The sequence below is a fragment of the Salvelinus alpinus genome, chromosome 23 (assembly GCF_045679555.1).
Source record: "Salvelinus alpinus chromosome 23, SLU_Salpinus.1, whole genome shotgun sequence".
NCBI classification, from domain to species: domain Eukaryota; kingdom Metazoa; phylum Chordata; class Actinopteri; order Salmoniformes; family Salmonidae; genus Salvelinus; species Salvelinus alpinus.
Genome location: NC_092108.1, coordinates 18136121 through 18280299, shown reverse-complemented (window position 1 = coordinate 18280299; position 144179 = coordinate 18136121). Strand labels below are relative to the sequence as shown.

Here is a 144179-nt window from a genome sequence, read left to right as displayed (position 1 = left end):
CATGGAAAACAAACATGACTAGGAATGGCTAAAGGTGTGTGTGTGTTAGTGATGCGTGGGTTATATCCGAGGGGCGGACGGGTTTAGGGTAATTCAATATTGTGTGGATGAAGGGCAAGGGGGGTGGCGAGCGGGTTGAATAAAGACAAAATACCTTTAAAAAAATCCATGAATGTTTTATTCTTGTGCAATTTATATCTATTGTCTACATTAAGGTTTTTCTTTCATTATTTTGGGCTATCTGGCATTAGTGCATAAGCCTAAACTTTAGGGTTCAAATGTATGTGCCTACGCGCTAATGACCAAATGCTTTTGGGAACGGGCAGAAAAAGTTCATGTCAATCCACGGAGGCAAAAAGTACAATGCGAGTTTAATTCAATAAGAGAAAAGCTGCGAAAGGACAGTAGAAAATAAAGAAAAGGGAGAGCCAGAAAAGTCATATTTGGGAAAGATTTGAAGTTATTTTGCCACTTCACCAAATATTTCCCAACAATTACTTTTCTATGTTATGCGTGATGATTCTGAGGCGCTACACAAATCGGGGACTTCAAACAGGCCTACGGCACGTCAACGGAACTGTAGCCTACTGTTCAGATGGGTTAAATGGAAACTGAAATTAGGACAATGACTGTAGGTCTATAACCTCTCACAGTAAAATTATACACCAAACTGGCCAATTCTCCATTGAAAAAGAGACTCTGGGTCTCAATGGGCTTTTCCTGGTAAAAAAAAACAAAAAAACTGTAGGCAACATTTTGACTTGGGAACAGGAGGAGAAATATGATTTATTTCTTTCAGCATCTTGAGAGAATGTGAATGCTTAGTTAGATACCATCTGTAGAGTTGCTGTCTTTATCAGCATCATAAAAGCTGATACTATTTCAAACACACAAAATTTGCATCCAAGCCAAACTGAAAACTTAAGAAACATGTTGGTTCGTTTTCACAGCTTTCTATTTCCTTACTTCTTACTTCCTTATTTCCTGAAATTTTGCACAGAAAATCATTTTGTTATAGCATTTTTTCCCGGTTCCTAAACATCTGTGCTCCGTGAAAGAAGATGACAGGTAAAGTTCTCTGTTAACTACATTGAAGCATTCATTCGATCGAATTATGACATTATTCTGTTGAGCAAGGGTTTACTTAGTCTTCTAGGGCAACATATAATGACAAAAGAGAAGCTGCATGAATCAAATTATAGACAAGTTGACTAACAAAGAGCCTTCCAAAGTGTTTTAAATTATACGCAGAAACATATCTAAAATCAGGCAATTTTTTTTGCTTTTACCCGTCAAAAAATCGTTCTGCCGTCTTTGACTCTAGCCTATAGCGCATTTTCTATATTTTGGGGCGGCAGGTAGCCTAATGGTTAGAGTGTTGGGCCAGCAACCGAAAGGTTGGTGGATAGAATCCCCGAGCTGACAAGGTAAAAATCTGTCGTTCTGCCCCTGAACAAGGCAGTTACCCCACTGTTCCTAGGCCATCATTGTAAATAAGAATTTGTTTTTAACTGACTTGCCTGGTTAAATAAAGAAAAAGTATTTGCGGTGTGGGCCCCAGATTTTAACTTCATCACATATAGTCTGGAGGTTGTGGGTGGGTTATTAGCAATTGCGGGCGGGTGCGGGTGAACAAACAGCTGACCCGCGCACCACTAGCGTGTGAGTGTTTGTGTATGTGTGCGCGCGTGCGTAATATGCCAACTCACATATTTGAAGGAGAGCACAATGGCTGTGATGATGCCTGCCACCATGACAACGATCCCCAGGACACAGAATAGGCCTGTGCATGAAGTGAGGTCCACCTGAAGAGATACATTATGAAGTTTCAAACACTTGCTCACACACACACACACACACGTCAGGTGTCTCTTACCTTGGTCTGGAAGCAGAAGACAGTGGTGATGATACACACAATGACGGTGATGCCCAGAGCCAGAAACACTGCCTTAGTATCATAGTAACTACAGAGCAGAGACACACAGACAGACAGACATTACTACCACGCTCAGGTGTGTGTGTTTGTGTGTGTGTGTGTGTCTCTCTCTCACCTGGATATGGTGCCCGTCATGTAGGACATGGCCAGTGTCTGTAGAACACAGAATACACCGATCAATATAGACCACTGCAGGCCAGCACCAACCAATAAAGTTCCTCATAGAGCAGTATGACAGACTAACGTGGCCCAGTGCAGGGGTAAAAAAAGATCACGCCTGTGCACTGACTTTCCCCACAGTCCTGTTAGAGTGATTTCTCCCCTTCTCAGCTGTCTATCACAGCCCCCTGGTTTCCACCAATCAGTGTGCCCGAATGGACATTTCGACTCTGACCCCTCCCACTCCAGGTCAGTGTTTTCAGTTGTAAGATGAAGAAGCAAGTTGTGTTTAGGAAGATTGTGCGTGCATCCAAGAAGTGAGTTGTGGGGTTTATTGTCAGGAGGGTTAATGATACATTATGATGATTGACTGCAAGCAATTACATTTAGGCCTAATTACCTTGTTACATATGTAGCTGTATAGTACTGCTGCAGCTTATGTACAGTTTATTTCAGATACTCCATGTGCATGTCATTTATAAGTGTCTGTACTGGGTTTAATGCATGAGTGTTGCGCAGTAGACGTTATTGTTTCAAGATGGTTAATTCCTATAGTCTGTATGCACACTTTACCGCTGCGCTTTCATAGTTCGCGCTACTGTTAAGCCATGGTGAGAGATTCTAGAAGTTTCAGAGATTATCGTCAGCGCTCCCGTACGAGCAGTAAGATTTGGTACCGGACACAGATCAGATAAGATCTCCACTAGTCCAGAGAGGGCCATAAATCTTGCCTGTCTATGTAATTAATTCTCTCTCTCTCCTGCAAGATGTTTAAACATACACTGTTGTTAATATGTGCTGTTATGTGAATATCCCTGTATAGATGCTATGCCATTCTTTCCTGTGTAGATATTCCTATTGCATAGCTTACAACATTTTATATTTAAGCAATAAGGCACGAGGGGGTGTGGTATATGGCCAATATACCACAGCTAACGGCTGTTCTTATGCACGACGCAACGAGGAGTGCCTGGATACAGCTCTTAGCCGTGGTATATTGGCCATATACCACTAACACCCGAGGTGCCTTATTGCTATTATAAACTGGTTACCAATATAATTAGAAGAGTAAAAATAAATGTTCTGTCATACCCGTGGTATATGGCTTTCAGCATTCAGAGCTCGAACAAGCCAGTTTATAATTGTTCTTACCTTTCAGGTAAATCACTGAAAAGTTTGTGTGTTCATACTATGTGTGTTGGTGACAAAGATAAATACAACTCTGCGTATGGACACATCTGCCTTGTTCTTGCTGGACAGCCTGTAGTGAGTCAGAACCTTAACAATCAGCATTAAGTAGTAGCAAGTGAGGGCATTCACAGCCGACTGCTCTGACGAGCTCCAACTAGACATTTTTTCAACAGATCTGTACAGACTAGTAATAGTTACTTACAAAGATGGCCAGCAGGATGACATTCCATGGGAATTTCCTCCTAAAGACAGGGGAGTGGCCACATTAGGACAGCACTTCAATACAATAAAACATTGTTGTCAACTATATTGTCATCATTTTCTAAAGGAATTCTTTAAGAAAGAGACTCACCTGGGTCCTTTACAGCAGACCAGCACAATGTGAGTGATGAAATACACAGCGCTGCAAAGACATAGGTCAACACAGCTGTCAATCAAACAGGACATGCAAAACATAGGCCAGTATAGCTGTCAATCCAACAGTACTGTAAACCCATAGGTCAGTAGTAAGGAATAGTACTTACAATGATGCCCAGTAGACAGCTGGGTTTGCGATCACAAACTTCTTGACAGAGTCACTGCAAAGAAGAGAAACTCAGTTATACAAACACACATTTGTGCAGGAACACAAAACCACTAATACACAGTCATAGTAACACACACACACTCACACAAATGTGAAGACGGCCACGATTGCGACAGTGACGAGTAGCTGAGATGCCAGGATCATATACACCTAAGAGAAAAATGGAGAGAGAGTATATTATACACTTCTTGTGTGTTTGTGTGTTAACTGTGTGTGTGTGTGTGCGTGCTGTGTTCTCACCTTTCGTATGAAGGAGTGTCGCACTTTCAGACTATCAAAGCTGCCTGCCGCAAACCCCTCTCCATCGCCTGTGACATCAGCAGAGACATCATTAGAGTCATATGTCAGTTCACATCAGAACACATGCCTGGTAATCAACTACTAAAGTAGAACCTATAGTATCAAGTATTTATTTTAACTGTGTGAAGGAGCTTATTCAGTAGTAACAGAACACTCAGAGTAAGCCCCAGACAGGTGAGAGAGGAGGGTTCAGGCTTACCGCTCAGTGCACTGCTAGGCATCGTAGGGGGGATTATAGGTGGCATGGGTGGCATCATAGGCTGGTTGTTGTACCCTGGACCCCCGGGGTGAGGCTGGCCTGGGTAGGGCCCAGCAGGGTATCCGGCAGGCTGGCCAGGATATGGAGGTCCATGGGGACCAGAGGGGTAGAAGGACGAGGGCTGGCCTGATGGGGGACCTCCATTGGCAGGGAAGCCATAGGCAGGGGGAGGGGGGTAGTTACCACCTTGGGGGCCATAGAGGGGGGAATGAGAGTCATCGTAACCCAGGGGGAAGTCAGACCGAGACATACTGTCTGAGAGAGAGAGGATGAGAAAAGAGAGAGAGGATGAGAAAAGAGAGAGAGGATGAGAAAAGAGAGAGAGAGAGAGAGAGGGAAGGAGGGAGAGCGATAAGTAGTTATGGCCCATTCTACCCAGAACTAAGACAGAAGTCTTAAGGCGTCAACATGCTTCCCACCCGAAACAGTTCAGAACAGTATGTGAATATATTAGTTTTGATCTTTGGCAAGTGTTTTTGGTCTGTTCGTGCACACACACAAAAATCCTCGTGGTCAGCCACCCCTTCGTCAGTCATTCGTCAACAGTAGGGATTCTTCAATTAAGTGTTTGTTGTCATTCAACGATAGATGACTCATTTTCATGCAAATGTTTTAACTTGAGAAATACTGCACTAAACATCTCAGACGTAAAATTGCACGACTAAGATCTCCTCTGCAAAAATATCAAAATGAATGACAGATTTATTGAGTTATGATAAATTAATTCAGAAAAATCTGAGGAAGTATTACTGGCCACAGCGTCTCAAGATGGACAAACAGTACTATAGACGCTTTTTCTCGTTTTTCAAGCGAAGATCTATTAAGGGTACACTATTTTGTTAGCCGAGTTTGGCTAAGCGCCAGCTAAAGCCAAAGCCTTTATGAGTTAGGCTACTTTCCCTCTCTAAAACAAGGAATATTAAGTATACAAGGAGTTTAAAAACATCTCATTGTAAATTCTGAAATATTTAGCCTTTACTCTCACTGATTATACGCACACTCACACACACACTGAAATTGATCTTGTAGTCAAGGGCTCTTAGGGGTTTATATTAGTTGTATCTCTAGAGGCAGATTAAGTTGAAGTGGAGTGTTTCCATATGTTTCTGCTTACAGTACAAGTCAAACATTTCTACACACCTACTCATTCAAGGGTTTTTCTTCATTATTACTATTTTCTACATTGTAGAATAATATTGAAGACATCAAAACTATGAAATAACACATGGAATCATGTAGTAACCAAAAAAGTGTTAAACAAATCAAAATATATTTTATATTTGAGATTCTTCAAAGTAGCCACCCTTTGCCTTGATGAAAGCTTTGCACACTCTTGGAATTCTCTCAACCAGCTTCATGAGGTAGTCATCTGGAATGCATTTCAATTAACAGGTGTGCCTTGTTAAAAGGTAATTTATTTCCTTCTTAATGCGTTTGAGCCAATCAGCTGTGTTGTGACAAGGTATGGGTGGTATACAGAAGATAGCCCTATTTTGGTAAAAGACCAAGGCCATATTATGACAAGAACAGCTCAAATAAGCAAAGAGAAACGACAGTCCATCATTACTTTAAGACATGAAGGTCAGTCAGTCTGGAAAATTTCAAGAACATTAAAAGTTTCTTCAAGTGCATTTCGCAAAAACCATCAAGCGTTATGATGAAACTGTCTCTCATGAGGACCGCCACAGGAAAGGAAGACCCAGGGTTACCTCTGTTGCAGAGGATACGTTCATTAGAGTTACCAGCCTCAGAAATTGCAGCACAAATAAATGCTTCACAGAGTTCAAGTAACAGACACATCTCAACATCGACTGTTCTGAGGAGACTGTGTGGATCAGGCCTTCATGGTCAAATTGCTGCAAAGAAACCACTACTAAAGGACACGAATAATAAGAGACTTGCTTGGGCCAAGAAACACGAGCAATGGACATTAGACCGGTGGAAATCTGTCCCTTGGTCTGATGAGTCCAAATTTTAGATTTTTGGGTCCAATCGTGTGTCTTTGTGAGACGCAGAGTAGGTGTACGGATGATATCTGCATGTGTGGTTCCCACCGTGAAGCATGGAGGTGTGATGGTGCTTTTCTGATGACACTGTCAGTGATTTATTTAAAATTTAAGGCAAACTTAACCAGCATGGCTACAACACCATTCTGCAGCGATACGCCATCCAATCTGGTTTGCGCTTAGTGGGACTCTCATTTGTTTTTCAACAGGACAATGACCCAAAACACACCTCCAGGCTGTGTAAGGGCTATTTGACCAAGAAGGAGAGTGATGGAGTGCTGCATCAGATGACCTGGCCTCCATAATCCCCCGACCTCAACCCAATTGAGATGGTTTGGGATGAGTTGGATCGCAGAGTGAAGGAAAAGCAGCCAACAAGTGCTCAGGATATGTGGGAACTCCTTCAAGACTGTTGGAAAAGCATTCCAGGTGAAGCTGGTTGAGAGAATGCCAAGAGTGTGCAAAGCTTTCATCAAGGCAAAGGGTGGCTACTTTGAAGAATATAAAATATATTTTGATGGCCTCCCGGGTGGCGCAGTGGTCTAGGGCACTGCATCGCAGCGCTAGCTGTGCCACCGGAGATTCTGGGTTCGTGCCCAGGCTCTGTCGCAGTTGGCGGCGACCGGGAGGTCCGTGGGGCGACGCACAATTGGCCTAGCATCGTCCGGGTTTGGCCGGTAGGGATATCCTTGTCTCATCGCACTCCTGTGGCGGGCCGGGCGCAGTGCGCGCTAACCAAGGTCGCCAGGTGCACGGTGTTTCCTCCGACACATTGGTGCGGCTGGCTTCCGGGTTGGATGCGCGTTGTGTTAAGCAGTGCGGCTTGGTTGGGTTGTGTTTCGGAGGACGCATGGCATTCGACCTTCGTCTCTCCCGAGCCCGTACGGGAGTTGTAGCGATGAGACAAGATAGTAACTACTAACAATTGGATACCACGAAATTGGGGAGAAAAAGGGGGTAAAATTCAACAAACAAAAAATATATATATATATATTTTGATTTGTTTAACACATTTTTAGTTAATACATGATGCCAAATGTGTTATTTCATAGTTTATGTCTTCACTATTATTCTACAATGTAGAAAATAGTCAAAATAAAGAAAAACCCTTGAAGGAGTAGGTGCTTACAAACTTTGGACTGGTACTGTATATCTGTGGTTCACACACACACTGCAGCACAACCACACATCACAACCATGCTCCTGACAGATATTTCAATTTCTAATAACCACTATTATACTATTACATACACCACACATTATCACATACACTGAACACGAGCTTAAAGACAGAGAGTTTAGAGAGTAGAGTTTATATATACAATTTAACTTGGAGTGATCATTATGGGAGTTCCCAGTTAGGGATTACGCCTCAACTTCCACAAACAGGGATAGTTTGGGTGTAGGCCTCCACCTTTACAACATGCCATTACGTCACATCTCCAGTACTAAGCAACAGTGAAAAATATCAGCTGGAAAAAATGCTTCAGCTGCTTGCCGCCCATAAAACAATCCCTGCGTGTGTGTTGGGTGTGTAGGGACACACAGGCTTATGACTAAACACTGTGTAACTTCTTCAGCCGTAAGTCATGGGAGAGTTTGAAGTGAGAATGTGGTTGTGTAACATTAACTGGTTGGGTAGGTTTCTAACCCAAGTAGTCTGCACGATTCAAAACCGCTTTAGCCCACTGATCTAAGGCCCGTGTCCGTACAGCCCAACCAAAGTATCCATGTTTGGCCATAGCCAACACACGCAAACACAAACACACACACGTGTTTAAGTTAAGTCGCAGGCAAAAGGTAGAATGGCCAACTCCCCTCGCTCAATGGTGGTTTAGACAACCGCCTCACAAGGTAACGTGTACAATAGGCCTATTCAGGTGTAACCCAATGACTATCAACTTCAGCTCATATTCAATTCATATGCTTTTTTCTTTAAAACGATCACCGTGAGTGTAAGTCGCTCTGGATAAGAGCGTCTGCTAAATGACTTAAATGTATGTAAATGTAAATGTATGGTGTGCCGGAAGTATAAAAATAGTTTGACTCACCACGCAATGAATCCAGGAAAAACAAGAACGCAAACAATGACAACAAGACAAAAAAACGATATAAAAGGCGACCAGTCTTATAACACGGCTATAACCACCCAATCTCTAAACGACAGATGATCAAATTATTGAAGTTTGAAACTCTAATTCCGTCGAGTTTTGAAACTGTTAGCTTCTCTCTCTCTCTCTGGTCCCTTTTCACTCTTTCTGACCCCGCCTTGTTTCCTCCCGCAGCAGGCAGACAGATGTCAGCTCGAGCCGTAGAACATTTCCTGGAATTTTAGAAGAGTTGTTACTTGTTAGTGGGTGGAGTCAATGGAACTCATGGAGGTAAAATAAAGACATAAGTGTGCAACCATGTAAAGTATGATTTGTACATGTAAAATATGAGTTGCACCTGTATAATCAGCTTTATAGTCGCACAAAATAAACATGTAATTTATTTTTAGAATAAATGCAACAACACACGTGATGTGTGAATAAATGCAACACTTGCAAACATCTAACTTGATATGTGAATAAATTAAATAAGATTTTCAAGCATGCAACTCAATTTAAAAATGAATGCAAATCCTTTACCATAGAACAATGAGACAGATATTTCACTGGATGTATACATGTGACGCATCTGGTTGAATAGCAGTGGGAGAAGATGGAGCGAGATGGATTTTGTCAGAAATTCAGCAACATTTCTCATCTATGAAATGTTCACCTTCCAACAGGACAACGACCCTATGCACATAGCCAAGACAACACAGGAGTGGGTTCGGGACAAGTCTCTGAATGTCCCTTGATTGGCTGAGCCAGAGCCCGGATTTGAACCCAATTGAACATCTCTGGAAATAGCTGTGCAGCAATGGTCCCCATCCAACCTGACAGAGCTTGAGAGGATCTGCAGAGAAGAATGGGAGACACTCTCGAAATGAAAACCTCCCTGGTCTTTGTGGTTGAATCTGTGTTAAATATGTCTCAGAATGTTTCTATATTTATTTTAGAAGATGCAACAATTATTCATGAAGCAAACATTGGATGACTTGGTGAAGGTGTGGTCAAGAGAAGCTGTCTGTTTTCCTCTCTTCATCCATGGTGCTCGTTCAATATAGCATTAGGAGAGTCCTGTGAACATCAACCAGTGAAGGCTGCGGAGGGGAGGACGCCTCATAATAATGGCTGGAACGGAGCGAATGGAATGGCATCAAACACAAGGAAACCACGTGTTTGATGTATTTGATACCATTCCAACTATACCGCTCTAGCCGTTACCATGAGCCTGTCCTCCCAAATTAAGGTACCACCATCCTCCTGTGACCTCAACAGTCATAAACTTGTCATTCTGAACAGCACCATCTTCCTAATTGATAACTTTGACATATTTGCATATTATGAAATCTGATGGGAAACAGCATCACCCCTGTAACCACCATTAAGACTGAAGAAATGTTTAAATATTTTTTCACTCAAGCATGTTGCCATTATGTGTAGAAGTTGTTATTGACAAAATGTAATATGAATCATAAATACATAGAACACGTTGTTGTTCCATGTACAATAGATTGAGGAGGAGTGTTCATTAGAAAAGTGGTGGTAGATTGGGTGTGGGTGGTAGTCATTAGGTGGTAGTCATTAATAATGATGGATCTTAGTCATCCTAGCGAATACAAATGTAGTCCACTGCAGATCAGCTAAACGTTCACATTTGCAAAATAAGGATATACAGCCCCAACACAACACTCACTGTTCTTGTTACAAATGCATGACTATTGTCTCACATGAGTCAGCACAGCCCTGATCAACAGTGACAAAGTGCCTTACAGATGCCTAGCACAGTGACTACCTGGGTGAACTTGACAAGCAGGGTTCAGGGACAAGGTAGAACGCCAGCTGCAGCTGCAGTCGGAACGACAGCACGACCAGGGCCTCAGACCAGGGCCACAGGTCCTCTGGGAGTGAAGACTTGTTTTTTAAAATATGTGTCGCCTCATTCCGTAGGCTACCCTGACCTTAGGTCTACTATAACGAAGGCTGGTTCAACAGCAATGCATAGTCTTTTTTTGCTGGCGATTTTATGATATCATTACATTTTATATGTTGTTTTTTCAACTGTTGTTGAAAAAAACGAACAGATTGCTTGTTTTTCGTATTTAAAAAAAAAACGAACTTATTAGAATGATTAATTGTCCTGGTTTTATGGTGAGAACGTCAGTGGCACGTTTTGTTTAGAATTTGATTAGAATTATTCGCTCTTTTTTTAGGCTTTATCAATAATGAATGTAATATTGCTTATTGACAACATTTGGCATGTCCATGATCAGGCATAATGCAATTTACAGTAGGCCTAGCCACTAACGTTATATCAGTGCGAACGCTATGTATATATATTTTTATTTTATTTAACTAGGCAAGTCAGTTAACTTCAACATTTCCACATTGAAGCCATGCAATTACCTAGAACAATGTGGACTGCAAACAAGTTCAAGTTAACATATTTAACAAAGATGGGATAGGTCTACATTTTGTTATTTTGTTTCTGTAAGCTGTTTAACAAACTATAACGGACTAATAGTTGATTCCAAGGCAATACATAAAATACCGTAAATACACAACTTGAAGCAACCAAATATTTAGCCATGGAGCACGTTCGACACACCCACAACTTGTTTATTCATCAAAACCAGTATTGTGGAGTCATTAAAAATACTTTAGTCCTATTTAAGTTGTTTTTTTGGGTAGCTGTACTTAACTTTAATATTAATATTTTTGACAAATTTTACTCCACTACATTCCTAAAGAAAATAATGAACTTTTTACTCCATACATTTACCCTGACACCAAAAAGTACTATTAACATGTTGAATGCTTAACAGGACAGGAACATTTTCCAATTCACGCACTTGTCAAGAGAACATCCCTGGTCATCCCTACGCAAGAACCACCACATATTTTTTTTGCGCGTTTACAAGATATTTTTGTTGCCATGACAACCCATATTGTGAGGGTTTTTTATGCTCTTGAGACAGACAGACAGCAACAGCGAAAAAAGATCGGTCTAACCTTCTGCCAGACTTCTAGCTAAATAAGGTGCGAGCTCACTGAATGATTCTATCAACATTTTCTTTATAGAATGATTTGCAATCACATGAACTTCAGCCAGCAAGCTCAGCATTAGTTTGCCAACTCTAGTCTGTGGTGGTGTTGGTTGATGTTGTTGTAGTAAGCTGCTTTGGCAAACTGCCCATATTCATTTTTTCGTGTATCTGAAGCTCCAAACTGAAAGTCTGATATGGAGGAGACTGCTACAACGGAGGAAGCCGAGGAGTTAAAAGCCTCTAGCGAGGCCATCGCCTTTCTGTCCAGCATAAGTGAGTTAAGTAGAGCTAACGTTAGCTGAGTGTTGGCACCTGCACTCTCAAGTTCCTCTTTCATCGTAGCCCTGCTATAGCTGTAGCTTGTTTTCATTGTGTGTGTGTGTGTAGGGGCTGCGGAGATGCAGCGTTGTCTGTTTGAAGACTCTCTGGTGACAGTGTCCGAGGGGGGCAGAGAGCTGGGAGAGTTTAAGGTGACTGTGGAGAGGACCATTTGCAGGGAGCAGCCTTGCCTGCTGCTGCACGCACACAGCCATGGATCTATTGACAACACTCCCTGTGGTACAGCCATCACTGGTACGACAGGGGGGAGGAAGAGAGGAGGGAGGAGATAGGGAAAGGGAGGCAGGACACAGAGGGGGAGGAGAAAGTGTGAGGTGGGGAGAGTGTGAGTGTTGGTCTTTCTCAGTCTGCGATTACTATTTCTGTCTCTATTTCCAATCAGCCTACCTTTCTTTGAACCTGGAGACCCTGGAGCAAAACCACCACGAGTATGTCAAGGTAAAACTGCCTGAAACTGGTCTACACAGGCTAGACCCATCTAGACCATTTACAAAACCTTATAAGACTAAAACATAAAACTCTGCAATATAACATTCCCACCAATTCTCTGCTAACCTAACGTGGCAGGTGTAGGAATACGCCTGAGCAGAGTTCACACTTCAGTTTTTCATGGAAAACAGAAGTCAGGTTGAAAACACAGTATCCCTGAAAACCAGACGTTAGCGTTTTCTGGCGACTCCACATAGGCTAATTCTCTGCTCTCAGCTTCAAGACCACCGATTGGACAGGAGGTGTCACATGGTCCAGCATGATGGACAGCTGGTGGTGAACAAAACCACCACTGTGGGAGAGGTGAGAGAGAAAAGGGGAAGGAGGTGAATGTATGTGTAAGGTAGGAGGGCAGAGTGTGTTTTCCATTGTGCTCTTTGAGAAGGATTTCTATCTGAGATTTCTAACCTGTTGTGTGTGTGGGTGGGTGTGTGTGTGTAGGAGATAAGGAGGCAGACCTTGTCGTACCCTCTGTCCTCTGTGAAGGGGTTAGTGTCCGAGGGCTCTAACCTGCTGCTGCTGAGGGTATTCGCTCTGAGGAAGAACGTCCCGGAAAACATGACCTTCCTCTCCTTCGACCAGGACACACACATATCCACCTCCACATACGTGAGTGTGTCCGTGCATGTGTGTGTGTGAGCCTACTTATACAGTAGCAATGAGTGTCTTATTTGTGGAAAGTGTGCATGAGTTTGTTTACAGTACTATAACTTTTTATTTGTGTTCTCATTTTTGTTTGATTTGACCTTGTATTGGCCACAGTTTTTGGTTAATGAGTGGTCTATTTGTGGTCAGAGGGAGCTGGGGTGCAGGCAGCAGACGGTGGGAGAGGAGGTGGTGGAGGTGTTTGGGATGGAGAGGACGGTCAACTCGGTGGAGGACATCCCAGCCATGTGGCACTGCTACTTCCTGCCTGACGGGTAAGATGACATCACTTCCACCAGACCAAAGAGACACAGGACATACAGGGCACCACCCCAAAGATGGTGGATAAATGAAAATAGTTCACTCAGACTGTTTACTATTGAAAAAAATTGTCAGTTCCTGTCTACTTAGGGGAGTGGCTCTCCCATAGACTCCAATGTGATAGCAGCTGGGTCTGGTCTACTTAGTTCATTGACTTCCATTGAAACACAAAAAAGGAGGGCGTGGGTTGTGTCGCTTCCTCTTCCGTCTCTGACCGCCTCTCTCATCACTTTCTACCTGTGTGATGTCATATCCTGCACCTGTTTAGGCATCTGGCTAGCCGAGTGCAGGTGGGCTCTCCTGTGACCATGAGGCTCTTGCTACTCCCGCTCCAAACACACACAGGTACATGAACACCAAAACACACATATGCACACATACAAACACAGGAGTGTTCCCCTATTTAAATATAATTATATTTAAATTGCAACAATCTTTTATTGCAACAATAATAACAACAGTACACATCAATACAGGGACATTCCTGTGAATACAATGAAAAAATTAAATAATAGAACACCAGGCGATTTAAAAAAAAAAAATCAAATATTTCAGGACATCATTTATATGTGACAAGGCAATGAGACATTAACAGACATTCAGAGACATGACTTCTAATAATTGCATTTTGTCAAATCTTTTGTGCAAGAAATCATTGTTCCCCTATTTACATGTGTTTGTGTATCTGTGTTGTGTCTCAGAGGTGAGGGATGATAAGCCTGTGTTTGAGAAGAGGTCTCTGGTCTGGGAGGAGGACATGCAGATGCACTCCATGTTCCTGGACAGAAAGGTGACATATTAGTATTTTCCTACCCCCTATCCCTCACTCCTACTCTCACCCTAGCCCAGCGTTTCCCAAACTCGGTCCTGGGGACCCCAAGGGGTGCACATTTAGTTTCTTTCCCGTAACACTACACAGCTGATTCAAATAATCAACTCAGCATCAGGCTTTGATTATTTGAATCAGCTGTGTAGTGCTAGGGCAAAAACCAAAATATGCACCCCTTGGGGTCCCCAGGACTGAGCTAGGGAAACACTGCCCAAGCCCCTTACTCTTAAACCACTGACCCCTAAGTTTCCAACATGACCTGACGTGTGTGTGTTACAGGAGGAGTTGAAGGCGGAGCATGCCTCGTACCTGCGGCAGCACCCGGAGCTCCGCACTATGATGGCCGACTTCCTGCAGTTTTTGTTACTACGGAAACCGAGCGACGTATTTGTGTTTGCCCGCGAGTACTTCTCCCCATTCGCCTCCCTCCAACCCCCGGGGAGCACCTTCAACACCTCCTCACCCTGAGGATGCACAGTTCAGATGGAGGAAAGGGAATGAAGAGAAGAAGCCTCTTTTGAGATTTAGCCCAGTTCTCTTTAATAGGTTCTGTCTTTCATCTTTTTTTTCTCTTTCTTTTTAGCCCTTTTTCTCCCCAATTGGTAGTTACAGTCTTGTCCCATCCCTGCAACTCCCGTACAGACTCGGGAGAGGCGAAGGTCTAGAGCCATGTGTCCTCCGAAACACAACCCCGCAAAGCCGTACTGCTTCATGACACAATGCCCGCTTAACCTGGAAGCCAGCCACACCAATGTGTCGGAGGAAACCACGTACACCTGGCGACTGTGTCAACGTACATGCGCCCAACCCGCCACAGGAGTCACTAAAGCGCGATGGTGACGCGATTGTGCACAGCTTCAAAGCCGTAGACCGCTGGGAGGCCCTCCGTCTTTCAACTCGAGGGACAACTGAACTATTTATTAGTGTTTTTTGCAATAAGGCAGAACAGTGGTTATGAAGTAAATAAGATGAGGAAAGGGAGCACTTGTAGATTATAGGGACATAGATAAGGAATTCTAGGAGCTCATTTTCAGCTTCAGTGTGTGTGTGTGTTGTCATTTTAAATTTCAATAAAGCGTAATGTTTTATTTAAGCAAAATGTGCGTTGCGTTAATTAAATTTAACATAAAAAAGGCCCTATATTCTTTGTACCCGGAAGAGAGATGACTTGACAATTTGAGAGTACATTTTTTTCAATGCGTCATGTTACTGTAGAACTAATGAGCGCGCATTATAATGACATACTGATACTCCAATCTTCAAACCGAAAGAAAACAGGACAGCCCGTCCAAGGAGTGCGGTGGCAGCGATATTTCGCCCCCCCAAAAAAATATAGCCTACATACGGTATATTGCGACGGTTGTGTGAATTGACGCAGCTGTTTTCTTATTAGGTATGTTCTGTCAGTGTCTCGTCTACTGACTAACGTACGTGGTGGTTTGTACATTAGTAGAAATCGACCCAAGGTGAGTTTTGTCCGCTCTTTTAAAAATGTTATTTTATGTCACTTCTCATGACAACAGTCAAACTCAAATGTTCCCTGTACCCATCATGAAGTTGCTACAACCTAGCCTATGAATGAAAGTTTACAACCTAGTTCGAAAGAAATTTAAGTAATCAAGGTGACAGACATTGACACATTCAATACCGCCTTGCACAATCTTGCCTGCATCTAGCTTATCTAGGGTGTAATCTGTCCAACAGTTGCAAACAAGTTTCTGTTGGACAAATTCAGGTATGTTTATCCCCATTTTGTTCCGTTTGCTTCCGTTTAAGAAAAGTTAACAGAATCGGCGGACTGAATACACCCCTGATCCCACACAAACACAGTTCACTTTCATAACAACCACATATAAACATCATGATCCTTTTGATTGTTGGATAATTCCTTCTTGCATTTACGCGCTCTCCTCCTCTACCCTTTTCCCTTCGCTTGTGGACTTTAGTGCACAACACATCAGCTGTCTGACAAGAAGAAAATACCTTTCCAACCCAAACCTTCATATCGTAACCGCTAACCGCTACATACAGCCTACATTGTTGTCACCATATTAGCTAACTTCAAGTCAACATAGCTACTACAACTAACGCATTAGTAAATCCGCTACAATCATGCAGTACAGTGTAAAGTTAGTAAGAAGTTTAGCAGTCACACCGGCGGGCCCAGGTGACAATAAATTAATAAAACCAGAAGCTTACCTTGACTTGGAAGAGTTCCAGTGTTGGATAGCCATAGCTAGCTAGGTAGCATAGCATCCCTCTATGTTTGAGCTGGGTGTTTGAGTAGGCTAAACTAGATATCTGCATTTACTAACGAAAAGAAAAGTAAAAAAATATATAAAATCTGTGGACTGTGCAGGTTTATCGTCCTGTCATGCAGAAGAGGGTACCTACTTGTCATAGTCTTATAGCCAGTGCTTAATTTGAGACTGACCCTGCCGGAACAGGATCTGGCACCTCTCAGTTTTGGACTGTTTCGTTCCGGAACCCATTTGCCAGGATCCGGTACCTTTTCTTGGCATGACCTTTTTTCTCTCACAGTTTGCTTTTATTAGAATTCTTTACATTGCAATCAGAGTTAATTCAAGTTGCCTCCTCTGTAATTCTCCAGCCCCCTAAAAAGTTAATGGGAAAACATGCCTGATATTCTACATTAAGAATTGATTAGAGTTGGCCCGGCCCGTGTTTATGGCTTGCGCAACATTGTAGCGCCTATAGACCAATGCATGGCCATTGCTGTGGTGAGAGAGAGAAGTGTGCCTGTATCTCTCACAGAACTAGAATGACATTCACTTTCTATGATCTCGTTCTCTCTCTCTGCTCTGATAGACATGAGCCTGCAACTGTCATCTATCCAGCGTTGCACTTCATCATTTGTTTCCTTATAGAATCATAGTCGCAGGAAGGGAGCTGGAGGTGCCGCAGCACCCCTGATAAATGTACAGTTGACGTTGGAAGTTTACATGCACTTAGGTTGGTGTCATTAAAATTCGTTTTTCAACCACTCCACAAATTTCTTGTTAACCAAACTATAGTTTTGGCAAGTCGGTTAGGACATCTACTTTGTGCATGACACAAGTCATTTTTCCAACAATTGTTTACAGACAGATTATTTCACTTATAATTCACAGTATCACAATTCCAGTGGGTCAGAAGTTTACATACACTAAGTTGACTGTGCCTTTAAACAGCTTGGAAAATTCCAGAAATTATGTCATGGCTTTAGAAGCGTCTGAAAGGCTAATTGACATAATTTGAGTCAAGTGGAGGTGTACCTGTGGATGTATTTCAAGGCCAACCTTCAAACTCAGTGCCTCTTTGCTTGACATCATGGGAAAATGAAAAGAAATCAGCCAAGACCTCAGAAAGAAATTTGTAGACCTCCATAAGTCTGGTTCATCCTTGGGAGCAATTTCCAAATGCCTGAAGGTACCACGTTCATCTGTACAAACAATAGTACACAAGTGTAAACACCATGGGACCACGCAGCTGTCATACCGCTCAGGAAGGAGACCCTTTCTGTCTCCTAGAGATGAACGTACTTTGGTGCGAAAAGTGCAAATCAATCCCAGAAAAACAGCAAAGGACCTTGTGAGGATACTGGAGGAAACAGGTTCAAAAGTATCTCTATCCACAGTAAAATGAGTCCTATATCGACATAACCTGAAAGGCCACTCAGCAAGGAAGAAGCCACTGCCATAAAATAGCCAGACTATGGTTTGCAACTGCACATGGGGACAAATATTGTACTTTTTGGAGAAATGTCCTCTGGTCTGATGAAATAAAAATAGAACTGTTTGGCCTTAATGACCATCGTTACCTTTGGAGGAAAAAGGGGGATGCTTGCAAGCCAAAGAACACCATCCCAACCGTGAAGCACGGGGGTGGTAGCATCATGTTGTGGGGGTGCTTTGCTGCAGGAGGGACTGGTGCACTTCACAAAAAGATGGCATCATAAGGAACAAAAATTATGTGGATATATTGAAGCAACATCTCAAGATATCAGTCAGGAAGTTAAAGCTGTGTGGTGAAAATGTTAAAATTGGTCTTCCAAATGGACAATGACCCCAAGCATACTTCCAAAGTTGTGGCAAAATGGCTTAAGAACAACAAAGTCAAGGTATTGGAGTGGCCATCACAAAGCCTTGACCTCAATCCTATAGAAAATGTGTGGGCAGAACTGAAAATTATTGTGCGAGCAAGGAGGCCAACAAACCTGACTCAGTTACACCAGCTCTGTCAGGAGGAATGGGCCAAAATTCACCCAACTTATTGTGGGAAGCTTGTGGAAGGCTGCCTGAAACGTTTGACACAAGTTAAACAATTTAAAGGCAATGTTACCAAATACTAATTGAGTGTATGTAAACTTCTGACCCACTGGGAATGTGATGAAAGAAATAAAAGCTGAAATAAATCATTCTCTCTACTATTATTCTGACATGTCACATTCTTAAAATAACGTGCTGATCCTAACTGACCTAAGACTGGGAATTTCTCCTAGGATTAAATGTCAGGAATTGTGAAAAACTGAGTTTAAATGTTTTTGGCTAAGAGGTATATAAACTTCGGACTTCAACTGTATATACATTTGCCAAAGTTATAGAATTACTGCTGTTTGTTCAGAAAGAAATGAATTAATTCAGAATACTACACCAGGAGTAGGACTATAATTTAGCCACAGAGGTTCAATAGCTTATTAAAAAAATTGTGTGTTGCCCAATCACAAGACATGCCTACAGTCGGGAAAGTTTGGCAAATCTGCCAGTGAACAGCATGCAGCCAAAACGGGCCTTTTGCAATTTTTCAAATAGAATTGCGGAAAAACACAGTTTGGAAAGTAAATGGCTCCTGCTGAAAAGAGAATACTAATCTGTAGGCTTGTAGGCTACTAAATATGTTATCAACTTCCAAATAGGCCTATTGAGCAAACTGCATGGTTTTCTAAAGTAAAACAAAAGAGAGGCTTTTGACACAAGGGCATCAGACATCTGAGTGAGCTGTGCATCATTGGGTCAGTCGGTGAAACTGGAAAGCTTTTTTAGGATTCTAATTTCCTTCTCATTGCAGCCTACAATATGTGTCTCCACACACCTTGGCTTAGACTATTGATGGATTCAAGACAAAGTCATTTTTATTGATCTCAGATTCTCAGTTTGTCAGTGTCAAAGTAGATTGTCATTTTGATCATTTGTGAGGTATTTAAAACAATTCTTCAGAAGTCTTCAGTCATCTAAAATGATGTAGAATTGCATGAAATGCGTTTATAAAAGGCCCACATTTTCCCGAACCCTCTTCTCTCTTTCATAGCTCTGTGCAGGTGGTAGTTGCAGTGCGGTTTGGTCGAAGGACTTTGTGTGTGTGTGTGTGTGATGGACCTGTGCCTGCTGTCCCGTATTGATGAGGAGCTGGAGTCTTCTGATGTGTCTGCCTTGTGCTTCCTGTGCAGAGACTTGCTCAATTGAAAACACCTGGAGATGGTGAGGGACAGGGACCACATGCAGAGATTAATAAGGTCCAACCCTAACGCCTCCCTATAGAAAAACGCCTGGAGACGGTGAGGGACAGGGACCACATACAGAGATTAATAAGGTCCAACACTAACGCCTCCCTACACATTAATGTACGTCTGAAAACATTGGATGCTAGGTTTGGTATTAGTAATGTGGTAATAACTCCACCTGGCCCTCAGACAGGTTAGGGGTGGAGTAAGTTAACACCATATTGATGACCAATCCTTTCAGATGAGCCGAATGGAATGGGGTGAAAGCTTGGGCTATAGGGAGTTGGGAGTTTCTATCATGTTTCATATCAGTCCATTCTTTTATATCAGTGTAAGTGCACACTTCATGAAGAAGGGTAGAGAATTGGAACCCAGTCCCTATCTAATCCTTGTGGTCTGGCTCCAGGTGAAGGATGGCTGTGGCCTGTTCCTAAGGCTGCAAGAGAAAGGCCTGCTGGATGACCACTACTTCCTGTCCCAGCTTCTCAGTGTCATTGGTCGAATGGACCTGCTCCACCTCCTGTAGCCGGAGTGAACGGCCCACACCCAGGCTGACGCAAGCCCTGCCCTTTCACAGTACAGGTGAGTACAGAGCTCTGTAGGGGTGTGAGTGTGTGTGTGTGTGTTTGTGTATTGTCACAGCAATAGGCCACATAGAACAGCAACAGTGAACAACTGATTTTTCTAGAATATTTTGTAATTCACTGATTGCATTACATCTCTCTCTCTCTCTCTCGTTCTCTTAGGAGGATGTTGTATAAGGTCTCGGTAGATGTAACTCAGGAGAATGTCACTAAGATGAAGTTTCTGCTGAGTGATAAACTGCCCAGAGGACGACTGGATCTCTGCACTGTAAGAAGTTTAACACTGGTGTGTGTGTGTGTGTGTTTATTTTGGCACTATTTTTTTAGATTTAGTCTAGTCTTAATAATTTTGACTAAAATATATTAAGTCACATTTTTGTCATTTAAATAATGATTTCGACTAGTTGTTGTCAAAATTATCTAAACAGTTGTCCATTTTAGTCAACTAAATGCCATATCATTTTAGCCACATCACATTTGTATTGCCTCATTAACCTATAGTAACATAAATCACTGACTTCCATGTAATCACCAGATGGTTCATCAAAGTAGTATGGGTTGCACCTCCATCACCCAGTCACATCATTTCCATTGTTATCAACGTTCCAGACGCCACAACCACATTTATGTCCAAAAGTAGAACGGGGGCTAATGACTTTGACAGGGAGCTAAAGACTGTTTCGCCCACTGACATTGTCGAGTGACTAAACCTCGAGTCCAAATCGAGTCCCAAGTTTGGGGCGGCAGGTAGCCTAGTAGATAGAGCCAGTAACCGAAAGGTTGCTGGATCGAATCCCCGAGCTGACAAGGTCAAAATCTGTCGTTCTGCCCCTGAACAAGGCAGTTAACCCACTGTTCACCGGTAGGCCGTCATTGTAAATAAGAATTTGTTCTTAACTGACTTTCCTAGTAAAAATGTTTTTAAATGTAAAAGTTCCCTGTGCTCGAAGTCCAAGTTACCAATCGTCCAGTCACGAGTCATAAGTCCCTATGGCTGAAGTCTGAGTCCCAGTGCTCAAGTCTGAGTCCAAGCTCTCAAGTCTGAGTCACTGGGTCCACATTAACTCAATCTAAAGTTATTTACCCAGTCAGATATAGTGGCAAGAGGAATTTAATCAATAAATTGTTTCCTCTCCCTTTTCCTTTCTTTTTGTGTCACCAAATGTTTGCATACAGGCTACTGGTAATGTTACCAGGGCCACGTTCAGTTGCAAAACGTTTTATAATGTTGCAGATAGAAATTCCATGAATAGAGCCGACGTTATTCCTTATTTAACATGTCAGAGAGGCATGTCTGTTCTACATAGCATATTTATATCTGAACGTTCCAAAACATTGCGTCCTGCTGAACGTGTCCCAGGTTGTTAGCTATAGCTGGCTAATGAGGTAACATGACTGAACAAGTTGTATCCTAAACAAATGGTTAACGGAAGGGGTCCGTAAGTAGCCAAGTTTTTCTATACTTTATGAATGTAAAATGCAGCCTGCCAATGCACGATAGAAGGGGAAAAAACATACCACCGGTATTATGGATCGTTTAGTTATAGTTTTTTCTGGGTCCATTTAGTCAGTTATAGTCTTGTCAATTGCCACTGAAAAATAGGTGCTTGACGAATATTTTAGTCACTATTTTTGTTAACACTGACACACACTTTAATATATTGTGAAATCTGTTGTGAATGTATTGTAATGTTATTTTTTTTTTTTATAACTGCCTTCAATTCAATTTGCTGGACCCCAGAAAGAGTAGCTGCTGATAAATACACTCACTCACTCACTCACTCACTCACTCACTCACTCACTCACTCACTCACTCACTCACTCACTCACTCACTCACTCGCTCACTCTCTGTCCTTTGTAGACAGCCCTGGAGGTGCTGTGTGAGATGGAGAGGCAGGGGCTTCTGACAGAGGACAGACTGGACGAGTTACAGAGGACACTGGAGCAGTGTGACACACCGCTGACCCACATAGTACGCCAGCACAGAAGAGGTACATATTGATACACACATACCTCGCCAGCAGGTGCAAATCCCTCTCACTCTCTTCTCTTCTTTCTCTTACACACACACACACACACACACACACACACACACACACACACACACACACACACACACACACACACACACACACACACACACACACACACACACACACACACACACACACACACACACACTCTTTCACTCTGATTCATATTTCAGTATTAATGCAGTATGTTAAATTATCAATTGTTATTTTTAAATGGTTGTTGTTTTTTAGCAAAGGGCAATCTGTCACGGCAGAAGTCTTCTGTTCAGCCAATCAGCAACCAGAAACCGCAGCCCAGCTCCCCCCCCCCGGTTCAGCTTGAACCAGAGGGCCTTCAGCCCCCCTCAGTCACTACAGAGCATGTCTATATCAGAAACACAGCCCAGCCATAAGTCACGCACACACACACTCACAGACGTGTAGCTGTAGTGTGATCTTGCCCCTTGTCCATAGGTGAGGATGGGTAAAGCGTGCGTTTGTACTCAGATGCAGACACGGCACCTCAGACTGGGTCTCGGCCTGACCAGGTAACCACTTCTACATTGCGCCGCTGGAACACCTCTAGGGATAGACAGTAGGGTGGACTATAGACATCAAACATAACATTTGACATTTATTTTATTGTTGTCCATGGGGTTAGAGGTAACTGTGTGTGTGTTTGCCCAACAGATGGAGCGCTATCCTATGACCCTTAATCCTCAGGGGACGTGCTTCATCATCAATAACCACCACTTCCTAGCAACTTCAGATCTGAGGGACAGACCAAGGACTGAGCAGGACGAGAGTAGGCATCCTTGCTCACCTTATTGGTTGATATTATGGGCATGATCTCATTCAGTGAAGCCCATTGGCCAATCTGGATGTAAAATTCTGTCATCTCTCTTTCTTTCTCTCTCTAGGGGCTCTTTTTAGTGTGTATATTGGTCTCAGGGACCCTACCACAGCTTCCTGTACCTTGGCCCATCTCCCATCAGAGAGAGTGTGACATAGAGATAGAAAGAGGACTCATCTTTATATCTTTGCCATTATAGTGCCTGTGACAGCATGGGCAGCGCCATTGAGGCTACAACCCATATAAATCCCCACCTAGTTGACTACTTTAAAATGGTGGAAGCCCTCAATGGCATGCCTGTGGAAAAATACAGTATTTCAAAGTATAGTGCATGTAATGTTTGGCTAAGAACAATGTAATTACTAGTTGTTACACAGGATTTAGCTCATTAAAATGAAGTGTATCTTGAGGGGTACTTACTTGTAATTAATGTTTACCTATACAGTACATTACTCTTCCTGACAAATTGGCCCTCATTTGAAAGGTTCTGGAAGTTTCACTTAATTTTACAATAAGGTACAGAACTTAAGTGAAACTTCCAGAACCTTTCAAATGAGGGCCAATTTGTCAGGAAGAGTAATGTACTGTATAGGTAAACATTAATTACAAGTAAGTGCTCCTCAAGATACACTTCATTTTAATGAGCTAAATCCTGTGTAACAACTAGTAATGACATTGTTCTTAGCCAAACATTACATGCACTATACTTTGCAATACTGTATTTTACCACATATGCCACCAATATTAGATTCCAGTCAGTGAGGTTGATCTACTGGTCTGTTTTTACCAGCTCAACCAAGTTAACCCAGATGGTACACTTTATTTTAGGGGCATGTAATAGCAACAACACTGAGTGGAGATATCGTTTGAACAGTGCCATTGAGCATAGGCTATAATCTCTCAGACAGTTGATCACAACCTTTGTGACTGTATGCAGCTGAGAAGAAGCGAAACACTAAGTTGGTGAAGTTAGCGGAAACCTGCCCATTCGTATCAAATTACTACCAGTAACATGTTGCAATTACACTGTAATAAGTGGTTACAGTTAACTATAATACTTGTTACAGTGTAATTATACATGTAGTTATAGTTATACTGTAATAAGTGGTTACAGTTAACTATAATACTTGTTACAGTGTAATTATACATGTAGTTACACTGTAATAAGGACCCCTTAAAATTAAGTGTTACCAAATAAACTCATTAAAGTAAAGTAAATCAAGACAAAAGATCTGGCCCATATTACCCAACATGTTTATCTTCCATTTGTATCTTCTTAAGAAAGCAAAAGGCATAGCTTCTTCAGGAGATGCATGATCATAGCAATAAATGAATGACATATCTCTTGCATGTCATCATCAAAATCCTGACGTCTTTAAAGAGACAGTATACCATGTTCAATGTAATGAATCTCAATAGGAATATATTGCTTTTACACAATATAGAACCTAATATTCCACAAATGGAATTCGCTTGTATAATAAACAAATATCCAGAGGTAGCTAGAATTCTTATAGGCCCAATATAGGCTGTATCTCAATACATTTTTAAAATCTAATTTCTGGTGCTCCTACATTTCAGTCTATGGCTAATATACCCTTGGCTAAGGGCTGTATCCAGGCACTCCGCGTTGCATCGTGTTTAAGATCAGCCCTTAGCCGTGGTATATTGGCCATGTACCACACCCCCTCCGGCCTTAATGCTTAATTATACCATGGCATTGTTGAATACTTGTTTCTGATTGGCTTGAAGGGCATTCTAGAGCGTGCAATCCTCTCTGTTTGGAGGATATATTGGCACAGGTGTTGTTAAGCACGAGAAGATGTCGAGGGCTGGCAAACCGTGCCAATGTATCCTCCAAACACCGGCTTCCAGGGCATTATCACTTTTCTTACAACGGGTTACCAACATACTCAAATAATGATTGACATATTTTCATTAAAAACGTTATTTTGATTAATTTATTCATACTATTTCATCCTTCCACAAGATATAGTCCTGATACAGATCTAGGGATGCTAGCCAAGCCGGCTGGTCGTTCGTTCTATCGGTTCGGTTGCCAGAGATGCGACCCAGTCGTTCAGTCTTTTTGTTCTGTATCAATGAATGTGACCCAGTCGTTCATTCTAAATGTTGCATTGCCATACTGGCTGGCAACGTTCTTAACCCTTGGTTGATAGCTAGCCAACTACTGCTAACTTAGTCACGTCAGAGTAACTACAAAGTAGCTGCAATTGTATTTGTTTTAGCTGTTTTCTAGTGACATTTATTTGGATACATCCACAACAATGAGCTAATGATGCACGATTTTGCCTTGCATAGAAAATGTGCTCTCTCGGCAGAACACTGTTGTTCAGAGGAGCTAGCCAACAACACAACTAACACAATCACTTCAAACTGAAGCTGGAAAGACAGCAAACTAGCTGCACTTTTGTTTTCTATTGATAGTTCTTTGTATATATCCAGATAAATGATGCTGATTCATGATTTTCGACTGGCTGAGAAAAGCTGCCTGGCTGTCGGTTCATTCCGACTCCCGACATGTTCATTACTGTGGGACAGCTGGAGATCGAATTTGAATATTGAAACAATGTTTATACAAAATCTCCGCTGTTGAAAACTAAATGTTAGTCTAATTTCATTTTATTTATTTAACCCGGTAAGTCGACTGAGAACACATTCTCATTCATAGCAACAACCTGGGGAATAGTTACAGGGGAGAGGAGGAGGGATGAATGAGCCAATTGTAAATTGGGGATGATTACAGTAGGTGGCCAGATTGGGAATTTAGCCTGGACACCGGGGTTAACGCCCCTACTCTTACGATAAGTGCCATGGGATCTTTAGTGACCACAGAGAGTCATGACACCCGTTTAACATCCCATCCAAAAGACAACACCATACACAGGCTGCAGACAGATAGGGGAAAGGGCAGACAGAGGGGCCCTCTCCACAATGCTGAGACCTTGAAGGTTGGGAGCAGAGAGATAGGAGTGACACAGACTGGTTCACGGTTACTGAGGGGAGACAAAGAGGGAATGAAAACTTAGTTGGTTTCAGGAACTAAGGGGCAGCACAGATGACTCTTAAAGACACTTGACAGAGAATTGTTAGATTTGCGCCAGTATTGATACAAGGGCGGAGCCATGTATCAAAAGGGGGATGGATTAGGGCACTTTGTGGCCTATTAGTTAATAATAATAAATAAAAAAAATTATATATATATATATATATAGCGTTCCCAACTTACTTGGCGGACACGAGTATGGTAACTGAAATATTAGGTCAAGATATTATCCCTAGAGTTGGTTTACTAGGATAATAATGGAGGACATTCTAGCTAATCAGATAGAACACATGAGAAAATGTTTGTTAACCAAACTCGTATGTCCAAGATTTTGTGTCCAACAGGTGAATGACAGGAGAAGGTGATTCACTCAATCCAACCAGGAGACTAGGGGGGATCCAGTCCCTGAGGAGAATAGACGGGAAACAGCCCGTTGGGAAGACCCATACCAGGTTATGTTAAACCACCGCCTTTGCCATTAGAATAGCTGAGAGTCACTTGGGTCCACGTTACCTACTGCAAGAAGGTATGTACCCATATAAGCACTGCTGATCACACATAGAGTTAGGAGAAGAACCGAGAACCAATAAGGTCCAGGGATTACCTCCTTAAACGAAGATTTCCTACCCCGACAGTTCCATACTATGTGTGCTCCTAGAGGTGTGAGTATGGGATGGTACCTACAGTGGGGAGAACAAGTATTTGATACACTGCCGATTTTGCAGGTTTTCCTACTTACAAAGCATGTAGAGGTCTGTACTTTTTATCATAGGTACACTTCAACTGTGAGAGACGGAATCTAAAACAAAAATCCAGAAAATCACATTGTATGATTTTTAAGTAATTAATTTGCATTTTATTGCATGACATAAGTATTTGATCACCTACCAACCAGTAAGAATTCCGGCTCTCACAGACCTGTTAGTTTTTCTTTAAGAAGCCCTCCTGTTCTCCACTCATTACCTGTATTAACTGCACCTGTTTGAACTCGTTACCTGTATAAAAAACACCTGTCCACACACTCAATCAAACAGACTCCAACCTCTCCACAATGGCCAAGACCAGAGAGCTGTATAAGGACATCAGGGATAAAATTGTAGACATGCAACAGGCTGGGATGGGCTACAGGACAAAAGGCAAGCAGCTTGGTGAGAAGGCAACAACTGTTGGCGCAATTATTAGAAAATGGAAGAAGTTCAAGATGACGGTCAATCACCCTCGGTCTGGGGCTCCATGCAAGATCTCACCTCGTGGGGCATCAATGATCATGAGGAAGGTGAGTTATCAGCCCAGAACTACACGGCAGGACCTGGTCAATGACCTGAAGAGAGCTGGGACCACAGTCTCAAAGAAAACCATTAGTAACACACTACACCGTCATGGATTAAAATCCTGCAGCGCACGCAAGGTCCACCTGCTCAAGCCAGCGCATGTCCAGGCCCGTCTGAAGTTTGCCAATGACCATCTGGATGATCCAGAGGAGGAATGGGAGCAGGTCATGTGGTCTGATGAGACAAAAATAGAGCTTTTTGGTCTAAACTCCACTCGCCGTGTTTGGAGGAAGAAGAAGGATGAGTACAACCCCAAGAACACCATCCCAACCGTGAAGCATGGAGGTGGAAACATCATTCTTTGGGGATGCTTTTCTGCAAAGGGTACAGGATGACTGCACCGTATTGAGGGGAGGATGGATGGGGCCATGTATCGCGAGATCTTGGCCAACAACCTCCTTCCCTCAGTAAGAGCATTGAAGATGGGTCGTGGCTGGGTCTTCCAGCATGACAACGACCCGAAACACACAGCCAGGGCAACTAAGGAGTGGCGCCGTAAGAAGCATCTCAAGGTCCTGGAGTGGCCTAGCCAGTCTCCAGACCTGAACCCAATAGAAAATCTTTGGAGGGAGCTGAAAGTCCGTATAGCCCCGCGACAGCCCCGAAACCTGAAGGATCTGGAGAAGATCTGTATGGAGGAGTGGGCCAAAATCCCTGCTGCAGTGTGTGCAAACCTGGTCAAGAACTACAGGAAACGTATGATCTCTGTAATTGCAAACAAAGGTTTCTGTACCAAATATTAAGATCTGCTTTTCTGATGTATCAAATACTTATGTCATGCAATAAAATGCAAATTAATTACTTAAAAATCATACAATGTGATTTTCTGGATTTTTGTTTTAGATTCCGTCTCTCATAGTTGAAGTGTACCCATGATAGAAATTACAGACCTCTACATGCTTTGTAAGTAGGAAAACCTGCAAAATCGGCAGTGTATCAAATACTTGTTCTCCCCACTGTAGCAGACCAACTAAGGGCAGGAGAGGGTTGGCGGTTTTTGGGAAGAGTAGGGGCTCTGAGCTGCATCCTAGTCTCTGAAACCTTTCTGATAGATCCAAATCAACCACCTGGAGATACTAATTATATGACACCATTGTCATTGATAAGAAGTAAAAGATATACTATATAATTCACTGATGAGTGACTAACAAAATAAGGAGTCAAAGAGGATCAAGATGTAGGATTTAAGGTCAACATTAAACAATTCCCTAGGAAAGCAAATAACTGTACAGGGATTGGGATGGCCAGATTGAAGTACTTGGCCAACCCACCTCAGTTCACTTTAACTTCTGATGAGTGCCAGTGTTAAAGATACAAGAATGGCACCGAGAACTTAGATGATTTGAATGGCTGAAAGGTAATCGTTAATGTGACTGACTTGGGTTTGGAAGTACAGGAGACAATTCTTAACCTCACAACACCTATAACTGATGTAGGGTGGGCTCATACCAGCAAAGGACGCATACGACAGAAACTACCAAAGAGGGTGGTCAGGAAATTGCGACCAGGGGCTATTCCTCAAACCAGTTCGAGTTAGTCATCAGAGGCCAGTTATAGGAGGCTAAAGTAGGCACAGGAGGAGTTTTGACCAGGATGGGAGTAGCCTTGTCTAGATGGATGTTATTGGCATCCAAAGTTACAGATTAATACAAAGCTATGGATCAAATAGGTGAAGACTTAACCACTACATTATATTGGTGGTTGACAATAAATAACAATGTTGATTGGATTAATGACATCTATTATAAGCACCAGAGATTGGTGAATGAGACTGGAGATGCAGTAAAGGGGTTCTCTGACCAATTATCCGACACCTCCATCATGGCCTGGTAAAATAGACTGACTCTATATATGTAAATTGGCAGAAAAGGGCGGGGTATGTAGAATGATTGGGATTCATTGCTGTATGTTTATTTTTTAAATAACACAGCTCCAGACGGATCAGTGACCAAGGCTCTGGCTGGTTTAACCACATGAGCTCACGAATTGGCAGAGAACTCTGGGGTAGATAATACTCTAACAAATTGGTTTGATAGTGTGTTTGGGAAGTGGAAAAATGTCATGATCACTGTGTTGTGGGCAACCTTCACCTGTGTGACTGTGTTAGTTTTGTGCGGATGTTGCGTGAAAAAGGGTGATTGTGAGGATTGAAAATATGGTTGGCCTATAATGGGGGTGTGTATGCTGGAAGTAACATTTTGCCCCAGATAGTGTGCTGAGAAGCTGTGGTTAACCTTGAGCGGGAACAGTATGTTTTCTATGTGTAACGGATGTGAAATGGCTAGCTAGTTAGCGGGTACGCGCTAGTAGCGTTTCAATCAGTTACGTCACTAGCTCTGAATCCTAGAAGTAGTGTTGCCCCTTGCTCTGCAAGGGCCGCGGCTTTTGTGGAGCGATGGGTAACGACGCTTCGTGGGCGACCGTTGATGTGTGCAGAGGGTCCCTGGTTCGCGCCCGTGTCGGGGCGAGGGGACAGACGTAAAGTTATACTGTTACATATGCAGGTGCAAATAGCTCAACAATGTTGCAGAACTGTCTGACCTCAGTTTCTAGGGTGTGGGCGCGTAATCTACACAGCAACAGCGCCGGACATCTGGAGCGCTGTGGGGCTGGGACCAGCCTGGGCGCCACCGATAGGCTAGTGAGTCTAGACCACGCTCAACCTCTACTCTGACAGGCCAACTGAAGTTGGAACTATCTCTGTCCTAGTATAAAAAGAAACTCTGTTAAATTCAAGTTAGTTCTCTGTTCTACCCTGCGAGGTGTTACAGTGAACCCATATTTACGAAAATTGCATATACCATTTATCGCTTGTGTTAAATAAAAATACTTAAAGTATATTCGGTGACTCTGAATCACATTTTATCCTGATACCAGATTCGATTGACGCATCCCTACACATGAACACACCTTCCACGTCATTCATTCTCTTCCATAGAACGCTCGTTGATTATCTCTTACTTAACATTCTATAAGTTAATAGTGTAACATTCTAGTGAAAAGTGTAACAGTAACATTCTAGTGTACTATTCTAAAAACAGATTCTAGTGTAACAGTCTAGAAATTAACCACCATGGCTGTGCCATATGCACTCCATGCCTGTAGTTTTTACATCTGAAAAATGAACGCGTGCCTAAACTAATATCCTTCATTTTAAGACATCACATTAGAGGCTATTTAATTACTGTAATTCAACAGTAATTAAAGGGTTTGTTTTTCTGGAATACTTGTATTGTTTCTTATTTTCGATGAATGAAAGTCAAACTCCACTATAGTCATAATTGCCGGCGATATCACAACAAAATAACGTTTTTTCCCTATTTTAGTCTACTCAGTTTAGCCTACTCTACTATTTTTAGTACTAGACCACGACAACCTTTCCTACCTTGGAGTAAAACTCGCTCTCAACTCAATTGATGCCTCTTGAATAGATAGCTGTTGATAATGGGATATGGAGAAGGGTGAGCCGGTCAAGGATCGATTCAGACAAGGTGGTAAATTGTATGACAAGTGACAGTTTTATTTAAGAGTAAAGATATCTGGTACAAGCGTATACGGACTCGTTCATTCAGCTCATAAGGAACCAGCAGAAAAAAGCCCAGATAACAGAGTGCATAGACATTTTATACAGTACAGAAAGTAGGTTGAGTCTGGAAGTTCTGGTCCTCTGGTTGGTTCTGATGAGTTGGGCGAGGTCCCCTTCAGGCTAGTATCACTGTCCCATTGGCTCTGAGTAGAGTTCTTTGTCTTCAGAAATGTTCAGCTAAAACAGGAGATTAGGTGTGTGCGTAGATGTTCCTGTCATATCTGTGTGTCTCTGTAAAATGTTCAGCCTAAAGAGGAGATTTTGTGTGTGCGTAGATGTTCCTATTTTAATCAGTGTTTATGAAAGGTTTACGTCAGCCCTCTGTCCTTGGGTATGTGTGTGTCTCAGTATCTCGTGAAATGCAGAACCAAGCACCCTCTTCTTATCAGTGTTTATGAAAGGTCTGTGCCAGCCATCTGTCTCTGGGTGTGTGTGGGTCTCAGTATCTGCTTATGAGTTTGTGAGAAACCCTGTTTTGAAAGAAGTTAGTTATAACAACGTAATAGCAATATGCTTGTGTTATTTTAAATGGTATTTATTACATAGCCTAGCCTGCTATACATCGTGTCACCCTGCTTGTCGTTTAATTTCACTTTCGTTTGTGTCTTGTGTAACACCTATAGGATACACATGTGCGCATTCAATGGAGTCACGTTTAATAGGCCGTTCTTGACCAATCGTCGACGCATTATTCCATGCCATGTTATTAATGGACAATAAAAACCTTATTCTGAGTGTGTAAATTAAAGCCAGTTTACGGGCAAACCTTCCATTGCCATCCCACGTGTACTGATATTTGCCAACACTACATTTCAGCAAAGACCCGGAAAGTATTTTAGAAATCGCAGTAACCGCCCAGCGAGCCCACAGAAGATATTAGTCAAATTATGTTCAAAGCAAATCCTATATGGAGTATTTTTTATTCCTCTCTGTAGACTGTGTCCTATCCATTAATCACGAAAAATACCATTTGTTTTACTTTGTCTACATAAATATATATTCTAAACACAGGAGAAGGTCAGTAAAATATGTGTGTATATTTTCTATTACATGTTTCACGTTTTTCAAGTTAAACAGGATTGCTGAATAATTCAGAGGAATATGATATAAAACACTTCTGCAATCCAACTGTTGGCAAAAGATAAACATTTATTTATAAATGTATAAAATATTTAAATGTGACAACAAAGGCAGGTAAGAAAACGTTATGGTAAAACATTCTGTTGTATGTAGATGGGATAACGTTAAAACATTTAATAAAGTGAGCTTGAAACTATGGGTTGAGATACCAATAAAATGTTATTCTTGCTATGAAACTCCACTTAATTACATAACATGATGATTCAGTGTTCTATCTTCACATTTCAAATACATTGCTATTTTGGTTAAAGTAAATATAGCCTAGTTGTGTTGATTAAGCTGCAGCAATGTCACTGCACTTTTGGTATATCCCTGGTGATATTCAGCATCAATAACATAACATGGCACATTGTCCCAGCTGCCTTATATACCTTAAATGAAACTAAATAATATCAAATATCACATACATGTAAATATAGCAAACTGGTAAATAAAGACACCAACAGTAATGGTGGTTCCTGTCTCATCATTTTAAAAGTGATAAAATTAAAATGTCACCACTGGAATGTAGCTGGCGTCATATGATTAGGCCTATTCACAGCCTGTGTGGAAGCACCCTGTCATATCACAACCTTCATCTGACAGTAGAATTAGCAAATGGATGGTTGACAGATGAAGGGTTTCATTAACAAATCAAAAGTTCATTATGAAGTATAAGTGATCTCAGCAGGAAAGATGAGTGTCTTGGTCAGGGTGTTTCTGGAATCTGGTGATTGCTTAACATTCTCATAGCCGATACGTTTCCCATCTTTATCCTTAACAGGAAGTTTGCAGTCCATCTTGCTCACTTCAGCATTGACCAGGGTGATGATCGCATGGATGTCTTTCCCGCTGTAGAGAACAGGAGACACATAACATAAAATAAGTCAACACAACCATTCCATAGAGACGATATGAATAAGATCTGAAGTGAATTTCAAGCTGATGTTACCCGGTGCAGCCTTTTTCCAGCTGGCCACACAGAGACTGGATGAACCAGGACCCCGTGTACACGTTCCTGATAGAGACATACTGCTCTACGTTGGCCATGAAAACCAGGTAGTCGGAGTATAGTGGAAGTGTGTAGTCTTGGACTTGGCCGTCGTCTGTGTCCAGTTCCCTGTCCGTCTCTTCAACTTCAGGCTTCTTGTTCACCGGCACACCCCCCTGCACGTCTTTCCCTCGACAGGCTTGGATGAAGAACAGTTTGGGCTTTTCAACAAGGATGCTACAGTTTGTGCCGTTGAAAGGTGAGAGGATATCAATGGTGGGGACGACTGTTCCATCTGTGCCACAGACGCCCTCCTTTTCTCCGTGACTCAGAATGCAGCAGACGAAGGCATCGCCATGCTTAGGAAGATCCTTTAGATCAGTGAACTGACCGCTGACCCACTCCTTCACACCGCACTGTTGCAGGTCAGATAACTGCTTCAGCTCAGAGAAGACCTTCAGCACAATGGGAATCTCCACTGCAGTCTTGTCCTTGCACATCACCACCCTGAACTTCAGCCAGCTGAACACTTTTGCTAGCGCCTCTGTAGGAAAAGAAAATAATCAACACTCAGACACTTCACATATCGTCCTTCTGCTGCTCCTCACTTCTCTTTTTCCTCATTCTATTTCAACAAACTAAACTACTGAAACAGCAAAAGAGCAAGCCGAATGTTCAGCTGCTGACAAATAGAATATCTACCAGCATCAATGTCTGATCCCTTTCTCTTTTTATTCCCAAAGTCCACATTGTTGATGATCACACAGACACCTCTGGACTCGCTGGCCATGCTATAAAAACCCTCCTGCAAAAAGTATAGTAGGTTGTCAGTTACACACAAACTCATTTCACATTGACATCACACGTCTGACCCAAAAATGTCCAAGGTTTATTGTGTGCTCATTGTCCAATTACCTAATTCCATTCAAACCGTGTTCTGCATGATTAAATGGTAACCATTATGTCTTGGTTCCTACCACTTCAAGGCTGCTATTAGTCACACCACGTGTTTTATTTTAACAAAGCCTATTTTACCTTATACCAACACATTTGCTTTACACAGAAAATCTCTAATCTTTCAGTTGTTTTCCATCCCTTGGATTGAATGGGGCTTCCTGTTATCATAAACCCAGAAACTGCCATAGCCTGGTTTAGTGTTAATATAGTCATCATTGTATTAAACTATCAAATGTCATTCTAATTCCAGAGCTACTATACTTTTTACTACTGTGTTTGATGTCAGAAAAATGTCACCGTCTTATACTAATATTTATTGTTCCAGAGGCCTGGTACTCTGAAAAAACTGTCGGGAGAAACTTTGTGGTACCTACCTTTTCCAACTCTGCGGGTGTCTTCTTCTTGGGAGGCAGCCTTGACATGGAGCCATCGTGATCCTGGACAGGAACAGCTGAAAAACACAGAGAAAACCAGTCTCACTTTAACAGACGAATGAGTTAGCAGGTGAGCTTTCCTACTGGAGGGACAGACGGAATTGTGCCTCATATCTCATAACTACAGTGTCACTGGTTCAAGGCCCACGCTGTTCCCTCTTGATAGCTACACTGGTGGCAGCAGTGGGATAATCTCTGCAGTTTTATGTTGTTTTTGGAAGTGCGTCACTGTACACCTTTGGATTTGTGTATGGGCTGCTTCTTGAGAAGGGGAATGAGTGGCCTCCCGGAGGCTAGTATTTTCAGTAGGAGATTGGGCCACATATAACCAGGTGGCATGCCATCAATATGTCCCTCAGTCTGCATACAAATTTGAAAAGTACCCCAAGGTAGATCATTAAGCCTTTACACCAGTTGGTAAGATGTTTAATGCTGGTTTCATGACTAGACACATTGGCATTTACTTACAAGAGGCTTAATTGCTTATTTTGTGTGTGACTGTCCTCCCTCTCAACAACAACTGAATAATTATTACCTGACCTTTCTATAATGCCAATTACTTCCATGGGACATTTTTATACATTTCCTAGAGTATAGGTTATATAATGACAGCATTTTGTATTACCTGTAGTGAACTGCGGTGCACTATCCTCCAACTTCCTGGCAAGATTGTTATTTTTCATTTTGCGTAAAACGATCACTGCGACCCTCAGGGCTTCTTCAGGGCTTTCATATCTTGTGACCATCACATCCACAGTGTCCTGACTGTCAGCGGTCACTGGCAGCTTGTTGTTTGAGATATTAGGAAAGCCATCCACAGCCTCTGTCAGATTTTTTAGGTGCCACTTAAAACTCTTCAGATCGTTATTGTCCAGATCGTCTAGAGTGCCTTCCAGCAGCTTTATCAAATCCATTGTGGGTTACTGCAATAACAGAATTTGAGAGAGAATAGAATAAGGGAGTTATGGCATGCAGAGTTGGCGTGTGTTTAAATTGCCTCGAATGTGATGTCTTGAAAATTAAGTATATTGGTTTAGGCAAGTGTTCTTTCTTCAGATGTAAAAACTACAGGCGGTATCAGAGGAAGGCCCTAAAAATTGTGAAAGACCCCAGCCACCCCAGTCATAGACTGTTCTCTCTACTACCACATGGCAAGCGGTACCGGAGTGCCAAGTTTAGGACAAAAAGGCTTCTCAACAGTTTTTACCCCCAAGCCATAAGACTCCTGAACAGGTAATCAAATGGCTACCCGGACTATTTGCATTGTGTGCCCCCCCAACCCCTCTTTTACGCTGCTGCTACTCTCTGTTTATCATATATGCATAGTTACTTTAACTATACATTCATGTACATACTACCTCAATTGGCCCGAACAACCAGTGCTCCCGCACATTGGCTAACCAGGCTATCTGCATTGTGTCCCACCACCCACCAACCCCTCTTTTACGCTACTGCTACTCTCTGTTCATCATATATGCATAGTCACTTTAACCATATCTACATGTACATACTACCTCAATCAGCCTGACTAACCGGTGTGTGTATGTAGCCTCGCTACTTTTATAGCCTCGTTACTGTCTTTTTACTGTTGTTTTTATTTCTTTACTTACCTATTGTTCACCTAATACCTTTTTTTCACTATTGTTTAGAGCCTGTAAGTAAGCATTTCACTGTAAGGTCTACACCTGTTGTATTCACCGCACGTGACAAATAAACTTTGATTTGATCATTCCTAGAATGTTCCCAGGGCTCTAAAGGTTGCATATGCAACAAAATGTTTTGCTGACCAGGAGTTTTATTTTGGAAGCACTGTGCAATTAGGAAAAATATCTCCCAGATAATAATTGTTGCAATGATAAGGCTTCGCTGTACCGTTGTTTCCGAGTGCCTTACAGAAGAAAGCGAGTACAGATTCGATAGTGCCATTACTACAGCGAAAACGGCTTGCTTCTAGCCCAACCAATCCCATGGCAGCAGATCCACAAGTTCTGCCATGAGAGGTGACTGTATAGTTCCCTTAAAGGTCCTGAACAGTTATTCTGAAAAGTACTTTTTCTCTCATGGCTAACTACCAGGAAGTTTGAAAAGACAGGCTGAGTGGGCGGAAGGCTTATATTCATGTATACATCTACTGTTTGGTATGTCTCTTGTGATGCGGTTCACAGCAGCACTGACGGATGTGTTGACTGAAAGTTGAGTGACCCTTCCCCCCCTTTGTTCCATGCTGGCTGAAGACCTAGCTAGCCAGTAACTAGCTAACACAAGACACAGATGACACATATAAGTATCTTTGCCCTAGATCAGGTATTCCCAAACTGGGGTACGCGCAATGCCGCCGGGGGTACGTCAAATAACAATGTGATTCACATTTAAAAATATACATATTTTAAAAATTGTTTCTTCACATTTTCAAACAGTCCATTTATATTTTCCAACAGGGCTATACATTTGGGTGATGCTTTTTTCTCGCCTGAGTAGCCTCGTTTCACTGCCAAAATAAAATTAAACCATATAGTGTTCAGCAAAATAACAACACAATGTCAAATACAGGTAGCCTAGTCAAATAATGAACATCCAATCACATTAACCGAATTCCACTAATGGTCCGTATGTAGCCAAACGTAGCTGCTGCTCATGTTGGTATCTGTACTGATGGCGCAAAAGCCATGACAGGGAGACATAGTGGAGTGGTAACGCGTGTGCAAGCAGTTGCTCCTGACGCCACTTGGGTACACTGCAGCATCCACCGAGAGGCTCATGCTGCCAAGGGAATACCCAATAGCTTGAAAGACATTTTGGACACTACAGTGAAAATTGAAGTGAAAATGGTTAACTTTGCAAGGCCCCTGAACTCTCGTGTATTTTCTGCAGTATGCAATGATATGGGCAGCGACCATGTAACGCTTTTACAACATACCGAAGTGCGCTGGTTATCAAGGGGCAAAGTATTGACACGTTTTTTTTAAATTCAGAGACGAGCTTAAAGTTTTCTTTACTGACCATCATTTCACTTGTCTGACCACTTGCATGATGACGAGATTATCACACGACTGGCCTATCTGGGTGATGTTTTTTCTCTCCTGAATGATCTGAATCTAGGATTACAGGGACTCTCCGCAACTATATTCAATGTGCGGGGAAAAAATGAAGGTTATGATTAAGAGGTTGGAGCTCTTCTCTGGCTCCAGTAACAAGGACACAGGTATTTCTATCATTGTATGATTTTTTGTCTGCAAATGAACTCAAGTTTACGGACAATGTCAAATGTGATATAGCGAAGCACCTGAGTGGATTGGGTGCACAATTACGCAGGTACTTTCCCGAAACGGATGACACAAACAACTGGATTCGTTATCCCTTCATGCCCTGCCTCCAGTCCACTTACTGATATCTGAACAAGAGAGCTTCATCGAAATTGCAACAAGTGGTTCTGTGAAAATTAAATTGAATCAGAAGCCACTGCCAGATTTCTGGATTGGGCTGCGCTCAGAGTATCCTGCCTTGGCAAATTGCGCTGTTAAAACACTGATACCCTTTGCAACCACGTACCTATGTGAGAGTGGCACAGACTGTGTGTGGAAAATGATTTAAGACTGAGACTCTCTCCAATACAACCCAACATTGCAGAGTTATGTGCAACCTTTCAAGCACACCCTTCTCATTAACCTGTGGTGAGTTATTCACAATTTTTGATTGTGTACATATAAACAAATAAGGGTTTATATGTAAGATGGTTAAATAAAGAGCAAAATTAATAATTATTAATTATTATTATTTGTGCAATGATCCTATAAGAGCTCTTTGCCACTTCCCATGAGCCGGGTTGTGACAAAAACTCACACTCATTCTTTTGTTTAATAAAAGTATCGTATAGTGTGTGTGTGGCAGGCTTACAATGATGGCAAAAAACTATATTTGAGTGCGCTGACCCTGGTGCTAGAGGGGGTACGCAGCTGGAGGTTGAATGTTTGAAGGGGTACGGGACTATAAAAAGTTTGGGAACCACTGCCTTAGATGAATAGGGTAAACTTTGAATTATATTTGCTGACACTAATGACAGTATTTTTTTTTTCACCAGTAGAATAGCCATCTAACTATATAAACCATGCCCCTCCTCAAAAATGCCTTCTCCGATGTTGATTACAAGGCGGTACTTATTTAAATTAGGTAAGAGAATATCATGTTACCATTGGTGTATTCAAATGGAAGTTAAGGTGATGTCACCTTGTCCTCTTAATAATGAATCAAGGTGTCTGACATGGGGGAGGGGACCAGTAACTTTATTACTAAACTTTATCAATGTAGAAGCAACAGACATTTTCATACTTTGGCCATCATACTTTGATCTGGTTTTCTTCAAATATCATCCCATTTCACGAAAAACATGATTTTGACTGTTCCTTACCTTTAAGGAAAAGCACCTTAAGTCAAACTGCTTTCTCTATGAGAGCTTCCCATGTCTGGAACATATTGCAGTCAGACACACATAACTGCACCACCTATCGCACCTTCACAAAAAACATAAAGACATGGCTAAAGGACAATCAGACGCGTGAACATAATTCCTAGCTATGTATTGCCCCTTTCCATGTTTTCTGTTGTCTGGAGCTGGTGAGGTGTGCAAACACTGTTTGTTGCTTTAATGTATTTAGTTTTGTTGCTTTTTGTGCTACTGCTCTGTTTGTCTATCTGCCTGCTTGCTACATTCTACTTGTTCTATGTTGCGCTGTCTGCTTGCTACATTCTATGTTTTTCTATCTGCTTGCTACGTGTTACTTTTCCTATTTTGCTGTCTGCTTGCTACGTGTTACTTGTCCTATGTTGTTCCATCTGCTTGCTACGTGTTACTTGTCCTATGTTTCTCTGTCTGCTTGCTACATTCTACTTGTCCTATGTTTTTCTATCTGCTTGCTACGTGCTACTTGTCCTATGTTGTTCCATCTGCTTGCTACGTGTTACTTGTCCTATGTTTTTCTATCTGCTTGCTACGTGTTACTTGTCCTATGTTGTTCCATCTGCTTGCTACGTGTTACTTGTCCTATGTTTCTCTATCTGCTTGCTATGTGTTACTTTTCCTATTTTGCTGTCTGCTTGCTACGTGTTACTTGTCCTATGTTGTTCCATCTGCTTGCTACGTGTTACTTGTCCTATGTTTCTCTATCTGCTTGCTATGTGTTACTTTTCCTATTTTGCTGTCTGCTTGCTACGTGTTACTTGTACTATGTTGTTCCATCTGCTTGCTACGTGTTACTTGTCCTATGTTTCTCTGTCTGCTTGCTACATTCTACTTGTCCTATGTTTTTCTATCTGCTTGCTACGTGTTACTTGTCCTATGTTTTTCTATCTGCTTGCTACGTGTTACTTGTCCTATGTTGTTCCATCTGCTTGCTACGTGTTACTTGTCCTATGTTTTTCTATCTGCTTGCTACGTGTTACTTGTCCTATGTTGTTCCATCTGCTTGCTACGTGTTACTTGTCCTATGTTTCTCTATCTGCTTGCTATGTGTTACTTTTCCTATTTTGCTGTCTGCTTGCTACGTGTTACTTGTCCTATGTTGTTCCATCTGCTTGCTACGTGTTACTTGTCCTATGTTTCTCTATCTGCTTGCTACATGTTACTGTATTGTTATTGTAACAGTTTTTAATAACCTGCCCAGAGACTGCGGTTGAAAATTAGCTGGCTGGCTAAAACCGGCACTTTTACTGAAACTTTGATTAATGTGCACTGTCCCTGTAAAAATAAATGGTAACACTTCATTTTAAGGGGTCCTTTTTACGGTGTTATTAGACTGCAACAAGTATTGTAGTTAACTGTAACAACCATTAGTTACACTGTAATAACAACATGTAACTGGTGGTAATTTCAGTCTGTAATTACAGAGGTGTCACAATGAATGCTTGTTACCGTGCAAATGGGCAGCTTTCCACTAAATTCACAAATGTAGTGTTTTGTTTCTTCTCAGCTGCATCAGATTCAGTAACTGTCACAAAGGTTGTGACCCCTCATGGATGCGCTAGGTGTCCGAGAGATTATATTCAATCGGCTCTAATTACTTACCCATGCATGTGCACTGTTGAAAATATATCTTCACTCAATGTTATTTCTAGTTCTTGCCACCAAAATAAAGCGTACTATCTGGGTTAATTTGGTAATCCCAGATGACAAAAAACACACAATTTCAAGTATTATACACAATGTTTGCCTAGGTACAATGTAATTGCCAAGTGTTATGATTCATTTGAACGAGCTAAATCCTGTGTATCTTGAGGGGTACTTACTTGTAATTAATGTTTACTTATACAGTACATTACTCTTCCTGACAACCTGGCCCTCATTTGAAAGGTTCTGGAAGTTTCACTTAATTTTACAATAAGGTACAGAACTTAAGTGAAACTTCCAGAACCTTTCAAATGAGGGCCAGTTTGTCAGGAAGAGTAATGTACTGTACACTAATTACAAGTAAGTACCCCTCAAGATACACTTCATTTTAATGAGCTAAATCCTGTGTAACAACTAGTAATGACATTGTTCTTAGCCAAACATTACATGCACTATACTTTGAAATACTGTATTTTCCCACATATGCCACCGATATTAGATTCCAGTCAGTGAGGTTGACCTACTGATCTGTTTTTACCAGCTCAACCAAGTTAACCCAGATGGTACACTTTATTTTAGGGGCAAGTGCTAGCAACAACACTGAGTGGAGATATCGTTTGAACAGTGCCATTGAGCATAGGCTATAATCTCTCAGACAGTTGATCACAACCTTTGTGACTGTATGCAGCTGAGAAGAAGCGAAACACTAAGTTGGTGAATTTAGCGGAAACCTCCCATTCGTATCAAATTACTACCAGTAACATGTTGCAATTACACTGTAATAAGTGGTTACAGTTAACTATAATACTTGTTACAGTGTAATTATACATGTAGTTATAGTTATACTGTAATAAGTGGTTACGTTTAACTATAATACTTGTTACAGTCTAATTATACATGTAGTTACACTGTAATAAGGACCCCTTAAAATTAAGTGTTACCAAATAAACTCATTAAAGTAAAGTAAATCAAGACAAAAGATCTGACCCATATTACCCAACATGTTTATCTTCCATTTGTATCTTCTTAAGAAAGCAAAAGGCATAGCTTCTTCAGGAGATGCATGATCATAGCAATAAATGAATGACATATCTCTTGCATGTCATCATCAAAACCCTGACGTCTTTAAAGAGACAGTATACCATGTTCAATGTAATGCATCTCAATAGGAATATATTGCTTTTACAACAATGAAAAACCTAATATTCCACAAATGGAATTAGCTTGTATAATAAACAAATATCCAGAGGTAGCTAGAATTCTTATAGGCCCAATATAGGCTGTATCTCAATACATTTTTTAAATCTAATTTCTGGTGCTCCTACATTTCAGTCTATGGCTAATATACCCTTGGCTAAGGGCTGTATCCAGGCACTCCGCGTTGCATCGTGCTTAAGATCAGCCCTCTGCCGTGGTATATTGGCCATGTACCACACCCCCTCCGGCCTTAATGCTTAATTAAACCATGGCATTGTTGAATACTTGTTTCTGATTGGCTTGAAGGGCATTCTAGAGTGTGCAATCCTCTCTGTTTGGAGGATATATTGGCACAGGTGTTGTTAAGCACGAGAAGATGTCGAGGGCTGGCAAACCGTGCCAATGTATCCTCCAAACACCGGCTTCCAGGGCATTATCACTTTTATACAACGGGTTACCAACATACTCAAATAATGATTGACATATTTTCATTAAAAACGTTATTTTGATTAATTTATTCATACTATTTCATCCTTCCACAAGATATAGTCCTGACACAGATCTAGGAATGCTAGCCAAGCCGGCTGGTCGTTCGTTCTATCGGTTCGGTTGCCAGAGATGCGACCCAGTCGTTCAGTCTTTTTGTTCTGTATCAATGAATGTGACCCAGTCGTTCATTCTAAATGTTCCATTGCCATACTGGCTGGAAACGTTCTTAAAACCTCTACCGACGCCCCCTCCCGGATCCGGGATCCTCCTCATCAGTAACGCTGACTAACATAGCCTAGCCTAGCGCCACAGGGATATCATATAATATAATTTCATGAAATCACAAGTCCAATACAGCAAATGAAAGATAAACATCTTGTGAATCCAGCCAACATGTCCGATTTTTAAAATGTTTTACAGCGAAAACAGAACATATATTTATGTTAGCTCACCACAATAGTGCAACACACAATGCCATTTTTTCACTGCACAGATAGCTTTCACAAAACCCACAAATAGAGATAAAATTAATCACTAACCTTTGAACAACTTCATCAGATGACAGTCTTATGACATCATGTTATACAATACATTTATGTTTTGTTCGAAAAATGTGCATATTTATAGCTACAAATCGGGGTTTTACATTGCAGCCATGGTCACAAATGGCACCAAAACAGCCAGAATAATTACAGAGAGCAACGTGAAATACAGAAATACTCATCATAAAACTTTTATGAAAAATACATGTTGTACAGCAAATGAAAGATAAACATCTTGTGAATCCAGCCAACATATCCGATTTTTAAAATGTTTTACAGCGAAAACACAACATATATTTATGTTAGCTCACCACAATAGCCCAAAACACAACGCCATTTTTTCACCGTAAAGATAGCTTTCACAAAACCCACAAATAGAGATAAAATTAATCACTAACCTTTGAACAACTTCATCAGATGACAGTCTTATGACATCATGTTATACATTACATTTATGTTTTGTTCGAAAATGTGCATATTTATAGCTACAAATCGGGGTTTTACATTGCAGCCATGGTCACAAATAGCACCAAAATGTCCGGAGAAATTTTAGACAGCCACGTAATCTAACAGATTAACTCATCATAAACTTTGCTGAAAAATACAAGTTGCATATATAATTAAAGATACACTGGTTCTTAATGCAACCGCTGTGTTAGATTTAAAAAAATAACTTTAGTACAAAGGACAGCATGCAATAATCTGAGACAGCGCTCAGCCATTCTCCGCCATGTTGGAGTCCAAAGAGTCCACAAAAATACGAAATAACATCATAAATATTCCCTTACCTTTAATGATCTTTCATCAGAATGCAGTGCCAGGAATCCTAGTTCCACAATAAACCGTTGTTTTGTTTTAGAATGTCCATTTCTTCTGTCGAATTAGCAACTTTGGCTAGCATGGTGTAACTCACGTGTCCATGAAGATTTTACGCATGAACGAAAAATTCAAAAAGTCATAATAATAGTCGAATAAACTGGTCAAACTCAGTTGATAATCCATCTTTAGGATGTTTTTCAGAAATATATCCAATAACGTCCCAGACGGAGCATTTCTTCGTGTCTACCTAACGCATTGCAGAAAACGATATGACAAACCCAAGTGCGTAGCCAGGTACTACCAATATGGCTGACCTCTCACTCCAACGAGTCCCATCCGGTCCCAGAAAAGGCTAGAGACTTCATTCCACGTTCTACTGCCTGTTGACATCTAGTAGAAGGCGTATGAAGTGCATACAGATCCATAAATACAAGGCAATTGAATAGGCAATGCCTTTCACAGAGACCCATTTCAGAATTTTCACTTCCTGTTTGGAAGTTTGCCTGCCAAATGAGTTCTGTTTTACTCACAGATATAATTCAAACAGTTTTAGAAACTTCAGTGTTTTCTATCCAATAGTAATAATAATATGCATATCATATGATCTAGGACAGAGTACGAGGCCGTTTAAATTGGGCACGATTTTATCCAGAAGTGAAAATGGCGCCCCCTATTTCCAAGAGGTTTTAACCCTTGGTTGATAGCTAGCCAACTACGGCTAACTTAATCACGTCAGAGTAACTACAAAGTAGCTGGAATTGTATTTGTTTTAGCTGTTTTCTAGTGACATTTATTTGGATACATCCACAACAATGAGCTAATGATGCACAATTTTGCCTTGCATAGAAAATGTGCTCTCTCGGCAGAACACTGTTGTTCAGAGGAGCTAGCCAACAACACAACTAACACAATCACTTCAAACTGAAGCTGGAAAGACAGCAAACTAGCTGCACTTCGTTTCATTTTACCTGTTTTCTATTGATAGTTCTTTGTATATATCCAGATAAATGATGCTGATTCATGATTTTCGACTGGCTGAGAAAAGCTGCCTGGCTGTCGGTTCATTCCGACATGTTCATTACTATGGGACAGTGTAACGGCTTTCTTCTGTGGTGGACGAAGGAGAGGACCAAAGCGCAGAGTGGTTAGTGTTCATCATCTTTAATAACAACAAAAAACGTGAGCACTACAAAATACAAAACGTGGGAAAACCGAAACAGTCCTATCTGGTGCATAGACACAAAGACAGAAGACAACCACCCACAAAACCCCAACACTAAACAGGCTACCTAAATATGGTTCCCAATCAGAGACAATGACAAACACCTGCCTCTGATTGAGAACCATATCAGGCCAAAAGACAATCCCCAAATAGAAACACAAAACATAGAATACCCACCCAACTCACGCCCTGACCACACTAAAACAAAGACAATACAGAATAACTATGGTCAGAACGTGACAGACAGCTAGAGATCGAATTTGAATATTGAAACAATGACAGCAAGTTTTATACATATCTCCACTGTTGAATACTAAATGTTAGTCTAATTTCATTTTATTTATTTAACCCGGTAAGTCGACTGGGAACACATTCTCATTCATAGCAACAACCTGGGGAATAGTTACAGGGGAGAGGAGGAGGGATGAATGAGCCAATTGTAAACTGGGGATGATTACAGTAGGTGGCCAGATTGGGAATTTAGCCAGGACACCGGGGTTAACACTCCTACTCTTACGATAAGTGCCATGGGATCTTTAGTGACCACAGAGAGTCATGACACCCGTTTAACATCCCATCCAAAAGACAACACCATACACAGGGCAATGTCCACAATCACTGCCATGGGGAATTGGGATAGTTTTTTAGACCAGAGGAAAGGGTGCCGCATACTGGCCCTCCAACACCACTTCCAGTCCCTGGTCTCCCAGCCAGGTCAGTCCCTGGTCTCCCAGCCAGGGACTGACCAGGACCAACCCTTCTTAGCTTCAGAAGCAAGCCAGCAGTGTGATGCAGGGTGGTATTCTGCTGGCTAAAAATAATTGTGAGATAATGTCTAGATGCTTTTAATAGTGGAGATGAGACATTGGACTGCGCAATCAGATGGAACAGAGTAAATAGGTATTTTTGTCATGCCCTGATCTGTTTCACCTGTCTTTGTGATTGTCTCCACCCACCTCCAGGTGTCACCTGTTTTCCCCATTAGTCCCCAGGGTATTTATCCCTGTGTTTCCTGTCTCTTTGTGCCAGTTTGTCTTGTTTTGCCAAGTCAACCAGTGGTTTTCCTAGCTCCTATTTCTCCCCAGTCTCTGGTTTTTCCTAGCTCTCCTGGTTTTGACCCTTGCCTGTCCTGATGCCGAATCCACCTGCCTGACCACTCTGCCTGTTCTGACTTCCAGCCTGCCTATCCCTTTGTACTGTTTGGACTTGGACCTGATCACTAAACCCCTGCCTGTCCTGACCTCGAGCCTGCCTATCCCCTGGTACTATTTGGACTTTGACCTGGTTTATGAACTCTCACCTGTCCCTGACCTGCCTTTTGCCTACCCCTTTTGTTCTAATAAATATTGGAGCTCAACCATCTGCATCCTGTGTCTGCATTTGGGTCTGCCTTGTGCCCTTAATTTTAATCTCATAGATTTAGCCGGTGGTAATTTGTGGAATGCGCTTTTAACCAATCAGCATTCAGGATTAGACCCACCCATTGTATAACTCTATCTATATAGGGTCTGTTCTTAATTCAATCTGGAGTGCCAGAGTGCGCTCTGGGCGTTTGTAAATTCTGATTTTTATGTTTGTAAATTCATTGCGTTCTGGGAACACACAATGGTGAAGAATTTAACAATTTAATTACGCTTTATTGCCAACGTTTACTGACACCAGCCATATTAGACAGTTGTTCTGCGCTCTGCCTCTGGCACACAGCTCAGACGAGTCCTCTGAAATAGGAGTAGATAACCAGAGCGAATTTACGAACACATCCATAGTAAAGTTGCTAGCGACTTCAGTTGATGTTGAACATATTTCTAGCGGCAAATGTGTTAAATTATAGACATGGTATAAAAGGGATAATTAACTCGGGGCTCTATGCATTCTCTGGAAAATAATTCAACTCAGTGGAAGATCAGTTCCACTCCGCTAGCGTGTCGTGGAACACACCTACCACGTCATTCATTCTCTTCCATAGAACGCTCGTTGATTATCCCTTACTTAACATTCTATAAGTTAATAGTGTAACATTCTAGTGAAAAGTGTAACAGTAACATTCTAGTGTACCATTCTAAAAACAGATTCTAGTGTAACAGTCTAGAAATTAACCACCATGGCTGTGCCATATGCACTCCAGGCCTGTAGTTTTTATATCTGAAAAATGAACGCGTGCCTAAACTAATATCCTTAATTTTAAGACATCACATTAGAGGCTATTTAATTACTGTAATTCAACAGTAATTAAAGGGTTTGTTTTTCTGGAATACTTGTATTGTTTCTTATTTTCGATTAATGAAAGTCAAACTCCACTATAGTCATAATTGCCGACGATATCACAACAAAATAAAGTTTTTTCCCTCTTTTAGTCTACTCAGTTTAGCCTACTCTACTATTTTTAGTCCTAGACCACGACAACCGTTCCTACCTTGGAGTAAAACGCGGTCTCTCAACTCAATTGATGCCTCTTGAATAGATAGCCTAGCCTGCTATAGATCGTGTCACCCTGCTTGTCGTTTAATTTCACTTTCGTTTGTGTCTTATGTAACACCTATAGGATACACATGTGAGCATTCAATGGAGTCACGTTTAATAGGCCGTTCTTGACCAATCATCGACGCATTATTCCATGCCATGTTATTAATGGACAATATATACCTTATTCTGAGTGTGTAAATTAAAGTCAGTTTACGCGCAAACCTTCCATTGCCATCCCGCGTATACTGGCATCTGTCAACACTACATTTCTGCAAAGACCCGGAAAGTATTTTAGAAATCGCAGTAACCGCCCAGCGAGCCCACAGAAGATATTAGTCTAATTATGTTCAAAGCAAATCCTATATGGAGTATTTTTTATTCCTCTCTCTGTAGACTGTGTCCTATCCATTAATCACGAAAAATACATTTAAAAAAAAAACTTTGTCTACATAAATATATATTCTAAACACAGGAGGTCAGTAAAATATGTGTGTATATTTTCTATTACACGTTTTTCAAGTTAAACAGGATTGCTGAATAATTCAGAGGAATATGATATAAAACACTTCTGCAATCCAACTGTTGGCAAAAGATAAACATTTATTTATAAATGTATAAAATATTTCAATGTAACAACAAAGGCAGGTAAGAAAACGTTATGGTAAAACATTCTGTTGTATGTAGATGGGATAACATTAAAACATGTAATAAAGTAAGCTTGAAACTATGGGTTGAGATACCAATAAAATGTTATTCTTGCTATGAAACTCCACTTAATTACATAACATGATGATTCAGTGTTCTATCTTCACATTTCAAATACATTGCTATTTTGGTTAAAGTAAATATAGCCTAGTTGTGTTGATTAAGCTGCAGCAATGTCACTGCACTTTTGGTATATCCCTGGTGATATTCAGCATCAATAACATAACATGGCACATTGTCCCAGCTGCCTTATATACCTTAAATGAAACTAAATAACATCAAATATCACATACATGTAAATATAGCAAACTGGTAAATAAAGACACCAACAGTAATGGTGGTTCCTGTCTCATCATTTTAAAAGTGATAAAATTAAAATGTCACCACTGGAATGTAGCTGGCGTCATATGATTAGGCCTATTCACAGCCTGTGTGGAAGCACCCTGTCATATTACAACCTTCATCTGACAGTAGAATTAGCAAATGGATGGTTGACAGATGAAGGGTTTCATTAACAAATCAAAAGTTCATTATGAAGTATAAGTGATCTCAGCAGGAAAGATGAGTGTCTTGGTCAGGGTGTTTCTGGAATCTGGTGATTGCTTAACCTTCTCATAGCCAATATGTTTCCCATCTTTATCCTTAACAGGAAGTTTGCCGCCCATCTTGCTCACTTCAGCATTGACCAGGGTGATGATCGCATGGATGTCTTTCCCTCTGTAGAGAACAGGAGACAAACACACACACCATAATATAAGTCAACACAACCATTCCACAGATATTTTTAAGATGGCGCCGAAGAACATGGCTGACGTTTTACATTCTCCCAACCAATTGTGCCCCCAAAAAATGTGTTTTGTTAAACTTAAAAAAAAACGTATTGTGTACATAATGTTGCTGCTACCGTCTCTTATGACCGAAAATAACTTCTGGACATCAGAAAAGTGATGACTCACCACAGACTGGAAGAAACTTTTTCCTTTAACGAGTCCGACGAGAAGGATATCCTGCTTTCACTGGAATAGGCCCAGATCTGCGTGAAGAAAAGATGCCGGAAAAGGGGACGCAGATCGGGGATTCTTCTGAGAAGCCGGAGGCAAGCGAGTAAACTCCCAATGCCCTCCATTCTCCTTGCTAACGTTCAATCGTTAGAAAATAAAATTGATGACCTATTATTAAGATTATCCTACCAACGGGACATTAAAAACGGTAACATCCTATGTTTCACAGAGACATGGCTGAATGAAGAAACGGACAATATAGAGCTGGCGGGATTTTCCATGCACCGGCATGTGTAGTTTTGTCAATAACAGCTGGTGCGCGATGTCTAATATTAAAGAAGTCTCGAGGTATTGCTCGCCTGAGGTGGAGTACCTTATCATAAGTTGTCGACCACACTATCTACTAAGAGAGTTCTCATCTGTATTATTTGTAGCCGTCTATTTACCACCACAAAGCGAAGCTGGCACTAAGACCGCTCTAAACCAACTCTATAAGGCCATAAAGCAAGGAAGAAAATGCTCACCCAGAAGCGGCGCTCCTAGTGGCTGGGGACTTTAATGCAGGCAAACTTAAATCAGTTTTACCACATTTTTACCAGCATGTCACATGTGCAACAAAGGGGAAAAATCCTAGACCATCTTTACTCCACACACAGAGATGCATACAAAGCTCTCCCCTGCCCTCCATTTGGAAAATCTGACCACAATTCTATCCTGTTGATTCCTGCTTACAAGCAAACACTAAAGCAGGAAGTACCAGTGACTTGCTCAATACGGAACTGGTCAGATGACGCGGATGCTACACTACAGGACTGTTTTGCTAGCACAGACTCTAATATGTTCCGAAATTCATCCAATGGCATTGAGGAATACACCACCTCAGTCATTGGATTCATCAATAAGTGCATCGACGACGTCGTCCCCACAGTGACTGTACGTACATATCCCAACCAGAAGCCATGGATCACAGGCAACATCCGCATCAAGCTAAAGGCTAGAGCTGTCGCTTTCAAGGAGCGGGAGACTAATCCGGACGCTTATAATAAATCCTGCTATGCCCTCAGATGAACCATCAAACAAGCAAAGTGTCAATACAGGATTAAGATTGAATCCTACTACACCGACTCTGACGCTCGTCGGCAGTGGCAGGGCTTGAAAACTGTTATGGACTACAAAGGGAAACTCAGACGCGAGCTGCCCAGTGACGCGAGCCTACCAGATGAGCTAAATGCCTTTTATGCTCGCTTCGAGGCAAGCAACACTGAAGCATGCCCTAGAGCACCAACTGTTCTGGATGACTGTGTGATAACGCTCTCGGTAGCCGATGTGAACAAAACCTTTAAACAAGTCAACATTCACAAAGCTCTGGGCCAGATGGATTACCAGGACGTGTACTCAAAGCATGCGCGGACCAACTAGCAAGTGTCTTCACTGACATTTTCAAACTCTCCCTGACCGAGTCTGTAATACCAACATGTTTCAAGCAGACCACCATAGTCCCTGTCCCCAAGGAAGCGAAGGTAACCTGCCTAAATGATTCCCACCCCGTGGCACTCACGTCGGTAGCCATGAAGTGCTTTGAAAGGCTGGTCATGGCTCACATCAACAGCATCCTCCCGGACACCCTAGACCCACTGCAATTCGCATACCGCCCCAACAGATCCACAGATGACGCCATCTCAATCGCACTCCACATTGCCCTTTCTCAACTGGACAAAAGGAACACCTACGTGAGAATGCTGTTCATCAACTACAGCTCAGCGTTTAACACCATAGTGCCCACGAAGGTCATCCCTAAGCTAAGGACTCTGGGATTAAACACCTCCCTCTGCAACTGTATCCTGGACTTTCTGACGGGCCGCCCCCAGGTGGTAAGAATGGGCAACAATACGTCTGCCACGCTTATCCTTAACACTGTGGCCCCTCAGGAATGTGTACTTAGTCCCCTCCTGTATTCGCTGTTCACCCACGAGTGCGTGGCTAAACACGACTCCAACACCATCATTAAGTTTGCTGACGACACAACAGTGGTAGGCTTGATCACCGACAACGATGAGACGGCCTATAGGGAGGAGGTCAGAGAACATCCGTCCCTTCAACATTAGGCTTCTTGTTCACCGGCACGTCATTCCCTCGAAACGCTTGGATGAAAAACAACTTGGGCTTTTCAACAAGTTTGTGCCGTTGAAAGGTGAGAGGATATCAATGGTGGGGACGACTGTTCCATCTGTGGCACAGACGCCCTCCGTTTTTCCGTGACTCAAAATGCATCAGACGAAGGCGTCGCCATGCTTAGGAAGATACTTTAGATCAGTGAACTGATCGCTTTGCCTTATACCAACACATTTGATTTACACATCAAATCTACAATCTTCCAGTTGTTTTCCATCCCTTGGATTGAATGGGGCTTCCTGTTATCATAAACCCAGACACTGCCATAGCCTGGTTTAGTGTTAATATAGTCATCATTGTATTAAACTATCAAATGTCATTCTAATCCCAGAGCTACTATACTTTTTACTACTGTGTTTGATGTCAGAAAAATGTCACCGTCTTATACTAATATTTATTGTTCCAGAGGCCTGGTACTCTGAAAAAACTGTCGGGAGATACTTTGTGGTACCTACCTTTTCCAACTCTGCGGGTGTCTTCTTCTTGCGAGGCAGCTATGATATGCAGCTATCGTGATCCTGGACAGGAACAGCTGAAAAACACAGAGAAAACCAGTCTCACTTTAACAGACGAATGAGTTAGCAGGTGAGCTTTCCTACTGGAGGGACAGACGGCATTGTGCCTCATATCTCATAACTACAGGGTCACTGGTTCAAGGCCCACGCTGTTCCCTCTTGATAGCTACACTGGTGGCAGCAGTGGGATAATCCCTGCAGTTTTATGTTGTTTTTGGAAGTGTGTCACTGTACACCTTTGGATTTGTGTATGGGCTGCTTCTTGAGAAGGGGAATGAGTGGCCTCCCGGAGGCTAGTATTTTCAGTAGGAGATTGGGCCACATATAACCAGGTGGCATGCCATCAATATGTCCCTCAGTCTGCATACAAATTTGAAAAGTACCCCAAGGTAGATCATTAAGCCTTTACACCAGTCGGTAAGATGTTTAATGCTGGTTTCATGACTAGACACATTGGCATTTACTTACAAGAGGCTTAATTGCTTATTTTGTGTGTGACTGTCCTCCCTCTCAACAACAACTGAATAATTATTACCTGACCTTTCTATAATGCCAATTACTTCCATGGGACATTTTTATACATTTCCTAGAGTATAGGTTATGTAATGACAGCATTTTATATTACCACCAGTGAACTGTGGTGCACTATCCTCCAACTTCTTGGCAAGATTGTTATTATTCATTTTGCGTAAAACGATCACTGCGACTTTCCGGGCTTCTTCAGGGCTTTCATATCTTGTGACCATCACATCCACAGTGTCCTGACTGTCAGCGGTCACTGGCAGCTTGTTGTTTGAGATATTAGGAAAGCCATCCACAGCCTCTGTCAGATTTTTTAGGTGCCACTTAAAACTCTTCAGATCTTTAAAGTCCAGATCGTCTAGAGTGCCTTCCAGCAGCTTTATCAAATCCATTGTGGGTTACTGCAATCACAGAATTTGAGAGAGAATAGAATAAGGGAGTTATGGCATGCAGAGTTGGCGTGTATTTAAATTGCCTCGAATGTGATGTCTTGAAAATTAAGTATATTGGTTTAGGCAAGTGTTCTTTCTTCAGATGTAAAAACTACAGGCGGTATCAGAGGAAGGCCCTAAAAATTGTCAAAGACCCCAGCCACCCCAGTCATAGACTGTTCTCTCTACTACCACATGGCAAGCGGTACCGGAGTGCCAAGTTTAGGACAAAAAGGCTTCTCAACAGTTTTTACCCCCAAGCCATAAGACTCTTGAACAGGTAATCAAATGGCTACCCGGACTATTTGCATTGTGTGCCCCCCCAACCCCTCTTTTACGCTGCTGCTACTCTCTGTTTATCATATATGCATAGTTACTTTAACTATACATTCTTGTACATACTACCTCAATTGGCCCGAACAACCAGTGCTCCCGCACATTGGCTAACCAGGCTATCTGCATTGTGTCCCACCACCCACCAACCACTCTTTTACGCTACTGCTACTCTCTGTTCATCATATATGCATAGTCATTTTAACCATATCTACATGTACATACTACCTCAATCAGCCTGACTAACCGGTGTGTGTATGTAGCCTCGCTACTTTTATAGCCTCGTTACTGTCTTTTTACTGTTGTTTTTATTTCTTTACTTACCTATTGTTCACCTAATACCTTTTTTTCACTATTGTTTAGAGCCTGTAAGTAAGCATTTCACTGTAAGGTCTACACCTGTTGTATTCACCGCACGTGACAAATAAACTTTGATTTGATCATTCCTAGAATGTTCCCAGGGCTCTAAAGGTTGCATATGCAACAAAATGTTTTGCTGACCAGGAGTTTTATTTTGGAAGCACTGTGCAATTAGGAAAAATATCTCCCAGATAATAATTGTTGCAATGATAAGGCTTCGCTGTACCGTTGTTTCCGAGTGCCTTACAGAAGAAAGCGAGTACAGATTCGATAGTGCCATTACTACAGCGAAATTGGCTTGCTTCTAGCCCAACCAATCCCATGGCAGCAGATCCACAAGTTCTGCCATGAGAGGTGACTGTGATGCGGTTCACAGCAGCACTGACGGATGTGTTGACTGAAAGTTGAGTGACCCTTCCCCCCCCTTTGTTCCATGCTGGCTGAAGACCTAGCTAGCCAGTAACTAGCTAACACAAGACACAGATGACACATATAAGTATCTTTGCCCTAGATCAGGTATTCCCAAACTGGGGTACGCGCAATGCCGTCGGTGGTACGTCAAATAACAATGTGATTCACATTTAAAAATATACATATTTTTACATTTTTGTTTTTTCACATTTTCAAACAGTCCATTTATATTTTCCAACGGGGATATATTTTTGGGTGAGTTTTTTTCTCTCGCCTGAGTAGCCTCGTTTCATTGCCAAAATAAAATTAAACCATGTAGTGTTTGTTCAGCGAAATAACAACACAATGTCAAATACAGGTAGCCTAGTCAAATAATTAACATAACCATTCCTCTCTCACAGGAATTCCACTAATGGTCCGTATGTAGCCAAACGTAGCTACTGCTCATGTTGGTATCTGTACTGATGGCGCAAAAGCCATGACAGGGAGACACTACAGTGAAAATTGCTAACTTTGTTAAAGCAAGGCCCCTAAACTCTTGTGTATTTTCTGCAGTATGCAATGATATGGGCAGCGACCATGTAACGCTTTTACAACATACAGAAGTGCGCTGGTTATCAAGGGGCAAAGTATTGACACGTTTTTTATTTTTTATTGAGAGACGAGCTTAAACTTTTCTTTACTGACCATCATTTTCACTTGTCTGACCACTTGCATGATGACGAGTTTATCACACGACTGGCCTATCTGGGTGATGTTTTTTCTCTCCTGAATGATCTGAATCTAGGATTACAGGGACTCTCCTCAAATATATTCAATGTGTGGGGAAAAATTGTGGCTATGATTAAGAAGTTGCAGCTCTTCTCTGTCTGCAATAACAAGGACAACACACAGGTATTTCTATCATTGTACGATTTTTTGTCTGCAAATTAACTCTAGCTTACGGACAATGTCAAATGTGATATAGCGAAGCACATGAGTAAGTTGGGTGCGCAATTACATTACGCAGGTACTTTCCCAAAACGGATGACACAAACAACTGGATTCGTTATCCCTTCATGCCCTGCCTCCAGTCCACCAATATCTGAACAAGAAAGCCTCATCGAAATTGCAACAAGCGGTTCTGTGAAAATGTAATTTAATCAGAAGCCACTGCCAGATTTCTGGATTGGGATGCTCTCAGAGTATCCTGCCTTGGCAAATCGCGCTGTTAAGACACTGATGCCCTTTGCAACCACGTACCCATGTGAGAGTGAAAAGCACATTTAGTCAAACTGCTTTCTCTATGAGAGCTTCCCATGTCTGGAACATATTGACATCAGACACACATAACTGCACCACCTATCGCGCCTTCACAAAAAACATAAAGACATGGCTAAAGGACAATCAGACTTGTGAACATAATTCCTAGCTATGTATTGCCCCTTTCCATGTTTTCTGTTGTCTGTAGCTAGTGAGGTGTGCAAACACTGTTTGTTGCTTTTATGTATTTTGTTTTGTTGCTTTTTGTGCTACTGCTCTGTTTGTCTATCTGCCTGCTTGCTACGTGTTACTTGTTCTATGTTTCTCTGTCTGCTTGCTACGTGTTGCTTGTCATATGTTTCTCCGTTCTCCGTTAGCTCAGTGCGAATGTTGCCTGTGATCCATGGCTTCTGGTTGGGGTATGTACTTACAGTCACTGTGGGGATGACATCCTCGATGCACTTATTGATAAAGCCAGTGACTGATTTGGTGTACTCCTCAAGAATCCCGGAACATGTTCCAGTCTGTGATAGCAAAACAGTCCTGTAGTTTGGCATCTGCTTCATCTGACCACATTTTTAACCATATCTACATGTACATACTACCTCAATCAGCCTGACTAACCGGTGCCTGTATGTAACCTCACTACTGTTATATCCTCGCTACTGTACATAGCCTCGCTACTGTTATTTTTCACTGTCTTTTTACTGTTGTTTTTATTTATTTTCTTACCTATTGTTCACCTAATACCTTTTTTGCACTGTTGGTTAGAGCCTGTAAGTAAGCATTTCACATTTCGGCGCATGTGACAAATAAACTTTGATTTGATTTGAAATCACGACAAAAGATCTGGCCCATATTACCCAAAATGTTTATCTTCCATTTGTATCTTCTTAAGAAAGCAAAAGGCATAGCTTCTTCAGGAGATGCATGATCATAGCAATAAATGAATGACATATCTCTTGCATGTCATCATCAAAACCCTGACGTCTTTAAAGAGACAGTATACCATGTTCAATGTAATGCATCTCAATAGGAATATATTGCTTTTAGACAATATAGAACCCAATATTCCACAAATGGAATTAGCTTGTATAATAAACAAATGTCTAGAGATATCTAGAATTCAAAAAAAATGTTTTTGGTAATTTGATGAATTTATTCATAGTATTTTATCCTTCCACAAGATATAGTCCCGACACAAATCTAGGGTTGCTATCCAAGCCGGCTGGTCGTTCGCTCAATCGGTTCGGTTGCCAGAGATGCGACCCAGTCGTTCAGTCTATTTTTTCTTTATCTATGGATGTGACCCAGTCGTTCGTTCTAAATGTTCCATTGCCATACTGGCTGGCAACGTTCTTATCCCTTGCTTGCTAGCTAGCCAACTACGGCTAACTTACAGTCACGACAAAGTTGACAGCCAGAATAACAGCAAAGTAGCTGCATTTGCATTTGTTTAAGCTGTTTTCTAGTGACATTTACTTGGAAAGATCCATAACAATGAGCTGATGATGCATGTTTTCGACTGGCATAGAAAATGTGCTCTCTCGGCAGAACACTGTTGTTCAGAGGAGATAGCCAACAACACAACTAACACAATCACTTCAAACTGAAGCTGGAAAGACAGCAAACTAGCTGCACTTCGTTTCACTTGACCTGTTTTCTATTGATAGTTCTTATATATCCATAAAAATAATGCTGATTCATGATTTCGACTGGCTGAGAAATGCTGCATGCCTGTCCAGACTCCCGACACGTTCATTCCTATGGAACAGCTGGAGATCGAATTTGAATATTGAAACAATGTTGCAAATGTCGGAGAGACAGACAGCAAGGTTAATACAAATCTCCACTGTTGAAAACGAAATGTTAGTCTAAAAGAAATGTGAGATAATGTCTACATGCTTTTTATAGTGGAGATCAAGTGTATAAATTGCCTGGCTGGGCTGAAGGACATTGGATTACGCAGGTCAGTTGGAACAGAGTAAATAGGCATTTTAATGTTATAGATTTAGCTGGTGGTAACTTGTGGAATAGACACGGGCTGGAATGTGCTTTTAACCAATCAGTATTCAGGATTAGACCCACCCATTGTATAATTCCCTATAAAGCAAGGTATGTTTGCACTGTATAACTCAATGGCTATAGTTCATTCTTACATGTTCTATGTTTGAGCTGCTTTTGAAATCAAAATTCGAATTGAAAACATTATTTGCATTGTTGAATTCTATTTTCATAATAGCAAGCTAGGACTGATGATTTGGTTAGTTAAACTAGCAAGTCTGTTTGTTTGGTTACCACGGCAACTACTGTAGATTTCGGGCTCCCACAGGGGTCTAAGCAGTGGTGGGCCGTCAGGGCCTGCAAGGCCTTCTCTGCTGGCCTAAACATCATCAGAATATAATTTTTTTTTAAATATATTTTCCCACAAATATGTATTAAATTATTCCCCAGAGTAAGAGTTATACTCTTCATTTCATAGCTTTCCTCTTGGTTGCACTGCTTCCAGCCCCAGGTTGAGATTTGGAGGGCTGGTCTTTATGTTAGATCTTTTATCCAATCATATTCAGCCATCATGTGTTGCCAGGGGTCTAAAATCTGCCCTCAGGCCTTCAGAATCAACAGTGCGGGCGCTTGTAGCTTATAGTGAATGGAAATGAAAATTTAGTGTCAACCAATCAGCTTTAGAGTTGGCTATTGTACGCCTGCTGGCTGGCTCCAGTGTTACACAGGAGCCAGCTAGCAGGCGTAGTGCGTGCACGTCTTTTGATTGGATTACCAATATTGAGAGGCAGGTCCTATGGGCAGGTCTATGCAGATCTAGGAAACTGAATTTGATAAACAAATTAATTCGCGTACTACTAAGCTGTTTTTTCAACCCACAATGGCGGAAGGAGGAGAAGATATCGATTTGGTCGAGGATATAATTATAACGCCATTCTCAAGACGAACTTTTCAAGAAAAGTTAGACATTGTAAGCAGAGGTCGCCCGACGCCACAAAGCCTGTCACAGGCGGGAAATGGGTTCGTTCGCTCGCCACTTTCAAAGTTTCAACTACGAGCGCTGTCAATGGCTCACAGGCTCCGAGAAGCACTGCAAACTGTACTGCTGGGAATGCCTATTATTTGCAAGTGATCGATTTGGTGTTTGGAGCCACACTGGCTTTGCAAACTTGAGTTGTCTAACCAAGGCAGCAACGAGACACCAAAGTACGGCTGGGCACTTACAAGCAATGGTGCTTTTGAAAACTTTTGGGGACACCGGAGTGGATCTACAGCTCAAAGAACAAGCGCGCAGGGCAACGGAGCTGCACAATGAAAAGGTGAAGGACTCATTGATTGTGTCATGTTTTTGGGTAAACACTGTTTACCCAAAAATGTAAATTTGTCAATTTCAAGGTGACGCAACGCCTGGTTATACTGCGTTTCTGTATAAATGTATAGTGTTTAGAGCCATGGCATCATAATGATGGTAATAAGAGGTGGATTAATTCGGGTGGGACTGTGTAGTACCTCACTGAAGGCCCAGGCCCCAGGCCCATGGCACGCCACTGGGTCTAAGGCACTGCATCTCAGTGCTTAAGGCATCACTACAGACACCCTGGTTCGGATCTAGGGTGTATCACAACCGGCCGTGATTGGGAGTCCCATTGGGCAGCGAACAATTGGCCCAGCGTCGTCCGGGTTTGGCTAGTGTAGGCCGTCATTGTAAATAAGAATTTGTTTCTAACCGACTTGCCTTTATTGTTAAATAAAGGTTAAATCATTTTTTTTTAATCAAAGATGTCCATGTAGGGTGTGTTCGTAAATTCACTCTGCAGTGCCAGTGTGCGCTCAATGTGTGCTCTGGGCATTCGTAAATTCAGAGCATTGTAAGATTGTCCGTTCGTAAATTCAAAGTGTTTCGCTCTCAGAGCGTTTAGAACGCACACTGGACGCTCTGGCTGATGAGTAGGGGTGATCCGAGCATTCAGACCTCACAATGGCAGTCAAGCACCCAAGCTAACAGGCTAACGTTGGCTAGCTTGCTAGCTCCTTCCAGACAAAAATGAGAGAACACCTCACTCTGACCATTTTACTCGCCCTAGCAGGGCTGGTTAGGCTGTTTTCATGTTATCCAGAGCATTGGTGACTGTAACTGTGATGCTGGCAACAATTTAATTACGCTTTTTTTGCCGACGTTTACTGGATCTGTCCATATTCAACGGGTGTTAAGCATTTGTAAATTGATAATTTATTCTGCGCTCTGGCACACTCAGATGAGAGTGCTCTGAAATCAGAGTAGATAGCCAGAGTGAATTTACAAACCCACCCTGAATTCAATCTGGAGTGCCAGAGTGCGTTCTTGGCGTTCGTGAATTCAGAGTGTTGCCAGATGTCTCTTAGTAAATTCAGAGCGTTTCGCTCTAGGAGTGTTCAGAACGCACACTGGACGCTCTGGCCGAGGAGTAGGGTTGATCCGGGTCTTCTGACCTCACAACTGCAGTCAAGCACCCAAGCTAACTAACTAACTTTGGATAACTTGCTAGCTACTTCTAGACACAAAAGAGAGAACACCTCACTCTGATCATTTTACTCGCACTAGCAGAGCTGGTTAGGCTGTTTTCATGTTATCCAGAGCGTTGGTGACTGTAACTGTGGTGCTCTGCAAAAATTTAATTATGCTCTATTGCCGACGTTTACTGACGTTTACTGACAATAGCATTCGTAAATTCCTCAGCTATTCTGCGCTCTGCATCTGGCACACTCAGCTCAGACGAGAGTCCTCTGAATTCGGAGTAGATCACCAGAGCAAATTTAGGAACGCACCGATAGTTAGTAAAGTTGCTAGATATTTCAGTTGATGTTGAACACATTTCTACCGGCAAAAGGAACACATTTATAGCGGCAAATGTGTTAAATTATAACCATGGTATAAAAGGGATACTTAACTCAGGGCTATATGCATTCTCTGGAAAATAATGCAACTCAGTGGAAAATCAGTTCCACTCCACTGGCGTGTCGTGGAACACATCTTCAACATCATCCATGATCTTCCAAGGAACGCATAGCCAATCGCTGATTTTTTATTTTTTATTTTTTTATTTCACCTTTATTTAACCAGGTAGGCAAATTGAGAACACGTTCTCATTTACAATTGCGACCTGGCCAAGATAAAGCAAAGCAGTTCGATACATACAACAACACATAGTTACACATGGAGTAAAACAAACATACAGTCAATAATACAGTGAAAAATAAGTCTATATACAATGTGAGCAAGTGAGGTGAGATAAGGGAGGTGAAGGCAAACAAAATATATATAAAAATAAATAAAAATATAAAAAGGCCATGGTGGCGAAGTAAATACAATATAGCAAGTAAAAAAAACACTGGAATGGTTGGTTTGCAGTGGAAGAAAGTGCAAAGTAGAGATAGAGATAATGGGGTGCAAAGGAGCAAAAATAAATAAATGAATACAGTAGGTAAAGAGGTAGTTGTTTGGGCTAAATTATAGATGGGCTATGTACAGGTGCAGTAATCTATGAGCTGCTCTGACAGCTGGTGCTTAAAGCTAGTGAGGGAGATAAGTGTTTCCAGTTTCAGAGATTTTTGTAGTTTGTTCCAGTCATTGGCAGCAGAGAACTGGAAGGAGAGGCGGCCAAAGGAGGAATTGGTTTTGGGGGTGACCAGAGAGATATACCTGCTGGAGCGCGTGCTACAGGTAGGTGCTGCTATGGTGACCAGCGAGCTGAGATAAGGGGGGACTTTACCGAGCAGGGTCTTGTAGATGACCTGGAGCCAGTGGGTTTGGCGACGAGTATGAAGCGAGGGCCAGCCAACGAGAGTGTACAGGTCGCAGTGGTGGGTAGTGTAAGGGGCTTTGGTGACAAAACGGATGGCACTGTGGTAGACTGCATCCAATTTATTGAGTAGGGTATTGGAGGCTATTTTGTAAATGACATCACCGAAGTCGAGGATTGGTAGGATGGTCAGTTTTACAAGGGTATGTTTGGCAGCATGAGTGAAGGATGCTTTGTTGCGGAATAGGAAGCTAATTCTAGATTTAACTTTGGATTGGAGATGTTTGATGTGAGTCTGGAAGGAGAGTTTACAGTCTAACCAGACACCTAGGTATTTGTAGTTGTCCACATATTCTAAGTCAAAGCCGTCTAGAGTAGTGATGTTGGACAGGCGGGCAGGTGCAGGCAGCGATCGGTTGAAGAGCATGCATTTAGTTTTACTTCTATTTAAGAGCAATTGGAGGCCACGGGAGGAGAGTTGTATGGCATTGAAGCTCGCCTGGAGGGTTGTTAACACAGTGTCAAAAGAAGGGCCAGAAGTATACAGAATAGTGTCATCTGCGTAGAGGTGGATCAGAGACTCACCAGCAGCAAGAGCGACATCATTGATGTATACAGAGAAGAGAGTCGGTCCAAGAATTGAACCCTGTGGCACCCCCATAGAGACTGCCAGAGGCCCGGACAACAGACCCTCCGATTTGACACACTGAACTCTATCAGAGAAGTAGTTGGTGAACCAGGCGAGGCAATCATTAGAGAAACCAAGGCTGTCGAGTCTGCCGATAAGAATACGGTGATTGACAGAGTCAAAAGCCTTGGCCAGGTCAATGAATACAGCTGCACAGTATTGTTTCCTATCGATGGCGGTTACGATATCGTTTATGACCTTGAGCGTGGCTGAGGTGCACCCATGACCAGCTCTGAAACCAGATTGCATAGCGGAGAAGGTATGGTGGGATTCGAAATGGTCGGTAATCTGTTTGTTAACTTGGCTTTCGAAGACCTTAGAAAGGCAGGGTAGGATAGATATGGGTCTGTAGCTGTTTGGGTCAAGAGTGTCCCCCCCTTTGAAGAGGGGGATAACCGCAGCTGCTTTCCAATCTTTGGGAATCTCAGACGACACGAAAGAGAGGTTGAAGAGGCTAGTAATAGGGGTGGCAACAATTTCAGCAGATAGTTTTAGAAAGAAAGGGTCCAGATTATCTAGCCCGGCTGATTTGTAAGGGTCCAGATTTTGCAGCTCTTTCAGAACATCAGCTGACTGTATTTGGGAGAAAGAGAAATGGGAAAGGCTTGGGCGAGTTGCTGTGGGGGGTGCAGTGCTGTTGACCGGGGAAGGGGTAGCCAGGTGGAAAGCATGACCAGCCGTAGAAAAATGCTTATTGAAATTCTCAATTATAGTGGATTTGTCGGTGGTGACAGTGTTTCCTATCTTCAGTGCAGTTGGAAGCTGGGAGGAGGTGTTCTTATTCTCCATGGACTTTACAGTGTCCCAGAACTTTTTGGAGTTTGTGTTGCAGGAAGCAAATTTCTGCTTGAAAAAGCTAGCCTTGGCTTTTCTAACTGCCTGTGTATATTGGTTCCTAGCTTCCCTGAAAAGTTGCATATCACGGGGGCTGTTCGATGCTAATGCAGAACGCCATAGGATATTTTTCTGTTGGTTAAGGGCAGTCAGGTCAGGAGAGAACCAAGGGCTATATCTGTTCCTGGTTCTAAATTTCTTGAATGGGGCATGCTTATTCAAGATGGTGAGGAAGGCATTTAAAAAAAATATCCAGGCATCCTCTACTGACGGGATAAGATCAATATCCTTCCAGGATACCTCGGCCAGGTCGATTAGAAAGGCCTGCTCGCTGAAGTGTTTCAGGGAGCGTTTGACAGTGATGAGTGGAGGTCGTTTGACCGCTGACCCATTACGGATGCAGGCAATGAGGCAGTGATCGCTGAGATCTTGGTTGAAAACAGCAGAGGTGTATTTGGAGGGCAAGTTGGTTAGGATGATATCTATGAGGGTACCCGTGTTTACGGAATTGGGGTGGTACCTGGTAGGTTCATTGATAATTTGTGTGAGATTGAGGGCATCAAGCTTAGATTGTAGGATGGCTGGGGTGTTAAGCATGTTCCAATTTAGGTCGCCTAGCAGCACGAGCTCTGAAGATAGATGGGGGGCAATCAGTTCACATATGGTGTCCAGAGCACAGCTGGGGGCAGAGGGTGGTCTATAGCAGGCGGCAACGGTGAGAGACTTGTTTTTAGAGAGGTGGATTTTTAAAAGTAGAAGTTCAAATTGTTTGGGAACAGACCTGGATAGTAAAACAGAACTCTGCAGGCAATCTTTGCAGTAGATTGCAACACCGCCCCCTTTGGCCGTTCTATCTTGTCTGAAAATATTGTAATTAGGGATGAAAATGTCAGAATTTTTGGTGGTCTTCCTAAGCCAGGATTCAGACACGGCTAAAACATCCGGGTTGGCAGAGTGTGCTAAAGCAGTGAACAAAACAAACTTAGGGAGGAGGCTTCTAATGTTAACATGCATGAAACCAAGGCTATTACGGTTACAGAAGTCATCAAAAGAGAGCGCCTGGGGAATAGGAGTGGAGCTAGGTACTGCAGGGCCTGGGTTCACCTCTACATCACCAGAGGAACAGAGGAGGAGTAGGATAAGGGTACGGCTAAAAGCTATGATAATTGGTCGTCTAGAACGACTAGAACAGAGAGTAAAAGGAAGTTTCTGGGGGCGATAAAATAGCTTCAAGGAATAATGTACAGACAAAGGTATGGCAGGATGTGAATACAGTGGAGGTAAACCTAGGTATTGAGTGATGATGAGAGAGATATTGTCTCTAGAAACATCATTGAAACCAGGTGATGTCATCGCATATGTGGGTGGTGGAACTGAGAGGTTGGATATGGTATAGTGAACAGGGCTAGAGGCTCTACAGTGAAATAAGCCAATAAACACTAACCAGAACAGCAATGGACAAGGCATATTTACATTAAGGAGAGGCATGCTTAATCGAGTGATCATAAGGGTCCAGTGAGTAGAGGTTGGTTGGGGTCACGGCGATCCAGACAGCTGGCCGGGTAGATGGCTATCAGTAGCAAGATAGCATAGGATGGAAGTCTATTTTTAGACACCTCGTGCGTTTCCGTCGGTAGATTAGTGGGGTTCCGTGTGGTAGAGGGGATCAATCCAATTGGCAAAATAGTTATAGTGACCCAAGAAAAATTGTCCGATATACTTATTCAGATAGCAGCCGATAAGACAGCTAACGATTAGCGGGCACCAGATGAGCGTTCAGGTAACGTTGCGACGGAGGTGCCAGTTGGATAACTCCCTCGGGCAGATAATGTCGGCAGTCAGTCGTGAAGGCCCGATGGGGCTCCGCATCTGCAGCAACAACAACAAAAAAAACGGGTCCGGATAGGTGACTGTAGCCCAGGAGTGGCTGATGGAACTCCTCAGCTGGCTAGCTCCGGAATAATGTAAGTTTGCTCCGGGATCGACGTAAGCCAATAGTCACACGGTTTGCAGCTAGCTAGCTGTGAAATCAAGGTGCAAACGTCCAGAGCCTGCGGCTGAAATCCGGGGACACTGAGAAAAATAGTCCCGGTATGCTCCGGTCCGAGTCGCGTTGCACAAAAGTGCCGATAGATTATCGAGCTAAAGGAATAGCTGAAGACCACAAACGTGGGCAGCTGAAACACCAACGCTAGCCAGCAAACCGGCTAACTTCTAGGCAGCTTCAGATCAGCTACTGGCTAGCTTCTAGTTAGCTTCTGGTTAGCCTCTGGCTAGCCTCTGGCTAGCTTCCACTGTGGGTTTTCAGATTTGAGGTAAATAATACTTTTTTTTGGTAATTTGTGAGGCGGGTTGCAGGAAAGCTTTTGTAGTTGAGTTCTTGGATAATAAAATATATAAAGATATGCGAAGAAAGGTGTAAATATATATATATACAGGACACGACAAGAATTAACCCTTACTTAACATTATTAATAGTGTAACATTCTAGTGAAAAGTGTAACGTAGAGTAACATTCTAGTATATCATTCTAAAAACAGATTATTGTGTAACAGTCTAGAAATGAACTACCCATGGCTGTGTCATTTGCACTCCAGGTCTATAGTTTTTACATCTGAAAAATGAACGCGTCTAAACGAATGTCCTTCGTTTAAGACATCACATTAGATGCTATTTAATTACTGTAATTCAACAGTAATTAAAGGGTTTGTTTTTCTGGAATACTTGTATCGTTTCTTATAAAATGCACAAGCCTTGATTTACAGAGGCGTAAAAAACTATATGTATCGTTTCTTTCGATTAATACAAGTCGAACTCGACTATAGTCATCATTGCCGGCGATATCACAAAAATATAGACTTCTTTTCTCCTTTAGGCTACTCAGTTCAGCCTGCTTTTACTATTTAAGCCTAAACCACAATAATTTTTCCTACCTTGCTTGGAGTAAAACGCAGTCACACAACTCAATTGATGCCTCTTGAATAGATAGCCTAGCCTGCTATAGATCGTGTCACCCTGCTTGTCGTTTAATTTCACTTTCGTTTGTGTCTTATGTAACACCTATAGGATACACATGTGCGCATTCAATGAAGTCACGTTTAATAGGCCGTTCTTGACCAATCGTAGTCACATTATTCCATTCCATGTAATTAATGGACGATAAAGAATAGAATGTATTCTGAGCGTGCGTAAATTAATGACAGTTTACGCGCAAAGCTTCCATTGCCATACCGGGTATACTGATTTCTGCCAACACTACATTTCTGCAAAAACCCGGAAAGTATTTTAGAAATCGCAGTATCCGCCCCGCGAGCCCACTGTAGATATTTGTCAAATTATGTTCAAAGCAAATCCTATACGCAATATGTTTCATTCCTCTCTCTCTGTAGACTGTGCCCTATCCAATAAACACGAAAAAAACAATTCGTTTTACTTTGTCTACATAAATACTATTCTAAACACAGGAGAAGGTCAGTTAAATATGTGTATTTTTTCTATTACGTTTCACATTTTTTTAAGTTCAAAGAGATGCAGATTAATTCTAAGGAGTATGATATAAAAACACTTCTGCAATTCAACTATTGGTAAAAGATAAATATTTATTTTCAGGTATAAAATATTTCAATGTGACAGGAAAGTCAGGTCAGAAAACATTATAGTAAAACATTCTGTTATAAGTAGATGGGATAACATAAAAACATGGAACAAAGTGAGCTTGAAACTATGGGTTGAGATACCAATAAAATGTTATTCTTGCTATGAAACTCCACTTGATTACATAACATGATGATTCAGTGTTCTATCTTCACATTTCAAATCAAATCAAATTTTATTTGTCACATACACATGGTTAGCAGATGTTAATGCGAGTGTAGCGAAATGCTTGTGCTTCTAGTTCCAACAATGCAGTAATAACCAACGAGTAATCTAACCTAACAATTTCACAACAACTACCTTATACACACAAGTGTAAAGGGATGAAGAATATGTACATAAAGATATATGAATGAGTGATGGTACAGAATGGCATAGGCAAGATGCAGTAGATGGTGTCGAGTACAGTATATACATATGAGATGAGTCATGTAGGGTATGTAAACATTATATTAAGTGGCATTGTTTAAAGTGGCTAGTGATACATTTTTTACATACATTTTCCATTATTAAAGTGGCTGTAGTTGAGTCAGTATGTTGGCAGCAGCCACTCAATGTTAGTGGTGGCTGTTTAACAGTCTGATGGCCTTGAGATAGAAGCTGTTTTTCAGTCTCTCGGTCCCTGCTTTGATGCACCTGTACTGACCTCGCCTTCTGGGTGATAGCGGGGTGAACAGGCAGTGGCTTGGGTGGTTGTTGTCCTTGATGATCTTTATGGCCTTCCTGTGACATCGGGTGGTGTAGGTGTCCTGCAGGGCAGGTAGTTTGCCGCCGGTGATGCATTTTGCAGACCTCACTACCCTCTGGAGAGCCTTACGGTTGTGGGCGGAGCAGTTGCCGTACCAGGCGGTGATACAGCCCAACAGGATGCTCTCGATTGTGCATCTGTAAAAGTTTGTGAGTGCTTTTGGTGACAAGCCGAATTTCTTCAGTCTCCTGAGGTTGAAGAGGCGCTGCTGCGCCTTCTTCACCACGCTGTCTGTGTGGGTGGACCAATTCAGTTTGTCCGTGATGTGTACGCCGAGGAACTTAAAACTTACTACCCACTCCACTACTGTCCCGTCGATGTGGATAAGGGGGTGCTCCCTCTGCTGTTTCCTGAAGTCTACGATCATCTCCTTTGTTTTGTTGACGTTGAGTGTGAGGTTATTTTCCTGAGGGCCCTCACCTCCTCGCTGTAGGCCGTCTCGTCGTTGTTGGTAATCAAGCCTACCACTGTAGTGTCGTCTGCAAACTTGATGATTGATGATTTCAAATACATTGCTATTTTGGTTAAAGTAAATCTTGTCTAGTTGTGTTTATTAAGCTGCAGCAATGCCACTGCACTTTTGGTATATCCCTGGGGATATTCTGTATCAATAACATAAAATGGCGCATCGTCCCAGCTGCCTTATACAGCCTACCTTACATAAATCATATAAAATATCACATACATGTAAATATAGCAAACTGGTAAATAAAGATACCAACAGTAATGGTGGTTCCTGTCTCATAATTGAAAAGTGATAAATTGAGAATGTCACCACTGGAATGTAGCTAGACTCATATGATTAGACCTATTCACGGCCTGTGTGGAACTATCCACCCCCATTTTCAAAGTGGAACTATCCACCCCCATTTTCAAAGAGTGCCACTTGTCATATTACCAAAGACACGAACGCTCCTACAAACTGTTAAATCCTTCTATAATGCCACATCAACGGCAGATTTCTTTGAGAATCTGTTACGCACATAGTCAACGATACAATTGATAGGAGCCTAGTAGTTTGTATTGACGTGCGAATGTTATGCGCAGACATTTGGGCCTAGGTGTGCACATAGTGCCATGGAACCATAGAAGCGATTTATGATATAAGGCTTCTGACCCAATCTTATTTAGTATCAGTGGAAATGCTATAGCCTATGGTTGACAATTTATTTCCATATTGAAGCAATACAATTAGAACAATGTGGACCCCAAACATGTTCAACATATTTTTCCAATATGGGGCAGACAATTTAAGAACTAGGCTATAACGGACTAACATTCAAATTGGAGTTGATAACAACGCAATGCATAAAATACCATAAATACACAAAAGGATGAAACCACAAATTCAGCCATGGAGCATTTTATGATTGGCCAGCCAGTGACGGGCCAAGCCTCGACACACCCACAATGTATTTATTCATTAAAACCCAGCCCTTTCGCGCCACCCACCGCAACGGCACCATAACTGTGGTTGTGAAAATGTCATAAATATTCCTGACACCCCCCGAACCTATAGCGCTACCGCCAGCGTATAGATTGGCCATTGCGTTAGGTTTGTTAAAATGATCCGCCCCTTTTATTCTCAATTTTCGCCTAAAACGACATACCCAAATCTAACTGCCTGTAGCTTGGGACCTGAAGCAAGGATATGCATATTCTTGATACCATTTGAAAGGAAACACGTTGAAGTTTGTGGAAATGTTAAATTAATGTAGGAAAATCTAACACATTAGATCTGGTAAAAGATAATACAAAGAAAAAAACATGCGTTTATTTTTTTTTTAACCATCCTCTTTGAAATGCAAGAGAAGGGCCATAATGTATTATTTCAGCACAGGCGTAATTTAGATTTTGGCCACTAGATGGCAGCAGTGTATGTACAACGTTTTAGACTGATCCAATGAACCATTGCATATCTGTTCAAAATGTTGTATCAAGACTACCCAAATGTGCCTAATTGGTTTATTAATACATTTTCAAGTTCATAACTGTGCACTCTCCTCAAACAATAGCATGGTATTCTTTCATTGTAACAGATACTGTAAATTGGACAGTGCAGTTAGATTAACAAGAATTTAAGCTTTCTGCCAATATCAGATATGTCTATGTCCTGGGAAATGTTATTGTTACTTACAACCTCATGCTAATCACATTAGCCTACGTTAGCTCAACTGTCTCGCGGGGAACCCACAGATCCTGTAGAGGTTAAAATAGAGCACTAATCGTAAAAATACAAACTTTTCATAGTATTAGGTTTGGCTTGAATGGAGGCTTCATTGACTGGTGAATAAGCGCTTTGTGTGTGTCAACAACAGTGTCAGCTGTGTGTGCTGAAGGAAAGTTGTGTTGCGATAAGAAGACAGGTTAAGTTTTGTTTCTGTGTATTATTGTATATTGTTGACTTGTGTATTTGCTCTGAACTATATGAGGTGTAATATATGTAGTTAATAAACACTTTAAATGTAGATAGAGGGGTTATCACCTCATCGCCACTAGTGACCCCTTTTTCCAGGTCAGAAGTATCTAGAAAACACAGAAATACCTGACACCAGCTATCTAATACAGTAGAACAGTAGCACTGATGTCAGTTGATTGATCTGTAGCCACTTTAAACAATGCCACTTTATATAATGTTTACAAACCCTACATTACTCATCTCATGTGTATATACTGTACTCTACACCATCTACAGCATCTTGCCTATGCCGTGCGGCCATCGCTCATTCATATATCTTTATGTACATATTCTAATTAATTCCTTTACACTTGTGTGTGTATAAGGTAGTTGTCGTGAAATTGTTAGATTACTTGTTAGATATTACTGCATGGTTGGAACTAGAAGCACAAGCATTTTGCTACACATTAACATCTGCTAACCATGTGTATGTGACAAATAAAATTTGATTTGATTTAAATGAGTGTTGTCATGTAGTGTGTTATATGTACTGTCTGGTGGTTGTGTCAGTAAACAATGACAGAGTCGTGGTGCAAAGCTAGTTGTACAAGTAGTCAGTGTGTGTGGTACCTGTACAGGGAATTGGGATTGTTGGGGCTGGGTTGAAGGTGTGGTCACTGGGTTCTGTGTGGTTGTTGAATATTTCCTCCAGTCTAGGGTAGTTTTTTATAATATGTGGTTTCTGTAGCAGGTTCACGAGTTCACAGCATTTTGTGTCTCCTTTATTCATCACTTTATCCAGCAGGTTGACGACAGTCTTCTCATCGGACTGATTGGGGATGTTTAGGTTGTTGTAGTCACGATTAGTCACTATTTCCTCCTGCTGCACATGTTGAAGGATGTAGCTGGATTCCGCAGACAGGATCTCCGTTAACAAAGTCTTCTTCTCTCTCAGCATCTGCATGATGGACCTTAGAGAGAGAAAGACAAGGAGAATGTTGATGATATGAAACATAATGTGTCAGATGCATCTCAATGGCCAAGCCAATTTATGCTGATGTGACCTGGGTCTAGTCCAACCGGCCTCCAGATGGCGCAATAATTTCCTTTACATAGTTTGTTTCTGCGTCACAGATTATCCATTATATTGACCAGATACTCTAGTGGCCGCTCTACAAATCAAAATAAATGTATTAAAAAATGGAATGCAGTTGGGAGGAGGCAAGATCAGGTGGGACCATTCTAGTCAATGAGAGGGCAGATATGCATGTGAACAACAGGCACAACGGTTTCCACTAGTTAACACAACCACGTAGTCAAAATTGGCTACATCGTAAAAAATCATGAAAACAAAAATATGCTTTTTGGTCTTAATTTAAAGTTAAGGTTAGGCATAATGTTAGCAGTGTGGTTAGGTTAAAAATCACATTTTAAGAATATACATTTTAGAAATAGACGGGGTTTATGACTTTGTGGCTGTGGTAAATAATGACGACCCCGAAATAAAGTTTTTTTCTTCTGTTGCAGTGATGTCACGCGTCCTACTTATATCAGTACACTCTTAACATCCTAATCATTACGAAACATCTATTCAGTCAAATAAGCAACACATAGCAAATAAGCCATACATTTTTTGTGTTAACCAAATTAGACACTCATCAACCTCCATTCAAAAGTCCTCGCTTGGTGAGTGAAAAAATTAAAAAAGCCACCTGCAAGAGAAGACAATATTCTGGGCCCAGTTATCCTTCTCGCTTTGTCTCTTCCTCTCTGTCTGCTTTCAACTGGAGTCTATGCAGCCGGCTATACACTCCTGTCATACCGGGTTGTACATACACTGAACAAAAATATAAACGCAACATGTAAAGTTTTGGTCCCACGTTTCATGAGCTGAAATAAACAATCCCAGAAATGTTCCATACCCACAAAAGCTTATTTCTCTCAAATGTTGTGCACAAATTTGTTTACGTCCCTGTTAGTGAGCATTTTAGCCTTTGTCAAGATAATCCATCCACTTGACAGGTTTTGCATATCAAGAAGCTGATTAAACAGCATGATCATTACACAGGTGCCCCTTGTGCTGGGGACATTATATATATATTTTTTTATTTATTTTACCATGTAAGTTGACTGAGAACACATTCTCATTTGCAGCAACGACCTGGGGAATAGTTACAGGGGAGAGGAGGGGGATGAAAGAGCCAATTGTAAACTGGGGATTATTAGGTGACCGTGATGGTTGAGGGCCAGATTGGGAATTTAGCCAGGACACCGGGGTTAACACCCCTACTCTTACGATAAGTGCCATGGGATCTTTAATGACCTCAGAGAGTCAGGACACCCGTTTAACGTCCCATCCGAAAGACGGCACCCTACACAGAGCAGTGTCCCCAATCACTGCCCTGGGGCATTGGGATCTTTGTTTAGACCAGAGGAAAGAGTGCCTCCTACTGGCCCTCCAACACCACTTCCAGCAGCACCTGGTCTCCCATCCAGGGACTGACCAGGACCAACCCTGCTTAGCTTCAGAAGCAAGCCAGCAGTGGTATGCAGGGTGGTATGCTGCTGGCCTCTCTAGAATGTGCAGCTTTGTCATACAATACAATGCCACAGATGTCTCAAGTTTTGAGGGAGTGTGCAATTGTCATGATGACTGCAGGAATGTCCACCAGAGCTGTTGCCAGAGAATTCAATGTTAATTTCTCTACCATAAGCCACCTCAAACATCGTTTTAGAGAATTTGGCAGTACGTCCAACCGGGCCTCACAACTGCAGATCACATGTAACCACGCAGCCCCTGGACCTCCACATCCGGCTTCTTCACCTCGTCTGAGGGAATGGGGGGACGGGGTGCTGAGGAGTATTTCTGTCTGTCATAAAGCCTCTTGTAGGGAAAAATTCATTCCCATTGGGTGGGCCTGGCTCCCCAGTGGGTGGGCCTATGGCCTAATTACTATATTTCAATTGACTGATTTCCTTATATGAACTGTAACTCAGCAAAATCTTTGAAATTGTCGCATATTGTGTTCATATTTTGTTCAGTATAAAACATCATCCATTCAGGCTGCAAGGACGTAGATTTCCTCCTTAGCTAGCTTTAATGTTGAGTTTGAAAAACATGTCTTAATAAAACACAATTTCCCACCGCCTGCTAGAGTGCATAGACTCCAGTTGGATGCAGATGACAAACAATGTAAAATTAATAATAATAATAATTTCTTCAATTTATATAGCGCTTTTCAAAGAATCTCAAAGCGCTTCAAAGGCACACAAAAAATACTAGTAATTTAGAAAAACAACATCATGAGATAGACAGTCATTAGAAAGTGAATGGCTTGACTGGTCATCTGAGGTAGGGTTCTTGTCAAGGTGTCTCGCTGTCTCTGGCTTTTCCGTAGTAGAACTGTCAGATGAAGTTTGAGCTATGCCATTGCAGTCCATGGACTCCGTAGTAGGTGGAATAATAGCGCCATCAGCCGGCCAGTTGGGTTAACCTTAGTCGTATGCGCACTTCATAACTGCATTAATAAAACCTGTCCTGTTCCATCGACGTTTTAAAAAATTCCAAGAATGGGACAAGTTCCAAAGGCAATGACTAATACAAGTTATAGATAGCCTATTTGAAGATGATGGAGATTCTAACATACTGTACATTATGCATTCTAGTCTATGGGACGCCATTTGCAATTATTCAGACTCCCTCCAGGGGTCTTGCCCCACACTTCATTATTACCTCTCGAATACAATGTTACAAATTGAAGGCAACACATAGCTAGGTCTCTTTGGTAACAATGTAACAAGCTTTCTTCAAATACACAGTTCAACAATGAAGACTATCTAGTTAGCTATGTAGCTAACTTAACAACATGCACAATAATAATACGTTTAGGTAGCTAACGTTAGTGTAAAACGTACAGTATTAAGTAACGTTAGCGCGTGAAAGCATGGGTAGCAGCCTAGATAGATAGCTAACGTTAGCTTTCGTAAGTTGACACAAGCAAGTGTCAACTCCTGTCTGTTCCCCTCGCCAAAGCCAAATATCGACTTTTGTCAGCTACTGACCAAACTTGACATAGAATTGGTGACAGACAAAATATGTACTGTAGATTGTCTGAATGGATTCCCTGGTGGTCTAGTGGTTAGGATTCGGCGCTCTCACCGCCGCGGCCCGGGTTCGATTCCCGGTCAGGGAACATGTATTTTTCTATTTTATCCACTAGCCTGCGCACTCAATCAAAAGTACAGTATTTGCCTGCATGTAATAATTAAACAACACGTAGGCTTGCATTCCTCAACGTTGGGGAAAACTGATGGATACGTTTAGAAGGTTTGGTTACACCCCTTTGTTACAAATATTTTTTTCTGTGTTTTTCAGCATGTTATTGCCTAGGGTTTACGCTTAGAAAAAAATGGTTAATTGCAGAAGAACAGGGTTCTACCTAGAACCTTCAACATCCTAAGAACTGTTTTTTGGAAGAAAGGGTTCTTTGATGATTCTTTGGAAGGCAAGAAGGGTTCTTTAGAAGGCAAGAGGGCTGCTACATAGAACCATACGGAAGTTTACATACACCTTAGCCAAATACATTTAAACTCCGTTTTTCACAATTCCTGACATTTAATCCTAGACAAATTCCCTGCCTTAGGTCAGTTAGGATCACCAATTGATTTTAAGAATGTGAAATGTCAGAACAATAGTAGAGAGAATGATTTATTTCAGCTTTTATTTCTTTCATCACATTCCCAGTGGGTCAGAAGTTTACATACACTCAATTAGTACTTGGTAGCATTGCCTTTAAATTGTTTAACTTGGGTCAAATGTTTAGGGTAGCCTTCCACAAGCTTCCCATAATAAATTGGGTGAATTGTGGCCCATTCCTCCTGACAGAGCTGGTGTAACTGAGTCAGGTTTGTAGGCCTCCTTGGTCGCACACGCCTTTTCAGTTCTGCCCACACATTTTCTATGGGATTGAGGCCAGGGCTTTGTGATGGTCACTCCAATACCTTGACTTTCTTGTCCTTAAGCCATTTTGCCACAACTTTGGAAGTATGCTTGGGGTCCATTTGGAAGACCCATTTGCGACCAAGCTTTAACTTCCTGACTGATGTCTTGAGATGTTGCGTCAATATATCCACGTCCTCATGATGCCATCTATTTTATGAAGTGCACCAGCCTCTCCTGCAGCAAAGCACCCCCAACCCTGTGCTTCACGGTTGGGATGGTGTTCTTCGGCTTGCAAGCCTCCCCCTTTTTCCTCCAAACATAACGATGGTCATTATGGCCAAACAGTTCTATTTTTGTTTCATCAGACCAGGGAACATTTCTTCAAAAAGTACGATCTTTGTCCCCATGTGCAGTTGCAAACCGTAGTCTGTTTTTTTTGGAGCAGTGGTTTTGGAGCAGTGGCTTCTTCCTTGCTGAGCGGCCTTTCAGGTTATGTCGATATATGACTCGTTTTACTGTGGATATAGATACTTTTGTACCTGTTTCCTCCAGCATCTTCACAAGGTCCTTTGCTTTTGTTCTGGGATTGATTTGCACTTTCGCACCAAAGTACGTTCATCTCTAGGAGACAGAACGTGTCTCCTTCCTGAGCAGTATAACGGCTGCATGGTCCCATGGTGTTTATTCTTGCATACTATTGTTTATACAGATGAACGTGGTACCTTCAGGCGTTTGGAAATTGCTCCCAAGGATGAACCAGACTTGTGGAGGTCTCCAATTATTTTTCTGAGGTCTTGGTTGATTTCTTTTGATTTTCTCAAGCAAAGAGGCACTGAGTTTGAAGGTAGGCCTTGAAATACATCCACAGGTACACCCCCAATTGACTCAAATTATGTCAATTAGCCTATCAGAAGCTTCTAAAGCCATGACATAATTTTCTGGAATTTTCCAAGCTGTTTAAAGGCAAAGTCAATTTAGTGTATGTAAACTTCTGACCCACTGGAATTGTGATGCAGTGAATTATAAGTGAAGTAATCTGTCTGTAAACAATTGTTGGAAAAATTACTTGTGTCATGCAAAAAGTAGATGTCCTAACCGACTTGCCAAAACTATAGTTTGTTAACAAGAAATTTGTGGAGTGGTTGAAGAACGAGTTTTAATGACTCCAACCTAAGTGTATATAAACTTCCGACTTCAACTGTGTATCATACAGTATTTACCAGCATGCTCTACTGCAGGGTGATTTTTAGAATTGTTTTAATATCTGGTTTTGCATGTACATTGATTGGTTGATACATTTTATGCTACACAAAGATAAATAACATATATTTTTTAAACTAAACCAATCTGTTGGTAAATGCAGTAATTGCTTATTGGACCTGTTACTGAGATGGTTGTTCTAGTTTAGATCATTGAGGTAGTCTTTGTAGTCAGACTAAAATAACCCTGATAAAATGGTTATTGGTAGAACTCTTCGTAGCTGATTCTAGGCACAACCATTCATAGAGGGTCCTTAGGTAAACCATATACAGGAGATAATATTAATTCTAGCATCAAAAAGGGTTCGCCTATGGGGACAAACCAAAAAAGTGGGACACTTTCTGCATTTATGTCTTCTGTAAACTCTTTCAACATCTATCCAACATATTAGGCCAACACATGATACATTTCTGAAATCCTCAAGATGTTTCCTAATCACACAACAAAAACATTTAATGTTGATATATTACAATCTGCATGACACACCCATTTGTATACAATGAGGCAACAACATATTTTCAGTTCGCATTTGGTAGACTGGGACAGTAGGTTGGATGAACTGGGACACCATTATTACCGGCTTAATTGTACCCCGATGACAATTAAATTACATTTTGTGTGATTAGGAAACATCTGAGGATTTCAGAAAAAAATATAATGTGTTGGGCTAATAAAGTGCATTCGGAAAGTATTCAGACCCTTTGACTTTTTCCACATTTTGTTACGTTACAGCCTTATTCTAAAATTGCTTAAATCGTTTTTTTCCCCTTCATCAATCTACACACAATACCCCATAATGACAAAGCAAAAACAGGTTTATAGAAATGTTTGCAAATGTATTAAAAATAAAAATCTGAAATTACATTTACATAAGTATTCAGACCCGTTACTCAGCACTTTGTGGAAGCACCTTTGGCAGCGAATACAGCCTCAAGTCTTCTTGGGTGTGACGCTACATCCTTGGCACACCTGTATTTGGGAGTTTCTCCCATTCCTCTCTGCAGATCCTCTCAAGCTCTGTCAGGTTGGATGATGGGGAGCGTTGCTGCACAGCTATTTTTAGGTCTCTCCAGAGACGTTTGATCGGGTTCAAGTCCGGACTCTGGCTGGGCCACTCAAGGACATTCAGACACTTGTCCTGAAGCCACTCCTGCGTTGTCTTGGCTGTGTGCTTAGGGTCGTTGCCCTGTTGGAAGGTGAACCTTTGCCCCGGTCTGAGGTCCTGAGCGCTCTGCAGCAGGTTTTCATCAAGGATCCCTCTGTACTTTGCTCCGTTCATCTTTGCCTCGATCCTGACTTGTCTCCCAGTCCCTACCGTTGAAAAACATCCCCACAGCATGATGCTGCCACCACCATGCTTCACCATAGGGATGGTGCCAGGTTTCCTCCAGACGTGACGCTTGGCATTCAAGCCAAAGAGTTCAATCTTGGTTTCTTCAGACCAGAGAATCTTGTTTCTCATGGTCTGAGTCTTTAGGTGCCTTTTGGCAAACTCTTGGTCACCTCCCTGACAAAGGCCCTTCTCCCCCGATTTGCTCAGTTTGGCCAGGTGGCCAGCTCTAGGAAGAGTCATGGTGGTTCCAAACTTCTTCCATTTAAGAATGATGGAGGCCAATGCATTCTTGGGGACCTTCAATGCTGCAAATAGTTTTTGGTACCCTTCCCCAGATCTGCGACTCGACACAATCCTGTCTCGGAGCTCTTCGGACAATTCCTTCGACCTCATATGGCTTGGTTTTTATTCTGACATGCACTGTCAACTGTGGTACCTGATATACACTACTGGTCAAAAGTTTTTGAACACCTACTCATTCAAGGGTTTTTCTTTCTACATTGTAGAATAATAGTGAATATATCAATACTATAAAATAATACATATGGAATCATGTAGTCATTTTTTTTTTTTTAACAAATCAGATTATTATGGTGTGGGGGTGTTTTGCTGGTGACACTGTCTGTGATTTATGTAAATAAGGTATTTCTGTTTTACATTTTTATTACGTTTGCAAAAATGTCTAAAAACCTGTTTTCGCTTTGTCAAGTGTGGGGTATTGTGTGTAGATTGCTGAGAAAAAAGTTATATTTAATCAATTGTAGAATAAGGCTGTAACGTAACAAAATGTGGAAAAAGGGGTCTGAATACTTTCCGAAGGCACTGTATGTTGGATAGATGTCTGAAGAGGTTACAGAAGAAAGAAATGCAAAAAGTATCCCACTTTTTCTGAATTCACTCAAATAACAGTACTAATAACAGTACTAATAACAGTACTACAAGAAAAAAGGAACAGGATATAGTACTACAAGAACAAGGACTTAGTAACAATAGTTTAGGACCAATAGTTTAGATTTTCTCTTGTCAGACCAATAAAAGGCACATCACCCTACTTGTATTGAATTTTTAACAAGCATTGCTATTGATCATATCTGAGATCATATCCACCTGGCTGAATTCCCCTAAGGTCATTTTGCATCCTTCTTCCTCCCTTCCTTGAAGAAGCCATTAGCCACTGACCTGATATAGCTGGATAGGTGAAAGCAAAGGGCTACGTAGGCTACATTATGGATCTTGGTGAAAAAAGTATGAATTCCATAGGTCGAGGGTTGGGTTAAATGCAGAAGACACACTTTGGTTGAATGCATTCAGTTGTTTGCATTCAACTGACTAGGCATCCCCTTCCCCTTTCCTATCACGTCAGAGCAGTTAGTAGGCGTGGCCTACTTCAAGGAAAGGAAGAAAGGCCCTGAGTGGCTGCTGTAGTTTCCTGTGTGTCAGACTTCCAGTAATGATCACTTTTAACTCCCCATGCCGTCACACTGTGTGTCAACACGCTTTCTTCTGACACTTAACGGCATCAAGACCAAACCAAGGAGTATATTCAGCGAAACACAAGCGGTATGTTACTTTTATCCTGATATAATGAGACCAAAATGTTTAACCTCTTTCCTACCTCTTTATTAAAACTTAAGACAAACACATTTTTTGTGCTTTGAACTTTTGACGTGTTCAATGTTAAGGGGCCAATTTAATATTTGTGTTTCTCAACTATCTTAAACCCATGAGTATATAATCCAGTTACTCCTAAACACTGATCCAAGATCAGTCTGGTAGGTACCCCCCTAATGGATATGGTGATGATTTGATGTTGTTGCTGGTCCTAGATGTATACCTCAGAAAACCTCTACAGCAGCTATAAAGCCCAGGGAATGACATGATTAAAAAACTACTCCAGGCTACATTAGAATGTCTAAAACCTGATGGAAAGTATGTAGAACAAAAAATACTAAATATGTGGCCCTCTGTTGAATTTTGAAGTCCTAATGTGTCTTGAGTTGTTGCCTATCCGTGATGTAGAAGGACAGTTACATTTTTTTTTTCAATTTCTTTGGTGCAATTTTCACAATAATGTGATACATTTTCACAACTCTTGGTACAAAATTCTAAACTTTAAGCACATTTTTAATTGACTAAGTACAACACACAAAATCATACATTCACCTTTTCACCAAAATGAATCAGTGTTTTATCTAGAAATATGTTTCACATTGCAATACATGTTCATATAAAGTAGTTGCCTTTCACAATGCAATGCTCAAATTCATTTTAATATGATTCTCTTCTCATTTGCTAAATACGTTTTACTGTTAGTCAATCTCACTGCTCTTAATTGATAAACACTTAACGATTTGTTAAACCTATAGATTTTAAACTGGTTTTCCTACTAAAGATTTTGATAACTACATAATGAAAATGTATGTCTAAAGTAGAAACATATAAAGTATGATATATACTGTAATGTACTATTATGATTATAACTATTATGATTTTACTTCACAGTAAAAAATATATAAAAATAATCTGATATTGAAAATAATATACTGTATGTAACAAATGCATCCCCTATACAGTAAACCTGCATCCAAAAGGAAGTTGCTGCGGTCTTTTTGATACAGTACTGTAATACCGTAGTATGTCCCATTCACATAGCAGACGCTTTTATACAAAGTCACATACATTTTCATATGTGACCCAAGTGGGAATCAAGTTTACAACTCTGGTGTTGCTAGTGCCATGCTCTTATGAACTGAGCCACATACAAGACCACTACAATACATAAGTACAATACAATACTGTATGATACAATACAAGATTACAATAAAATACTGTCAAATACAATACATGGTTACAATACAGGTGAAGATGTATGATTGCCATCCTCATCGGGGCGGCAGTGCAGCCAAGTGGTTAGAGCGTTGGACTAGTAACCGAAAGGCAGTTAACAGGCAGTTAACCCACTGTTCCTAGGCTGTCATTGAAACTAAGAATATGTTCTTAACTGACTTGCCTAGTTAAATAAAGGTTAAATAAAATTAGCATACTGCCCTCCTCCAGCTGTTTTTCCACCAGGTGTGTGAATAATGAGGACATTTAATGCAATGTGGATGAGAACCTATGGCCAAAAGCTCAAGATAGGCTTAATGCAAACTACTGCCTGCTAAACATTATGTTTATTTAATTTGATTACAGTACACCTATGATGTAATTATATCTGAACAATACATTTATTTTTTGCATCAATGATTGTGAAAAATGTCTTCAATGATCACACCTTTGCAAGGATGGAAATGTTATGTTCAGTCAATTGTAATGGGAAGTGTAAGTATATTGCCTAATGTGAAAACAGTGTAATGTATTGTCATTTAATGTATTGTAGCATATTGCATTCAAAGGGATATTTTGAAACATGTATCGTGACTTTTTTTGCTATTGGATTAATTTGTTGTTAAAACAAGTACATTGAGAAGATATCATTATGTTGTGTTTTGGTGATTAAATCAATGTTTTCATGGTATTTCACAGTAAACTTATATTTTGGATCAATGGTTGTGTGATGAAAGAGGTCTTCAAAAAAAATGAATATGATACTTGCTGCGTTACAAGTGTTACCAGTTTGGGGTTTTGCACTATGAGTTGTGAAAATTCACCTCACACTTGTGAAAATAGCACCAAACCAATAAAAAAACGAACTCTATGACCATATAAGCTCATCGGGTCTAAGTGAAACTGCTGAAGTGGTCATGTTTTTACCATGGTGTTATATCTGTGTGTCTGTGTTTTTCTCCCAGGTTTGCAATGGTGCAATGTCTGGTGTTCACACTGCTCTGGGTCTGTGCTGTGGCACTGCATGCCCTTGGGAGTACAGAGAGAGGTGATTGATGAATGTGTGTTTGATCAATATCTATCTTGAATGTGTTTACCCTGCCTAACTGAGTTCTGTGTCTGTGTATGACAGTATCTCAAACGACTGAGCCAAGTGTCTCTATGACAGCACCGACGGCTGAGACAGTTACTTTAGGACCAGTTGAGACCCAAAGCCCTGATACACACACACACCAGAGCCTAGAAGAAGAACAAGAACCACTTCCCTCAGACCCCTGTCAGGATGACGAGTTGGATAAGGTGAGAGCCTTATGATAATCTGAGGCCTGTCTTAAAACAGCTCAGATTTACAGATTCTCTTTCTTTCTTTCTTTCTTTCTTTCTTTCTTTCTTTCTTTCTTTCTTTCTTTCTTTCTTTCTTTCAGAGGGTGTACCAGAGGGATTCTGATGGTGTTATGCAGCTGGTTCAGGGAGAGGACTACAAAAACACTTGCAACCTAGCAGACAGTAAGACACATGCACAAAGACACAGAGACACACTCACACAGGTGCACATGGATACACACACACTGAATCCTGTCTGTAGCTCCAGGTGAACAGGCCCACTGTCTTATCTACCCTACCAATCAACTCAACTGCTCCTGGAATTTCCATGGTCTCCCTAACGACAGCCAATCCTATGCCTCCGTCTTGTAAGCCCTTCCAACAATATCCAAGAAAATAAAAGTATTAACAATAGTAATAGTACAATCTTGTCAATTCATAGGTTATTACTGTGTAATTACCATTTTACTGTATATACAATGCTAATCTCATTTTAGTACATGACACCAACATTCAATCAAGGTGTTTGCTTTAAGCGCTGCTGTGTGTGTTTGTATGTGTGTGGGTGTGTGTATGTTTGAATATCAGTGTGTGTAAGAAAGCTGAGAGAATCTCCAGTGTGGACTGTGTCACTGAGGCCATAGGAGGCCAAGGAGCCCAGGGAGGGACTGGTAAGGCTGACCGTGTGGTTGGACATGTGTCTGCTGGGTGCCAAGGCAGTGTGGACAACAGCGCCACCTCTGTGATCCTGACTTTCAACGTGTCATGCTCTGACGTGTGGGTCATCTACACCCATAAATACCAGACCAAAGATATTGATGTGCTATGCCCGCCCCCCAACATCAACCCATCCTGGGTCAGAGAGGGGGTTCTGCTGGTTAAGTGGGGTCTCCCGTCCAGCCGGTTACGCAACAAAACCAGCTGTTTCCACTACCAGCTACAGATCAATGACCAGGTAATTCTACCAGAGAAAGAGAGAGAGAGACAGTTGTGTGTGTGTGTGTTTAGCAGTGGCCCTATTTGTTAAGAGGCTGTGTGTATATGTGTATTGTAAGGTGAGGGAATTTAAGGGTGGACTGACATACAATGAGACCAACGCAGACCCCACACATTCACACGATGTGAAGATGAGGGTGAAGAAGAGTAATAGCTGCAGAGGATCTCAACACTGGAGCAGCTGGAGCAACACCACCAGTGAGTCTGCAGTCATCAATATTGTAATCATATCTGCTTGTCAAACTCAAAGTGCTAACTGAAGCAAAAACAATGACAGTAACATAGAAAATATCAAAATAATAAAATATGTGAGAACCACTGAATGCTTAACAGTGCTAAAAAACACATTTCACTGTCTTTTTCCATCTGCTTGTTATGTTTACACCAATGCGTGTGTGTGTGTGTGTGTGTGTGTGTGTGTGTGTGTGTGTGTGTGTGTGTGTGTGTGTGTGTGTGTGTGTGTGTGTGTGTGTGTGTGTGTGTGTGTGTGTGTGTGTGTGTGTGTGTGTGTGTGTGTCAGAGGTGGCCCCGTTTGAATCTCCCAATCAGCTGAACTCTCTGGTGATCATTGGCATCGCTCTGGGAATACCCATGGTCCTCCTGTCTCTGCTGCTGCTGATTCGACTCCAGAGGTATTCTGTTGGGTTCATTCAATTTTATTCAGACGGCGGGAGAGAGAGAGAAATGGAGAGATGAAGAGAGCAGGAAATGGAGAGAGAGAGAGAAAGGGAGAGACCGAAGGTGAAACACTGAGAAATTGACAGAAGGAGTGAGAAGGATACAGAAATTGAAAGAGAAAGTGAGAGATGGAGAGAGAAGGAAATTGAGAGGGGATAGAACAGAGAGAAACACAGATACATTTACAAAAGAGAGAGAGAGAGAGAAAAAATTTAGAGAAACAGACAGACAGACAGACAGAGAGAGAGAGAAACAGACAGACAGAGAAACAGATAGAGAGAGAAACAGACATACAGACAGACAAACAGACAAACAGAGAAAGATAAACAAAGAGGAAAGATTAATAGATTAATAGAATAAGTATTCATGGAATAAGTGCTGATGTGTTTGGTTTTAGTCTCTGACCACAGACCACACACATTTTCACTCTGAAACTGAACTTCCTTCAAACGAAAGGCGGAAAACACCTTTTATTCTTAGAAAACGAGAGAAAGGGGAAAACATAAATGATTCAGTGATTGCACAGTAACTGGCACAATACCCTCACCCAAAAAAATGAAAGGTGAAAATGTATTTTCCGTATGTTTAAAATACATATTTTCCATACGTTGAAAAATACATATTTTCCAGACATTGAAATCAGGTTAATTTTCGGTTCTGAATGAACATTGAAAATACTTACTTTCCAGATATTGAAAATATATATATTCTATATATAGACTGAAAATATGTATCTTCCGGATGTTGAAATCAGGTGCATTTTTGGTTCTGAATGAAAGTTGAAAATATGTAATTTATAGACAGACAAAATCTGATTGATTTCAATGTCCGTGGACGTTGAAACCAAGGCCTGTCTGGAGCGCACCAAATCTGGACCAATCTGAACCGTCGGCGTCGGTCCGTGCTTACTGGGGTGTAGCCTACAGTGTTGCCTGAAATATTATTTTATGAATGCCCATCTATGTGGTAAGCATACCGTTTGTAAAACACCAAAGAAAGACGTCTGGACAGGACCAAAATAAGATGTCCAAAAGAATTTGACTCGTTCTTACTGGGGTGTAGCCTACCATGTCAGCCCCAATGGAATTTTATGAATGCCCATCCATGTGGTAGGCACACTGTTTGTAAAACAGGCCGTTGTATTGGCTTTATTAGTCCTGATTCCTGTGACTAATCAATTTGGCTATTTAAACTCTGAATATCAGCTACCCAACTTTATCAGAGTTATCGTGAGCCTATTTGCAATGAATTTACATAGCGGGAAATGCAGAAGTATTTTATTCTTCGCTATGATCAGCTTGTCAAAAATTTACGGATACACACTTGAAACCACCGATCATGACAATGGGGTGAAACTCCTGGACAACAGTTGTGATTGTCCATTCCATGCAGTCCATTGTACTTTGACCTGTCCTATTTTAAGGATATGTTGTTTGTTAACATGACAGCACATTTTTTTCTTTGATTGAGTGGCATTTAGGTTAGGTTATTTTATCGGAGAAACCTGCATGATGTAAAAGTGTCCGTCTCATTACATTGTCATACATTTTATCTCCAGCCTGTAGGCTACAGAAAAGGCCACATACTCTTTCTACCATATCCCATATCTGCTAAATTATTTGTTAGATCATTTTTTTGATGCAACGTTGGTAGAGCAACGCACCGATTTGTCTCCCCAACAGCACCCTGGAGAGGAATGGACAAGCTAAACATTTTGCGCCCCTGCCTTTGACAAAGTGGGCACCGCTTATCACAGGGCGGCATCAGCGCTCACTTAAAAAGCCCATATGCCACTGGTTGAGAGAAATTGTCGTTTTCGGGCAGAATTATGTGAGGTTTTAAGTGTTGTTGTTGGAGGTGTGTCTTGGTCAGTTTAGCTCCGAAAATGCTGCACTCGTCAACCTGCCGCCGTAGGCGGCAACCTAATCCTGCCTAATGAGCGGGCCGGCTGTGGCTATGGTATTAGTGGTGTTATTCCCTGGCTGCTGACTGACTGTGGTGTGTGTGTGCGACTGTGTGTCTGTGTTTTCAGGGAACGTCTGTTTCCCCACATCCCTGGTCCCCCACTGAAGATTAAACACCTCTTGGAGAGAGACGACCAGTTTCAGGTGAAAAAAACAAACACACACACAGCGACAAAACATTTGTTATGTTTACTATCATATCATAACCCCTCTCGTGGAGCTAAAACAAAACTTTTCTCCCTTCAGGTTGTACAGTTTGTCCCTCAGGCCCTGCAGTCCAAATTTGTTGAGGAGATCACAGTGGTGGAGGAAGTTAAGGAAACACCTGTGAATTTGGCCAGTTAAACAAGATGGCCTGTTTAAAGCCCAATCATCATAGACTGTGTAAGGGCCGATCTGTAAGGATGATCCCCTTAGCAGATGCAGTCATTACCATTTGTTAATACCTATCCAATCCTTTCAAGAGTGGATGCTAGTTATTGACATGCATTGTTCTTACATGCTTATTAGTGTCTACTCAATGAATTGTTCTAATGTGCTCAGCTTCTACCAGTGTTGTAGTACTCGAGACCAAGACCAGTCCAGTCTCGAGACCACATATTGGTCTTGTCTTGGTGTCAGCTACATTCGTACTCGGTCTTGACTCGGTCTCGGACAGTGAGGACTCGTCATTTCTTCCCTAGACCAGCGGAGTAAAAAAACTCAAACATATACACTCCTTTCTTGAAACATTATCTTACAACCTTTATCTTTTATAGACATGTTTATGTAGTGGTGAACCTATAGGACTTCAGTGTGTGACAGGTTCGTGATTCTGAAAGGACAGCAACCGTAATACCAGAGACTCATGTAGGAGGGTGCACTTTTAGTAAAACACAAAGGGACAGTGGTGTAGTGGAGTATACGCAGGTATAAACCGTATACTCATTTTTTTCAGTGGGCATTGCCTATACTCACTTAATCCCTATTGATGCGTATAAAAGTAGTGTAGAGGAGGCAGTGGCGACCCGTCATTAAGGGCAGTTTTTGAGTCCCACCTGTTTAGCAGGGGTGTGCCTGTTTTGCATGTTATTTTGTCATTAATATGTGTCACATATCAGTTTGAAAAAAATGATTGAGTTAATAAAGCTTCATACAAACATGGTCTTTTTTTGCTTTCTTGAATAAGGCAGCTCTAAAATGCAGATGTTTCAACTTAGCTCAGTGCTTTCTGTGGTGGTGGGGCAGCCAGCGGAAAATACTGAGCTTAGGGGTTGGTAATGTTCTCTTGTTGCGCCTTGAAAGTATGACTCAGTGTTCTGTCACTCATGGGGACACCACGTCACGGCAAAATTCAAGCCCCTTGGGTGCTGCCATAGAGTTACATTAGAAGTGCCCATCCAATAAGGCTCAAGGTCATTGGCCACAGATAAAATGATGTCAAATCGTTATATCTACCATAGCTTTGATTGGATGGATCATGTCAACATCATACTTTCTAAATCTTAGCTAGCAAGCTAGCTGTCACGTTCTGACCTTAGTTCCTTTTTTATGTCTCTATTTTGGTTTGGTCAAGGCGTGAGTTGGGGTGGGCATTCTATGTTTTGTTCTACGTTTTGTATTTCTGTGTTTGGCCTGGTATGGTTCCCAATCAGAGGCAGCTGTCAATTCGTTGTCTCTGATTGAGAACCATACTTAGGTAGCCTGTTCCCACCTGTGTTTGTGGGTAGTTGTTTCTTGTTTTGTGTTGTGTCACCTGATAGGACTGTTTCGTTTTTCGTTGTGTCACCTTTGTCATTTTGTATTTCAGTGTTCAGTTTAATAAATTTAACATGGACACGTACCACGCTGCATTTTGGTCCGATCTTTCATATACCTCATCAGACGAGGACGAGATTCGTTACAGAACTACCCACCAAAAAAGGACCAAGCAGCGTGGTAAGGAGGAGCAGCGCGATCTGGAGAAATGGACATGGGAGGAGATATTGGACGGCAAGGGACCCTGGGCACAGGCTGGGGAATATCGCCGCCCCAAAGAAGAACTGGAGGCAGCTAAAGCTGAGTGGCGGCGATATGAGGTAAGGCAGCGCAACAGGCACGAGAGGCAGCCCCCCAATGTTTTTTTTTTGGGGGGGGGGGCACACGGGGAGATTGGCGGAGTCAGGCGATAGACCTGAGCCAACTCCCCGTGCTTACCGGAAGAAGCGTAGTACTGGTCAGGCACCGTATTATGCAGTGAAGCGCACGGTGTCGCCAGTACGCGCTCATAGCCCAGAGCGCTATAGGCCAGCCCCCCGCAAGTGCCATGCGAGAGTGGGCATCCAGCCATGGCGTATTGTGCCGGCTCAGCGTGTTTGGTCTCCGGTACGCCGTTTCGGCCCAGGGTATCCTGCGCCGGCTCTGCGTGCTGTGTCTCCGGGGCGCTGGGAGGGTGCAGTGCGCCCTATGCCTGCGCTCTGTCCGTGCCGGGCGAATGTGGGCATTGAGCCTAAGGGAGAGGTGCGAGTGGTATGCACCAGATCTCCAGTGCTCCCCCACAGCCCGGTTCAACCTGTGCCTGCACTCTGGAGGGTCCGGGCTAAAGTGGTCATCCAGCCTGGAGGAGTGGTGCCAAGGCTGCGCACCAGAGCTCCAGTACTCCCCCACAGCCCGGTCCATCCGGTGCCTCCTCCACGCACCAGGCCTCCTGTAGGTCTCCCCAGCCTGGTGGGTCCTGTGGCAGCCCCACGCACCAGCCTGTCTCTCCGTCTCCTCCCTCCAGGTTCTCTCTCCAGTCCGGAGCTGTCAGAGCCGCCCGTCAGTCCGGAGCTGCCAGAGCCGCCCGTCAGTCCGGAGCTGCCAGAGCCGCCCGTCAGTCCGGAGCTGCCAGAGCCGCCCACCTGTCCGGCGCTGCCAGAGCCTCCCGCCTGTCCGGCGCTGCCAGAGCCTCCCGCCTGTCCGGCGCTGCCAGAGTCTCCCGCCTGTCCGGCACTGCCAGAGTCTCCCGCCTGTCCGGCGCTGCCAGAGTCTCCCGCCTGTCCGGCGCTGCCAGAGTCTCCCGCCTGTCCGGCGCTGCCAGAATCTCCCTCCTATTCGGGGCCCGCTGTAAGGGTCCCCAGTCCGGGGTCGGTGGCGAGGGGGTCGCCACATAAGTGGGCCAAGACTAAGGTGGAGTGGGGTCTACGTCCCGCACCAGAGCCGCCACCGCGGTGAAATGCCCACCCAGACCCTCCCCTATAGGTTCAGGTTTTGCGGCCGGAGTCCGCACCTTTGGGGGGGGGGGGGGGGGGTACTGTCACGTTCTGACCTTAGTTCCTTTTTTATGTCTCTATTTTGGTTTGGTCAGGGCGTGAGGTGGGGTGGGCATTCTATGTTTCGTTCTATGTTTTGTATTTCTGTGTTTGGCCTGGTATGGTTCCCAATCAGAGGCAGCTGTCATTTCGTTGTCTCTGATTGAGAACCATACTTAGGTAGCCTGTTCCCACCTGTGTTTGTGGGTAGTTGTTTCCTGTTTTGTGTTGTGTCACCTGATAGGACTGTTTCGTTTTTCGTTGTGTCACCTTTGTTATTTTGTATTTCAGTGTTCAGTTTAATAAATTTAACATGGACACGTACCACGCTGCATTTTGGTCCGATCTTTCATATTCCTCATCAGACGAGGACGAGATTCGTTACACTAGCAGTCATGATCATGAATCTAGTCGGCAATCTACAGGCAAATCCTTTTCAATCCTTGTCATGGGAAGAGAAATTATGAAGAGAAATTATAGATAAAACGTATCTAGTGCTCATCGGTCAAAGTGCTTATCAGTCATTGGACATAAACATTACACAAGAAGTTGGAAATTGCAAATTCAACAATGAGTGGTTTGAAAGGTATCAGTGGCTAACTGCAAGCATTGCAAAGCAATCATTAGCCTGCTATTCAGTGGAGTGGGTTTAAGGGTCGCTTTTCCAAGCTTATTTGGTATTTGGTATTTTATTAGGATCCCCATTAGCTGTTGCAAAAGCAGCAGTTACTCTTCCTGGGGTCCACACTAAACATGAAACATAAAACAGAATGACATACAGTAAGACAGAACATCATTAGACAAGAACAGCTCAAGAACAGAACTACATACATTTTAAAAAGGCACATGTAGCCTACATATCAATGCATACACACAAACTATCTAGGTCAAATAGGGGAGAAGCGTTGTGCCGCGAGGTGTCGCTTTATCTGTTTTTGGAAACCAAGTTTGCTGTTTGAGCAATATTAGATGGAAGGAAGTTCCATGCAATAAGGGCTCTATATAATGCTGTAAGTTTTCTTTGTTCTGGATTTGGGGACTATGAAAAGACCCCTGTTGGCATGTCTGATGGGATAAGTGTGTGTGTGTCAGAGGTATAAATTGACTATGCAATCAATTTGGGATTTCAACACATTAATGTTTCTTATAAAAAGAAGAAGTGATGCAGTCAGTCTCTCCTCAACTCTTAGCCAAGAGAGACTGGCATGCATAGTATTAATACTAGCCCTCTAATTACAATTAAGAGCAAAACAAATTATCAATGAACCTACCAGGTACAACTCCAAATCCGTAAACACGGGCACCTTCATAGATGTCATCCTAACTAACTCGCCCTCCAAATACACCTCTGCGGTTTTCAATCAAGATCTCAGCGATCACTGCCTCATTGCCTGCATCTGTAATAGGTCTGCGACCAAACGACCACCCCTCATCACTGTCAAACGCTCCCTAAAACACTTTCTAGCCTTTCTAATCGACCTGGCCGGGGTATCCTGGAATGACATTGACCTCATCCCGTCAGTAGATGATGCCTGGCTATTCTTTAAAAGTGCCTTCCTCACCATCTTAAATAAGCATGCCCCATTCAAAAAATGTAGAACTAGGAATAGATATAGTCCTTGGTTCACTCCAGACCTGTCTGCCCTTGACCAGCACAAAACCATCATGTGGCGTTCTGCATTAGCATCGAATAGCCCCCGTGATATGCAACTTTTCAGGGATGTTAGGAACAAATATACACAGGCAGTTAGGAAAGCTAAGGCTAGCTTTTTCAAACAGAAATTTGCATCCTGTAGTACTACCTTAAAAAAGTTCTGGGACACTGTACAGTCCATGGAGAATAAGAGCGCCTCCTCCCAGCTGCCCACTGCTCTGAGGCTAGGAAACACTGTCACCACCGATAAATCCACTATAATTGAGAATTTAAACAAGCATTTCTCTACGGCTGGCCATGCATTCCACCTGGCTACCCCTACCCCGGTCAACTGCCCGGCACCCTCCACAGCAACCCGCCAAAGCCCCCACCATTTCTCCTTCACCCAAATCCAGATAGCTGATGTTCTGAAAGAGCTGCAAAATCTGGACCCCTACAAATCAGCCGGACTAGACAATTTGGACCCTCTCTTTCTAAAATTATCTGCATAAATTGTTGCAACCCCTATTACTAGCCTGTTCAACCTCTCTTTCGTATCGTCTGAGTTTCCCAAAGATTGGAACGCTGCCGCGGTCATCCCCCTCTTCAAAGGGTGTGACACTCTAGACCCAAACTGCTACAGACCTATATCTATCCTACCCTGTCTTTCTAAGGTCTTCGAAAGCCAAGTTAACAAACAGATTACTGACCATTTCGAATTCCACCGTACCTTCTCCGCTATGCAATCTGGTTTCAGAGCTGGTCATGGGTGCACCTCAGCCATGCTCAAGGACCTAAACGACATCATAACCGCCGTCGATAAGAGACATTACTGCGCAGCCGTATTCATCGACCTGGCCAAGGCTTTCGACTCTGTCAATCACCACATTCTTACTTGCAGACTCGACAGCCTTGGTTTCTCAAATGATTGCCTCGCCTGGAACACCAACTACTTCTCCAATAGAGTTCAGTATGTCAAATCGGAGGGCCTGTTGTCCGGACCTCTGGCAGTCTCTATGGGGGTGCCACAGGGTTCAATCCTCGGGCCGACTCTCTTCTCTGTATACATCAATGATGTTGCTCTTGCTGCTGGTGATTCTCTGATACACCTCTACACAGACGACACCATTCTGTATACTTCTGGCCCCTCTTTGGACACTGTGTTAACTAACCTCCAGACGAGCTTCAATGCCATACAACTCTCCTTCCGTGGCCTCCAACTGCTCTTAAACGCAAGTAAAACTAAATGCATGCTATTCAACCGATCACTGCCCACACCTGCTCGCCCGTCCAGCATCACCACTCTGGACGGCTCTGACTTAGAATACGTGGACAACTACAAATACCTAGGTGTCTGTCTGGTTAGACTGTAAACTCTCCTTCCAGACTCACATTAAGAATCTCCAATCCAAAATGAAATCTAGAATAGGCTTCCAATATCGCAACTGTCACGTTCCTGACCTGTTTTCTCTTATTTTTGTATGTGTTTAGTTGGTCAGGGCGTGAGTTGGGGTGGGCATTCTATGTTATGTGTTTCTATGTTGGTTAATGGGTTGCCTGATATGGTTCTCAATTAGAGGCAGGTGTTTTACGTCTCCTCTGATTGAGAACCATATTAAGATAGGTTGTTTCACATTGTTTGTTGTGGGTGGTTGTCTTCCGTGTTTGTGTATGTTTGCACCGCACGGGACTGTTTCGTTTGTTCGTTCGTTTGTGTAGTCTTTTCCTGTTCGTGCGTTCTTCGTGTTATGTAAGTTCGTTTGTTCAGGTCTGTTGACTTCGTTTATTATTTTGTAAATTCTCAAGTGTGTTTAGTTTTCGTCTTGTTTAATAAATCATTATGTCTAATTACCACGCTGCGCTTTGGTCCAATCCCTACTCCTCCTCTTCAAGCGAAGAGGAGGAGAACGGCCGTTACAGAACCACCCACCAAACACGGACCAAGCAGCGTGAGTACGAGCAGTGGCCCACTACACAGGAATCCTGGACATGGGAGGAAATACTGGAGGGAAAAAGAGACTGGGCTTACATTGGGGAATATCGCCGCGCTCGTGAGGAGATGGAGGCAGCGAAAGCCCAAGATCGGTGGTATGAGGAGGCAGCACGGAGGCGTGGCTGGAAGCCCGTGAAGAAACCCCAAAAATGTATTGGGGGGAGGCCTAAGGGTAGTGTGGCGAGGGCAGGTAGGAGACCTGCGCCCACTTCCCATGCTTACCGTGGAGAGCGGGAGTACGGGCAGACACCGTGTTACGCAGTAGAGCGCACGGTGTCTCCTGTACGTGTGCATAGCCCGGTGCGGTACATACCAGCTCCTCGTATCGGCCGGGCTAGATTGAGTATTGAGCCGGATGTCATGAAGCCGGCCCAACGCATCTGGCCACCAGTGCGTCTCCTCGTGCCGGCTTACATGGCACCAGCCTTACGCATGGTGTCCCCGGTTCGCCTACATAGCCCGGTGCGGGTTATTCCACCTCCCCGCACTGGTCGGGCGACGGGGAGCATACAACCAGGTAAGGTTGGGCAGGCTCAGTGCTCAAGGGAGCCAGTACGCTTGCACGGTCCGGTATATCCGGCGCCACCTTCCCGCCCCAGTCCAGTACCACCAATGCCTACACCACGCACCAGGCTTCCAGTGCGTCTCCAGAGCCATGTTCCTCCTCCACGCACTAGCCCTATGGTGCGTGTCTCCAGCCCGGTACCACCAGTTCCGGCACCACGCACCAGGCCTCCCGTGCGTCTCCAGAGCCCTGTACGCACTGTTCCTTCTCCCCGCACTCGCCCTGAGGTGCGTGTCTCCAGTCCGGTACCACCAGTTCCGGCACCACGCACCAGGCCTATAGTGCGCTTCGAGAGTCCAGTGTGCCCTGTTCCTTCTCCCCGCACTCGCCCTGAGTTGCGTGTCATCAGCCCGGTACCACCAGTCCCGGCACCACGCACCAGGCCTATGGTGCGCTTCGAGAATTCAGTGTGCCCTGTTCCTGCTCCACGCACTAGCCTTGAGGTGCGTGTTTCCAGTCCGGTACCACCAGTTCCGGCACCACGCACCAGGCCTACTGTGCGCCTCAGCCGGCCAGAGCTGCCCGTCTGCCAAGCGCCGTCAGAGCTGCCCGTCTGTCCCGAACCGTCAGAGCTGCCCGTCTGTCCCGAGCCGTCAGAGCTGCCCGTCTGTCCCGAGCCGTCAGAGCTGCCCGTCTGTCCCGAGCCGTCAGAGCTGCCCGTCTGTCCCGAGCCGTCAGAGCTGCCCGTCTGTCCCGAGCCGTCAGAGCTGCCCGTCTGTCCCGAACCGTCAGAGCTGCCCGTCTGTCCCGAGCCGTCAGAGCTGCCCGTCTGTCCCGAGCCTGCAAAGCCGCCCGTCTGTACTGAGCCTTCAGAGCTGTCCGCCAGATAGGAGCCGCTAGAGCCGTCCGCCAGACAGGAGCCGCTAGAGCCGTCCGCCAGACAGGAGCCGCTAGAGCCGTCCGCCAGACAGGAGCCACTAGAGCCGTCTGCCAGACAGGAGCCGCTAGAACCTTCCGTCAGTCAGGATCAGCCAGAGCCTTCCATCAGACAGGATCAGCCAGAGCCTTCCGCCAGACAGGATCAGCCAGAGCCTTCCGCCAGACAGGATCAGCCAGTGCCGTCCAGCCATGATCTGCCAGAGCCGTCAGCCAGCCATGACCAGCCAGAGACGTCAGCCAGCCATGACCTGCAAGAGCCGTCAGCCAGCCATGACCAGCCAGAGCCGTCAGCCAGCCATGACCAGCCAGAGCCGTCAGCCAGCCATGACCAGCCAGAGCCGTCAGCCAGCCATGACCAGCCAGAGCCGTCAGCTAGCCAGGATCCGCCAGAGCCAGCCATTCAGGATCCGCCAGCCAGCCAGGATCCGCCAGAGCCATCTGCCAGTCCGGAGCTGCCCCTCAGTCCGGAGCTGTCGTCCCTCAGTCCGCAGCTGCCGTCCTTCAGTCCGGAGCTGTCGTCCCTCAGTCCGGAGCTGTCGTCCCTCAGTCCGGAGCTGTCGTCCCTCAGTCCGGAGCTGTCGTCCCTCAGTCCGGAGCTGCCCCTCAGTCCGCAGCTGCCGTCCTTCAGTCCGGAGCTGCCGTCCTTCAGTCCGGAGCTGCCGTCCCTCAGTCCGGTGCTGCCCCTTATCCCGGTGCTGCCCCTTATCCCGGTGCTGCCCCTTATCCCGGTGCTGCCCCTTATCCCGGTGCTGCCCCTTATCCCGGTGCTGATGCCTCTTATTTTAGGTGGGTTTATTTGGAGGGTGGTCATTGGGAGGGGGCTACAAAAGCGGGGGTTGACTATGGTGGGGTGGGGACCACGCCCAGAGCCTGAGCCGCCACCGTGGACAGATGCCCACCCAGACCCTCCCCTAGACTTTATGCTGGTGCGTCCGGAGTTCGCACCTTGAGGGGGGGGGGGGTTATGTCACGTTCCTGACCTGTTTTCTCTTATTTTTGTATGTGTTTAGTTGGTCAGGGCGTGAGTTGGGGTGGGCATTCTATGTTATGTGTTTCTATGTTGGTTAATGGGTTGCCTGATATGGTTCTCAATTAGAGGCAGGTGTTTTACGTCTCCTCTGATTGAGAACCATATTAAGATAGGTTGTTTCACATTGTTTGTTGTGGGTGGTTGTCTTCCGTGTTTGTGTATGTTTGCACCGCACGGGACTGTTTCGTTTGTTCGTTCGTTTGTGTAGTCTTTTCCTGTTCGTGCGTTCTTCGTGTTATGTAAGTTCGTTTGTTCAGGTCTGTTGACTTCGTTTATTATTTTGTAAATTCTCAAGTGTGTTTAGTTTTCGTCTTGTTTAATAAATCATTATGTCTAATTACCACGCTGCGCTTTGGTCCAATCCCTACTCCTCCTCTTCAAGCGAAGAGGAGGAGAACGGCCGTTACAGCAACAAAGCATCCTTCACTCATGCAGCCAAACATACCCTCGTAAAACTGACCACCCTACCGATCCTCGACTTCGGTGATGTCATCTATAAAATAGCCTCCAACACTCTACTCAACAAACTGGATGCAGTCTATCACAGCGCCATCCGTTTTGTCACCAAAGCCCCATACACTACCCACCATTGCGACCTGTACGCTCTCGTTGGTTGGCCCTCGCTTCATACTCGTCGCCAAACCCACTGGCTACAGGTTATCTACAAGTCTATGGTAGGTAAAGCCCCGCCTTATCTCAGCTCACTGGTCACCATAGCAGCACCCACTCGTAGCATGCGCTCCAGCAGGTATATCTCACTGGTCACCCCCAAAGCCAATTCCTCCTTTGTTCGTCTTTCCTTCCAGTTCTATGCTGCCAATGAACTGCAAAAATCTCAGAAGCTGGAAACACTTATCTCCCTCACTAGCTTTAAGCACCAGCTGTCAGAGCAGCTCACAGATTACTGCACCTGTACATAGCCCATCTATAATTTAGCCCAAACAACTACCTCCCCTACTGTATTTATTTATTTATTTTTCTCCTTTGCACCCCATTATTTCTATTTCTACTTTGCACATTCTTCCACTGCAAATCTACCATTCCAGTGTTTTACTTGCTATATTGTATTTGCCTCGCCACCATGGCCTTTTTTTGCCTTTACCTCCCTTATCTCACCTCATTTGCTCACATTGTATATAGACTTATTTTTCTACTGTATTATTGACTGTATGTTTTGTTTATTCCATGTGTAACTCTGTGTTGTTGTATGTGTCGAATTGCTATGCTTTATCTTGGCCAGGTCGCAGTTGCAAATGAGAACTTGTTCTCAATTAGCCTACCTGGTTAAATAAAGGTTAAATAAAAAAATAAATACATTTTGCCACTCTGTTCTGGGCCAGCTGCAGTCTTTCCTTGCAGCACTGGACCACACGACTGGACAATAATCAAGATTAGATAAAACTAGAGCCTGCAGAACTTGCTTTTGGAGTGTGCTGTCAAAAAAGCAGAGCATCTCTTTATTATGGCTAGACCTCTCCCCATCTTTGCAATTAGGTGCGGGCTTAAGGTTTAAAAGGATAAACATTCAACATTGGCCATCCTGTCAATCCAGCATTACTTCTGCCGCTTTCAAATTAACTAGAAACTCGGAATTGGAAAATGTCAGACTTCAGTGACTTCAAGACAACTGGGAACTCGGAACTGAAAAAATGCATTTTGAATGGTCATCCAACTTGTAATTCCAAGTCGGGCACTCTGGCCTCTTTCTGGAGCTCCGACCTGAAGATCACTGACGTCATGATTCAACCTTGTTTTTCTCCGAGTTCCTAGCTGTCTTGAAAGCACCATAAATCCAGAGAATGACAGACTGATGACAAAGTCTGATGACAAAATTTGCCCACGAAGGACCGCCGCGCCACCTTGGTTCATGTGAGCATAGCACAACAAGGTGAGTCCAAAAATGTATTGTACGCTGCTGCATAAATTATGTATTATGCCAGGGAGATATGTATATTGTAGTTAAGAAAGAAATAGTAAGTGTATGTTGTGTAGTAAGCTGTTTGTAGCCCATGTGCCTCACACTTTTCCCTCATAACTTAGCATACTGTTCTGACCTGGTGGTGCACATTTAGCCTATAGCCTGTTTTAGAGAAATACCATCATTGAATATTGTAAGAGCTTTCAGTGTCTGCTTATATGTCCCCTTTATTTATCCTACAGTTCTGACTTGGTGTACAGGGAGAATACTGTAAGAACAGCCCATGCTCTGAATTCTGTCGCTGTACATTTCAAGAGTGCTGAACAAATAATTATATTGACTATGTCCGTCCTAGCTCGCTCATTATTGTCTTAATCGAAATTACGAATTGCCTCTTATTTGCTCGTTGTCCCCTTATGCCATAGTTTGTACATCTCAATTGTCAGTAGAAACCAAATTTGTTTAAGCAAGTCAGCCATATCAGGTATGTTTTTTTAAAAGGCAGTAAATGAGGCTGAAAGAACTGTTTCGCTTCCAGACAAAGCTCCGCTGATAGCCAGGTGTAGCAGTGTGAAATGTAGGGGAAGGGTTGTAGAGATTCAAAGGACCATGAATATAATAAGAAACATTAGGTGCTGGCTTAAGGCCTGTAGCGATGTCAGGTCAGAACAAGAATAAGGTGGATGTCCAGGTTAAGAGGAGTTTAATGGAAGAAGATATCCACATTCACACACACATCGCACACACATCTGACCACTCATGGTTCAGATAACTGAGAATCATGTCCAGTGTCATGACTGTCCTGTGAGGCTCCAAATAGATCAGGTTTGCAATTAATGACTTCAACCAGATCCCCTCTCACCCACAGAGGGTGAGGAGGAAAGGAACTGGTGGGGGTTAACAACTCATGCCCTGTTGTAAAACAAGGACAGAACATTCAGCTCTCCCTCTCCAAAGTTCACCAAAGGAATGTATTTTGTTTCAACAGACCTCTTCCAGCTGAAACTCTAACACGCTCTAAAGTGAATTCTGGAACAATATTTCTAACATTCAACTTGGGGAATGCTCAGAGGCGATCTATAGAACACTAATGTCATTTACTTTGTTATTTTGTGATGTCATTAAAAATGTTGAAATGAAATATGAAAAATTATTAAAGTGCTTTTGAGAGGGACATGATTTTAGTAAAATACGAGATAATTGTTTTACATAAACGTTGCACAGTGACAAGCTACGCCCCTAAGTGAGGTCAGAGTGCGTGTCAGCCTCACGGAACCATCCTTTTGAACAAACTGTATAAAATAATGGGTTAAGAACTAACATATTAGACCAGAGAGCTGTAGAGCTGCAGCTTTACGTTTAAAATCTCAACACGAGGTAGAGACGATAAACTCACCTCCCGGAAAATCACTGGTACGGCTGATTAGCTGTCCTAAGTAAAGTATCTTTGAAAGTGAATTTAAGTGGGACCATTCTACTATTCTGTTCAAACCATTGTATTACGCTACTCTCAACAACCCACTGGGAACCATCGACACGGCTGGCTAGACTATCTTCAAAGAAGCATCTTCCAGAGCGAATGGAAGGAGAATAAGCTCTGTAGTTCTGTTCAGGACTACATGACAAGTCACTGGATACCGGACAACTGCAGAGAACAACAGTAGAAGACTTGTTGGAACCATTTTTGGACAATCAGAGCCTTACAAGCATGCCATGAAAAAGCCCAACCCCCTCTCCAAGGCGGCCCGGTTCCAAGAGAGATACACGGCAAGCGGGCGGCAGTTCGTTTGCAAAGTATAGGATTACTGTAATTGAGAGTATTTTCTAAATGTTCCAATGTTAATGTCTCTGTCCCTCTCTCGCCCTCTCCATGTTTTTTGTAACAAGCAGCAATATTGTTGTCAGTCCGCTAGGGACCTGTTTTTAACGTATTAAGTGTGTATGCGTAACGGAAATGCTGGGAGTCAAGAAGCAAGGGCAGGGGGTGAGTTTAATAATACAATAAACATGGAATGATACAAAACGAGAGTAGTGTCTGGACATGAAACACCTAACTAATACTGCCTGGGGAATGAACCAAAGGGAGTGACAGATATAGGGGAGGTAATCAGTAAAGTGATGGAGTCCAGGTGAGTCTCATAATGAGGCACAGGTGTGCGTAACGATGGAGCCAGGTGTGCGTAATGATGGTTGTCAGAGCAGGTGATCAGTAATCCGACGTCGAGCGCCGGAGAGGGGGAGCGGGAGTAGACGTGACAGTATGTTTATCCGATGTTACCATTTAATTAGCTAGAAAATAAATAATTAAACCAATTTGTGTAGTACTGAATCATAAGTAAGGCTCAGGTTTTTGAAGATGCAAGGAGGTTACAGCTGTTTAGAATGATGATATGATACAAGGTTATGATTAATAAGTTGACTGTTTATAGATGTGATAGGTAAAGATAGGTAAAGAAGGTAAAGACCTTCAGAGTTTAATTCGGGAAATGGTAACTCTTTAAAGGACCATTCCCGTGGTGCCTCAGATCATAATTAGGTAATTGTTACATGATTAATTTAATCAGGTAACAATTAAACATATTCAGGTAATTAAATAAATAACCGTCTTCAGATTAAAGTCAAGTCACGACACCAGTTAGAGCTGACATTAACTATGGTTCTGAAAGGAAAGAGGAGAAAGAAAACTTAGGCTATAGCACTGCTATAATATGAATGACATTGCTGTATAAGCTAGCACAGGTAAGTATATAACAGCAAGGGCTATACACTACAGCAGGCATAAGGCCTAGTGACATGGCAATAGCAGTGGTGTACAACACTTATGTAAAAATACTTTAAAATACTGTTTAAGTCATTTTGGGGGGTATCTATACTTTACAATTTATATTTTTCACAACTTTTACTTTGCTCCACTGATTTCCTAAATAAAATAATGTACTTTTTACTCCATACATTTTCCCTGACACCCAAAAGTACTCGTTCAATTTTTTATGCTTAGCAGGACAGGAACATGGTCCAATTCCTGCTCTTATCAAGAGAACATCCCTGGTCATCCCTACTGGCTCTGATCTGGCGGACTCACTAAAGCAAATGCTTTGTTTGCTGGAGTGTGCCCCTGGCTATCCGTACATCTTAAAAACAAGAAAATGGTGCCGTCTGGTTTTCTTAATATATGAAATTGGAAATTATTTATACTTTTACGTTTGATAAGTATATTTTAGCAATTACATGTACTTTTGATACTTAAGTATATTTAAAACCAAATACTTTTAGACTTTTACTCAAGTATGTTTTTACTGGGTGACTTTTACTTTTACTTGAGGCATGTTCTTTAAGGGGTCTTTACTTTTACTCAAATATGACCATTGGGTACTTATTCCACCACTGGGAAATAGACTAAACAGCCTGTTGGACTTGTACACATCAAACTCAGGCAAATGTGGTCAAATTAACATTAAAGTAATGTGGAAATGTATACATAATATAATTATAATGAGCATGCGTGATATATATAGAATAGAAAATAGCCTAGCACCATAAATGAGCAATGCTAATAAATGGCTAATCGCTAACAGTCATGCTAAATGGCTTATGCATTCCAATGCAAATACAATCAGTAGTGCTAACGCTGGCGGGAGGGCAAGCTAGCTAACAAGCTCAACACACGGTAATTATTCATAATACCCAACAAAACTTAGATCCAAATAATATGACACAGATCTCAAGGCACTTAGGTTTAGATGCCTGCACAATTAAACATCAGACATACAGGGATTCAGTCCACTGGAGGAAAAGTTCAGCAGGAGGGAAAACTGTAGAAGTGCTCATCAGGATGGGGAAAGCACGTTTTTGACCACACAGCGTGCTGGGGTCATAGACTAACTGAAACTGAAGTCCCAGGAATCAAGGCCACTGATAGGCTGAAGTTGATGTGGTAATAAGTATTTGGTGTGACCTTGACTAATAAGACACTAACAAAAGTTGGGGTCCTCTGAATGGGAGATTAAACTGCCAGACTAGATCTAACCAGAAGGGGTGGCTAGAATCAGCTGACTTGAAGCTGGCCGTTTTAACATAATGGTAAGGTGTTGGGACTGCTGTTGAGACTCTTCTGTTGGGACAGCTTTATGTAGGCCCTGACAGTTTGTGGGCACCGTTTATCACCGCTATAGTGCAATTAATGTAATGTTTAGTGTTGTGTAGTGGCTTTGCTGACATGCAACAATATATATTTTTTAGTTTATACCACTTATCAATTATGTAGTACAATAGAGAAATCATGCACAAAGTAGCCTACACAATCGCAAAGCACGTGAAATATATTAATGTGCGCTCCACACGCAGCCTAGTTTCAGTGGAATATAATCTGCAGGCAGCAAGAGTGTGCAGCTCTCAAATGGTTTTAGCATGGAGCAGCTCACAAAAGAATGACATCGGTAGCCGGTAGGGTAGGAAAGACATTTCAACTTTTGATATCTACCGGTAAATGCTAACTAAGGCAATAGCCTACTAACCGAGTGTTGGTTAGTAGGCTATTTGTGATGCGCAATTGTCATAATGGGCAGTTAGCATCAAGGGCGTTGACATGGACAGGCCTGGGTGTACAGAGGCCCACCCATTGGGGAGCCAGGTCCTGACAGGCCCACCCAATCAGATTGATGTGGTTTAAGCATTGTTGTGGACTTATACCATCACATTTTTGTATTTTTTCTATTTATAAAAAAAGTGATTTTGAGAGCAAACGTCTGAAAAATCTATAGGAAAACTCATTAAAAAACATACGAAAACAGGATTTTTCACACAAGTTGCCTTTCCTTCGCTAGGCTGGCCGTTTTGATTTTTTTTAGCAAAATTAAAAAAGTATACCCACTTCTCCAAGCACCACTACACCACTGCATAGGGCAGATGGAAAGACAGAAATCATACACAGCATGATGTTAAAGCAGTTTCCCAACCGGGGGTAAGCGTACCCCTAGGGGTACAAAAATGCATAACAAAAATATTGGGAAAAATATATATATTTTTAATGATATTTAATAACATTTTAATAGGCAGGAAAACATTTACTGAGGTCACTGGTGTGAATTCTGTAGTTATTTTATATTTATAGGCCTACTTTTTGACTTTACTGGCCTCTGCCTGCCCGCTTGTCAGCTCAATGTTTGATCCTCTGCTTGAGCCAAGTGCAAGTGCTCCATTGCTTGGCGCACTACAGTGCCTGCTGCTGTTTTCCTCAGAAACTAGGAATGATAAGACAGTAGCTGATGCACTGAAGACTGTACCATTGTCAAATACCATGGTGGGCCATAGGATCTATGACATGGGCATGGATATTGTTAGTCAATTGGTGAAAGAATTATAATAATTGGACGAATCAACTGATGTCAGTGGGGAATCCCAGTTGATTGTGTTTGTTCGATACAGAGACATTTCGGAAGTGAATGAGCATATTTTGTTCTGCAAGAAGCTAACGTGGGGAACTAATCCTGTGTTCATGTGTGCATGGATCGTGCTGCATCAATGCCTGGGAGAGTGAAATTATTACTTACCCACATAAAGAAGATAAATCCCACTTTATCATTCACAGAGAAGCATTGGCCAGCAAGATAATGAGTCCTGAGTTACATGATGTTTTGAATGACGCAGTGAAAATGATTAACTTTATCATGTCCAGGCATTTGAATCACCGACTGTTTGAAAGGTTGTGGGTAGACAGTGGGACTGAGCACCAGCAGCTGCTGCTTCACACCGACATCCGTTTGCTATCCAGAGGGAAAGTAAGTGAAGAAAGGGATTTTCTGTCTGAGCACTCACACCCCCTTGTGGTTGTGTTCGAGGACAGATTGAGGAGCCCGCCTTGCCTATCTTGCTGATGTGTGCAGCAAACTGAACAACCTGAATCTAACTCTGCAAGGTAAAGACACACACATTCTAAACATGTACGACAAAGTGTGTGGAATCATGAAGAAGATCAAACTCTGGGAGAGGAAATGTGAAGATGGGGAAGGAAGTTGTTTCCAGCAGCTTGACACCTAACATTTTACAGTGCTCCGATGGTGCAAATAGTATTCAATTCAAATCAAAATCAAATCAAAGTTTATTTGTCACGTGCGCCGAATACAACAGGTACCTTATAGTGAAATGCTTACTTACAAGCCCTAACCAACAGAGCATTTCTTAAGTAAAAAATAGGTATTAGATAAACAATAGACGAGAAAATTAAATTAAATTAAAAAAATGAAAATAACAGTAGCGAGGCTATATACAGGTGGTACCGGTACAGAGTCGGGGGGGCACCGGTTAGTCGGGCTAATTGAGGTAATATGAGGTAATATGTACATGTAAGTATAGTTAAAGTGACTATGCATAGATGATAAGCAGAAAGTAACAGCAGCGTAACATAGGGGTTGGCGGATGGGGTGGGGGGGGTGAGGGGGGGCAGTGGCGGGACACAATACAAATAGTCCGGCCATTTGATTACCTTAGTCTTATGGCTTGGGGGTAAAAGCTGTTGAGAAGCCTTTTGGTCCTAGACTTGGCGCTCCGGTACCGCTTGCCATGCGATAGCAGAGAGAATTATCTATGACTGGGGTGGCTGGAGTCTCAGACCATTTGTAGGGCCTTCCTCTGACACCGCCTGGTATAGAGGTCCTGGATGGCAGGCAGCTTAGCCCCAGTGATGTACTACCCTCTGTAGTGCCTTGCGGTCGGAGGCCAAGCAGTTACCGTACCAGGCAGTGATGCAACCAGTCAGGATGCTCTCAATGTTGCAGCTGTAGAACCTTTTGAGGATCTGAGGACCCATGCCAATTTTTTTCAGTCTCCTGAGAGGGAATAGGTTTTTTCGTGTCCTCTTCACGACTGTCTTGGTGTGTTTGGACCATTATAGTTTGTTGGTGATGTGGACACCAAGGAACTTGAGGCTCTCAACCTGCTCCACTACATCCACATTGATGAGAATGGGGGCGTGCTCGGTCCTCCTTTTCCTGTAGTCCACAATCATCTCCTTTGTCCTGATTAGGTTGAGGGATAGGTTGTTATTCTGGCATCACCCGGCCAGGTCTGACCTTCCTAAAGGCTGTCTCATCGTTGTCGGTGATCAGGCCTACCACTGTTGTGTCGTCTGCAAACTTAATGATGGTGTTGGAGTCGTGCCTGGCCATGCAGTCGTGGGTGAACAGGGAGTACAGGAGGGGACTGAGCATGCACCCCTGAGGGGCTCCAGGGTTGAGGAGCTCAAGTCAGGCAGTCCAGGATCAAGTTGCAGAGGGAGGTGTTTATTCCCAGGATCCTTAGCTTAGTGATGAGCTTTGAGGGCACTATGGTGTTGAACGCTGAGCTGTAGTCAATGAATAGCATTCTCCTGTAGATGCTCCTTTTGTCCAGGTGGGAAAGGGCAGTGTGGAGTGCAATAGAGATTGCATCATCTGTGGATCTGTTTGAGCGGTATGCAAATTGGAGTGGGTCTAGGGTTTCTGGGATAATGGTGTTAATGTGAGCCATGACCAGCCTTTTTTTTGGCTACGGACATGAGTGCTATGGGTCTGTAGTCATTTAGGCAGGTTACCTTAATGCTCTTGGGCACAGGGACTATGGTGGTCTGCTGGAAGCATGTTGGTATTACAGACTCAATCAGGGACATGTTGAAAATATCAGTGAAGACACCTGCCAGTTGGTCAGCACATGCCCGGAGCACACTTCCTGGTAATCCATCTGGCCCAGCGGCCTTGTGAATGTTGACCTGTTTAAAGGTCTTACTCACGTCGGCTACGGAGAGCGTGATCACACAGTCGTCCGGAACAGCTGATGCTCTCATGCATGCCTCAGTGTTGCTTGCCTCGAAGCGAGCAGAGAAATTATTTAGCTCGTCTGGTAGGCTCGTGTCACTGGGCAGCCTGTACTTTGCAAGCCCTGCCACATCCGACGAGCGTCGGAGCCGGTGTAGTACGATTCAATCTTCATCCTGTATTGGCGTTTTGCCTGTTTGAATGTTTGTCGAAGGGCATAGCAGGATTTCTTATACGCTTCCAGGTTAGAGTCCTGAACCTTGAAAGCGGCACCTTTAGCTCAGTGCGAATGTTGCCTGTAATCCACGGCTTCTGGTTGGGGTATGTATGTACACTGTGGGGACGACGTCCTCGATGCACTTATTGATAAAGCCAGTGACTAATGTGGGGTACTCCTCAATGCCATCGGAAGAATCCCGGAACATATTCCAGTCTGTGCTAGCAAAACAGTCCTGTAGTTTAGCATCTGCTTCATCTGACCACTTTTTTATAGACCGAGTCACTAGTGCTTCCTGCTTTAATTTTTGCTTGTAAGCAGGAATCAGGAGGATAGAATTATGGTCAGATTTGCCAAATGGAGGGCGAGGGAGAGCTTTGTACGCGTCTCTGTGTGTGGAGAAAAGGTGATCTAGAATTGTTTTCCCTCTGGTTGCACATTTAACATGCTGATAGAAATGAGGTAAAACTGATTTAAGTTTCCCTGCATTAAAGTCCCCGGCCACTAGGTGAGCGGTTTCCTGTTTGCTTATTTCCTTATACAGCTGACTCAGTGCGATCTTAGTGCCAGCATTAGTCTGTGGTGGTAAATAAACAGTCATGAAAAAAATAGATGAAAACTCTCTTGGCAAATAGTGTGGTCTACAGCTTATCATGAGATACTCTACTTCAGACGAGCAAAATCTAGAGACATCCTTAGATTTTGTGCACCAGCTGTTGTTCACAAATATACACAGACCCCCCCCCCCCCCCTTGTCTTACCGGAGTGTGCTGTTCTGTCTAGCCGGTGCAGCGTATATCCCGCCAGCTGAATGTTTTCCATGCCGTCATTCAGCCACGATTCGGTGAAACATAAGATGTTCGTTTTTGATGTCGTGATCGTACCTCGTCTAATTTATTGTGCAATGATTGTACGTTGGCAAGTAATATTGATGCTAAGGGCAGATTTCCCACTCGCCGTCGGAGGATCCTTATGAGGCACCCCGCCCTGTGTCCTCTATACCTGCGTCTCTTTCTCTTGTCAATGACGGGGATTTCGGCTATGTCGGGTGTCTGAAGTACATCCTGTGCGTCCAGCTTGTTGAAGAAAAAATCTTTGTCTAATCCGAGGTGAGTGATCACTGTCCTGATATCCAGAAGCTCTTTTTTTGCCGTAAGATACGGTGGCAGAAACATTATGTACAAATTAAGTTACAAATAACACAAGAAAAAACACATAATTGCACAATTGATTAGGCGCCCGTAAAACAGCTGTCATTTCTTCCGACGCCATGATATTTACATTTACCACATTTATCCAAACTCAACAGTGAGTTCAACTCCTACTTCCCTGACATTGAAAACAAGTCTGCCAATCTTGACTGGGTGCGTAAACAAGATTTTTGCATATTTAATCTAGGAATCACGCCGGTCGCACGCGCATGAGGGGGTACTTCAGGCAGGTCAATGTGTTTTAGTGGTACAGTACCCAAAGAAGGTTGGGAACCACTGTGTTAAAGGATAAGCAGTCAATTCACTCTGAAATAATAAGCCAGTAGGTCCCAATCATAAGAATAAAAAAACACAACCATTAAGACTTTCCCAATCGAAATGTATCTATTACTTCCTATTGCAAATCACATTTCATGTTAATCACACAAAGTAACCTGTGACCTAAAGTTGGAATTGACAGCGTTTGCAGATATGAAACAAACAGACAATCATAATATCAGCCAAAAATATAAAATTCCCAGTTTATGCTACAAAACCAGCTTCATAAGAGGTTTAAAAAAAAAAAAGGTTATATTTGACTCAACATTCCATGATGTACACAAAGGCATTGTTGGCAGAATAGATGGATGCAGTTCAATGCATAATTAATATAACTCACCAATACATTTCTTGGTAGTCCCAAAAATATTGCTATCAGGTAGTGAATCCCAGCTGGCCTGGTATATTGTTTGCTGCCTCCATTCGGGATGCACTGTTTCAGTTTCAATGACTCAATATTCTGGACAAAAACGTCTGAATGTAACTAATGCTGGGAATGTCAATACAATCAAACTAGAAGGTCAATGATCACAAGTCAGTCATAACGTGGCTAATAGGCTAGCGTATATATTTATGTAGTAAGCTAAAAACATGGAGCCTAACATTAGCTAGATAGCTAGCTAGCTGCTAGGAGGATGTCATGTCATGCCATTGGAGGAGTGGGTGAGTGACTGATGTTTTCCCCTCATATCGTTTTTCAGTGGCTATACACAGCTAGAGATGCAGGTATCATTTGGTTAGCTAGAAAGAACTTGAACGACTGTTATCCAGTTAGCATATCTCTTGCGTTCGCAAATTCACTCTGGCTATCTACTCCGATTTCAGAGCGTGTGCCAGAGGGCAGAACAACTGATGAATTTACGAACGCGCAACACCCGCTGAATATGACCGGTGTCCGTAAAGTTATGCAAAAAAAGTAATAGTTAGTCAAGAACGCTCTAGATAACATGTAAACAGCCTAATCAGCTCTGCTACGGCGAGTAAAATGGTCAGAGTGAGGTGTTCTCTCATTTGTGTCTGGAAGTAGCTAGCTAGCAAGCTAGACAACTTTAGCCAGTTAGCTTGGGTGCTTCATTGGGACAAGCATGCATTTTCAGGCAAGGAGGAGGCTACAATTTCACATCATTTATTAGTGCAATTTTGATGGCCAACTAGCTGAAAAAAGTTTCAGAGGGTTTATTTAATGTTCCTTCGTTACATTTTAGCTCATCTTGCGCTGACTAGCATTAGTTGTTGATCTTGTTGTTGGTGATGTACATAACTGAGGGCGAGAGAGCCTACCTTTTCATGGTTGTTTGATCAATAGGACTGTAAAGTTCCCAAATGTAAGAGGACTCTCATGATGTTTACATATTTGCAGAAATACATTCAGGTGTATTTTGTGGCTTTTGGCGAATGCGTTCTAATGATCTAAAGTTGTGCTGTTGCAACTGCCTGTAATCACACAGTAAGGTTCAAAGTGAAAGATGGCAGGCCTGTGTGGCAATGGCTTGTTTGTATAAAGGCCTACTGTAGCTCTGATTGGCTTTAGCGCACCGGTCTGTGTAGACTCCGGTCCTGGACAAGACATGTTGTTTTTATTCTGTTTTATTTCCTGCAGTGTCTATTAATTGTCCAAACGCACAGCCGCTTTCCCACTCTATATTGCTATAGAATTTTCACAAATGCCTTAGTATACGTAATTCCCAAACGTTCAAGGATTTATGAAAACGTGAAAATGACCATGTCTAAGTGGTTGCTTGTCAGATTTTTTTTTGTGTGTGTCATATTCTTCCTGGGGGTGTACGTGAACAGATTTCATGTTGCTAAAATGCTGTCAGTTCCGCTTTAAATGCAACAATGTTTCACACACATAAGTTATTTTCAAATAGATTGCTAACAATAGCAAGTGCACTGCAATAAAAAACACAGTTCCACTCACCAGATGATGATCATTTGAAACTTAACTTCTTGTTGAAAGTTATTCTTGAAAAGGGAGAAGCTAGCAATTAGCAACATCATCCTCTTTGATAACACCTGCTGCAGCTGCCGCTAACTAGCCGACAACAAAAGCTAGCTAGCTAGACCATGGGAAAACTACGGCTCGCTATTGCGCAGTGACCTGTTGGCCTTCAAGAAGGCAGAAGTTTCCATACGTTTTTGTAAAGATGGTCCCACCCACCCATTGATTCCACTGTCACTCTACCAAATATTGCCCTAATACAGTTGAATGGCAGAAGCTTTTATCTAGCTTCCGATTTTATATTTTTTTCTCTTCAGTGTTAACCCTTTCCTTTCCCCCAAAAAACTGAAGAGATTAAATTTGAACATCATTGAAAATAATAATATAATGATAATTATTATTATAATAATTATTTTATAAATCCTTAGCCCTTCTCTGAAGGCGTAGAAGACCCATTGTTCCACACTTTGTTTGGGTTAGTAATAATTTGTAGAGTGGTTCTATTTTCCCTCAGCTGCATTTTTTCACTATTCTGAATGTGTAAAGAATCCATACGTTGTTCTGAAATATGAACACAGAAATAGTGGACATTTTTTACTCTTATTATGGTGGTCATTTGACCCCCAAAAAACAATGATGGCCTTCAATTGGACTTGCATTTTTCTGGTCGCGGTCTAGACTTGGTCTCGGACCCCCTCTAGTCTTGGTCTTGACTCGGACTTGATTTTCTCCAGTCTTGGTCTTGAATCGGTCTCTCATTAGATGGTCTTGAATAAAACACTGAATTGTACAATAGAGCAGCCTCCTCCACAGGAAGCTCTGCTGCTGTCTAGCTGTCTGGTCCGCCAGTGGCTGTCATAATAACCACATGGCAAATTATGTGAACATTAGCCTACAACAAATGATGTGGACACAAAAAAAGTTACAGGTGAGGGGAAAGATTAAATATTTTATAGACCCCCTTAACAGTTGAAATGTGGACCTGTAAGGGTTGTTTGTTTGTGACCTGCTTTGGCAATTACATGAATGTAAAGGTCAGGGGTTATGACTGTGACAACAGGTCAGCTATGTTACTGGTAGAAGTTGCCCACAGATTTAGGCACAGATCTAGGATCATCCCCCCAATCCATTAGCTTTACCATATACCAACAATGCAAAGACCTAACTCAGATCTGATCAGTGTCTAGGGGCAAATTCAAACTAGTCAGGGGGCCAAATCCCAAAATGACAGTGACTCCACCTTGTAGACAAAATAACAACAGCAAATTACACTACTGTATTCACATTTTAGTAAATCTAATCCGTAGTAATTTACTGGAGCAATTCGGGTTAAGTGCCTTGCTCAAGTGCATATCGACAGACTTTTTACCTAGTCGGCTTGAACCAGCTACCTTTTAGTTACTGGCCCAACACTTTTAACCACTAGGCTACCTGCTGACTTATGTGTATGCGACTACATGTGTATCCTTGTATACAGTGATATGTATATGATTTTGTATAGTCAAATACAAACAAGGAATGGATTAAGAAAGGAATATGCCTTTAATACCAAAGCAAATAAAAATTGACATTTTTTAATATTTGTATTTATTTAACCTTTATTTAACCAGGCAAGACAATAAAGAAATTATCTCCCCCAAAAATCATGTCTATATTTGCATTTAAGCCTCTGTTTTGGATTTGTCCACTTTTTTAACAGTGTTCCCTAAGTCAATGAAGAGCACATTCTTATTTGCAATGACAGCCTTATCACTCATAAAATCTTCATCAGTAACATATCCGTTTAACATGAGTCATATAATGTACATTATACACAGAGAGAAAGACCATGGCAGATGGCAGTTTTAATGTCCTTGTGTGCACTTATGGCAGAACTGGTCCACATGTATGCACATAAACATGCAAACTCACGCACACGCACACACACACGCACACGCGCACACACACACACACACACACACACACACACACACACACACACACACACACACACACACACACACACACACACACACACACACACACACACACACACACACACACACACACACACGTCAAAGCATCTCTCCATGGGAAACCACATGCCTAGTTGTGGAACCACAGACATAAACAGGTGCACTTTTGTAAACAACAAAAGCATTGTCTCCTAAAGGTTCAATTGAATACACATGCGAGCACAAACACACACACACACACACACACACACACACACACACACACACACACACACACACACACACACACACACACACACACACACACACACACACACACACACACACACACACACACACACACACACACACACACACACACACACACACACACACACACATGTACAAGTCGTCCCACTTCACATTTCCATATAGGCCGTCTCTGTTGAAAGACCATGGCAGATGAGAGAAAGACCATGGCAGATGGCAGTTTTAATGTCCTTGTGTGCACTTATGGCAGAACTGGTCCACATGTATGCACATAAACATGCAAACTCACGCACACGCACACGCACACACACACACACACACACACACACACACACACACACACACACACACACACACACACACACACACACACACACACACACACACACACACACACACACACACACGTACAAGTCGTCCCACTTCACATTTCCATATAGGCCGTCTCTGTTGAAAAAGATAAAAGCATTACAACTATATTACAAGCACTGTGTGAGTGATGTGTGTGTGTGTGTTGATGTCCTACCGCTCCGCAGCCTCTGGTCTCTCAGCTGTGTTTTGTCCAGGGGGTCTGTGAGAGGAGGTATGCTGTCAGCACCAACCCCCGCTCTGCAGCTCTCTATCAGCTTCTCCAGAGTCCCGAAACACTGCAGCATCTGCCCAGGGGATAACTACACACACACACACTCTGTTATGTTAGCAGTATTGTGTTGTAAGCTGCTACTTCATTGTCTACTTATTGATTGTTAATAAAGTGCAGTTATTCTCACATACAGCGCCTTCAGAAAGTATTCACACCCATTTACTTTTTCCACATTTTGTTGTGTTACAGTCTGAATTTAAAATGGATTAAATTGAGATTTTGTGTCAATAAGTATTCAACCTCTGTTATGGCAAGCCTAAATAAGTTAAGGACTAAAAATGTACTTAACCAGTCACATAATGAGTTGCATGCACTCACTCTGTATCCAATAAAAGTGCTTAACATGATTTTTGAATGACTACCTCATCTCTGTACCACACATACAATTATCTGTAAGGTCCCTCAGCCAAGAAGTGAATTTCAAATACAGATACAACAACAAAGAACAGGGAGGTTTTCCAATGCCTCGTAAAGAAGGGCACCTATTGGTAGATGGGTCAAAATAAACAAATATTGAATACCTTTGAGCATGGTGAAGTTATTATTACACTTCAAATTAAATCAAATCAAAGTTTATTTGTCACGTGCACCGAATACAACAGGTGAAGACTTTACAGTGAAATGCTTACTTACAGGCTCTAACCAACAGTGCAAAAAAGGTATTAGATGAGCAATAGGTAAGTAAAGACATAAAACAACAGCAAAAAGACAGTGAAAAATAACAGTAGCAAGGCTATAACAGGAGCGAGGCTATAACAGTAGCGAGGCTACATACAGGCACCGGTTAGTCGGGCTGATTGAGGTAGTATATACATGTATATATGGATGGTGTGTCAATACACCCAGTCACTACAAAGATACAGGCGTCCTTCCTAACTCAGTTGTCGGACAGGAAGGAAACTGCTCAGGGATTTCACCATGAGGCCAATGGTGAATTTAAAACAGTTACAGATTTGAATTGCTGTGATAGGAGAAAACTGAGGATGGAGCCACAACATTGTAGTTATTCCACCTAAATGACAGTGAGAAGAAGGAAGCCTGTGCAGAATACAAATATTCCCAAACATGCATCCTGTTTGCAATAAGGCACAAAAGTAAAACTTCAAAAAATGTTGCAAAGAAATAAACTTTATGTTCTGAATACAAAGCGTTAAAACTTTATGTCCTGAATATAATCTATTTAATCAATTTTGAATTCAGGCTGTAGCACAACAAACGTGGAATAAGTCAAGTGATAGGCACTGTATTTATACAGCTCATTACAATGACTACAAGGCCTTGCATGGGTGGGCATAACATGGGAGGTATTAGTCACTCCAGTATGTACATGTGTGTGTCTGTGCATGTGTGTGTGTGTGTGTGTGTGTGTGTGTGTGTGTGTGTGTGTGTGTGTGTGTGTGTGTGTGTGTGTGTGTGTGTGTGTGTGTGTGTGTGTGTGTGTGTGTGTGTGTGTGTGTGTATGTGTGTGTGTGCAGTGAGCAGTAATAGTTGAACTTTCAAGTTTTTTTTCCATGTGTAATGAATACTTTGGAAATCATATTCACTTGTGTTCTCACGATAATACCGAGCAACTCACCTGAAGTGTCCATCCTTCAGAGGAGTGGTGGATTCTGTAAGTGTGGACGTACGGTGTCTTTCTGAACCATAGAGAGAAAGGATTTACACTCAGAATCAGGATATCCATTTTCACAACCTTATGTTAATATAAACCAAAGGTAAAACAAACTGGCGACATTGAAACACACATTGAAAAAACGATCCACTCATTCTGAAAGTGCTCTTAGTTCTAATTACGTATTTCTACTCATCTCAGTACAAGACACCTTGTTTTGTCTCTAAACTTCTATGAGTACTTTTCAGCAAATTAATCGACCATTTCAATTTTCTGTTAAATTATTGTTATTTTTACATGCTACAGCAATTGATAATGGTCCTAACAAACAATCTAGTTGAACTGAAATAATAATAAACCTTTGTAGCTGAGTGACAGACTAAAATTTAGATACAGAAAATGTAATATTTATATTTAAGAAAATGTGTTTGCTTGCTTGAGCGCTCTAAAAGCTTTGTATAATAGCCTATGCCTACTCCATTTCTACATCCATATGATAGGATATTTAATATGACATTAAATAAAACGGTCTTTGATCAATCATATAATTTGTAGGCCTGAACCTCAATTAAAATACAATTCAAAGTGGCCAAATTGTGGATTTTGTCCTGTTAGAAATGACTACAACCTATTCTATAGTATCTAACATTTCATGATAAACATGAACAGAAAGCTTACATAAAGCAAACATAAAAACAGAATCAAAACTCACATGGGCCTCTGGCAGTTTAAATCGGTAAAATTATTTCAAAAACTCACTCCACAAAACAGTATAGGCTAGAGAGTGAGTTTATCAACTCACCTCACGCAGAGGCAATACATTCCTTGCAGACTCTCGCTGTCCCGCAGGAGAAAGCTCCCCTCTCTACCATGCCTCTCCAGCAACCTTTCCGTTTTCCCCTTACCGATTTTACCGTAGTAGATAGACTGGACCAGCGCGCTCTCACTCTCCGGCTCCATGAGCGTGAAACTTTGGAGATGAGCACCACTGTCACCCTTGCGTGCCATGGAGCCCTGATGAGAGAGTGCGCAGAAAGACAGACTGTGGGAAAGGGCGCGAGGCAGGAACCGACAGCGTCTTGGTGTTTCACACCTTTTTTTAAATCGTGTCAACTGCAAAAAAATGGCACCTAGTGTTTTTTTCTCAGCTTCAAGTGAAAACAAGGGCCTTTTGTCTGTGTGATTCAGACAGACAACAACATTCTCTGACAGACGGAAGTGTGTGTGCATGTGGTTCTCTCTATCTTGATCTTTTGTCCATTGTCGTATATGGAGAGAAGTACTCAATTGAAAATTAGGCCTACAGAATTATAATTAATTAGATGTGAGCATGTGACACTTTGTGGTGTTTCCTTATGAAATTGTTTTAGATCTCACTCAAGCAAAACGGTTTAGGTTTCAATTGTGCATTAAATATAGGCTAGACAAATCAATAATTATAGGCTATAGGCTACTTGGTGTTTGCATAAAATATCACTAAATTAAACTATGAGTAAGAGACAGGCTGCATCCCAGCTAGCACATTTGGTTCCTTTGAAGTTGTGGGAACTAAGTTGTTGGTTTTGCATTGGTTCTGGGAACAAAGCCATACTTTTCCTTACCTGTAAAACTGAACGTTTTTAAATTGTTAAACATTTCACCTGTTCTGGGAACATTCATTTTTAGGTTGCAGTGAGAACGTTTTACTATGGTTCCCTGAAAGTTTTTCTGGTAGGTTTTATTAACTTTCTGAGAAAGGGAAATTATAGGTTATTTGGAGGTTGAATAAGTTCCTTAAAACTTTCACCGAATGTTTCAATAATACTTTTTTAGAACACAGCTAGCTTAGGTTAACTGTTCTGACATCTAAGCACAAATAGAAATTAATTTGCTTAGGCATTAATCATGCAAACATGTTTATTTTTCATGTTTGCACGGCATCAGTGAGATTCAAACCTATGATCTTCTGTTCTCTATCCATGGACTTAGTCCACTGCATCACCACGATGGAGCTAGCATGCTATTTTTTTTACTAATACTAAGCTGTTCCCTTTAGTCTATTCAAAAAGACTAAAAAGTCATGTTCGCAGAATGTTCAGAGAATTTTAAGAAACATCGTTCTTTTGTGCGAATTTCATTACTTCAGCATAACATTTTCTGCAGGTTTTCTCATGGTTTTATTTAAAGTCATGTTCGTAGAACATCAAGAAAGCATTAGTAACGTTCAAAGAACGTTCTATGAATGTTATTGAAAAACATATACATTCCGTTCTCATTGTCAACAAAACTCTTTCTATCCTCTATCTTGTTAAGTGTGTTCAGGCGTGTTGGTCTCGCCTACTAATTGGCCACACCTGACCTTAATGAGTGCCGGTTTCCTTCGAAATGGGGTCTTTTTGAATAGACTAAAGGGAACAGCTTAGTATTAGTGTGTGATTAACCACAGTAAATTCATGATTTAACAAGGGGGGGCAATTACTTTTTCACATAGGGCCTTGAAGGTTCGGATAGCGTTTTCCCATAAATAAAATCATCTCTTAAAAACTGCATTTTGGGTTTACTTGGGTTATCTTTGTGTAATATTAAAATTAGTTTGATCTGAAACATTTAAGTGTGACAAATATGCAAAAAAATAAGAAATCAGGAAGGGGGCAAATACCTTTTCACAGCACTGTATATATTCTAAACAAAACAATGTCCTTGTTCATAACTTCTGTGCAGGGACATTCACATTGACATTCTCATTTAAATATGCAGTATTATATTTTAACTTCAATTTAAAACTATTTCAGTATGCTATTTCAAATTCTTGTTTATGCTTTTTTAGTAAACCCATTTTAGTTTTTTATCCCTTCATCACACACACACACACACACACACACACACACACACACACACACACACACACACACACACACACACACACACACACACACACACACACACACACACACACACACACACACACACACACACACACACACACACACACACACACACACACACACACACACACACACACACACACACACACCACAGCTTCATGGTGGGGGAGAAATTGCTCAGTGCACAATGCGTGGGAGGGAGCAGCGGCCGACCGACCGAAGAGCGATAGATAGGTGGTTTTGGAATGAGAAACAGATCCACTGCCAACAGTCCATCAGGTGAAATGTGAAATACTCATTTGAAAGAGACAGGCCTACCGTAGATCAAGCGTCTGTTTGGGGGTTGGGGATGTGTCAAATTTAGAGGTCTTTAGAGCCGAAAATGGCTGTCTGGTAGTAGACACATCTAGGCCCGCTACACAAATCACACTTGACTGGCTGTTTTTAAGGGGAGAGGAGTTTCCTTTTAGCAATATAAGATTCATGATCTTATTTTACTAATTCTCTGTCAACCTTTGTGTGTGAAAATATAACTATGCTACTATGGTCATCTTGAACCTCCCTTCCCTCCCCATTTACCCCCAGATATATATCCACTTCACCCAATACACACTAATCTCTCACTTCTCTCACCCCTCCACCTCTTTCACTCTCTCTCTCTGTGGTGTGACAGTGAGGGTGAAGTGTCTGTGACTACACTAATGAAAGATCAAAGAGATGCTACCAAATCAAATCAAATTTATTTATAAAGCCCTTCATACATCAGCTGATATATCAAAGTGCTGTACAGAAACCCAGCCTAAAACCCCAAACAGCAAGCAATGCAGGTGTTGAAGCACGGTGGCTAGAAAAAACTCCCTAGAAAGGCCAAAATCTAGGAAGAAACCTAGAGAGGAACCAGGCTATGAGGGGTGGCCAGTCCTCTTCTGGCTGTGCCGGGTGGAGATTATAACAGAACATGGCCAAGATGTTCAAATGTTCTTAAATGACCAGCATGGTCAAATAATAATAATCACAGTAGTTGTCGAGGGTGCAACAAGTCAGCACCTCAGGACCTCAGGAGTCAGTTGGCTTTTCATAGCCGATCATTGAGAGTATCTCTACCGCTCCTGCTGTCTCTAGAGAGTTGAAAACAGCAGGTCTGGGACAGGTAGCCCGTCCGGTGAACAGGTCAGGGTTCCATAGCCGCAGGCAGAACAGTTGAAACTGGAGCAGCAGCACGGTCAGGTGGACTGGGGACAGCAAGGAGTCATCATGCCAGGTAGCCCTGAGGCATGGTCTTAGGGCTCAGGTCCTCCGAGAGAGAGAAAGAAAGAAAGAAAGAAAGAAAGAAAGAAAGAAAGAAAGAAAGAAAGAAAGAAAGAAAGAAAGAAAGAAAGAGAGAGAGAAAGAAAGAATTAGAGACAGCATACTTAAATTCACACAGGACACCGGATAAGACAGGAGAAATACTCCAGATATAACAGACTGACCCTAGCCCCCCGACACATAAACTACTGCAGCATAAATACTGGAGGGTGAGACAGGAGGGGTCAGGAGACACTGTGGCCCCATCCGATGATACCCAGGATATACAGGATATAACCCCACCCACTTTGCCAAAGCACAGCCCCCACACCACTAGAGGGATATCTTCAACCACCAACTTACCATCCTGAGACAAGGCCGAGTTTAGCCCACAAAGATCTCCGCCACGGCACAACCCAAGGGGGGGGGGGGGGGGCGCCAACCCAGACAGGAAGATCACGTCAGTGACTCAACCCACTCAAGTGACGCACCCCTCCTTGGGACGGCATGGAAGAGCACCAGTAAGCCAGTGACTCAGCCCCTGTAATAGGGGTAGAGGCAGAGAATCCCAGTGGAGAGAGGGGAACCGGCCAGGCAGAGACAGCAAGGGCGGTTCGTTGCTCCAGAGCCTTTCCGTTCACCTTCACACTCCTGGGCCAGACTACACTGAATCATATGACCTACTGAAGAGATGAGTCTTCAGTAAAGACTTAAAGGTTGAGACCGAGTCTGCGTCTCTCACATGGGTAGGCAGACCATTCCATAAAAATGGAGCTCTATAGGAGAAAGCCCTGCCTCCAGCTGTTTGCTTAGAAATTCTAGGGACAATTAGGAGGCCTGCGTCTTGTGACCGTAGCGTACGTGAAGGTATGTACGGCAGGACCAACTCGGAAAGATAGGTAGGAGCAAGCCCATGTAATGCTTTGTAGGTTAGCAGTAAAACCTTGAAATCAGCCCTTGCCTTAACAGGAAGCCAGTGTAGGGGGGCTAGCACTGGAGTAATATGATCAAATTTTTGGTTCTAGTCAGGATTCTAGCAGCCATATTTAGCACTAACTGAAGTTTATTTAGTGCTTTATCCGGGTAGCAGGAAAGTAGAGCATTGCAGTAGTCTAACCTAGAAGTAACAAAAGTACAGATACATTTTTCTGCATAATATTTTAACAGAAAGTTTCTGATTTTTGCAATGTTACATAGATGGAAAAAAGCTGTCCTTGAAACAGTCTTGATATGTTCGTCAAAAGAGAGATCAGGGTCCAGAGTAACGCCGAGGTCCTTCACAGTTTTATTTGAGACGACTGTACAACCATCAAGATTAATTGTCAGATTCAACAGAAGATCTCTTTGTTTCTTGGGACCTAGAACAAGCATCTCGGTTTTGTCCGAGTTTAAAAGTAGAACGTTTGCAGCCATCCACTTCCTTATGTTTGAAACACAGGCTTCTAGCGAGGGCAATTTTGGGGCTTCACCATGTTTCATTGAAATGTATAGCTGTGTGTCATCCGCATAGCAGTGAAAGTTAACATTATGTTTCCGAATGACATCACCAAGAGGTAAAATATATAGTGAAAACAATAGTGGTCCTAAAACGGAACCTTGAGGAACACCGAAATTTACAGTTGACTTGTCAAAGGACAAACCATCCACAGAGACAAACTGATATCTTTCCGACAGATAAGATCTAAACCAGGCCAGAACTTGTCCTTGTAGACCAATTTGGGTTTCCAATCTCTCCAAAAGAATGTGGTGATCGATGGTATCAAAAGCAGCACTAAGGTCTAGGAGCACGAGGACAGATGCAGAGCCTCGGTCTGAAGCCATTTAAAGGTCATTTACCACCTTCACAAGTGCAATCTCAGTGCTATGATGGGGTCTAAAACCAGACTCAAGCGTTTCGTATACATTGTTTGTCTTCAGGAAGGCAGTGAGTTGCTACGCAATAGCTTTTTCTACATTTTTTGAGAGGAATGGGAGATTTGATATAGGCCGATAGTTTTTTACATTTTCTGGGTCAAGGTTAGGCTTTTTCAAGAGAGGCTTTATTACTGCCACTTTTAGTGAGTTTGGTACACTTTATTTTGTTCAACATAGGAGGGCCAAGCACAGGAAGCAGCTCTTTCAGTAGTTTAGTTGGAATAGGGTCCAGTATGCAGCTTGAAGAGGCCATGATTATTTCCATCATTGTGTCAAGAGATATAGTACTAAAACACTTGAGTGTCACCCTTGATCCTAGGTCCTGGCAGAGTTGTGCAGACTCAGGACAACTGAGCTTTGTAGGAATACGCAGATTTAAAGAGGAGTCCGTCATTTATTTTCTAACGATCATGATCTTTTCCTCAAAGAAGTTCATGAATTTACCACTGCTGAAGTGAAAGCCATCGTCTCTTAGGAATGCTGCTTTTTAGTTAGCTTTGCGACAGTATCAAAAATACATTTTGGGTTGTTCTTATTTTCCTCAATTAAGTTGGAAAAATAGGATGATCGAGGGCTCTTCGATACTGCACGGTACTGTCTTTCCAAGCTAGTCGGAAGACTTCCAGTTTGGTGTGGCGCCATTTCCGTTCCAATTTTTTGGAAGCTTGCTTCAGAGCTCGGGTATTTTTTGTATACCATTGAGTTAGTTTCTCATGACAAATGTTTTTGGTTTTTAGGGGTGCGACTGCATTTAGGGTACTGCGCAAGGTCAAACTGAGTTCCTCAGCCAGGTGGTTAACTGATTTTTGTACTCTGACGTCCTTGGGTAGGCGGAGGGAGTCTGGAAGGGCATCTAGGAATCTTTGGGTTGTCCGAGAATTTATAGCATGACTTTTGATGAACCTTGGTTGGGATCTGAGCAGATTATTTGTTGCGATTGCAAACATAATAAAATGGTGGTCCGATAGTCCAGGGTTATGAGGAAAAACATTAAGATCCACAACATTTATTCCACGGGACAAAACTAGGTCCAGAGTATGACTGTGGCAGTGAGTAGGTCCGGAGACATTTTGGACAAAACCCACTGAGTCGATGATGGCTCCAAAAGCCTTTTGGAGTGGGTCTGTGGACTTTTCCATGTGAATATTAAAGTCAGCACACAGCACTACAAGCAGCACCAAATAAACCATCTCAGGGAAGCTCATCTGAGTGCTTGTCATCCTCACCAGGGTCTTGACCTTACTGCAGTTTGGCGTCGTAACCGATTTCAGTGGGCAAATTCTCACCTTCCATGGCCACTGGCATGCTGGAGAAGTGTGCTCTTCATGAATGAATCCCACGTTTCAACTGTACCGGGCAGATGGCAGATGGTGTCGTGTGGGCTAGCGGTTTTTGGGATGTTTGGGATGCTCTGAATCGACATGTACGATACCGTGTTCCAGTTCCCGCCAATATCCAGCAGCTTCTCACCGCCATTGAAGAGGAGTGGTACAACATTCCACAGGCCAAATGGTGTCGCACTGCATGAAGAAAATGGTGGTCACACCAGATGCTGATTGGTTTAATGATCCACGCCCCTACTTTTTTTTTAATGGTATCTGTGACCAACAGATGCATATCTGTATTACCAGTTGTGAAATCCATAGACCAAGGCCTAATAAATGTATTTAAATTGATTGATTTCCTTATATGAACTGTAACCTAGTAAAATTGTTGAAATTGTTGCATGTATATTTTTGTTCAGTGTATATAGCTGCATCCATATTCTCAAAGCTAACAAAATACTCACATAATCTATACAGTATACATCCATACAACCACAGGGCATATAAACAAGGCCCTGGGGGACATTATACTATACAATCAAATGCAAAATGTCCGAAATTAGATGACAAAAACAACAGAGCTAGCAAGCTTGCAGTTGCTAGCTCGCGGTAAAAATTCGAATTAGCATAAGAAAGAGAAACTACATAATCGTTGCCAAGTGCGTCCACAACACATGAAGAGTAAGAAATATGTACTCACATTTCTGAAGGACACACACTGGCCTTGGCTAAAACAAAGAATGCTAACTAAACATAATCACAAGAGATGGCTGGAACTTATTGTGTACTTTTCTCTAGTTACTTCCTTTTCCTCAGAGCTGGAGATCGTCCAGCATGCTCTTAGGTGAACTTTAAGGATCCGTACAATGGGCCAGACCACGCTCGGAAGCTGGGGGTCCACCAACATAGCCACCATGTCTTCTTTGAGGTTGGCAGGGAAGGCATACCACTGCAGGTGGGCTTGCAGGCTGGGTAAGTAGTGCCTGATGTAGCTGGATCAGAAGTGATCCGTCAGGATCTGGCAGTGTCTCCATCAACGTCTGCTGACGAGCTCAGTCTCGAGGTACACCACTTGCGGCAGGGATCCGTCTGGCCGCCCCATCAACAGGAAGTTAGGGGTCACAGGGTCCAGGTCAGCAGTACTGCAGGACAGGTAGCCCAAGGGATTTCAATGAGGACAGTCCTGAGCACTTCTTCGGTCACTGACTGGGCACCCACGGTAGTGTAGAGGGCAGTCTTAACCTCTTCGGGCTAGGGGGCAGTATTTTCACGTCGGGATGAAAAGCGTGCCTTCTGGGCCTGACTGCTACTCAGGCCCAGAAGCTAGGATATGCATATAAATGGTAGATTGAGATAGAAAACACTCTAATGTTTCTAAAACTGTTTGAATAATGTCTGTGAGTATAACAGAACTGATATGGCAGGTGAAAACCTGAGAAAAATCCATCCATAAATAGTTTTTTGAGGTCACTCTCTTTTCAATGGTTTTTCTATGGAGATCTAGATTTCTGTGGCACTTGTTTGCAGTTCTTATCGCTTCCACTGGATGTCAACAGTCTTTAGAAATTGGTTGATGTTTTTCCTTTGAGAAATTAAGAAGAAGGGCTGTTCAGAACGAGGGTCGAGTCTAGTGTACTGTTGTGGTTGGGGCACTTTGTTTTTATACACTATTGAACGCAGTTAATCCCATCTTAAATTTTATCAATTATTTACGTAAAAAAATACCTAAAGTTGTATTAGGAAAGTTGTTTGAAATGTTTGGAACAAGTTTACAGGTAACTTATTAGATATTTTGTAGTCATGTTGCGCGAGTTGGAACCAGTGTTTTTCTGGATCAAACGCGCCAAATAAATGGACATTTTGGAGATATAACGACGGAATTTATCGAACAAAAGGACCGTTTGTGATGTTTATGGGACATAAACAAAAGAAGATCTTCAAAGGCAAGGCATGAATTATATCGTTATTTCTGCGTTTTGTGTCGCGCCTGGCGGGTTGAAATATGAATGTCATGTGTTTGTTTGGTGGGGAGCTATCCTCAGATAATCGCATGGTTTGCTTTCGCCGTAAAGCCTTTTTGAAATCTGACACGTTGGCTGGATTAACAACAAGTGTAGCTTTAATTTGGTGTATTGCATGTGGGATTTCATGAAAGTTTAATATTTATAGTAATTTAATTTGAATTTGGCGCTCTGCCATTTCACCGGATGTTGTCGAGGGGTTCCGCTAGCGGAACGTCTAGCCGTAACAATTAATGGCCATCAGAAAAGAATCTGCATCGATGTTGGTCAGGAGGTCCAAGTGCACAGCCCTCGTGGTGAGACACTTGAAAATGATCCCAATCTCTTCTCGACACACTGCCCCAGTTTGACCTGGAAGGGTCCGAAGTAGTCCATGCCCGTGGAGTGGAAAGCTAGCTTGAAAAGGCACAGTCACAGCTGGAAGGTCAGCCATCTCGGGGACAGCAGGTCTGGATTTCCATCGACGGCTCAACATAGTCTACCACCAACTCGGCTGAGCTCTCCGAACTCATCAAGCGCCAGAGACAATGTAAATAGGTGACTGCTGGACGGGACAGGCTTACCAGCTTTCAGGAGATGCAGCTTATTTGGGAAACTCTCTTGCTGCCCTGTGTAGTGCTTGCATAGTGACACCTCCTCAGGATGTCCGTTTGACTTAGCTGGTCACTCATCTGGACTTTGAAGGAAGAAAAGTGGTCCTTGGCTCCATCTGTTGGGCATCTTGTGATGCACAGAGGTCTGTAAAGTTCTTGAATCTCAGCCACCCTGGTGCCTATGAAAACTTTGAAGCTAGCAGGATTCTGACTGCAGCCACATCAGCATGGCTGTAGAATCTGTCCACAGGGTGGTCTGGTGATCTCAATGTAAGCTCTTTCTATAGCAGCTTGGCAAGCTGGGCTCCAATGACGGCTGCAAAAAGCTCTAGTCTTGGCATGTAATCTAGCCACTTAGGAGCAACTCTGGAACTGGCCATGAGGAAAGGCAGGTAGGTCTTGCCTTGACTATCCTCTGTTTTCAGTATGCAACGGAACTGTAGGCCTTCTCTGAAGAGTCGCAGAATACATGGACCTCTGGTGACACTCAATTGGTCGACATCTGCAGGTACATAGCACCTAGACAGGGTGAAGTGTGGCAGGATCTGGAGCTCTACTTCCCAATTGTTGCAAGCCTGGAGTAGATCTTGAGGGAGAAGAGGGTTCAAATCAAATCAAACTTTATTTGTCATATGTGCCTAATACAACATGTGTAGACCTTACCGTGAAATGCTTACTTACAAGAATGTGCAGTTCAAGAAAGAGTTAAGCAAATATTTACCAAATAAACTAAAGTAAAAAATAATAAAAAGTAACACAATAAAAAAAACTATAGCGAGGCAATATACAGGGTGTACCCGTACCGAGTCAATGTGCGGGGGTACAGGTTAGTCGAGGTAATTTGTACATGTAGGTAGGGGTGAAGTGACTATAATAGATAATAAACAGTGAGTATTGAACTATTTTGTTAATAGTTCAGCAGTCTTATGGCTTGGGGGTAGAAGCTGTTAAGGAGCCTTTTGGACGTAGACTTGGCGCTCCGGTACTGCTTGCCGTGCGGTAGCAGAGAAAACAGTCTGTGACTTGGGTGACTGGAGTTTTTGACAATTTTATGGGATTTCCTCTGACACCGCCTATTATACACTGCTCAAAAAAATAAAGGGAACACTAAAATAACACATCCTAGATCTGAATGAATGAAATATTGTTATTAAATACTTTTTTCTTTACATAGTTGAATGTGCTGACAACAAAATCACACAAAAATTATCAATGGAAATCAAATTTATCAACCCATGGAGGAGTGGAAAACCACACTACAGGCTGATCCAACTTTGATGTAATGTCCTTAAAACAAGTCAAAATGAGGCTCAGTAGTGTGTGTGGCCTCCACGTGCCTGTATGACCTCCCTACAACGCCTGGGCATGCTCCTGATGAGGTGGCGGATGGTCTCCTGAGGGATCTCCTCCCAGACCTGGACTAAAGCATCCGCCAACTTCTGGACAGTCTGTGGTGCAACGTGGCGTTGGTGGATGGAGCGAGACATGATGTCCCAGATGTGCTCAATTGGATTCAGGTCTGGGGAACGGGCGGGCCAGTCCATTGCATCAATGCCTTCCTCTTGCAGGAACTGCTGACACACTCCAGCCACATGAGGTCTAGCATTGTCTTGCATTAGGAGGAACCCAGGGCCAACCGCACCAGCATATGGTCTCACAAGGGGTCTGAGGCGAGCACATGGAGGGCTGTGCGGCCCCCCAAAGAAATGCCACCCCACACCTTGACTGACCCACCGCCAAACCGGTCATGCTGGAGGATGTTGCAGGCAGCAGAAAGTTCTCCACGGCGTCTCCAGACTCTGTCACGTCTGTCACATGTGCTCAGTGTGAACCTGCTTTCATCTGTGAAGAGCACAGGGCGCCAGTGGCGAATTTGCCAATCTTGGTGTTCTCTGGCAAATGCCAAACGTCCTGCACGGTGTTGGGCTGTAAGCACAACCCCCACCTGTGGACGTCGGGCCCTCATACCACCCTCATGGAGTCTGTTTCTGACCGTTTGAGCAGACACATGCACATTTGTGGCCTGCTGGAGGTCATTTTGCAGGGCTCTGGCAGTGCTCCTCCTGCTCCTCCTTGCACAAAGGCGGAGGTAGCGGTCCTGCTGCTGGGTTGTTGCCCTCCTACGGCCTCCTCCACGTCTCCTGATGTACTGGCATGTCTGCTGGTAGCGCCTCCAATCTCTGGACACTACGCTGACAGACACAGCAAACCTTCTTGCCACAGCATTGATGTGCCATCCTGGATGAGCTGCACTACCTGAGCCACTTGTGTGGGTTGTAGACTCCGTCTCATGCTACCACTAGAGTGAAAGCACCGCCAGCATTCAAAAGTGACCAAAACATCAGCCAGGAAGCATAGGAACTGAGAAGTGGTCTGTGGTCACCACCTGCAGAACCACTCCTTTATTGGGAGTGTCTTGCTAATTGCCTATAATTTCCACCTGTTGTCTATTCCATTTGCACAACAGCATGTGAAATTTATTGTCAATCAGTGTTGCTTCCTAAGTGGACAGTTTGATTTCACAGAAGTGTGATTGACTTGGAGTTACATTGTGTTGTTTAAGTGTTCCCTTTATTTTTTTGAGCAGTGTATATGTCCTGGATGGCAGGAAACTTGGCCCCAGTGATGTACTGGGCCGTACATACTACCCTCTTTAGCGCCTTACGGTCAGATGCCGAGCAGTTACCATACCAGGCGGTGATGCAACCGGTCAGGATGCTCACGATGGTGCAGCTGTGTAACTTTTTGAGGATCTGAGGACCCATGCCAAATCTTTCAGTCTCCTGAGAGCAAAAAGGTGTTGTCGTGCCCTCTTCACGACTGTGTTGGCGTGTTTGGACCATTATAGTTTGTTGGAGATGTGGATACCAAGGAACTTGAAACTCTCGACCAGCTCCAATACAGCCCCGTCGATGTTAATGGGGGCCTGTTCGGCTCTCCTTTTCCTGTAGTCCACGATCAGCTCCTTTGTCTTGCTCAGATTGAGGGAGAGGCTGCTTGAAACATGTAGGTATTACAGACTCGGTCAGGGAGAAATTGAAAATGTCAGTGAAGACACATGCCAGTTGGTCCGCGCATGCTTTGAGTACACGTCCTGGTAATCTGTCTGTCCCGTGGCCTTGTGAATATTGACCTGTTTAAAGGTCTTGCTCACATAGGCTACCCAGAGTGTTATCACACAGTCATCCAGAACAGCTGGTGCTCTCATGCATGCTTCTGTTTTGCTTGCTTCGAAGCGAGCATAAAAGGCATTTAGCTCATCTGGTAGGATCGCATCCCTGGGCAGCTCACGTCTGGTTTTCCCTTTGTAGTCCGTAATAGTTTTCAAGCCCTGCCACATCCAATGAGCATCAGAGCTGGTGTAGTAGGATTCAATCCAAATCCTGTATTGGCGCTTTGCTTGTTTGATGGTTCGTCGGAGGGCATAGTGGAATGCCTTATAAGCGTCCGGATTAGTATCCCGCTCCTTGAAAGCGGCAGCTCTAGCCTTTACCTCGATGCGGATGTTGCCTGTAATCCATGGCTTCTGGTTGGGATATGTACGTACGGTCACTGTGGGGACAACATCGTTGATGTACTTGTTGATGAAGCCGATGATTGAGGTGGTATACTCCTCAATGCCATTGGATGAATCCCGGAACATTTTCCAGTCTTTACTAGCAAAACAGTCCTGTAGCGTAGCATCCGCGTCATCTGACCACTTCCGTACTGAGTGAGTCACTGGTACTTCCTGCTTTGGTTTTTCTTGTAAGCAGGAATCAGAAGGATAGAATTATGGTCAGATTTGCCAAATGAAGGGTGGGGGAGAGCTTTGTATGCATATTTCTGTGTGGAGTAAAGGTGGTCTAGAGTTTATTTTCCTCTGGTTGTACATGCTGGTAGAAATCAGGTCAAACGGATTTAAGTTTGCCTGCATTAAAGTCCCCAGCCACTAGGAGCGCCGCTTTTGCCTCAGCCTGTCCTTATGCCTTTTGCTTGATGACTGGCCATCATAGTCTTGACACCAGGACTCGGACTATTAAAACTCTGAGAACTTGAGTAAGGACTGGACCTGTAGTGCGAACTTCTTGAAGGCAGCTGTATCTCCATGGTGTACATCGGGAGAGTACATGACACCAGCTATCTTCTTCAGGGTGACATGGTGTGGCTGTCCAAACTTCTCATTCAGGGCTGTCATGGTGTCTGAGTAAGGCGTGGGGGAGTTGAGGTAGGAATCTGCCAGTAGGCAGGCTTATTCTAGCATTAAGTGATCAACCAGGATCTGATATTTGAAGAGCTCATCCCCATCAGCTGGCAGGAGGTTCTCTAGCGCGATCTTCAGCCAATTGAACTCGGGTGTCGGTTGATGAAGTTAAGGATGGTTGGCCTTGGCGGTGGTGAGGGTTTGGCCTAGGTATCCATGGAACCTGACATGGTTGTCGAGCTGGTGGGTGCTCTGGTTGCCTTTGGCTGGCAGCTATTCGTGGCTCATAGGCTGCTGCATGAGTGTGAGCCCTATGAGGAAGAGACTGCTGGGTCGCTGCACCGACATAACGCTGTGAACGTGCAGCACTGTCCTGGTGAGTAGGTTGGCGATAGTCCCCGTCAGGGTGATACTGTATCTTGACTCTCTGGGGCACGGCGAAGGTGCAGCCTCTCTTGGAGGGTGGCCTGGAGTCTTGACTGCTAATGCTGGTCTGCTCTGTTTAGCAGCAGAAGAAATTGCCTGATCCCTTATGACTTTGAGCTCACTCATCATCTTGTCCAGGTCTGCTACTTGTTCTTTCTCTGGCTGCTCTGATTCTTCTTCTGTAGGCCATGGTGGTGGATCAGGCCACTCACCATCGTCGTGTTCTTCTTTGTCATTATCATACTCCTTGCTGAACTCTTCCTCTAGCTTTGGGGGGGGGGGGGGGGGGATGGACTGGAAGGACTGACTTGAGCCGTACAGCACGGCCAGATGGTTGTTGAGTAGACTTTGTTGGGGTGCAGCTGGCTGCAGTCGGGTCAAGGGGTGGCTGGAGATCGCTGACCTTTTCCAAAAACTTTAACTCTGTCAAGCTTGACGGATTCTCTCTGTACTACTAGTTGAGACATACTCCGATTTTCATTCTCTTTACGGATCTCTTCTCTCCTGTGTCCCCGGTAAGCGCTTTGCACACTCTTGGCATTCTCTCAACCAGCTTCACCTGGAATGCTTATCCAACAGTCTTGAAGGAGTTCCCACATATGCTGAGCACTTGTTGGCTGCTTTTCCTTCACTTTGTGGTCCAACTCATCCCAAACCATCTCAATTGGATTGAGGTTGGGTGATTGTGGAGGCCTGGTCATCTGATGCAGCACTCCATCACTCTCCTTCTTGGTCAAATAGCCCATACACAGCCAGGAGTTGTGTTTTGTGTCTGAACGTTGCACCATGCTGCAGATTACTATTACATTTGATAAGGGCGCTCCTCCCTCCCCGCTTTCACCTGAGGACATGACAGGCCTTTGCCAAGTTCAACCGGGGCCAGCCGTAAAATAACTTCCTCAGTGTCTTAGCTGCCTGCATCTCATGGGAAGTAGACTGTCAGCCTGAACAGCATGTAAACAAAACCAGATCAGAGTGTACCGTGCACCAGCTCTGGCATGACTGCGTTCATATGGTATGTGTAATAACACATTCATAGTCAATCACATCAAAAGGCGCTGGTGCAGAAACTCCAATAAATAGCAGCATGGCAGAATTGTAGCCTGACTCCAGACTCCATTGGCCTACTATCCAGGAGGCTAATCAAGCACCAATGTGCAGGTACCAGAGCTACAAGAGAGAAACAGAAACAACTCTTGCTGCAAAGAGTTCAAGTTTTTATTTCAGGATGTGGTACTGAGATACTGTCTGTCTGGCCATGCAATGTGTGTGAAAGTTGTTCCTGGCCCTGCATCTTCATTAATTGCGCGCGCACACACACACACACACACACACACACACACACACACACACACACACACACACACACACACACACACACACACACACACACACACACACACACACACACACACACACACACACACACACACACACACACACACACACAGAGAGAGAGAGATGTGGCAGTGTGGTTAAGAGGAGCTTTAGTGCTTTAGTATTTGATCAGTTTCAGCTCAAACCAATGTTAACACCCACTATCATGACTGTCTCTAGTTTAAACTCCAATAAGACAATACAGAGTTAAAAATTATTTAACTGATCTAGGTGACGTTTAGTTAAGCGGGAAAGAATGGAAGAAGAGCAATATAAAAGTAATGAGGATATGGTGATTTATGCCATGATTGAAAATGTTTATTGACAGGGAATCAGACAAACTCTTCACAAGATGTTGAGACCAATGACAGAGTCCTTATATTTGGGCTAAAAGAAACCTTTCAACATGCTGGTGTAGAATGAACCAACCAACCCACACCAGGATTCCATACTATTCTCCCAACATTACTCACACTCTTAGCCAACCATACAAAAGACTAAGAGCAGGGATCATAGACTTACACCAGTGATGGTATGGTTACCCTGGTGACAGTATGGTTTACACCAGTGATCCCCATTACCCCTGTGGTTACACCAGTGATCCCATTACCCCTATGGTTACACCAGTGATCTCCATTACCCCATGGTTACACTAGTGATCCCATTACCCCTATGGTTACACCAGTGATCCCCATTTCCCCATGGTTACACCAGTGATCTCCATTACACCATGGTTACACCAGTGATCTCCATTACCCCATGGTTACACCAGTGATCTCCATTACCCCATGGTTACACCAGTGATCTCCATTACCCCATGGTTACACCAGTGATCTCCATTACCCCATGGTTACACCAGTGATCTCCATTACCCCATGATTACACCAGTGATCTCCATTACACCATGGTTACACCAGTGATCTCCATTACCCCATGGTTACACCAGTGATCTCCATTACCCGTATGGTTACACCAGTGATATCCATTACCCCATGGTTACACCAGTGATCTCCATTACCCCATGGTTACACCAGTGATCTCCATTACCCCATGGTTACACCAGTGATCTCCATTACCCCATGGTTACACCAGTGATCCTCATTACCCCATGGTTACACCAGTGTTCCCCATTACCCCTATGGTTACACCAGTGTTCCCCATTACCCCTATGGTTACACCAGTGATCCCCATTTCCCCATGGTTACACCAGTGTTCCCCATTACCCGTATAGTTACACCAGTGATCTCCATTACAGCATGGTTACACCAGTGATCTCCATTACCCCATGGTTACACCAGTGATCCCCATTACCCGTATGGTTACACCAGTGATCTCCATTACAGCATGGTTACACCAGTGATCTCCATTACCCCATGGTTACACCAGTGATCCTCATTACCCCATGGTTACACCAGTGATCCCCATTACCCCTATGGTTACACCAGTGATCCCCATTTCCCCATGGTTACACCAGTGTTCCCCATTACCCCTATGGTTACACCAGTGATCCTCATTACCCCATGGTTACACCAGTGTTCCCCATTACCCCATGGTTACACCAGTGATCCTCATTACCCCATGGTTACACCAGTGTTCCCCATTACCCCTATGGTTACACCAGTAAGACACTTCAGTGACAGATAAGATATTACATGTACTGTACATCATTCAAGGTAGTGGAGGGTATTTTCATGATCAGAGAGAAGCCTTCTTATTTAGAGCTTAAGTACTTTGGTCATTATTACATGTTTGAAAAAGAGGACACCTGGGGTGAGTTTGAGGTCCCACAGGGGGACCAGTACGATGACTGAATGGCTAAAATGTAAAAGTGCATTTGTTATGTTAGACTCTGCAAAACCTTCATAGAGTACAATTATACAGCAAATAGCTGCTAAAAGTAAGATAATTTAATATCAGGACCAAACCCTGTGGTAAAAACAGTGCATGCAAAGAGTGAATTACATAGTTCTATAGCCATACTAATACAGACAAACATCTACCACCAACACCACAGGCCAGATGAAACCCAGAGAGGAGAAGAATGGGGGGAAACTCGGAGGAGAGATATCCAGGCTGGGAAATAGAGGATATGTTGTCGTTCCATGCTGGAGCCAAGTGTAAGTAAACTATCTTTATATTGGTCTTTGGGCTCTCAGTTGGTGCTTCCGTTAAACAGGTATTTGACCCACCTCTGCAATTCTTCGACCAATCTCTTCTGAGCTTTCTCCTGGCTGGCCTGCCAATCTTCGGAGAGACAGAGAGAACAGCCAATCAGAAAACAACCTGACTGTGTGTGTGTGTGCATTTGTGTGTGTATGTGAGTTTCAGAGGCCTACCTAGGAGCAGAGTAGAGGGTTGGAGAAGGTGACTTTGGTCCCAGAAGTGTTGTCCTCAAACCCAGGTTTCTCCAGACCTCTCTTCACAAATCACTCATCTAGAACTTTTCCTCACTGAGGTACCACTGCTGGAGTCTGTGGAGGGTTCACAATACTGTATTGTAAGTGTGTGTTTGTGTTTGTGAAGTGGACATTATGTGTGTGTGTCAGTATTAAACAAGGTGAACCTTGTGCGACTGAGCTATCTCCGGCCCTAATAACAGTTTGTGTGTGTGTGTGGTACTGACCCATCTCGTCCTCCCCCAGTAGGCCCAGTAAGCGCTGGCTGATTTTGGCTCTAATGGTTTTCTTATTCCCCTGACCTCGAGTCTGCATACTATACCTGTCAATCACATCAGCTTTAAGGAACATCTCTGACACCTTAAAATAATAGTTAATTTAAAATACAGCACAAGTTAAGTGGTTTAAAAAAAAATGTAAACCACTTAAGGGGATGGATTATACCTTTAACTTTAATTGACATATAGAAATGAGAGTTCTATAAATCAGTCTTTACCCAGAAAACCTCAGCTGGATGGAGCTTCTGTACCGAGTTCCTGTAAGGACGAGGAGAGGAGAGAAGGATCAGATGACCAAAATGCAGCGTTGTAATTAGACATGATATTTATTAAACAAGGACGAAAACGAACACAAAAATATACTTGAAGAATTTACAAAACAACAAACGACGTAGACTGACCTGAACATAAGAACTTACATAAAACCGAAGAACGCATGAAACAGGAACAGACTACAACAAACGAACGAAAACACGAAACAGTCCCGTGTGGTGCATACAGACACAGACACAGGAAACAACCACCCACCACAAACAATGTGAAACCACCTACCTTAATATGATTCTCAATCAGAGGAGATGAAAACCACCTGCCTCTAATTGAGAACCATATCAGGTCACCCCTAAACCAACATAGAAACACATAACATAGAATGCCCACCCACACTCACGCCCTGACCGACTAACACATACAAAAACAACAGAAAACAGGTCAGGAACGTGACAGGCAAGCCCCATCCAACAGAATCTGGAGCCAATGCACCGCCTCCTCAGTGCTGCCGGTTGGGGCCACAGGACCACAGTTGCCAATAAAAGGAGCCAGTTGAGACAGCGCCCTCTGGCATGCCGACTGACGGGCTGCAGCCTCACTGGAACCTGTCAATCAAATCTGCCTGGGGAGACAAGAGAGAGGAGAAGGGGAGAAACAGGGGGAGAGAGAGGTAGGGATGGAGAGAAAGGAGAGAATAGAAAGGGAGAAAGAGGGGGAGAGAGAGGGAGGGATAGGGAGGAAGGAGAGAGGAGGAGGGGAGAAAAGGTGGAGATAGAGGGAGGGATGGGGAGAAAGGAGACAGGAGGGGAGAAAAGGGGGAGCGAAGTGAAAGAGGACGCTGAAATCGATGTTATGTTGTCTGTTTTGACTGAAAGTCCAAGTGTAGTGTAACTAGTCACTGAGTAGTTTTTAAAATGTGAAATAATGATTTGTGGCTCAGCTCATCTGTATTTATGAGAAGCTTTATACATACAGTACCAGTCAAAAGTTTGGACACACCTACTCATTCAAGGGTTTTTCTTTACTTTGACAATTTTTTTACATTTTAGAATAATAGTGAAGATATCAAAACTATGAAATAACACGTATGGAATTTTTTATCAAAAAAGTGTTTAACAAATCTAAATATATTTTATATTTGAGATTCTTCAAAGTAGCCACCCTTTGCCTTGATGACAGCTTTGCACACTCTTGGGAGGCCCAGACCCCCCCCCCCCCCGTCTGTGACGTCATAACCAGGGGTTGTCCAGAGGTGGGGTCTGGGCCTCCAACAGCTCTTTAAGGGCGCTTACGTAGTTTGCTCCCACCACTTCCTTACTGCCGAGGACCGCGGACAGTCGCTGGAGGGCCACTTTAGCTGCCTCCTGCTGCACCGGTTTCTTTTTTCTGGAACCCTCTGGAGTCAACCAGTCAAACAGTCATATTTTAAACATTATACAATACCTATAGTATATATCTATATACATGACATACACACAGTATATTTACATGCAATACACCATAAAACATAACATTGTAAAGTATCCATTTGGCCTACTAAATGTGGCATTACCTGGGGCATAGAAGGTGATTGGTCCAGTGAATCGGAGGGCGCAGTGGTAGCTCCTCCGCTCTGCATCAGATTGGAGGGCCTCCTCTGGGGGTGGGACATCCCGCATATGACAGTGCTCCAGGACCACATCCTTATAGGGTGAAGCTGAGGTACAAAAGAAGAAAAGAGTTTCCATGACAACAAGCATTTTGATGGACATGGGAGGAAACAGTAAAGGTAGAGATTACTGTACTGTAGGGCTCTTTAACCTGATTCTGGTAGATCCAACAGGAGAACTAGTTTCTTGGAGGCAGACTCAACAGCCTCTGTCTACCCAGAATGCCTCTCTCCAGAGGTGACGTCAGTTTTGAGGACCACAGTGACACTACCAAAGAACATGGAACCTGAAGACAGAGTCACATAGTAGAGAGGAACCAATCAGACACCAATAGCAGCTTAATGACTATTAGTTGTTTGAGAAACATGCTAATATGATGACATTATCTTATAACAGATACAATACTATAAATTGGATTGGCTGAGGAATACAGTACCTGTGCATGAGAGGCTATGTGGTTCGTCCGTCTGGCTACTGGATGCCTCTCCCTCCTCTGTGTCATTGGCTAGCTCACTCAGATTAGCGCTGTCATTGGCTAGCTGGCTCAGGTGCTGCAGGGCCAGTTTAGCTACTTCCTGGAGCGCGGTCTTCAAATTTCCGCACACCTGAGTACCTTCAAACATCAGACCTCTCACCTTCACACGACCCCTGTAACCTGGACATGCCCAATTTGAGAAAAGTCAGATGGTCAGTCTTTGGAGAGACACAGCTGCATGCATCTCCAACGTTTTCACATAATAATAATAATAATAATAACAATGGAGATTTATTTCCAATTAACGAGTTTTGATAGAGCTGTTTAATTATATTATAAAGATAACACACATGATATAATAAAAGAACCCAGCATAAGATATCTGCTTATAACAGCACAGATTTGGATAAGAGCCAATAGTTTCTCCTGACTATGGCTAGGGTTAAGGTTCTGACCTACCGAGTCTTCTGAGAAGACGGGCGGAGGCCAGCCCTGCCTCTTGGCCTCTTCATACAGATGGTTCTTATATTTGAGGCCTTCAGTAGCGAACTCAGGATCTGGAAAACACACAACACACAGCTGCATGGGAAGGGCTGGATCCCTCAGTAACTCTCTCTTCAGTCAGTCAGTCAGTCAGACTCTCTCTGACTCTCTCTCTCTCTCTCTCTCTGTCTCTCTCTCTCTCTCTCTCTCTCTCTCTCTCTCTCTCTCTCTCTCTCTCTCTCTCTCTCTCTCTCTCTCTCTCTCTGTCTCTCTCTCTGGAAAACCAATTCCCTGAGTGGTGTTGGATCCATCTCTCTCTCTATGTTCCTCTCCCTCTCTCACCGTGTGTGTGTGTGTATTCCTCTCCAGTGTGTCCACTCTGTCGTTGAGTAAGTCCACTTTTTTCTTGCACCTCTCTCAGTCTCTCCCACTGTGGTCCCACACACCTGTTCGATCTCCTCTGCCAGCTCCCTCAATTCGGGGGAGTGTGTTTACAGAGCCTGGCCAAGGTCTTTGATTTGCCCCTGGTACAACTCTAAATCCTTCCTCTCCACCCGGAAGTCAGCCGAGTGCATCACCTTGTTCCTCGCGTTGGTCACCTGCGCACACACACATGCAAGAACACACATGTAAGCATGCTCATGTGTGAGTGTGTGTATGTGTGTATGCATGCATGCATGTGAGAATGTTTACCGGTGTGAAAAGTTGGGGTTTGGCAAATTTGCAAAAGTGGAGGCAATGGGACATTAGGTTGACGAATGCAGAGATGTCAAACTCCTCCACTCTGGTGTGCTTCCCGTTTCCACCGCTCATGTGGACCTGTACAAACACACAAAACACACACAGACACACACACTACAATAACGTACCAACTACCAACAGCAGGATCATTACAATATGTAAAACACATGATATGTACAGCCAGACCATTACTCGTTGCTTTACCTTGGGCACCTCCCATTTCCTTGTAGGCCACAGGTACGGGTTGGTGTTATTCCAGTACACCTGTCCGCCTTTATGGTTAGCCAAGATCGCAACTCTCCATTGCTCACACACTTCTTCTTTACACACTTTATGAACCTAGATTAACAGTTTTGTTATTTATTTAGGGTTGTAATCATTCTAAAAGTGAACTTTTAAGAAATAAAAGGAAATTGCACCAGGAAGTGTGTATTATTGTTAGGTTTGGAAGTGTCAGGTTTTTGATATGTCTTCTGTGAGGTAAAAGTGACAGCAAGTAACAAGCATGCAGTGAGATCCAGGCTACAGTGAGCCAATGGTTATTACTTTTCTTTGAGATCATATTACATTGTAACTCCGTCAGATGTCATTTTTAATCACCTGGTTAGACATTGGGTTCTCCATAGCTCCATTTAATTTAATGTTTACGTTTTTTCGGAGTTCACGGTGTTAAATCTCGATTTCGTTTTCCAGGAAACCTCCAAGTCGCATTTTAAGACAATTCAGAACCCATGGTCGTTTTAATCCAGTTTTTATACCCGTCATCCTGAAACCGTCTGAGCGAATCCATAGTGAAACAAATGTCGTGGATAATAATGAAACTTTCTAGTTTCCAATTCTGCAGTACCATCAGATACGATCAGTATCCCTCAGCTGCCAACGGCGCCTGTTCTCCGGCCTGTGGACTGCTACTGCAGCACTGTCAGGAACTGTTCTGTAAGCGCATGAGCCCGTATTCAACCAAGGTCCGTGCTATGCGGGATCCTTGGGACCTTACATACCCCACTGTAGTTGACGTTATAAGTGTTTAACGTGAGGGAAAAGCAGGGGCACAACTTTGATTTTAGAAGTGGCGGGTACATAACTTGGCGGGGGTCTGTGGGGTCCTCCCATTATGGGGGGCATCTAAAGCACATTTTCTGCATGTATACACAATCAAATATGACCCATGGCCCTTCTAACCGTCTGTATTTAGAAGAACAAAAAGTCAGCAAAAATGCCCACAGTCATCAAGCTAGGTTATCGATTATTAAATATGTTAAGTTATTGATAAGACTGAACTAGATCAAAGATAATTCAATAATCAATATTGTGTTGCACCTTTAACCAATACCATAACAAATGAACAACTCTTACAAATAAAGTACAAAGGCTTAACTTTTGATTGTCTTTATTAAGACATCCTATATCAAACTTCAGCCAGAACACCCAGCCAGCCCGAGCCGCTTGCATGCCCACCACCCACCAGTCTAGTCAATAACTGGCAAGTGTCTTCACTGACATTTTCAAGCTGTCCCTGGCTGAGTCTGTATTACCTACATGTTTCAAGCAGACCGCCATAGTCCCTGTGCCCAAGAACACCATGGTAACTTGCCTAAATGACTACTGACTCGTAGCACTCACATCTGTAGCCATGAAGTGCTTTGAAAGGCTGGTCATGGCTGGGTGATTTTTGCCCCCTAAACAGAGCTTTAACATGGGGCATCTGACCCTAAAACAGGGTTTCCCAACCCTCTCCACCGGCCCCCCCAGAAGTTTAAAACAAACCTGTGAAACATCTGGAGAGGCCCGAGGAGAGGTTTGGGAAACCCTGCCCTAAGGGAACACCAAGGGAGATGCCAAGAGCGAGATCTCCCCCGGGGGATTTCTTAACAGACTTCAAGGCTAGGATCAACTACTTCCTCGGTTCAGAAAACACAACCTGTGCTTCTCTACCACAAATCCCTCACGCCTAAACAGGACATGCTTTTGACACTCATACACAATCCTACCTCTGCTCATCAGAGTAGCAAATGGTAGGATGGGGTATTGACCTGAGATAGGCTTGAAGCCAGGAAATCAACCCTAAGGAAATCAAACTACATACAACAACCCCAAGAGAGTAAGGGCCTCAGCAAGGCTAGTGTCGTTCAACTTGTCAGGCAGCATGACTACCTTGCTAGGAAATGTCTAAGTAGTACTAAATGCAATTCCAATATACTGACCAATTTTAGCTGGCTCACTGGCTTTCATTTTAATGAGGGATTAAATACAAAGTGGTGCTATAAAACTTTCAAAACCTCAGACCAATTGACTGTAATTTAAGCCTCTGTCTTAAAGGCAATAACTTTTAGGTTGCATGTATTGAAATAAGATTAAAAATGTTATATTACTCACCAAAATAAGAGGAACCACAGCTAAAGTACATTAAAACCACATAGTAATTTAATGACATATATATCCAGTATAATGACATATAGTATATCATCATTTTCTGACATATATCTGTCATAGTGGATTCTAATTTCTTCACCCCAAAAACACAGTTATACTATTGCCTTTAAGTTGCATTGATTAATACATATAAATGGTTTATTGAATAGTTCCCAGTAGCAATACCCATCTTCCTGCAGTACCCATGTTCCTGCACTTATCCCCACAAAATACAGGTACAGTACGCTAGAATGCTAAACCAAAGCCATGCCAACCATAACATGTTTTAATATAGCCAAGCTATTCTTTTCATGAATTCTGTAATGTTTTTCAATCTCCACAAGACTCCCTGATGCAGGACCTACAGGAGCTGTTGGGGAGTTTCAAGGGGCCAGATTGTCATGTAACCCCAAAGGTGACTTGGGCACAGAGGCAGGCCTTGTTTGCACAAAAGTGGGGGGAAAAGAGAGAGTCAATGGTGGACAGCATGCTCTCTGCTGAAGGTACTGTGTTGGGCCACTGTCAATATTGCAACAGTGAGGATGTGGTTGTGTGGTGCAGAGATCGTCTGCCCAGGCATCTTCTCACGTGACATAGCCACCCATAGCACCAAGGTTTTGCACAAAAGGGAGTCATTTTAGTCATGCTGCACAATTTAATGCATCAGTATTTACAGTCCAAATATACAGAACAATTTATTTGGGATCTTTTGGTGTCACATTTTGGTTTGTAGTTTGTCTTTTGCACATGGCTGTACCACAACTGAGTGGTTGCCCCCCCAGCGCCCAGACAGTGACGAGTGGCAAGCAGGTCATCCTGATTGGAATAAATGGTAAGCGTATGGTTTTTAAGGACTACTTATATTCCCATGTTTTTAAAGAATGTAATTAATTACTTCCTGATAGTTACTCCTGACTCAGGGCGCTACAACCTGTCCCTTCCTGTTCTGAACTGCTCCGGGTGTCTGAGACATTGGACAGTTTGTAACGGCAGATTTCCTCCTCTTCGTCTGAGGGGCAGCTCCGGACTGAGGGGCAGCTCCGGACTGAGGGGCAGCTCCGGACTGAGGGGCAGCTCCGGACTGAGGGGCAGCTCCGGACTGAGGGGCAGCTCCGGACTGAGTGGCAGCTCCGGACTGAAGAGCAGCTCCGGACTGAAGAGCAGCTCCGGACTGAAGAGCAGCTCCGGACTGAAGAGCAGCTCCGGACTGAGTGGCAGCTCCGGACTGAAGAGCAGCTCCGGACTGAAGAGCAGCTCCGGACTGAAGAGCAAATCCGGCATCGCCGGCGTGACAGGCGGCTCTGGCAGCTCCTGGCTGACTGACGACTCTGGCAGGTCCTGGCTGACTGACGGCTCTGGCAGGTCCTGGCTGGCTGGCGGCTCTGGCAGCTCCTGGCTGGCTGGCGGCTCTGGCAGGTCCTGGCTGACTGACGACTCTTGCAGGTCCTGGTTGGCTGGCGGCTCTGGCAGCTCCTGGCTGGCTGGCAGCTCCTGGCTGGCTGGCAGCTCCTGGCTGGCTGGCTCTGGCAGCACCTGGCTGGCTGGCTCTGGCAGCTCCTGGCTGGCTGGCTCTGGCAGCTCCTGGCTGGCTGGCTCTGGCAGCTCCTGTCTGGCGGACGGCTCTGGCTGCTCCTGTCTGGCGGACGGCTCTGGCTGCTCCTGTCTGGCGGACGGCTCTAGCGGCTCGGGACAGACGGGCAGCTCTGACGGCTCGGGACAGACGGACAGCTCTGACGGCTCGGGACAGACGGGCAGCTCTGACGGCTGGGGACAGACGGACAGCTCTGACGGCTCGGGACAGACGGGCATCTCAGACAGCGCTGGGCAGGCAGGCAGTTCAGACAGCGCTGGGCAGGCAGGCAGTTCAGACAGCGCTGGGCAGGCAGGCAGTTCAGACAGCGCTGGGCAGGCAGGCAGTTCAGACAGCGCTGGGCAGGCAGGCAGTTCAGACAGCGCTGGGCAGGCAGGCAGTTCAGACAGCGCTGGGCAGGCAGGCAGTTCAGACAGCGCTGGACAGGCAGGTACACCTGTAGGGAGGAGACGGAGAGACAGCCTGGTGCGGGGGGCTGCCACCGGAGGACTGGTACGTGGAGGTGGCACCGGATATACCGGACCGTGAAGGAGTACACGCGCTCTTGAGCACCGAGCCTGCCCAACCTTACCAGGTTGAATGGTCCCCGTAGCCCTGCCAGTGCGGCGAGGTGGAATAGCCCGCACTGGGCTATGCTGGCGAACCGGGGACACCATTTGTAAGTCTGGTGCCATGTACGCCGGCCCGAGGAGACGCACTGGAGACCAGATGCGTTGGGCCGGCTTCATGACACCCGGCTCGATGCTCCACCTAGCCCTACCAGTGCGGCGAGGTGGAATAGCCCGCACTGGGCTAAGCACGCGTACTGGGGACACCGTGCGCTCCACCGCATAACACGGTGTCTGACCAGTACGACGCCCTCTCACTCCACGGTAAGCACGGGGAGTTGGCTCAGGTCTCCTACCCGGCTTTGCCACACTCCGCGTGTGCCCCCTCCCTAGAAATTTTTGGGTCTGACTCTCGGGCTCCCAACCGCGTCGCCGCGCTGCGGCCCAGGGTCCCTTGCCGTCCAGGATCTCCTCCCAAGTCCAGGAGTCCTGTGTCTGTTTCTGCTGCTGCTGTCGCTGCCCTTTTCCACTCCGCTTGGTCCTTTGGTGGTGGGTGTTTCTGTAACGATAGTCATTTTCTTCCTCCTCCTCGGACGAGGAGAGGCGAGACGGATCGGACCAATACGCAGAGTGGTTAGTTTCCATAGTGATTTAATATATAACAAAACAATATGCGATACAAAATAACTACCGTGACAGTCCAGTGTGGCGAAACACTGACACAAGAACAAACACCCCGGCTGCCTAAGTATGATTCTCAATCAGGGACAACGATTGACAGCTGCCTCTGATTGAGAATCATACCAGGCCGAACACACAAAATCCCAACAAAAAAATCACACATCGACAACCCACCCAACTCACGCCCTGACCATACTAAATAAATACAAAAACAAGGGAAAACAGGTCAGGAACGTGACACAGATCTTCATTGTAAAGGGTTTAAACACTGTTTCCCATGCTTGTTCAATGAACCATAAACAATTAATGAACATGCACCTGTGGAACGGTCGTTAAGACACGAACAGCTTGCAGACGGTAGGCAATTTAGGTCACAGTTATGAAAACTTAGGACACTGAAGAGGCCTTACTACTGACTCTGGAAAAACACCAAAAGCAAGATGCCCAGAATCCCTGCTCATTTGCGTGAACGTGCCTTATGGATGCTGCAAGGAGGCATGAGGACTGCAGATGTGGCAAGGGCAATAAATTGCTACTATGAGACGCCTAAGACAGCGCTACAGGGAGACAGGACGGACAGCTGATCGTCCTCGCAGTGGCAGACTATGTGTAACAACACCTGCACAGGATCGGTACATCCGAACATCACACCTGCGGGACAGGTACGGGATGGCAACTACAACTGCCCGAGTTACACCAGGAACGCATAATCCCTCCATCAGTGCTCAGACTGTCCGCAATAGGCTGAGAGAGGCTGGACTGAGGGCTTGTAGGCCTGTTGTAAGGCAGGTCCTCACCAGACATTACCGGCAACAACATCGCCTATGGGCACAAACCCACCGTCGCTGGACCAGACAGGACTGGCTAAAAGTGCTCTTCACTGACGAGTCACGGTTTTGTCTCACCAGGGGTGATGGTCGGATTCACATTTATCGTCGAAGGAATGAGCGTTACACCGAGGCCTGTACTCTGGAGCGCGATCGATTTGGAGGTGGAGGGTCCGTAATGGTCTGGGGCGGTGTGTCACAGCATCATCAGACTGAGCTTGTTGTCATTGCAGGCAATCTCAATGCTATGCGTTACAGGGAAGACATCCTCCTCCCTCATGTGGTACCCTTTCTGCAGGCTCACCTTGACATGACCCTCCAGCATGACAATGCCACCAGTCATACTGCTCGTTCTGTGCGTGATTTCCTGCAAGACAGGAATGTCAGTGTTCTGCCATGGCCAGCGAAGAGCCCGGATCTCAATCCCATTGAGCACGTCTGGGACCTGTTGGATCGGAGGGTGAGGGCTAGGGCCATTCCCCCCAGAAATGCAGGTGCCTTGGTGGAAGAGTGAGATAACATCTCACAGCAAGAACTGCCAAATCTGATGCAGTCCATGAGGAGGAGATGCACTGCAGTACTTAATGCAGCCACACAAGATACTGACTGTTACTTTTGATTTTGACCCCACCTTTGTTCAGCGACACATTATTCACAATTCTGTGGAACTTGTTCAGTCTCAGTTGTTGAATCTTGTGATGTTCATACAAATTTACACATGTTAAGTTTGTTGAAAATAAAAGCAGTTATCAGTTAGAGGACGTTTCTTTTTTTGCTGAGTTTATGCTGTTAGGCAGAAACACATTATGTTCCTCTCACTGATATTGTCATGGCCTGCCTAAGTCTAGGACCTTCATGGGCGTGGAAGTGTGTGTGTGTGTGTGTGTGTGTGTGTGTGTGTGTGTGTGTGTGTGTGTGTGTGTGTGTGTGTGTGTGTGTGTGTGTGTGTGTGTGTGTGTGTGTGTGTGTGTGTGTGTGTGTGTGTGTGTGTGTGTGTGTGTGTGTGTGTGTGTGTGTGTGTGTGTGTGTGTATGGGATAGGACTGTAGTCAGATGGTCTTTGGGGTGGGCCCCTATGGCCCCCCTCCCAGCAGTGTCTTCTCTCTTCAACTGTTGGCCTTATCTTGAGTTGAGTTCCACATCCCTCATTGTCCTAGTTCCACAGAAACTGGCCTTCCTTATCAGGAACTGAAACTAGATTGCATCCTTCCTTAGAAATATTAATATTCAGCAACAACATGCTTGAACAGAATATGAACTTTCTGCACTTCCCCTTGTCTCACTCAGTAACTTTCCATACACCAAGTTCCTATTAACACTTTACTGACCCCTAACATGTACATTTCTTATACATGTAAAGTAATCAGTACATAATATGATGACAGGAATAAGTGTATTTCAAGCCAGAATCCAACAGGTAGAAAAGTTAATGTTTCTCTGTCTTTCAACTTTATAATTGCATTGATGTCAGTGGAGTCATGTTTGTCATGCCCTGCGTTTGACAGCCACACTTCAGGATAGTCAGACAGGGCAAACAGGAAAGACAGGGAAAACAGGGGAAACAGGGAAAATGGGGCAGACAGGGCTTTACCTCAGTGTGAAACAGAGGAAATACTAGATTGATTCTATACATCGTTTGACATGTTTCTCCGGACTGTAACGGAACTTCTTGACTTTGTCTGCTCGCGCGTCATGAATTTGGATTACTGAGCTAAACGCGCGAACAAAAAGGAGGTATTCGGACATAAATTATGGACTTTATCGAATAAATCAAACATTTGTGGAACTGGGATTCCTGGGAGTGCATTCTGATAAAGATCATCAAAGGTAAGTGAATATTTATAATACTATTTCTGACTTTGTTGACTCCACAACATGGCGGATATCTGTATGGCTTGATTTGTTGTCTGATCGCTGTACTCAGATTATTGCATAGTGTGCTTTTTCGGTAAAGCTTTTTTGAAATCTGACACAGCAATTGCATTAAGGAGAAGTGTATCTATAATTCCATGCATAATAGTTGTATCTTTTATCAATGTTTATTATGAGTATTTCTGTAAATTGATGTGGCTCTTTGCAAAATTACCGGATGTTTTGGAACTACTGAACGTAACGCGCCAATGTAAACTCCGATTTTTGGATATAAATATGAACTTTATCGAACAAAACATACATGTATTGTGTAACATGAAGTCCTATGAGTGTCATCTGATGAAGATCATCAAAGGTTAGTGATTAATTTTCTTTCTATTTCTGCTTTTTGTGACTCCTCTCTTTGCCTGGAAAAATGGCTGTATTTTTCTGTGACTAGGTGCTGACCTAACATAATCGTTTGATGTGCTTTCGTCGTAAAGCCTTTTTGAAATCGGACACTGTGGTGGGATTAACAACAAGTTTATATTTAAAATGGTGTAAAATAGGAATTTTAATTATGAGATTTCTGTTGTTTTGAATTTGGCGCCCTGCACTTTCACTGGCTGTTGTCATATCGATCCCGTTAACGGGATCCCAGCCATAAGAAACTGAGAAATTATATGACCATAAACAGCAGATTATCTTATGAGCCACAACTCTGCATGCCTTGTATAATGTTATAACTGCATGACAACAAATGCTTTAGAAATGAGTTGCTTGCTTTGTACTCTCTTTGTTTATAGTCATGTAATATATCTGAATTTACAGTCTGTCTAAACACCCCTTTTTATTCAGACGGTAACAAGAGGAGGTATCAGATTCTGAGAAATTGTAGAGGACAAGGCAGCCTTGACAGCTGACATTGTTCAACTTCACAAGCAGCAGGCAGAGTTTAGGCTCCCCACAGTGGCTGCTCAATACTGACAACTTTGTGGCCATGGGAGAGACTTGGCACCAGTAAGTATATGATTGCAGAAGGTATCTATTGTGATTTCACTTTTACCTTCAGCGTAGGCTGCAATCATTCTGTTATATACCTCTGTGAGGCAACAGCCATTTTGTCATCCAAAAGGCAATCTGGGCAGACTGATGTTGGTGGACAGACTGCAGGAGGAAGAGAGGATCCTGGTGCAGGAGATGAAGAAGCACTGGGGGAGCCTACAAAGAGCAGCAGGAACTCTAGAGGCACTGTCCCTACAGCTGCAATATCAGAGTAAGTTGAGGTTTACACTATTTTTGGAATTAACTTTTTGTCTTCATTTGCAAATACCCTCCACACTATTGTGGAATTGTAAATAATTTGCTGTTTTACATATGACTTTTAGGCAATGCAGTGGAGATGTCGGAGGGAGGGAGGAATGGCCTTCTCTGCCTCCTGAAGAGAAGATTGAATGAACTGACACAAGACACCAGGAACACCTACCACAAGCTGATTCTGGGAGAAAGGGCTATTTTTGATGACTCTGATGTAGATTAAAACTCAGATGAAGATAGAAGTCCTATTGCTGAGAGCTCAGATGACAACTGCTATGCTTTCTGAAATCATACACCACCCCTACCTCTTTCTCTCTGTCTCGCTCTCTCCCGCAGGAGGGAGAAAGCAGCCACCACCTCCCTCGGGAGCAGCCTGGTCTTCCGACGTTGACCCCTGACCCCTCACCTTCTGAACCCATCCAGGGGAATGTCATTTGCCTGATGATGTGCTAGTGGAGAAGGAATGTGTCATTTCAGTGCATTTGTTGCCATAGTCCCTCACCTCCTCGACTCCGTTTCTTCCGGTCCTAGAGGATGGCGACATCATTAGCAACTCAGAATGTTGGTTGAGGACCTCTTTACTGAGGAATGTGGTTGTTCTTCATGATTGTTTTATATAAAATATATTGGAGTATTTTCTATGCAGCTGTGATTGTGATTTTTGTGTAATTGTGAGTTGCAAAAGAGTCCTTGGTCTCAATGTGACTGTAAAAATAAATAAATAAATAAATAAAAGCATTAACCACTAACAGCTCTCTGTGTGTTTCAATCGATTACATAGTATGAATGAATTCCTTTGAAGTAATAAAAAGTGTTGGTGCAGCATGCTGTAAGTCATTGCTGCCCCTTGCAACATTGTAAGTACAACATCACGTTTCTAAAGTGTCA

General features: G+C 43.1%; 5 protein-coding genes, 1 long non-coding RNA gene, 1 other non-coding gene and 1 pseudogene across 14 annotated transcripts in view; 5 read left to right on the top strand and 3 right to left on the bottom strand.

The window, feature by feature from the left end:
• LOC139550390 (protein lifeguard 3-like) overlaps positions 1-8774 on the bottom strand; it is a 12511-nt gene extending 3737 nt beyond the window's left edge. The window contains exons 1-10 of one of the 2 annotated variants that reach the window (XM_071361266.1): positions 8489-8774; positions 4372-4686; positions 4113-4180; positions 3958-4022; positions 3811-3864; positions 3639-3689; positions 3489-3528; positions 2052-2089; positions 1877-1964; positions 1710-1805 (exon numbers count right to left, since the gene is read on the bottom strand). In XM_071361266.1, coding sequence (XP_071217367.1) covers positions 1710-1805; positions 1877-1964; positions 2052-2089; positions 3489-3528; positions 3639-3689; positions 3811-3864; positions 3958-4022; positions 4113-4180; positions 4372-4681 — 810 coding nt within the window. In that variant the 5' untranslated portion in view covers positions 4682-4686; positions 8489-8774. The remainder of the gene's footprint in view (positions 1-1709; positions 1806-1876; positions 1965-2051; positions 2090-3488; positions 3529-3638; positions 3690-3810; positions 3865-3957; positions 4023-4112; positions 4181-4371; positions 4687-8488) is intronic. The other variant, XM_071361267.1, reaches the window with a different exon arrangement.
• A 2708-nt stretch (positions 8775-11482) lies between these two features.
• catip (ciliogenesis associated TTC17 interacting protein) lies at positions 11483-15296 on the top strand. Its single transcript, XM_071361265.1, has 10 exons — positions 11483-11566; positions 11749-11847; positions 11962-12147; positions 12296-12351; positions 12619-12705; positions 12844-13011; positions 13198-13322; positions 13637-13713; positions 14070-14158; positions 14477-15296. The coding sequence occupies exons 2-10, from the start codon at positions 11769-11771 to the stop codon at positions 14663-14665; spliced, it is 1056 nt and encodes a 351-aa protein (XP_071217366.1). The 5' UTR covers positions 11483-11566; positions 11749-11768; the 3' UTR covers positions 14666-15296.
• A 95-nt stretch (positions 15297-15391) lies between these two features.
• On the top strand, positions 15392-26986 carry LOC139550391 (caspase-8-like; annotated as a pseudogene).
• Positions 26987-32260: 5274 nt separating this feature from the next.
• LOC139550388 (caspase-7-like) lies at positions 32261-78110 on the bottom strand. 4 transcript variants are annotated; one of them, XM_071361262.1, is made up of 7 exons: positions 65395-65725; positions 51798-51874; positions 35258-35555; positions 34573-34649; positions 33944-34046; positions 33203-33785; positions 32261-33102 (listed from the first exon to the last, which is right to left on the bottom strand). In XM_071361262.1, the coding sequence occupies exons 3-7, from the start codon at positions 35544-35546 to the stop codon at positions 32916-32918; spliced, it is 1239 nt and encodes a 412-aa protein (XP_071217363.1). In that variant the 5' UTR covers positions 35547-35555; positions 51798-51874; positions 65395-65725; the 3' UTR covers positions 32261-32915. The 4 variants fall into 4 exon arrangements, with proteins under 4 accessions (XP_071217363.1, XP_071217365.1, XP_071217362.1 ...); XM_071361264.1 differs by lacking the exons at positions 34573-34649; positions 35258-35555; positions 51798-51874; positions 65395-65725 and adding exons at positions 69349-69389; positions 69892-70232; positions 77976-78110; XM_071361261.1 differs by lacking the exons at positions 51798-51874; positions 65395-65725 and adding an exon at positions 47415-47599.
• Positions 73383-73454, top strand: trnae-cuc (transfer RNA glutamic acid (anticodon CUC)). Its single transcript has one exon. It is a non-coding gene; the product is annotated as a tRNA-Glu (tRNA).
• A 104-nt stretch (positions 78111-78214) lies between the features above and the next one.
• Positions 78215-85722, top strand: LOC139550387 (uncharacterized). Its single transcript, XM_071361259.1, has 10 exons — positions 78215-78356; positions 80588-80670; positions 80755-80921; positions 81047-81128; positions 81208-81313; positions 81534-81900; positions 82001-82139; positions 82462-82573; positions 84652-84727; positions 84830-85722. Exons 2-10 carry the CDS (start codon positions 80595-80597, stop codon positions 84926-84928), a joined length of 1224 nt encoding a protein of 407 aa, XP_071217360.1. The 5' UTR covers positions 78215-78356; positions 80588-80594; the 3' UTR covers positions 84929-85722.
• A 23121-nt stretch (positions 85723-108843) lies between these two features.
• On the bottom strand, positions 108844-113003 carry LOC139550386 (SH2 domain-containing protein 1A-like). Of its 2 annotated transcripts, none has more exons than XM_071361257.1 (4): positions 112586-113003; positions 111748-111808; positions 110055-110199; positions 108844-109975 (listed from the first exon to the last, which is right to left on the bottom strand). In XM_071361257.1, exons 1-4 carry the CDS (start codon positions 112789-112791, stop codon positions 109953-109955), a joined length of 435 nt encoding a protein of 144 aa, XP_071217358.1. In that variant the 5' UTR covers positions 112792-113003; the 3' UTR covers positions 108844-109952. The 2 variants fall into 2 exon arrangements, with proteins under 2 accessions (XP_071217358.1, XP_071217359.1); XM_071361258.1 differs by having other exon boundaries at positions 108844-109700; positions 112586-112920.
• Positions 113004-141304: 28301 nt separating this feature from the next.
• On the top strand, positions 141305-144040 carry LOC139550385 (uncharacterized). Of its 3 annotated transcripts, none has more exons than XR_011670020.1 (4): positions 141305-141540; positions 142833-142994; positions 143110-143250; positions 143363-144040. It is a non-coding gene; the product is annotated as an uncharacterized lncRNA (long non-coding RNA). The 3 variants fall into 3 exon arrangements; XR_011670019.1 differs by lacking the exon at positions 141305-141540 and adding an exon at positions 141562-141950; XR_011670018.1 differs by lacking the exon at positions 141305-141540 and having other exon boundaries at positions 141565-142994.
• The last annotated feature ends 139 nt before the right edge of the window (positions 144041-144179 follow it).

Excerpts from the sequence above, each read along its gene's own strand:
- catip (XM_071361265.1), top strand. The coding sequence starts at position 11,769 with ATGGAGGAGACTGCTACAACGGAGGAAGCCGAGGAGTTAAAAGCCTCT. Across the intron at positions 13,323-13,636 it reads TGCTACTTCCTGCCTGACGG|GCATCTGGCTAGCCGAGTGC; the intron begins GTAAGATGACAT and ends GCACCTGTTTAG. Across the intron at positions 13,714-14,069 it reads CCCGCTCCAAACACACACAG|AGGTGAGGGATGATAAGCCT; the intron begins GTACATGAACAC and ends GTTGTGTCTCAG.
- LOC139550388 (XM_071361264.1), bottom strand. The coding sequence starts at position 78,103 with ATGCATTCAACCAAAGTGTGTCTTCTGCATTTAACCCAACCCTCGACC. Across the intron at positions 70,233-77,975 it reads CACCTATCCAGCTATATCAG|GTCCATCATGCAGATGCTGA; the intron begins GTCAGTGGCTAA and ends TCTCTCTCTAAG. Across the intron at positions 34,047-69,348 it reads GGGTCACTAGTGGCGATGAG|GAGGGTTTTTATAGCATGGC; the intron begins GTGATAACCCCT and ends TACTTTTTGCAG.
- LOC139550387 (XM_071361259.1), top strand. The coding sequence starts at position 80,595 with ATGGTGCAATGTCTGGTGTTCACACTGCTCTGGGTCTGTGCTGTGGCA. Across the intron at positions 80,922-81,046 it reads AGGATGACGAGTTGGATAAG|AGGGTGTACCAGAGGGATTC; the intron begins GTGAGAGCCTTA and ends TCTTTCTTTCAG. Across the intron at positions 81,314-81,533 it reads CAATCCTATGCCTCCGTCTT|TGTGTGTAAGAAAGCTGAGA; the intron begins GTAAGCCCTTCC and ends TTTGAATATCAG.
- LOC139550386 (XM_071361257.1), bottom strand. The coding sequence starts at position 112,791 with ATGGCACGCAAGGGTGACAGTGGTGCTCATCTCCAAAGTTTCACGCTC. Across the intron at positions 111,809-112,585 it reads ATGTATTGCCTCTGCGTGAG|AAAGACACCGTACGTCCACA; the intron begins GTGAGTTGATAA and ends TCTATGGTTCAG. Across the intron at positions 109,976-110,054 it reads AGACCAGAGGCTGCGGAGCG|AGACGGCCTATATGGAAATG; the intron begins GTAGGACATCAA and ends CTTTTTCAACAG.